The sequence below is a fragment of the Diceros bicornis genome, chromosome 19 (assembly GCF_020826845.1).
Source record: "Diceros bicornis minor isolate mBicDic1 chromosome 19, mDicBic1.mat.cur, whole genome shotgun sequence".
Taxonomy (NCBI): domain Eukaryota; kingdom Metazoa; phylum Chordata; class Mammalia; order Perissodactyla; family Rhinocerotidae; genus Diceros; species Diceros bicornis.
Window position 1 is genome coordinate 6,885,865 of NC_080758.1, and position 143,484 is coordinate 7,029,348.

Sequence of the window (143,484 nt, forward strand, 5' to 3'; positions counted from 1 at the left end):
CTTTGTTGAATGAACTAATAAAGGATATTCCTTACAAGGATCCTTGGTGACAACTTTGCCCCAGTCAAGCTGTGGATTTGCAGGGCGGGAGATGAATGAAATCATGAAAGAGAAAACCCTCACCCTCTAGCAAAACCCAGTATTTCTGAACGTTTTTGGGGTCATTGGACCTGTTGGAGAACATGACGAAAACTTTGGACTTATTCCCCAGAAACATATCCTTTAGTACATAAGAAGTTTTGCTACAGTTTATAAAGGTATGTGTTTCATTCACAGCCACCTGAGGCTCAGGCTGAGAACTGGGACTTTAATTGCTCCTACGGCCTGTTACAGTAGTTCCCAAATATTTCAGACTTCTAAACTGTTGAGGGTTGGATTTCCTGTTAGCTCTGCCCGTGTGCTCCTCCGTAGCTGCACTTTAAAATCCTGTCTGGAAAAAGCTGACGTGCAGAGTAACTCATTTTAAGAGTTAGAATGAAAAGATAAAAAACAACTTTGAGGATTCTTTAAGAATTTCACAACTATCATTTAAGGTTACACTTAGGAGGATGTCCCAAAGAGGATTAAAATAAAATAAAGTGGAAAATTGAGGTGATTACTGAGATAATTCAAGACAAAAATAATTTTAATGTGCAGTGTGGGGGAAACATTGAAAACATTCCAGAAGTATCCAAGGCCTTACACACACTGGCCCCTGGCTGCACCCCCCAGCTCCCATTGGCCACTTTTCTTCCCCTCACTCAGCTCCAGCCACACTGGCAGTCCTCCTCTCCCTCGAGGGCTTCAGGTGCACTTCCACTTCTGGGCGCTTGCCTTGCTGTTCCCTCTGCAGGAACACTTTTCCCAGTGTTTGCCAGCCTGGCTCGCTTGGGTAATTCAGCTCTCTGCTCCTGGGTCCCCTCCTCAGAGCCATCTTCCTTGACCTCTCCATCTAAAAGAGCACACTTCCTCTATCATATTGCCTCCTACCCTGATTAAATTTCTTCATTGCACTTAAAATCACCACCGATACCATGTTATAAATTGAAATTTTGATATCTTGTTCACCACGGATTTTTTGCATTGATTTTGATGTTTTTAAATATTGCATCAAAACATCATTTATCTTGATTACTAAGTTTTAGGGGAGCCCCCAGACATTTTGCATCCAAGGTGAGTGCCTTATTTGCCTCACTCTTTTCCTGGGCCTGGTTTCCCGTCTCCCCTGGCTGGAGCAAAAGCTGCCTGATGTAAAGCCTACATTTCTCCCTGCATCACCTCTAGTGACCCACCGGCAGAGGCCTGGGCAAATGGGAGGTGCTCAATAAATACTTGTTAAATGAATGAATGAAAAGAAAAAGGCATTAGCGGGGCTGGCCCCCGTGGCTTAGCGGTTAAGTGCGTGCGCTCCGCTGCTGGCGGCCCGGGTTAGGATCCCGGGCGCGCACCAACGCACTGCTTCTCCGGCCATGCTGAGGCCGCGTCCCACATACAGCAACTAGAAGGATGTGCAACTATGACGTACAACTATCTACTGGGGCTTTGGGGGAAAAAAGGAGGAGGAGGATTGGCAATAGATGTTAGCTCAGAGCCGGTCTTCCTCAGCAAAAAGAGGAGGATTAGCACGGATGTCAGCTCAGGGCTGATCATCCTCACACACACAAAAAAGGCATTAACAAATAGCTTACACAAATGGGCAACTTGTGCAAACGGGCAGCTTTTGGAGACCTGGGTCCCTACTTAGGGAGAACATAAAAATTTTAAAATATGTTTTATAAAAAAAAAAGAAGCTGCCACCAAACCAGAACCGTGGCTCCCTTGTGCTTGTCATATGGGAAGATCTCTTAACTAGGCTCCTCACCACTTCCATCCTCCCCATGAAATTTAACTTAATTGAGGTCGGTTGCTACCACCACCTCCACCGCCATACCGCCCACCATTTCCTCTTCCTTCCTCGAGAGGAAACAGTACAGAATTCTAAGCATCAAACAAAAATATTTAGCAAAAGTTCCAAAAGCTACAAAATGTGATTTTATTCTTCGTTTAAAATTTTTTTCAGGAATCATTATCCTATTGAATTAATCAGTGGAAGCTCATCCCATAACTGCTTTCTTTCAAAAAAAGGAAGGAAACACAATTAGCTAAGAGCAGCAGTTTTCATTATTTTAAACCCAGTGGTTTTGTACTTTGTCAACGAAGGTCCTTGCTTTGAACTCATCTCAAAATATATATATATATATATATATATGTATATAGATAGATAGACAGATCTCCATATATATCTATCTACTTATCTGCATAGATACATATATGGTGTTCTGAAACCAAGAGGGACTTGTTCATTACCTTAGAGACTGTGTCACTTATGAAAGCCTAAATGAACTAAAACATCTAAAGTATTAGAACAGTGTCTGGAACGTAGCAATCACTTAATAAATATGTGCTGTTGTTATTATTACTGTGTAATAAATAATTTGCCCGCTGGAGTAAACTGCAGCAACCCCTCCTTCTCCCAACAACAAACCTACTTTGCTAGGGGCTCCTGTTGGGACACAGTCCTCCAGGGTGCTTTTGCGTTTCTACACATCTTCTGAGCAGAAGCATTGACGACATTTTGTTCTGGACTGTCTTTCCGAGGTTGTTTGTAGCAAACACTCTTGGAAAATAGAGGTAGTATTTCCCTACAGAGCAGAAGGGCGGGTTTGTTTGCTGTCCAATATCATAAAGATAATGCCTCTCTCCAAGGCAAAGCTTGATCGGTTTGCTCAGAGCCCATCAGAAAAGATTGGGGTTTCCTATGCTCTGGGGCCTTTGGCTTTGACACAAACTGTGTGCACAGCAGCACAGGCACCCACTTTGCATTGCCTCTGGGACTTAGGGAGTGTGGGGAAATGATGTAAAGATGAGGCTGCTTGCGATGTTGTAAGAAAAGTCCTGTGTCTCTGTGCAGAAGAGATGGCATAGCGGGCCCAACTAATATCCTAAGAAAGGCCCCTGCTTTCGAGGTTGGCCTTCGGTTGTTGTATAGGAACTTGGATTTGGGGAGGGTTCCCAGCATCCCCAGAGTTGATAAGAATGGCTCAGTGTGCCCACCTGTTTGTGCTAACAGTGTGATTCCTGCTGAACACCTGCTTTCCTTCTGAGATTCTGGAATTTTGGTGCGTGCCATGCAGAGGCTGCCTCCATGATCAGCCCCAATAAAAACCCTGAGTGTGAGGCTCTCATGAGCTGCTCTGGCTGGCAACATTTCACATGTGTTGTCACCACTCGTTGCTGGGGGAATTACGGGTGTCCTGTGTGCCCACTGGGAGAGGACTCTTGGCAGCTGGAGCCTGGTTTCCTTCCTACTTCACCCCTAGCGCCCTTCCCTTTGCTGTATCTTTTCACTGTAATAGATCATGGCCATGAGTACGACCATATGCTGAGTCCTGTGAATCCGCCCTGGGGTGGTCTTGGGGAATCATTGGACCTGGGGTGGTCTTGGGGACCCCGAACATAGTCTCTGACCCCAGAATCTCATGTCTTCTCTCAGCATGCATGAAACTGTGGCAGGCTAACTTGTTAATTTGAAGTAGGGGGAAATCTCAGACACTTCACAGTTCTTGGCAGAGCCATCCCTCCACCGCTCTCAGGACACATGGGAGTGTGTGTGTGTGTATGTAGGGTGAATTCCAGGTCTAAGTCAACTTAGGTATTACATGCCCCACTCGTCATGGAGTTTTCAGGGGCAGGCCCCTGATCTAAGCTAGTCCAAGCAGAATCAAGTCTCTTTCTTCTCCTTGGACCACAAACCAAGAAGAACATAACCCAGGGTAGCCACCCTGCCATCATGAGAGTTAACCCAGAGAAGCAGGACTAAGGAGCTAGGCCTCGATAATACTGATGGAGCACCCAAAACTAGCTGGCCTTGAAGCCAGTCTGCCTCTAGATTATTTTAAGAGACTTGAGTCAATAAATTTCCTTTATTGCTTAAGACAGACTGGATATCGTTTTTGATCCCTTGTAACAGAAGGAGTCCTAACTGATACAGATCACAGCTGTTCAAAGAATGTGCCTCTCTCTGTTCCAGTGTGGAGAATCAAGCCTCACCAAGATGGGATTCTTCTTTAGGAACCCTGAGACTAACTCAGTGAAGATAACCAGCCTTCTAGTAGTCAACAATTTAAAACCACCTACCAAGCGCTGAGTAGCAGGCAGGAACTGGATCTGGTACCATTTCCGGTGACTTCCAGCCTGGAGATGCTGTTTCCAGGCTGCAAAGGTGTTTAGTGGCTGAGATGCATGTAGGAGACAGGGACCTTCACTTGAAGTGAAGTAGGGATGATGTAACCATAGCAACAGGAGCTAAAGACTCAGCTGCAAGGAGAGGAAGAGGAGGCGGTTTGACCTGAGGGGAGCTGTGCACAACTTTCAGATCTGTGCACGGGAGTGGGTAGCCTGCCCGCACCACATTTCCTGGCTGTACCACCACGAGTGATGGCTTTGCTTTTCCCATATTAGCCTTGCCTTGCACATGAGAACTTGGCCTCTACTGCATCTGCCTGCACACTTTGGGGAGAAGCATTTGAATAACAAAAGTAAACATTGGAGGCTTTGCTTTGGTACGTGAACCCCGGTGACATGGATCAAAGACTTTTCCAAAGAAAGGATTGCTGCAAAGGATGTTTCAATTCATGATTCTATTTACATAACATTATAAATGGAAACAGATTTGAGACTGTTGAGGTATAAACCTTTTCTGATTGAGCATATTGAATTTATCAACACAGAATCTATAATGTACAAAATAAATTAATAGGGAACCCAACAGAACATGTTATGTTGCAAATATAACAGGCATCTTGAACTCAGTTAAGAGAAAATAGCAAACAAATACATATTTTTGGTGTAAGATGCAGATACATAATTTGTATTGATCTCACAGAATTAATTCAATCCAAATGAAAAACTTATTACATTGTCTAACGGATGCAACAGAAACTAATCATTTGAAAATAAGTCTCTTCCTCTTTGACTTTATTTTCTCCCTAACACCTGATACATTGTATATGTATTCCTCCATCACTTTATTGTCTGTGTCTCCTCTAGATTGCAAGCCCCTGAGGGCACGGCCTCTGCTACTTGATTCACTGCTATATGTTCAGCATCTAGAATTTGACATATAGTAGGTGCCCAAGAAACAAGCATTGAATGAATGAATTTAAAACAGGCACACATTTAACCAATATAAAAATTGGTTTCTACAATCTCACTTCATACACTGACCCTACATGATATGCTAAAAAACTTGGCAAGGACCTGACTCGCTGTGGGATAAGTCAGTGCCCTGGGGTTGCCTAGCCACTTGGTAATACTGGCTTTGGTGCTCTGTGGCTGTTTCTGCTCGTTGGTGTGTCCCCAGGCTGGCTTTTCCCATAGGACAGAGTCCTCTGTGGCTGTGGATGTGAGGCTGAAGCTAAGAGGTTAACGGGGAGAAGAAAAGAGGGAAGGAGGCTCATTCCAACGTCCCTCTGAATTGCCGCGTGTGTTGCTCCAGCTTCTCGGCCTCGGCCTGGAGGTGCCCCAGGGTTGCAGGGCTTGGGTACTTGAGCACCGCGTGCTTGGTGGCCAGTGCGAGGTTCTTGAGCAGGCTGCAAAGGTGGCTGCTGCCGCAGAGGATCTCGTTGCGCACGTCCCTCTCCTGGGTCTCCGTGCACAGCGTATCCACCAGCTTCTGCCCCACCATGATGATCAGCTTGCTCTGCGAGATAAAGATCTCCGGCGGCTGGCTGCTGCTGAGGCTGCTGGTAAATACGCCGATGGCTTTGAGGAGTGCCCCAAAATAGAGCCGGCAGTGTTCAGAAAGGTGGATTTTCTTCTCAGGATTCTGCTGACTCAAAGGTCGGGGGACAAGGGAGCTAGGATTCTAGAGACGGGGAGGAAAACAATAGATAAGAGACAGATTCGATCAACAGGCTGTGGTTATCCCCCTTTTCCTGTTTTTGCTCAATTTGCTAGACTGTTTATAAGAAAAAAGTACAGTGTAGTTTGGGAAGCCCCATAGTACAACATTTGCCTAACAAATTAACATTAATGTTTTCAAAGCACTGTTATATATAGAATATAATATTTATACACATATAAAATCTTATATTTTATACTGCATTATATATATAATCTTACATATTATATATATATATATAAAATCTTATTCAATCCTCTCAACAAACCATTAGAAACCCATTCTAAGAAACACATTGACAATGACTAAATTTATAACAACAAAATGCAGGAAAACTTGACAGTGAGATTAAAAATTTACTCAATAGATTTTAAAAATCCTTTCTAATTCCAGTATCAGAGGCAAATCTGAACCCCCAAAATTTCCAGAAGGAATCCAAATATGCTGATCTATCTGCCTTAAGATTAAAATATTTATCTTACTTGCTAATAAGGTTTCATCTATAATTTTACTTTCATGGAATTTTCTGGAATATGGAACAATGTCCCCCCAAAGCCTATACACAATTGAAAGAATCTCAGTATCTAACTTAGTGGCAACCACTCTAGGTAACAATCAAAAGCCCCTTTGTCAGGTTATACCTGAGGAAACCGAGGCTCCCTGAACAGAAGAGGCTGTCTAGGGTCATTCAATGAGCAAAATAAAGATCTAGAACTCCAGGCCAAGTCAGCTAAGTTTGCAACTCTCATTCTTTCCATTAAACTGCAGACTCTCTCATCTACCTATGATCTCAAAAGTCATAGCCCAGAAGCACTCAGACAGTGTAATGATCTGTTTTGTCCCCCTCAAATTCATATGTTGAAACTCTACCCCTCAAGGTGAAAGTGTTTTAGGAAGTGGGGCTTTTGGGAGCTGATTAGGATTAGGTGAGGTCATGTGGGTGGGGCCCCCATGAAAGGATTAGTGCCCTTACAGCAGTCTCAAAAGAGCTTGTTTCCCCTCTCTGCTCTCTGCTATGTGAGGACACAATGGGAAGTTGGCAATCTGCAACCTGGAAGAGAGCCCTCACCAGACTCTGACCATGCTAGCACCCTGATCTCAGACTTCTAGCCTCCAGAACTGTGAGAAATAAATCTCTGTTGTTTATAAGCCACCCAGTCTATGGTACTTCGTTATAGCAGCACAAACGGACTAAGATAGACAAGTAAAGTGAAGAAAAGATTGGGGTGTTGGTTGAGAGGGACTCTCTGGGGGCAGGGAGTGTGAGAAGAATGCAGCAGAGGCTGGAAATAATGAGAAGCAACGATCTAGACATTGGAATATTGGCATCTTAGCTTGAAAGTATTAACTGTAGGTAAATGGAAAATGTACTATGACTCTTATCCTGGGGTGTTGGAAATGTGTGGCGATATCTTTGGTTGTCACATTGACTAGGGAGCACTGCAGGCAGCCAGTGGGCAGGGGGCTAGGGATGTTGAACAATCCATCCCACACAGTGGAGAACGGTCCATCCAGTGGTCAGTGGTGCCCCCCACCCCACTGAGAAGCACTGTCTCTCTAAACCAGTGGTCTTCTAAGTGTGGTCCTTGAGCTAGCAACATCAGCATCACCTGGGAACTTGTTAGAAAAGAAAATTCTCGGGTCCCACCCAAGACCTACTGAATCAGAAACTGTGGGGCCCAGCCCTGTGGGTTTTAAGAAGCCCTATAGAAGACTGTGATATACTCTTAAGTTTGAGAACCACTGGTCCAAGGCATACTTCATGTTGAACAAAATAACATGACTTTCAGCAATCTGGCAGACCCAAAGTTTGGGGTTTGAGGAACTGAGCATCAAGAGGCCTGGGTTCTTGTCCTAGTTTGCCACTGAGAAGGCAAATAATCTTGTCCACATCACTGAACATCTCTGTCCCTCCCTCACCCACCCCCGGCCACAGCCGGGGAGTTGAACTGGTTCACTGTTTCCCAGGCTTCAGGTATTCAAAGAAAACCATCACAAGTTATGCCCTTTCCGTCTTCCTCTTAACTTCAACTTGCTTAATTTTTGTCTTTAAGTGGATCCATTGTTTTTACTTAAATTAATTGAAAGGAAACTTTTTAAATTGGTAAATGGAAAACTTCTGTCATTTGCCACCAAGAGGAGGTAACCAATAAAAATAGGCACAAAGATAATATCTTTGACTTAAAAAAAAAGGAAGAACATCAAGTGTCAAAGAAGTGTTGAAGATACACAAGCCCCAAACCTGAGTGGTTTTTCTGTTGTAATCAGAGACATTAAAAGAGAAAGCCAAAAGGAATGTGAGTCCGTGCTCTTTGATGCTGTGTCAGTACCACCCATGATAAACCTGGAGAGCACCTACAATTATTTGTTAATGGTTAAAGGATCACATTCTACATCCTGGGGTTCACTGAATTTGTTCATCTCTAGGGTTCCTTCTACCATAAAAAAGAAAAAACCATCACAAAAACCAAATCTCCTCCCATGTGGGTCATGGCCATAATGGTGAATTATTTACAGCAGGAACATCTTTAGGAATAAAACATATTAATCAGAAGTATTGCAGAGTGACCATATGGCTTACCTGTGTTTCTGAGTCTTTGTTTTCATCCAACCTTTGTTCCAAGATGGATTTTTCTTTTTCTTCTAGGTTAGGCAACTTCTGAAAAATAAAATCCTTTCGAATTACCCACTTGAATGGTTTTTATATTACTATATAGCTGTTTAAATCCACTTTAAAACTTGAGCACTCCTCTTTATATTTTTGTTGATGATTCTGCCTACTGAGGCCTTTTTTCAACAAAGGAGACTTTGGCAGCCCAGCTGTTGAATTTTGCCTACCATAATGGCCTAATATAATGACACAAAGTTGTTTTTTTAAAAAATATATATGTATTTTTAAATTGGGAAATGAAAAATATCCACATCTCTAGCTTCTCCAGAATGTATTAAAGCTCTTACACCACTAGGCGTTTCAGCAGAATACCAAGACTGGGGCTGAAAGTGCCAAATTATTTCCTTAATACAGCCCCAGGTTACCTGCTGCACTTTGCGAGACTTGCAATCCTTGAACTAAAGATTCTTTCTATAGTGTCTGAACTCATGCAGCAAAGTGTTTTTAAGAGTAACTAGAGTCTGGAGGCTACAAAGACCATGCACAATTTGGAAGAGTGTTTATTTACACTTCCTCTTCTGTTTCTAAGAAACACACTGACAATGACTAAATTTATAACTTTCAAAAATGAAAGGAAATTTGATGGTGAGATTAAAATATTTGCTCAAAGAACAGATTTCAAAAGGTTTTCAAAATCCTTTCTAATTCTAGTATCAAAGGTAAACCTGAAATCTTAAAATTTCCAGAAGACATCCTATCTGTCTTAATATTAAAATATTTATCTTGGGCCGGCCCTGTGGCTTAGCGGTTAAGTGTGCATGCTCTGCTGCTGGTGGCCCAGGTTTGGATCCCGGGCACGCACCGACGCACCACTTCTCCGGCCATGCTGAGGCCGCGCCCCACATACAGCAACTAGAAGGATGTGCAGTTATGACATACAACTATCTACTGGGGCTTTGGGCGAAAAAAATTAAAAAAAAAAATAAAATAAAATATTTATCTTATTTCCTAATAAGATTTCATCTAGAACTTTACTTTTGTGAATTTTATTTTCTGGAAAACGGAACCAGTGTCTCCCCAAAGCCTATATAAAGATTGAAAGATTCTCAGCATCTAAGTTATTGGCGACCACTCCAGATAAAAATTGAAAGCCCTGCTTGTATTATACCACTTGGAACTCTGAACTCACCTGTTCATAGACATTTGTCCCATTTTTCTTTAATAGTTCAGGGGAGTGTCCACTGTCCCTTTCCTTATTAAAAGGAGCACTCCTTTGGTATGATTCAACTTCCCTTTGGGGAAGCTGGATGCATTCTGCAAGCTTAAATTCTGCATTTGGTGTCAACTGCAGGGTCTCTTCCTTTTCACAATTCTGCTTGAAAAGGAGCCTCCCATTGGCAATGACAATGGAAGCAAACCTCCTGATGTCTTCTGGAACTATCCGCGCCACCATGACAAATCGCTCAAGGTCATCCAGGCTGTTTTGGACTTTGTCAGTCACAAGGACTTCCAGGGACCAGCTGCACCTATCCAGGCTTTCCTTTGTTTCAAGCAGGACGTGGTAGGAGTTGGAGATTGTCTGTAGCTGACCTTTAATTCTGGCCTGAAGGTTACTGTTGGTAAGATTACATGTGGTCCCACAGACTCTGTGGGCAAAATCTAGAAATTCTCTCAAAGATTCTTCTATGCGGTCGGCGGCCCTGTGGATTGCGTCGATGTTGGCCTCCAGATAGTCTCTGAACCTCCACTTCCTACTTACAAAGAGCATCAGGCCTGCGACAGAGCTGGCCACTTTGTGCTGCAAAGTCGTTACGGTCTCTTTGGCCAAGTCCAGGTCCAAGGGGAGCTCCTTTACTGACTCCTCAGAGAAAGAGCCAGAAGAAGAGTCGGTGGATGTAGAAGAGCATGAAGAAAGGACACTGGCTCTGCTGTCAGAACTGGAAATGGATAATCTGTCCATTATCGATTCAGGAGATAGCGATGTGGCCCGTCTGGAGAACCACGAGGAATTATGGTCCGTGGAATTCTCTGAAGCCCCATTGGCTTTTCCCAGCTCTTTCCCAACCTGAGGGACACTTGGCATGGCTTTAGGGATGTCGTAAATGTTTGGCTTGGTGTTCTGCTGTTCCACTCGGGGAACCAGAAAGCTTGAAGGAACCTTGTAGCTTACACCGTCATCGAAAGGGAATGTGTCCCAGGGGGCTGGAATGCTGTAAGAAGGAATTTCTGAAAGGCTGAGTTTTTTCTGCATGGGCACATTTTTATGCAGGTGTAAAGTGGGCGACCTTGCTCTGCTATTTGGAGGATTGTGAAAACTGGACATATACCTGGGGTGCGCATGAGGCCCTGATTCTTCCACAAAGCTGGTTAGAGACGCATTTCTTATATCAGCTTTTCCTGGACACACCGGAGTGTCATAAATCCATCCTGATTTCTGAGGGCTTGGTAACGTGTTGTAGCCGCCTCTCCTTAAGGCAATCGCTGATGTCAGGGGAACACTCTGGCCCTGTGGAGATCCACACAAAGTTGCCCAGTTTAGTAGCAATAAAAAGTTGTGAACAACTTATCTGAAAAATGTGTATTATGCTGAGGACCCACTAAGTGCCAGGCACTGTGCTTTTTAAAAATCTGATCTTCAGGGGCCGGCCCTGTGGCATAGACGTTGGGTTTGCGCACTCCGCTTCAGAAACCTGGGGTTCACAGGTTCGGATCCCAGGCACTGACCTACACACCGCTTATCAAGCCATGCTGTGGCAGGCATCCCACATATAAGGTAGTGGAAGATGGGCACAGATGTTAGCCCCAGGGCCAATCTTCCTCAGCAAAAAGAGGACGATTGGCAACAGATGTTAGCTCAGGGCTGAGCTTCCTCGCGCACACACACACACACAAAATCTGATCTGCATTCCCCTGCTCAAGCTTCTTCAGCAGCTCCCACATTGCTGTTATCACTCAAGGCCCTCCACAGTCTGGTTCCACTCTCCTTTTGAGCCTCCTTTCTCACCACTTCCACCAGGCCTCCCCACCATCCCTGCCACCACTCTCCTTGTAGGTCCAGCCAGCCAGGCTGTTTACCTTTCCCTGAACTCAGAGAGCTCACTTATACCACCATATTTGATGTTGCCCAAACTGGTCCCTCTGCTCTAAATGCCCTTCCAACTCTTTGCTTTCCATCTAATAAACTTCTCTGCACCCCTCCTGACACTGCTGCAACGCCACCTCTTTTGTAAGGTCTTTCCTAATAACCTTGGGCACAGGTGTGTGTATTGTATACATGTGACAGAATCCAGTGATACACATGGATTAAGATTTCAAATTAAGGCACCTCCTCTACATACAAATAAAAACCTACTGTAACACAGCACCTCTCTGAGGTATATAAGAAGAAGAAGCATTTATCTAAGGGCTACTGAGCTCTTGCTCTGTGCCAAGCACTGTCCTGGGTCCTTTGCAGGGACTATAGCAATGCTTGCAGCAAGTCTGTAATAAGAAACTGAGGTATGGAGAAGTTCAAGGACTTGCCCAAACCACATAGCTAGTCCTGTTCCTGAACACCACAGCGCTTAGGGATTTTGCCTCAAATGAAATAAGGTCTGCTGCGAGGAGTTTGCCTTCCTCATTTTGACCAAGCTAATAAAATCTCCCAAAGGATGTTCAGGCTTTCATGACATCGAATCTCAGCACCTTGTCATACTCACACATGGCTGGCTGGAGGGGGGACCGAGTACCACCTTTTGGGGGCTGGTGGGGATGTCATACAACTGCTGCTTTTCTGGCTCCTGGGGAAAGACCACAAAGGAGGACAATTTGGATTTTTCCTTCCTGATGGCTGCACATCACAAACTACCCCACACGCCAGTATTTTTTCCAAACGAAAGCACAAATCACCGAAGATTTGGGGGCTTTCAGTGACGATGCTCTTATGGTGGAAGCTTCCACGCTGCAGGGGGTGTATTTTCAACAATGGACTCTGTACTTTAGAAAGGGGTCTTCTCAACCACAGGTGGGACAAACTATAGAGACATTAAGTGCAGGTGCCTGAGTTAAAAACTGTAGTTCATTTCCTTCTGTAAATTAACCTTAAGATTGAATTAAAGAAGAATAAATGAGATTGGGACTTAATACGTCTTTTGTCTTTCTTGTTTGTTTTTCTTACTAGAAATTTCCTGTGCTTATCACTCACGTATTCATCCTGCACATATTTACTGAGAGTGTACTACTGGACACTGAGCCAAATGACATACATATACCCAGTAAGGAGCAAAAGACATGGTGGGGAGATAATCTGCATTTTTTGGCACAGCCATTAGAAAATACATGTGTTAGGATGTGAAAAATAGGTTCCATGTTCCCAAGCGAGGTGAGAGAGCACCCCAACAGGTTTTACAAAGAGAGAAAAGGCTGGAATTTGGAGAGGGGGTTTCTTTGGAGAGGGTGGGGCTGTGGGTTTCCTGCTGACCCCTCCTCTGTCGGGGACGGTGGGGTGCTTTTCCTTGCCCCCCAGCAAAGTGGCAAGTCCTCCAGTGGGACCTTCGATGGCTTGTGTTGTGTCAGCTGAGCTTGGGGTCTTAGTGCACAGGGTAACTCTGGCTTGGGAAAAGTTAAGGGTGAGAATGTGGTGACGAAGCACAGGGTGGTGGCCGGGGATGGCCTGTTCTCAGGGAGGGAAGAGGGTGAGGAAAGTGAAGGGCCCGCTGGGGCCCAACATTGAAGTGGGCTCAAAAACCTCGGGAATCAAGGTAAAGCATATTTTAATGCAATATTTAAAAAAATCACAATTAATGTGAAAAAATCATGATGAACAAAATGTCAACATTTTAAATAAAGACAGGATCCAACAGGGTGGGGCTGAAGGTGAGGTGAGATGAGTGAGGCGCATCGGGGCAAGTGTGTGTTTATTTAAAACTTCTGTGCCCGAGGCGAGCGCCTCATTCTCCTCACCTTGTCCCGCCCAGCCTGTGCGCCCCGAGTGCCTCACAGCCAAGGGAGACTGTGCTTTCACGGACCAGATGGGGATCATGTGAGAGCTGGAGCCAGAGCCAGGCCAGAATGGGTGCGAGACTCTCAGGAGGATGAGGCAGGAGATGAGCCGCCTGCCCCGGAGCTAAGGGAGGAGCCTTCAGCCACCAGCCAGAGGAGGGGCATTTGCCCACATCAAGGAACTTGCAGGTAAGAGATGCCCAGCAGTGAGGTGGGGGGAGAGGCGGGGTGGCACCTGCAGGAATGCCCCAGAAGAGAAAGAATCAGCTTTCAGTACTCACTACTTCCACAGAGCAACACTGCGACATCCCCCCAGCAGATCCAAGCAAGGAGGGCCCTGTGCCCTCTCTCCCTACCTGCTCTCCTCTGCCCTACAGGAGCCTGAGACCTCTAGGGAGGGGAGAGGAGGAGAAACCCGAGACAGGGAACGACAGAGAATCCAGCCAATCCTCAGTCCCGCTGCAGGAGCCCAGCCCTCACAATCAAGCCAGGAGGGCAGGAGCTCGCTTTAAATGAAGTAGAAAGTTTGTTGCCTGGAATGGATATTTAAATTCCTCCACTGAGACTGGAGAGGCTAAAGTGACGTTTTATTACTTGTGGGTGACCAGGAAGTCACAGAGCCTGCCTAAGTTTTTATTTACCCCAGAGCTGTGGCTCCTGGCCCTGGCTGCACTTTAGAATCATCCGGGAGCTTTAAAATTCCTGCTGCCCGGGCCGCTGGACCTCAGCCATCAGAGTCTCTGGGGTGGGCCGGGCAGCCGGCGTGGTTAAGGCACCGGATGATTCATTGCGTTGATGGGGCGGGAGAACCGCAGCCACTGGGCAGTTTGGATGGGCAAAGAAATGAGGGAAGTTGCTTTCTGATTACATGAAGCTGGTCTCACAAATTTGATGTACCAGTTACATACAAAACAAAACAAAAAACCCTAAAATTTCACTCCCCAGAGATAATCAATGTTAAGATAACCAATGATAATGTTAAGACTATGATGTATATCCTTCAGGGTATTATTATTTTAAAAACTGCATATATGTGTTTGTGTGCATAGATAAAAAAATATCTATTACAAATGAAAAGTAAACATTTTTTAAATATTCAGAATTCAAATAGTCACAACGCTCTCCTGAGAGGGTCTGGGCTCCCTGGGCACAAAGCTGGCTTCTGAGTGGTGACATGACCTTCGGAGCCAGGAGCAGACTGATGCTCCAGAACACCTTGGTTGGTAACGCTGAAACGCTGTGTCTGTGTGACACTGAGCACGCCCACTCCGGGGGAAGCAGGGCCGCGGTCGAGGCTCACCTTCAAGGCAGGGGGGCCCCGGCTCTGGACAGGCACGTCGTACACCTGGGAAGGCAGAGCTGGCAATGAAGCCCGAGTGGGTCTGGGAATCGTGAAGAGGGCCTTAGGGAGAAAAAGAGCCGGGGGAAAAGACACGTTAGCCCTGAGTCCACAGATCACATTAAGAGTTATCCCTCAGACAGCGAAGGCAGCTCCGACACTGCTGAGGGGCTCTCCCGACACCCCTAACTGGTGGCCCTTCGCTCTGAGGCTGGGAACTGCAGGATGCTGGTGGGGAGGTCCCCTGGTGGAGGACGGTCTTCCTCACGTGGTGGTCCATAGCTGTTTACATCAGTCTCAGCTGGAAAGTGGGTTAGAAATGCAGATTCCTGGGCCCCATGGCAGTTGTACTGAAACTCTGAGTTGCAATGGGGAACCCAGGAATCTGCAGTATCAACAAGCTTCCCAGGGCATTCTGATGTTCTCTAGGGATCGAGGCTGTGACTCAAGTCCTGGGTTATTAAAGCTTTCATTTGATGATGCTGAGGATGCAGCCGTGAACGAGACAGGTGGAGGGGCTTTAAGGGTATGAAGTGGAGGGACTAACAGGGTTGTGGGGGGAGCAGAGGCCTGTCACAGGCCATGTCGCTCCAGCTGAGAGCTGATAGGGAGCAGGAGGTGACCAGATGAAGGTGGCCCACAGCTTTCACTGGCAAGAGTGGGAGGCAGAAGAGAACTTGGTGATTTGGATGATGGAAAGTGACCGGAGAGAAGTGAGCGAAGGGAGGAGAGAGATGGAGTCGGAAATGTCCTGTGAAGGCGTTTGGAGTTTACCCCAAAAGGGCAGGACCTACAATCAGATGAAGGGCACTCGGTCAGTCGTTGCCCTTGCTGCTGTGGCAAGCAGAACCTCTCTGAGCCTGGAGTCTGCCTGTAAATGGGAACTTGGGACTCGAGCCAATCCTCCAGAACTCATTGATGTTGACTCTGGAGCGGGCACCACGCTGGCTGCTCCAGGGTGGCGGCCTCCAAACCTGGCCAGGGATCAGAACTGGTGAACTTGAAAATAATAGACTTGCCAGGTCTCCACCTCAGATCTCTTGACTAGAACATCTCCAGGAGAGCCTGGGAATGGGCAATTTTATAGGGTAGTGTCTTTTATAGGTATAGCTGTCTGCCAGGGGCTTAGTCTAAAGGGGGAAACAAGAAAAGGGCACACCCAGGACATAGGCTGGGAAGCAGGACAGGGCCTTGAGGAAAGGAAAAAGCCAAGTTCCAGAGAGTTTGCCAGGGGGAGACTGTATTTCCCATCAGGCACCAAAGAACCCGTCACGCAAGGGGGCTTCCACGTTGGATCATGGGTGGTTAGGATGTCAATATGTGGAGCCCGGGGAGGTCAACCCACGTGGAGGCGCAGCTTATGAGGACTAGGTGAGGGTCCCTTTGTTCACAACGGTGACCCAGCTCTGGCCTGGCATGAGGTAAGTGCTATATCTGTTACTTGTTTGTTTTGGTGAAAGAATGTGTACAGCTTGAGGCAAGTGGGTCCCACCATTCCTCAGGTCAGAATAGCAGATGCAGACAGACAAAGCAGCTGCAAGCAGACAGGACAAACGCTCTCCCCAGGACTCACTCAGCTGTCGAGTGTCCAAACAACCTCCCTCTGAGTGACAACTGCTGTCTAACGCACGGAGAGACCTGGTTCTCTCAACTCCTAGGCTCTCAGAAGCACTGCTGTCTGAAGTTCTATCAGTAAGAAGGAAACACCCCACTCTTGCTGGAGAAGTGGCCTCAATTCCCAGCCCCATGCAGAGCTTCAGATACAGAGCATCAGACACGACATTTCCCGTCTACCCCAAATCTGCGGTTCCGAGGAGAGAGCAGCCTGTGTCCACTTTGCAGTCTAGGCTGACACGGACCCCTTTACTCACTGCCCTGTTTTGCATAGATCTTATCAAGATAGGCCTTCATTTACATGTCACCTAAACCCCACCTTTCCCCCAACCCCATAATTATGCTACTTATCCTCTGTGAGACAGCCTGCATTTGCGTTTCCTCTGCTCCGTGATCCCCCTCACTGTAGTGGGTGCATAAACTTGACTTTGTCCCTGCTGGTCTTAGACTGATTGATGTAGGACAAATTCATCAATGCTTCCCCATTGCGCTCTAAGTTAAATCCAAGCTCTTATCAGGCCATGCCCTGCCCAACCGCAGGGACCATGCATGACGTGTCACCCCCCCACCAGCTATCACCTCCACTCTTCCTTCCTCCCTGCCCCCGCTTACTCGATAGCACCAAGCTCCCCCCAACCACAAGAGCCTTTCCAAATGCAGTTCCATCGCCTACTACTCCTCTATGACCCAGGCCCATTTTATTTGTGTAGCTGACTTTGTGGGTCACACATGCCTACAAGACCACCTACAGAGAGCAAAGGGACTTTCCTGTGTGCTCAATTTTAGGTGGAAGGAAGCCAGTTCAAAAATGCCCGGTGTTTCTTAGAAAAGGTAGGTTCAAGATGGCAATCAATTAAGCAACATGTCTGAGAAATATTATTTCAAAAGGTTTAGGGGGCAGAAGGAAACTCCAGTTGAGGAACTAGTGGGTCTGAGAGCAATTTCATCAGGAAATCTGACCTTTTTCACTTGAACTACTAAAGATTCCCCTCTCTGAATTTAAATCCAAATCAAATATGTTCTTCATATGGTGATTAAAAAAAAAGTCAATACATGTTAGCTCAGGGCCGATCTTCCTCAGCAAAAAAATAAAAGAGGAGGATTGGCACGGATGTTAGCTCAGGGCTGATCTTCCTCACACACACACAAAAAACAGTGGGGAAAAAAAAAAGTCAGGACAGCATATTATATTAAGGAAGTTGGAATAAAAAGTAAAACAACGCTCAAGGTAGTGGTTACCCTGGGGGGAAGTGACTGGGAGAAGGCGTGGGGGGCTTCTGGAGTGCTAGTTGGTTTTGTTTCTTGATCTGGATCCTGGGGGCTGAGCTGTACCCTTTGAATCTGTAGGTTAACCTTCAATAAAAAGTTAATGCAAAGAATAGTGTCAGCCACAGAGTTAAGCAAAAGAAGATCAAGGGCATGCCGAGATGTCTAGGACAAGGGCCCAGCCTTCGGGCACTGGCCATCTAGGGGTGTAGACAGACATGCACAGACACAACAAGGAAGCTTTAGTCTCATCAGCCGTGTGACCCTGGATGGGTCTTTTCACTTCCCTGGGAATCAATTTCCTCATTTGTAAAAAGAAGCGTTGTTCCAATCTAAAGGCCCACCTGGGTCTCTTCTAGCTATAGAGATGTCTGATTCTGACCCCTAGACTCATCACTTAGGACATCTTGGGAAAAGTGACATATTTCCACCCTCTTGGTTTTTAACTTTTGGCCAACTTTAATCTAGAGATAGTCAACTCAGGTATAAAGGGAGTCTGTGAAATGGCTTGCCCAGGTCACGTTCCAAGCCTGTGAACCCCCGTTGGAAAACAGCTCAAAGCTGGTGGCTAGACTTGCCTAGTCCTATCAATGGCCACTTTTGCTCAGAACGTATTTCCTGGGCTGTTTCGGACTCAGGGTTAACCATTAGGTTACAAGAGCAGGGAGGAGATGTCTGCCTTTTCTGTGGATCAGAAGATTCTTAACTGATTATCACCTTCAATTTCTTCTATCTCCTTCCTTCTTGTGGTAGAAGAAGAAGCGAAATTATTTAGAATGACTAAAAGGTATAACTCGAGGTGACCTTGGAAATGATCAGGTCCAACTCTCTCACAATACACAGCAAGAAAGAAAAGTACAGAGCGGGGTTGTGATGTTTCCGATCACCCAGCACGGCCGTGGCTGCCCCCAAAGCCAAGTGAAGCAGGACCCTGATTTCTAAGCCATGGATGGTGTCTCTTGCTCTAAGAGACCCTCAGGCACAGAGAAGGCAATAAAGAAAGTGGGGGAAGAGGGAGCAAAAATGGAGACAGGGCAGCCATAGAGAACTCAAGCAGGAATAAAAGGCAGGAAAGTTCCCCGGGTGTTTTACTGGGGCGACCTCAAGAACCCTACTTGAGTGGCGAAGAGCCCCTGGTTTCTGAATTCCCCTTCGCTAGCTGTGGTTTCTGTCGATTGCTGCAGCCTGCACAAGTCAGGGCTCCCACTGGCGACATGCTTCACGCCAAGGACAAATCTCACAGCTAACGCTCTGAGGCTTTCCTGAGTTAAGCTGAGATAGTAAACCATTTATACCAATGTCAGGCTGGAAGTTGATCGTGAAGCCTGTGTTATGAAGCGTTATGTTGTATCTTGTCACTTCATTCGTTCAACAAAGGTTTATGGAGCCCGCGTAGGAGCCTGGCGCCATGCTGGGTGTGAGGGACACCTGGCCAATGGCAGACATTGCCTCTGTTTTCCTTTCAGGGAGAGAGGGCCTTTGATGTTTTTGTTTTCTTTAGTGGCTTTGAAAAGAAACTCAAATTAACTTCAGCTAAAGCCGCTTGTTGTTCTTGGAGGAACCACCAGCAAGGCCCTGCTCTGAGTCAGCTGCACAGACAGCCGCTGAGCATGCCAGGCCTAGATTTGGGCTGTTCCAGAGAAGCGACTTAGGGTCTGCCCCATGGACTGCTGCAGAAGGCTCAGTGGCTTCCTCCTGGCGTTTGTCAGGCAGCTGCTAAGTGGCAGCTGCTCTGGGTAACAACTGTCTGCTTCTCTGCCCGGCAGCCCAGGGAGTTAGAAAATCTGAAGTATTCAAAATCTCTTTAGGAATCAACACCTTCCCATTTGAAGAAGGTGTTGGAAGCTGGTAAGTAAGACAGTCCCAGGGGCCTCCAGGACGTCCTACATCACGGGGAGTGGACTTTCCTGGACACTGACCTTGCCGAGACCTTTCCCCAGAGCTATGACCGGGTGGGATATGTCATCTGAGCTGAAAGCAAAGTGCGAGATGGCAGGAAATGTCCACAGTGACTGAGGACCGTGAAATCTGTTCTGCATTCTTAACACCTCATGAAGGCCAGGGCTTCGGGTAAACAGTACATTACTTTTCTCCTTTCTTCTTTTAATTCCTTTCCTTCTTTAAAAAATTTTTTCTATTCTGCATTTACTGAGTGCTTCTTTTCCTCTCTTTTTTAAAATTGTTATTTTAAAAAATTACAGATGTAATATATGCTCTATATAACACACAAATCAACTTCCTAATCTCTTTGTTCATCAAATATTTATTGAGTACCCACCCCAAGCCAGGCACAGTCCTAGGTGCTGGGACATAGGCGTGAATAAAAAAAAGGTCCCTGCTGACTGCTTTCTTCCATTTTCTCCTTAACCAATTCCACTTCCTAAGGGTAACCGCTATTGGTGTGTGTTCTTTTCAGTGTGTGAGCATGCACACTTGCACACACGGAATTTTCTTTTGAGTTTCTATTTGGTTGGTTGGTTTTTATTTAAATAGCTGTTTCTTCCTCCTTATAAATACCTCGCAGAACAACTTCATGTTTTTTCACAACTGCATAGTAGTTCGTTGTAGGGATATGAGAAAATTTATGTAACCAATCCCCCATTAACAACCATCAGGCATCTTCCACTTTCCCCCGTAACAAATAGTGCTATCGTGGCCATGGCTTCCCCATCCAGATATATCTTTGCTGTCTTGTGTATTTTTGTAGCAATTGTGGGAGTAAAGTTTCTAGGTTGAAGGGAATATATATTCGAAATCTGACGAGTAATTTCTTGCCCTTGAATCTGTGGAAATTCAGCCCCCATTTACTACTAGCAGTCCTAGTGTTTCTTCCTAGTGTTAAAAAAGACCACCGCGAACATCTGTAATGCTGTCACACACAGCTCTACTAAGCATTCAGTTTCCCGCAAAGTGTGGGTGTCTTGGAGAGCTGGAGAATCGCAGGGGTGCTGAGAGTGTTAATGACAACTGACGTGGGGACCAAACACGAGCCCACCCAATCACGCCAACGGTCTGGTTACCGATTTGCACATTTGCTCTCCTGATGGACACCGATAACTCGAGTGGTAGTTAAGTTCCTGGCTGTTACATACTCTTTGACCCATCTCTTTTATTTGGAAGTATGCTTACCTGTTTGGGAAAGCTTAGAGTCTTTTCACAGACGATTCTGGCGCTGGCTGGTGGGTCGGGGAATTCATAGACTTGGATGGTGGGCGGCGGGGGCCCCTCCACCCAGCTTTTCATCTGCTCGTATACGGGGCCTGGAGGTGGGGAGTGGAGCAGGGTGGGCACCTGGTAGGTCTCTTCGTTGCTGGCGAGATCTTCTTCCAGGCCTCTCAGGAAAGGGGGACAGGGCCTGTCTGTGGGGGCCTCTGTGAGGATTTGGAGGCGGTTGGCAGGGGCCAGACCTTGCCTCCCGTGGAGCAAACACTTCCACCAGCCCTCGCTTTCCGGCACATTTTGTTCCAGAACAGTCAGGATGTCTCCTCTGCAGAAACCCAGCTCATCGGAGCAGTCAGGGTGGTTGTCATAAAGTGCTCTGGCCAAGAGTGTCTGGGGCGGGGAGAGAAGAGAATTCATTGTTATTACCGTTGTCAATGACCACTATACCAATACCACTTGCCTAGGAACATTAGCGAATAGTCACAATTGCTATTTATTCATGTTTCCTCGACCCCAGAGGCCCTTGTTCCTGTTCTTTGCCTGATTTATTCCTACCCATCCTTGGGGTCTCAGGTGAAATGTCACATCCTCAGGGAAGTCTTACCTGCACCCTGAGACCAGGGCCAGGCTCCCTAATATGCTCGCAGGCCCTGATTTAATTCGTGGTGACTCTGACCCTCATAGTTACATATTGAGTGCAGTGTAGCACACAGTAGGGTTGAAATCCTAGCTCGGCGACTTTCTGGCTGTGTACCCTTGAGCAAATTAGCTACTATCTTTGGGCCTCAGTTTCCTTGTCTGTAAAGTGGGAATAATAGTAATATCTACCTCATGGAGTCACTGTGAGAATTAAATGGGTTGACACGTATATACAGCTCATTGAACAGCACCTGGCATTTAGAAGTGCTCAGCCAAGGTTGGCTGTTTCTGTCATAATTATTATATTGCTCTTTGTCGGGTTGCCATTATTTTTCTCTTGTATTAGATTGAGGTTCCACGACTGCTGGGACCATATCTGGCTCTTCTCCTGCTCTGTCCCCAGCATCAAGCACAGACCCAGCTACATAGGAGATGCTAGGTAAATGCTCATAAATTCATGAACAACGGAACGAAGACACAGGGGTGAGTGACTTGTCTGTGGTCACAGAGCCAGGATGAAAAGACAGTCCGTCTCCCTAATTCTCAGACCCACACACTTTCTGCAGCCCCCTGGTCCTCCAAAAAAATTCACCTTGTTGCAATGGTAGCGATGGTTAAGCCCCCTTCTTATCAGAACTTTCTGCTATAATTAAATGAAGGCAGTTTGTTTCTATGGGGTTAACATAATCACTTCCCTTATTACATCAATGCATATTTATTACAGAAAAATTAGGAAATATAGAGAACCAAAAAGAAGAAAATGAAAATTACCCATAATCCCCCCACTCAGAGGTAATTATTCATACCATTTGGTATTTATCCTTCCGGTTGCTTTTTTCTTTCTTTAAATTTACTTGATTATACTTTTTATATCCTTAGCCCCTAGTACACATAGTTTATGAATAAAGCAAAAATTGCCAAACCTTCCGTTACGTTTGTTGAGAACTGTTGCTTTTTTTTTTGCATAATAATATTTTTCTGTTACAAAAATGGAATGGGATGGCAAACTGCTGAAAAATGCCGTCTTAAACACACAGGTCTGTGTGCTTCATGAGTATCTGAGAAGTGTAAGTAGAATTAGATCCTTCATGCAGGCAAACAGGCATTGAAAATGCTCCATAAAATCTACTGCAACTGAGATCCTAGGAGATCACGAAAAGTTTTTGCACATGAAACTATTTTCTTACTACAAAAGCAATAAAAGTTCATTAAAGAAAGAATACAAAATAAGGATAAACAACAGAAGAAAACAAAAATGCCCACAGTGTCACCAACCACAGGTCACCACCGTTATCCCTTTGGTTTGTGTCTTTCCAGATCTTTTCTCATGCATATTTGTTCAAACATACAGTGCTACATCTAACTGTATGTAGATCATATGCTACATACAGTTTTATAATCTGCTTTTTTTTCACTTAAAAATAGATTGTGAACATCTTTCCACACCAATAAACAGTTTTCTTCAGTATCCTTTTACATACCACCATGGTTTTCCATTGTATGGATGAACCATACCTGTCCTTCCTGGTTTGGGGACATTTTAGCTAATTCCAGTTGTTAGCTATTACAACCAAGGCTGAAATGATCATCTTTGCAGATAAATATCTGCACTCCCCCTGTTTGTTTCCATAGATAAATTTCTAGGTGGGAAGTTGGTGGGGTGAAAGTCATTGGGGCTCCTCCTTCTGTGCTGTGCAGCACCCTCCAGCAGGGTTTGACTCATTAACACTTTCACCCACAGGAAGGAGACTGCCCTTTTCCTCACACCCTGATCCACCCTGGATATTAGCTCTTTGTTGGATGGTACATTTTGTTTTAGAATATTTGTCAAGGAAACTTGAAATGTTTTTTAACACGTTCTTGCAAACACCCAGACTCCCCAAAACTACAGAACCAGCCACAGCTTCACGAGCTGTGAGTGGATACTTTCCGTGCATCTTGGAAAGGGTGTCACCTCCCCGCTGCACTCTACCGCTAACTCATTTTTAAAAGAAGGAAAATGGTCCTGAAGAGTTCCAGGCATGTGTATGGTGAGGGCCATGGCTGCCTGTAGAGATTTCCTCTCTCATCCATGGTGAACCCGAAATCCTCAGTTGAGAGGGATGGTATAAAGTCTCACTTGTCTGAGGTTGAGTGAGATTACGAGATTGAGTTGAAAAGCAGAGCGCTGAGTTAGAGCTAATTTAAGACATCACCTGCCTCCCGGGGTCAGGCATCCCATGAAGTGTCCCCTTGGGTCAGCCTTTATTCCTTCCCAAACTCAGCCGACACTGAGTGTCTACTAGGTACCTCACTGTGCCTAGTGCTTGACTTGGCAGGAACACAAATTACGATGATGTCACTCCCCACTCTATGACCCTTCGATGGCTCCCCAGGACCCTTGAGATGAAGCCCAAACTCTGCCCAAACTTTCATGGCCCCGTGTAATTCTGTTTCTGCCCACGTTTCCGGCCTCATGGTATCACTATCACTAGCCCCGCAGTGCCACCCTTGTTGCGGGGCTCGAGTCCTTCACACGTGCAGTACCCCCTACCCAAAACAGTCAGTGGATTTTCACCCAGTGAAATCCCACCCATCCTTCCAGACTCATCTTAAATGTCCCTTCCTCAGAAGAGGATTCCCTGACACCCAGACTCCCGCAGACTAAATTAGTTCTCCCCATTTTTTTGCTGAACACCTTTCCATGTCAGGCCTTATGACATTTATATGAACAGTAATCCACCCTTATCTGTGGTTTTGCTTTCCGAGATTTTAGTTGCCCACGGTCAACTGCGGTCTGAAAATACTAAATGGAAATTCCAGAAATAAACAAGTCATAAGTTTCAAATTGTGTGCTGTACCGTGTAGTGTGATGAAATCTCGTACCGTAGTGCTCTCTCCCGCCTGGGACGTGAACCATCCCCTTGCCCAGTGGATCCACGCTGTAGATGCCACCCACCCATTAGTAATTAGTAGCCTCAGTTATCAGATGACCATTGCAGTACTGCAGTGCTTGTGTTCCAGCAACCCTTATTTTACTTAGTAATGGCCCCTTTTCAAAGCGCAAGAGTAGTGATGCTGGCAATTCAGATACCCCAAAGAGAAGTTATTGTTGTTAATCTCTTACTGTGCCTCATTTAGAATTAAACTTTACCACAGGTATGTATGTATAGGAAAAAAGCACAGTATATATAGGGTTCGGTGCTATCCACAGTTTCAGGCGTCCACTGGGGGCATTGGAACGTATCTCCACAGATAAATGGGACCACTGTAATTCACTCAGTGGGCAATCATCTATCCCGCATGCGTTTACCGGCTGGAGCACAAGTCCCGGGAGAGCAGGGGCCGCAGCTCCTTGCTTTCACTGCAGCCCCAGGCCCCAGCACACAGGAGGTGCTGCTTGGTGAGCCAAGGGGTGAAGAAGGACAAGTAATGTGATGCCCCTATGGGAGGTAAGCAGACACAGAGCATCAGGATGAGAGCTCGTATTTCTGTCCAGAGTAGGGTCAGAAGGAAGCTCTCTTTGACCGTCTGCCCACCCACCCCCTTCAGTAAGAATGACCACCGAGACGTCCAGAAGTTGGACCTCAAGGCCTGGCTATTCTGCACACTCAATTACTGTCCCTTCAGTGTGTTGCGAGCAAGTTTCATGTGAATGTGGGTGCTTGGCTTGGAGAATACAGCAGAGATGAAGCATTTAGGGGGAATAGAGTCGTAGAATCTTATACACAGTACCGAGTAAAGGTCAAGACTTCCTGAAGTTACACGCTACTTTGTAGATTTTTTTTTTCCAGTTAAAGTTTCTGGCAAATAATTTCTTTTCAGTAGGAAAAGATAATCTGAAAGGTTACGGTTTGTTATTTTGTCAAACTTTAACTAGATTTGTATCTAGCCCTGCAATCCTATCCTAATATTTCCTTATTAAATTGCCTATAAATACCTAGATCTTCAAATGCTCTTTGACCTGGTTGTAACATTTTTATGGTTCCCTCATTAATTAACCAGTTTAATAAAACCTTTGACATGAGTTCATTTTCTATTTGCACAAGAATAATGATTTTACCTTTTCGAAAATTATACTTTAACTGTCCACGTTGGGAAGAAAAGGGAAAATAAAAACAAGGTCCAGCCAATCATCATGAAACCCACTTAAAACAGTCTTAAAAGAAAAAGCCCATCGTCTGAAATGTACTCGCATTTGTCTAGAAATAAGAACGTGTGTATGTTGAGACAGAGCAGTTGTCACAATATGGCACCTGCTCGGAAGTGTCCAGTTTGGCATCAGCTTAGCTGGTGGATTTGCCAGTTGTGGAAGGCAGCGATGTTTTTCCAGGGAACCACGGGCTTGTGTGATCATCCACCCCATTGGGCACCCACAGCTGTCCAGGAGGGATGACGACAGTCTTGTTCTGGAGACATGGTTTACCCTGTACTTGCAGCCTGCAGTCTCCATTGCAGCAGCCCACACCTTCAACGGATGTAAATTCCCAGCAAAGGACAACCCTAAATATGTTGCTATAACTCGATTCCCTCCAGTATGGCACTTCATTGTAATTGGCAGGGGGCGTCTCTGGACACCTCATGCAATCAGTTAATGTCTCAGAGTTTTAATAACAAAGACTATCAAAGTTTATGTTACAAAAGAAGAAGGAAACACATGTGAGAAGTCTTAGGGAGCTCCTCACCTAGGAAGGAGGGAAAATAGTGAGATATATTGAATGGGGGCCTCTTTTGTGTTGGGTGCTCCTCAGTGCAGTCATTATATCACTTAATTCTCAGAAGTCTCAGAGGTAGGTTTTCTTATCCCCATTTTACAGATGAGGAAACTGAGGGTCAGAGAGATCAAATGACTTGTCCAAGGTCACTTGGACTCTAACTGCTCTCCTCACATCCATTACTGCAGCCTTCCCCTTACAATCCATTCTCCAGACACCAGCCAGATGACATTTTATATACATAAATCAGATCGTGTTGGTTCTTGTTTAAAAACCTCCAACTGCTTGGAACTGCACTTAGAACAAAACCTAAACTCCCTACCCAGTTGGCCTGCCTGATGGGCCTCCCGGCCCACTACTCCTCTCCTTAATTTCCCTCCAGCTTCATTGTTTTCTTACTTTTCCTGGAGGCACTAAGCTCACTTCCGCCCCAGGACCTTGGTCCTTGCTATTCCTCTGCCCAGAACACTCTTCTGCCAGATCTTTGCAAGACTGGCTCCTTCTCCTTCAGCTCTCAGCTCAAAAGTCACCTCCCGCAGAGGCTGTGCCTGACCACTCGCGCAAGGTGAGGCTCCTCCTCTGCAGGCACACGGGCCTTGAAGACGATGGTCCTCGAGGCATGTCGAGGAAGCAGAGCGGGCAAGCTGGACCTTTATGGACAGGCAGGCGGTGTGGGGAGAACAAGCAGCAGCAGCAAACATTCAGCGTGCACCTATGTTCCTGGCACTGTGCCACGCTCTTTATCGGAGAACACATGGAAGCAATTGACAGGCCACTGCAAAGGGTCCTGATCACAACTGCAATTGCCGCTGAGGCCACTCACAAGGTATTTTTCAATAGGGTGTTAATCTGGAAACATGTGTGTAGATATTTAAGAAATGAAGGAGGATTGAGGTTTATATTTTTATTCCTTGGGGGCACACAGGCAGTTAGCTTCTGGGTACCATGGAAGAAATCTTCTTAACCAATTTCCAAAAAAGGCATTTCCTCCAAATGCCCATCTTTATACAACAGCTGGGAGAGGGGAAAGGAAAATGAATAAGCATTTGAAAGGAAGAAGGGGAAGGAGTTTAGGGAAACAAAAGCAAAGAATAAGATTCCTTGTTCTCATGATGATGCTCGTCTCTCTGGGGAGACCTTCACACAATGCCAGATGCAATGTGCTCATCTATATTGAACCAGCAATGAGCCATGGGAGTAATGAGCTATGACTGGAGACATCTGGGACGCCATTCATTCCTTCACGAAGATTGTACTAAGCATCTACTATATGGGCAGTGCTCTGCTGGAGATACAGCCATGAACAAAACAGCTCCTGATCTCATGCCAAGGTACGTTCCGGTGAGGAGGCAAATTCCAATCAAATCAGAAATAAATATAGGGTTTGTCCTTCTCTTAAGTGCGATGAAGGAAATACAGGAAGTTAGGAGAAATGATGAGTGCAGTCGGGAAGTGGTGACAGATGAGGGCTTAGGGAAAGTTCCCCTGGGAACGGCGCCGTGGAAGTTGCGATCGGGGAGTGAGTCGGAGTTAGTCAGATCAAGAGTGGAGGAGACATCATCCAGGCAGGGGAAGAGAAATATGTGAGGACTGGAGGGAGGGAGGACGTGAGTATGAGTGTGTGTGTGAAGTGGGTGGTGCACGGGAGGAACTGAAAGATGACCAGGCTGGCCAGAGAGAAGTAAACAAAGGGTCGGGGCCTTGAGTTTTGTTTGGCTTTGGCTGCTGTTTACATCTGGTTGCTGGGTGGAAAAGGGATTGGAGGAGCTGGTGTGAAGCCAAAGAGGCTAATCAAAGCCAACTGCCCAGTCGAAGTGGGAGATGCCCATGGTTCAGACGAGGGTGGAGGCTGGATTTAGGGTAGCTGTAGGGAGGAGCTGGTGAAGGATTGCATGCAACTTGGAGGTGAGTCTTGAAAGAAGGGCAGGATTATAATTGCCAGAGAAAGGCGGAGGGCCCCACGATGGACCAGGGAAAGTCAGAAGCAGAAGGAGAGACCTGGGCCTCATACTTCTGTCTCCTGCAGTGGCATCAAGAGCCATCAGCAGCAGGGACAGTTCTAAACAGAACCAGGTTGGATGAGCCTGTAGAAATGCCACCTGCAGAAGCTAGTTCTATGTCTCTTCATCATTCCTATGGCCAGGATGGTAAGCCCCTCTCTAGAGCGGGAGGGTGGGCACAGCTCCGCAGTGACTGCGCCACGCTGGCCCTCCAGGGGCCCAGCTTGCCTTTCTGCTTTGCTTTCCATTTTTATTTTCTTCAGTTCACTTGAGAGAGCAAAGCTGCGGAGATCAGAGTGGTAGAGTTGGCTGGGGGCCTTGGATGTCATCTGCTCTGCTGGCCTCATGTTAGAGCTCTGTGGTGGCCGAGACTAGGCGAGGTTAAGTGACCTGCCCAAGGTCACACAGCAGCAGGCAGTAGAGTGGGGATTCAAACTCGAGTCTGTCTGACTCTGAAGCCTGCTATTGCTAACTCACTGCACGGCCTCCCCAAGTGCAAGTCAATGTCCTACTTTAATCTGCTCAAGTCTAAATGCATGTAAATTTAGAAGGAGCCATCTTAAGGACATGTATAGGCAGGAGTAGCAAATTCAAAGGATTATAGGAGCTGGGCAACAAATATATGTAAGTGAGGCAGGCCAGGTGTGAGACATTTGGGAGTGGTGGAGATTGGTATGCTCAGGCAGTTTTTTTATTTTTGTGTGTGAGGAAGATCAGCCCTGAGCTAACATCCATGCCAATCCTCCTCTTTTTGCTGAGGAAGACCGGCTCTGAGCTAACATCTATCGTCAATCCTCCTCCTTTTTTTTCCCCAAAGCCCCAGCAGATAGTTGTATGTCATAGTTGCACATCCTTCTAGTTGCTGTATGTGGGACGCGGCCTCAGCATGGCCGGAGAAGCGGTGCGTTGGTGCGCGCCCGGGATCCGAACCCCGGCCACCAGTAGTGGAGCGCGCGCACTTAACTGCTAAGCCACGGGGCCGGCCCCCAGGCAGATTTTAAAATATAACTACTTGGGCCAAGTGAAGTACTCTGCTGCTGAGTCCAGCCTACTACTGGGGTCTTAGAGGCCCACCCCAGTTTCCTTTGCCAACCAAAAGTTAATAGGCGGGGGCTCGAGCATTTCTGCCCAATTTACGCAGGACTCAGGCAATCTTTGCTCCGAAGCCCCCGTTATTTTATGACCAAGACTGTGGGAAAGCTGCTCAGAGTTTGAGGCTCTCCCTACCCTCTCCTCGTGCTTCCCTCTTTCCCTTCAGAGGCGTCAAATCCACATCGTAGCCCAATCCTTCCTCCTCCTTTCACAAGTGCTTCCTCACCCCCCAAACTCTTGTACTCCTAAAATTAGAAAGTTAGTGGCCAGGGGATAGGACAATAGAGATCCTGAAATGGTTTCCAACAAACTAGCCAGAAGATCATCATTTCCCTGAGACGGTAGATCAGACCACGAGGCCAGCAGCTCATAGTCAGAAGTAGTAAGTAAGTGAGGGCCCCAAACAATGACAGAGACCGTAAATGTGGAAGGAACCCTGAGCAGTAAGTGGTCACTGGGCCCCTGCTCTGCACGATGTCACAGAACTCCATTGTTAACAAGGTGGCATTTTTCTTCCACTAAAATCCTTCTTTGAAAAAGGTCCGTGTTTAGTATTTTAGCTTCCTTTTCACAGATTCCATGAATCCGGAATTACTTCCAAGAATTCTTAGTTTTAGGGGAAGGTGGCGGAATAGTTCATACTTCCCCTCTGAGGGCCATGAGAGAATACTTAGTTATACACAAGACAGTTTTTGTTAAAGCACACATTGTAAACCGTCAAATCCTTTGATGTCTGGGAAATGTGAATCCCTGAAGTTCATGAAGGTACCCCTGGATGTAGGAGCTTCTACTCTGAGATCAGTGAACTATTCTCTTATATTCCTTTATGAGGCAGCTCAGCCCAGACTTGGAACCTCAGGAGGAGATGCAGAACGGAGAAAGCTCTTTGATCATCTTTAAAGACAATCGTCTCCCCTTGAATGTACTTGGAAGCATTTCATAGGATGTAAATACATAGATAGGCTTGGAGAGATCAAAGCAGAGAGAATGGTGCTCTCTGTTGGCTTGTGAATGTTTATTTTCCATCATGTTTTAAAGCACATTACATTAAGGAAAAAAATAGAGAGAGAGAAAATTTTCCAAGAACATAAGAAAAATGCCCTTACCACCTCCATTTTTCCCACCCACATCCTCCAAAAAGGGAAGAAAGGCAGAGGAAGAGGGACAGCTCTGAGGCAGAGACACAGTATCTACATGACACTCCTTTTGAGGGAGATTTTGATGGGGAACAACTTTCTGTGAGGTCACCTCTGGCAAGATGAGAGAGGGGTAGAAATGTTTTTAAGGAGTCACAGCAAAGATGATCTGGAAAGGTTCCCCACTTTGCAAACCCCAGATAACAATGCAGACTTCTTACATTCTGTGTGTGTCAGCAAATATTATTTTCCTACAATTAATCAGAGAGGAAAAAAACTCTCTTCAATCTTCTGGATGCATACTGAGTCAGGCACACGCTAATTTTGTTGTTTACTATCTAGCCAATGCCTGATTAAGAACAGCTCACAGTTTTTCAACTTTCTGCCAGGCACTGCAACAAGTAATTAGCACTGATTATCTCACTCGGTGTTCACAACCCCATGAAGAGGGTACTGTTACTATGTCACATTTAAGAGATGAGAAAGCTAATGCACAGAGACGGTGAGTAAGTAGCTTAAGAGTGCTCAGCAAACAAGGAACATAGGTAGGATTGGAACACAGGCAGTTTTGTCTCCAGAGTCTGCCCTTTTAGCCTACACATCATAGTGCTCAGCACAGACTCCTTCACACGATGGCATGTGCATTTCCACAGATGAGTGAATGACAAAGTGTGCCTCTGGAGAGAGGGATGGTAAGCTGATGAAAACATTGAACTCAGTTGGGTGAGTTGTGTGATTATATACCAGAATTAGATTCTGCACCAAGAATTCAGGAAATAGCTTAAATGCGATTACTGGTAAATAATGATACATTTGTGTAACAGAATACTACGCCGCCATTAAAAGGAATGAGGTAGAGTTATACGAGCTGAAATGGAACAATTTCCAAATACAGTATTAAATTTTAAAAACGAGCAAGAGCAGATGACATGTCCGCATTTATGCTTTGATAAGTGTAGCATCTTTCTGGAAGATTACGTAAGTTTTGGGGCTCCCCCTCTGGCCAGGGGAACTGGAACCCAGGGAACTATAGAGATTTGGGATTAAAGGAAGACATGTTTCAGTCCACGCCCATTGGTACAGTTTGAATTTTTTAAACCATGCGTATGTGTTTGCTTTTTCAATATAAAAATCTAGTTTTTAAAAAGGATTCTGTTCTGTTGGAAGAAAATGGCTTCTGCATTGGCAGTTGAACTCCTGCTTGTCATGATCACTTAAGCCCGTTCTACTCCTAGATTCGACAGAAGGGAACCTTGACTCCGAATCTATCTTAATTTTGGCCAAAAGCAGTTTGCCACACAAAGGCATCTCGCATCTGGGGCAACCCTTCGGAAACGTCCGGAACAACACCTACCATCGCTGCAACTCACATCGCCCGGTCTTCAGAGGACCTGTGCCATTACAGCATGGAAGACGCTGGAAAGCGCTTGAGCACTTTTCAAGAACCAGCTGATTTTGTGCATGCTTCTCTCTCCCCAGCTCCTTGAGAGCAGGGCCGCAGCGTGAAGGCACACAGAGAAGGCAATAAAGGCCTACCGCTTAAATTAAACTGGGGTCTAACTGCAGGTGCGTTAAGAATCACACAAGGTTAGGCTGGAGGAAGCTTTAAGGGTGTTTCTGGCCCAGCCCTGGGCAAGGTAGAGAGGCATCGAATGAGCCCCCAAGCCGTTGGGGGAGGCTTCCTACCCTTCCCAACACTGCACCCACCTCGCCCTGCTTTGGCCCTGCAGAATGATTTGGGCCCTACGCACAAACACTCAGACCAGATGGAGGGTGCTGCTACCAACAGCGAAAATTAGGACGAGCAGTCACTGGACACCATAGCAGTTTGCTGCATAACATGTGTTCTGCGTGCGTGTAACAGTGGGGGAGGCATTGAGAATACCCATTGCTACTTTCCTTCCTCGTGGAGCTGTATTATGAGGTCTGCAGCTGAGATGGGAGCCCCAGACGACCAGCCCACCTCCCCCTTCTCTTCTCTCCTCCTCTATCACTCATTTTTTCTCTCTTTCCCTCCCTCATTTTCCGGTCTTCCCTTCGTCCCTTCATCTTCTTTCCTCTTTAATCATCTCCCTTTGAAATAGTTGTCCAAGGAAGAAGCTGTTACCTTAACTTTTATTTTCCCTCATGAATTGCAGTAGCTTTCCGTAGCAATATTTACATTAAAATGTAAAGCAGAATTCCACAAGTTATGGGGAACTGAGTCACTTACAAAACGGTATATTTTATAACCAGACCTGCCCTGAGATTTGCAATGATATGAAATTATTTCCCTTTAATTTGTCATGCCTAATGTGGTAAGAGAATTAGTTTGCAATACTGTAGAACTTGAGACAGCTCTGCTTCAATAATCTGCATTTCACTCTCAGAAATATTTAGAATATCTTAATGAGGTGACAGCTAAGTCATTTCTTGCATCATCCTACAACATAAAGAAGGGTTGTTTCTCTTGGAGCTGTTTTTTAAAACTTAGCAAAGTAGTTGATTGAGAGATGCTGAGGGAAAACTGCTGTCTTTTTTGTTGTTAATATTGCCAGATCGGCTAGAAAAACAATTGAGTTTCTGCTTCCGCTCCTCTTGTGAAACAGTTGAAAAGTTCTTGAATGAAAGGCTCCAGCGTGTGCAGAAAATGATCTGAAGTCATTTAACCAAAAGTGAAATCCTGAAACTCCCTTTTCCCAATTATTTTGATATTTAAAGTAACATTTAAGCTTTAAAAAAAAAACAACCGAATAGAATATAACTTTTTAAACAAAATATAAATTCTCTCTTTTTTGTTTCAAAACCGGGGACATAAAACAACTTCCAGTTGTTTCCACTAGTGTGCTAGTTATTTGGGAAACATCATTACCTACTTCCTTAATTTAGGGGAAAAAACATGAAATAACAGGTAACGACTCTTTTACACAGTTAACTCTGAGTCCCAAGCAATCAAACAGTTGAAGAGAGGGATGCCAGCAGAGAGAAAACCCAGATACTCACATTCACCTTCATCTTGGGCCTTTAAAGAAATTATTTTTAAAGGTGATTATTCCATATCCTGGAAAACATCGGCAGAAATGGCTTTGGAAGGGAAGTCCTTCTGTAGTCGTTTGTGCTGGAATGTCGGGAGGTTCTGGGGCTAAAATACTTGTGCCTGATCAGGGCTCTTTCTGCAGCTGTCCAGCCAGGCGATCTGGGCTGAAACCAACAGCCATGGGAAAGGATTGGGCCAGTTACATAACACATTCTCTCGACATTCCTGTGGGTCCCTCCCATCTGTCAGGATGCTAAATAGCCATTGTGGTGGGTCTATCTATAGGTACTGGGGACAAAGAAGTGAATAAACCTGGTGAACTTGGAAATGAGAGAAAAAGAGAAACAAATAAAAGAGCGATCCTTTGTTTTCTTGACGCCTCTAAAAATGACCCCCTGGATGATGGCATATTCTGTGAACAAGGGCAAACTTTAACTGATTTCTCCACGATAACGTTGAATTCTGATCCCTCTGGCTTTGAATTCTTCCTGATGGTTTGGATGAAAAAGTCACTCCTTGCAGGGACTTCTGTAGCTGCAGAAAGCACTGCCTACTAATGAGACTTTGAGGAAGAGGCTGTGGCCAGAAAAAATTCCAAAGCCACCCAATGGAAATGAAACATTTTCTTCCCCAAGTTCTGAGTACTGTGGTTTTCCAATAGGCTTGGGTCTTGCCCAGATTAACTTGTTTGAATATACTTCCCCTATTTGTGGGAATCTTGCTAAAATGCACTCTTAGTGCTTCATTGATTCCACAATTATTTATTCAGCACCTACTGTGTCTGACACACGCTTTGGGGAATGAGGTGAACCAGGTTCCCTGGGCTAAGCTCAGGATTGAAATGATGCAACAATAAAGAGCTCCCAGGCCTTCTAGCAATTGACTTTTTGGGATGTGACCCAAGACAAGTCCATGTTATACTGAACTCTATTCCAAAATATTTATTCACAGCTTTCTCCCCACCACCCCACCTCCAAGTTCACTCCTTGCTAGCCAAGTCCCTGAGTTATTAAGATATTTGGTTTGGAAAGTAGAGGAGTTGGGAGCAATGTTGTGGCAAGGTAGGTGGTTGAGGATTCCGCCCTTGCTTGAGAGAAACTCCTGGAGGGAGGGCAGGTAACAGAACTCTGGCCCTCGGTATCCTCCTCTGAAAGTGACGTAGCTGTGTAGGGTGCCCACCCAGCGGCAACACCCTGCCTTTTGCACAGCTTCTTTTCTCACTCTTATCTCTTACTTCTTGAAAGCCATCCGAGGGAGTAAAGGAAACAACAGGTAGGTTCTTTCCCTTTCTCATTTCTTTCTTTTTTTTTGGTGAGGAAGACCAGCTCTGAGCTAACATCTATTGCCAATCCTCCTCCTTTTTTTTCCCCCCCAAAGCCCCAGTAGACAGTTGTGTGTCATAGCTGCACATCCTTCTAGTTGCTGCATGTGGGACGCGGCCTCAGCATGGCTGGAGAAGTGGTGTGGCGGTGCGCGCCCGGGATCCGAACCCGGGCCGCCGGTAGCGGAGCGCGTGCACTTAACTGCTAAGCCACGGGGCCGGCCTCCCTTTCTCATTTCTTTTCTCTTGCTTCCTTCTTTCTTTTTTTGAAGGGAAAAAGGGAGGAAGAAAGGCATAGAGACAATGAAGATGTTTTGTGGTCATAAGTGATTACGCCAACTCCAGTTAGGAGAAAGCTTTGTCTAAGACTGTGTTTCTTAAACTTCGTGTGTCTGCTTCCTGTCATACACATGTGCCGTCTGTATATTTTTTTACTTAAAGTAAAATATCGAATTAAGCCAATTATAAAACACTCTCCCTAAGCAATACTACGTATGAAATTACAAGTTTGATGAGCTTGTTTTAGTCTTTTCTAATGCACATTAAAACATATAACTTATGTAAGAAATGTTCTATCTGTGTACCACATCTAAAATCATTTTGTATGCTGGAGGTCAAGGTGCCCGCAGGGTGTGATTTTTCTGTTTGATTGATCAGGAAGAATTCAAAGCTGGCCCACGTAGTTTAATGGATCACAGAAAAACAAGTGAAGGTTCATGCTTGTTCACCGAATTCTCCATTTTCCCGGGTCATTTTTAGGGGTGTAAGAAAGCAATGAGCCACCTGTTATTCGAGCTTTTCTCCTCTCATTCTGTTGGTGTGAGTTTATTCCAGTTCACTGGGGTAACGCATTTTGTTGTCAATAACGGGCTACAGATAAACCCATCGAAGCCTTAGTTGGGAGACCACAATGTGTGTGTCACTGGCCCTGTTGATTTCCCAATGGTTGTCGATCCCCTCACTTCGGGAAACATCCGTGCAGGAGAGAAACAACTTGAAGTACTGCTATCAGTAACTGACTCTCGTGCCCTTTTCACTGCGGGAGGGTGAGTGTCAACTCCGGACCCAAATGAACATTCTGCAATGCACTTTCTACTTTCTGTTAACTAGATGGCAAACATCTCCAAGGGAGAGGGACCCTACTGCTTTCTTACTTCATTTCTTCTTTCTTTTCCCCCAAATGACAGACTGCCTGTAACAGATGTGTAACAAACAAGAGCTACTCTTGTTTCTAAGGAGAAGCAACAGTTTAAAGAAAAAGAGCAGTAGGTTCACTAACTCATAAACTCAGGTAGAAGTTCTCTCTGGAGTGGCCGGCTGAGCAGCCCAGACTTGCCTCTGAATGACTTTTCAGTCATTTCCACACTTTTCCAAGATGCGTTTTAAGAGACTGCAAAGACTCTACGCAGAGAGCCAGGAGATGCTGTCCCAGGCGCAGGAGGACACACCGTATTCTAGCATTAACTCTATCCTCAAGGTGTGTACACAGAGTCCTCTTTCATTCCAATAAACAAATGGTTTATGAGAAATACATTTGGAACCGGCTCCTAAAACATTTTATTTCCCCTTTTTTCAACTCATGTTGGAGTATTCGAATATCACTCGGAGCATCATCTTTTTACCAGCCTCCCACCTTCCTCCTTTGAAGTTATTTCCCTCCAGGCCCTTGTCATTTCCTCCCTTAGTCATCACAGTTCCAAAATGACCACTGCGTGTTTCTATGGTTGCTTCCCCATTCCATTATCATGCAGGCCACTTTCCTTTGAATAGTCTTCGTAGCAGACTTTTTTAACTTTGGTGGTGGTGGTGTTTTGTTTAGCTTTTTTTAAAAAAGTGAGCTCTATAGGAAGTAAAATGCTAAGAGAATAAAGGTCGTTAAACAGGGGAAAGAATAATGTAACGGATTTTTTATTAACTATAATGATAATGTATTAAATATTGAGAAAGGGGACAAGACATGTTTGCCTTTTGTGGCATTTAGAACTGTGCCTGGCACATTAGTAGGCACTCAGTATTTGTTGAATGAAGGAAAGGTACATTGTCTCAACAGAAAATGGAAATAAAGTTTGTGGAAAACAAATGTCAGTGTCTAAAAAAAAAAGTATATAGCACATATAGTTCAATGAAAGCTATTTACACTTTTATTTACTATTCTTTTTTTGCTCACACCCCCTGACAGTCTCAAACATCAGAAGTTTTATTTTTTTCAAAAGACAGAGCGAACGATTCTTCTCGCGTCCACTGAGAAGAGCACAATACTATCCAAAGTGGAAAACAAAGCCCCGGCACTTGTCTCCTAGTCCCTCGCCCTGCTTCTGCTCTTGCCCTACCCACAGTTCACTTCTTGCACAGCAGCCTGCGTGACCTTTTAAAACACAGATCAGTCATGTCATCTCCGGCTTTAAATAGGCCAGTGGCTTCCTCTGCAATTAGAATGCACTTCAAAGTTCTTACAGGGCCAGCGAGGCCCTATGTGAACAGGACACTGCTCACCCCCTAGATCTCATTTCTGACCACTCTCGCCCCTTGTTTACTGTGCTCCAACCACTCTGGCCTTTTTACAGATACTCTACCATGCTGAAATTTCTACCGCATGGCCTCTGCATTTGCTGCTCCCTTGGCCTGGAATGCTTTTCCCATCATTCAGGTCTCCAGAGAGGCCTTATCTGTCCATCACCTCTATCAGATCACCGTGTTTTATTTTTCTCATGGTAGTTATCACCACCTGAAATCATTGTGTCCATTACTCGCTTACTGACTTTCTGATCCCACTGGAACATCAGCTCTGTCTCGATCACTCCAACCCCCAGAGCCGAATAACTATGTGTTGGGTGAATGGCTAAACGATGGACAGTGAGTAGTGTTTTCAAGCTGGGTGTTGTGTCTAGGCTGTTTTGCGCCGTGAGCTGGGTGAAAGGATGAAGTTGCTGGACAAGGTCCGAGGGAGGCCACAGGTCCTTGTGACCTTGACTTCAATTGCAAAGGCTCAGATCTAAGGCAACGTCTGACCACAGGAGAAAGAGGGGCCAGTTCTTAACAGTCGGCTGAGTGGCAGGTCAGGTTGGGGCCAGGTAGGGGTTAGAGAGCTGAGAGTCAGGGACAATCTCTGTCTCCAGACGTCTGACAGAGAGGAAGGGCTGTTCCTGTCCTCGAGGCAGGGCTGTATCGCCAGGGCTCTGTCTGCACTGCCTGTACCCTCCCCTTCATTCACACACACCAACGCAAAGCACTTATGGAGGACCCACTATGTGCAAGCACTGCTCTAGGTACTAGAGATGCAGCACCAAAGAACCAGGCCCAGGTCTGTTGCTCATGGAGCTGACTTTCCAGAGGAGGAGACAGACAATGACAAACAGACAGGAAAGACAATTTCAGATCTTGGTAAGTGAAGACAAGATGGACGAGGAGAATGACGGGGTGGGGTGGAAGGGGAGGGTGGTCCAGAGAAGCCTTAGGTGGGGGAGATGCTTGGGTGAAGGACCCACGTGATGCAGCCACAATGAGAGAGGAGCAGTCCAAGGCCAGGAACAGCAGGGGAGAAGGGGAAGGAACTGAGGTAGGGGGGCTGGTGGGAGTGGGATCAGGCAGGGCCTGTGGGCCATGGTAAGTTCTCTGCACATGACCCCACATGATCCCACTTGCCCTTCTTCGACAAAGGCTGAGTTAAAATGTCTTGCTTACCACCTCAGAACTGCTAAAAGTATAAGGAGAGTGTGAAATTGCTCTACACTCACAAATGAAGTGACACAGTGACCCTCCTTCAATTCCTGGACATTGACCCCATGGAGACAAAGATGTCTGTGCACAAAGATGCTAATTTCAATATCACCTCTAATGATGTGCACGCACACACACACCCGGAAGTAAACACAATTTGCAACAAATGGGACTGAATCACTAAGGTACATACAGACTCCATTTTTCATCAATAAGTCACTTTGAAACTACCAAAAACCCAAAATAAGAACTTACATATTCTTATGAACTTATTCACCTTGTCTTTTGGACCAAATCTTCTAGCATTTCTTGAATGGAAGTGAACATGGACTCAATCATGGAGAGTCCAGTGAGCCAATGAACACGATGTTAGATTTACCACGTTCACCATGCGTAACGATTTCGACCTTGGTTGCAACTGTACTGTTTGAGGCAAGCATTTCCTATCACTAACATCATCATGTTTATTTTTCAGTTTTCTCTTTGTTTTATGATAATTAGGGAAAACCTAGTGAAAATCAGTCGATTACACAAAATCTGCCATGCATGGAGTTGAAAGCTCTCCTGACACGGAACTGTTGGTTGGCAAGCAGCCACGCTAGGGAACAGCTTGAAAAGGGAGTCATGGTTCACCATCCAACATATACAGGCCAACTTCAGGGCATGAAAGGTGATCTGGGGCAGCCCTGAATGAAAGTGAGGGTTGCTTTAAAGTCAAATGCACCAAAGCCGAGGACCATTTAGGTGGTATGACCCCTTAAAGCATTGTGTTACCATTTAATAAAAAGCAATTAAACAACAATGTAGGCATTAACAATAAGGAGGTAGATCAATGGTGCTAAAATGAATGGAACTGTACTATGTACTGTTAATTGTAAAAGGCAAGAAGTTCCACAGTTGTTCAGTGACTGCTCCTATTTGTATAAAACTTTTAAAAAAGTGTATTATCTTATATGTGCATTGACAGTTCTGTACAGATACTCAAGAAACCACGCACTGAGGTTGCCTCTGGACCAGGAGTCGAAGACTTGGGTTCCTGCCCTGGTGCTGCTGTTATTGGACGGGGGTAGCCTGTATGAGCTGTGATGTTGCTGGTCTAGGACATGGGCTGGCAAACTATGGCCTGTGGACCAAATCCAGATGACCACTTCTAGAGTTAAGAATAATTTTATATTTTTAAAAGGTTGTAAAAACAAAAAAGAATATGCAACAGAGATTGCAGGTGGCCCATGAAGCATAAAATACTATCTGGCTCTTTCTGGAAAGAGTTTGCTGACTCCTGGCCTACGAGTCAGAATATAGCCAGCCGGTTAAGAGCTGGGGCTCTGGGTTCAGTCTGCTGGGTTTGACTCCTGGCATTCCATTTACTAGCGTATGACCTTGGCAAGTCAACGTAGCCTACTTTCCTCATCTGTAAAATGGGAATGAGATTAACACCTCCACCTCACGGAGACGTCGTGAGGATGCAATGAGAAAATGCAAGTAGAGCACTCAGCACTGGGCCCGGCGCATGCCCAGTAAGGGTCAGCTATTAGGATCTGTATAATACTGATAATAGGACTTCGCGGGGAGGCTCGGAATATCAAACATATGTTATACACACACATACATGTGAATTACACACCGTAAAGTGCTATAGAAATTAGGCAGAATAAGTGGCACCTAAATAAAAAGAAGTCTAGATCATAAAAAACCTGGGATATTCAGGAAAAAATGTCAATGTTATGAAAGAAATAAAAAGTAGTGGATTGTTCTAGATTAAGGACAACAGAGACCAAATAAACAATGCAATGCGTGATCTTGGAATGAATCCTGGGTTGGAAAAAACAAACACACACCCAAACAAATAGCAACAGCCCAAAAAGCTAGAAAGGATATTTTTGGAAAATGTGAATGTGGGCTGAACATTAGAATGACGTTGTTAATTCAATGTTAAATTTTCTTGGATATGTTAATGATATTGGAGTTGTGTAGGAGAATGTCCTTGTTTTCAGGAGACACAAGTTGACCTATTTAGGGAAGAAGTGTCACTATATCTGCAATTTGTTTTCAAATGATTTAATGACCACTACTGGGGCCGGCCCCGTGGCGTAGCAGTTAAGTGCGCACGCTCTGCTGCTGGCGGCCCCGGTTCGGATCCTGGGCACGCACCAAGGCACCACTTGTCAGGCCATGCTGTGGCGGCGTCCCATATAAAGTGGAGGAAGATGGGCATAGATGTTAGCCCAGGGCCAGTCTTTCTCAGCAAAAAGAGGAGGATTAGCATGGATGTTAGCTCAGGGCTGATCTTCCTCACAAAAAACAAAACACCACTACAATAACGAAGTGTGCGCCTGTGTCTAAATACATACAAATAGATGTACATAAGTGTGAAAAAGTGCCAGGAATTGGTGAATCTAAGTAAAGGATATGCAGGGGTTTACTGAATTATTTTTTTCAATTTTTCCAATGGTTTAAAAATTTTCAAAGTAAATAGTTGGGTACAAAATTCTAGGGTAGCTGAGATATTTACACACAATCTATGTAAGAGGATGTCATGGGTTACTCAGCCATAAATTCCACTAGTAAAACCTATTATTGTTACTGTGATAATAAATAACTTATATTTAATTCATATAAGCAAACTCCCCATTTAGTAATTATTTCATTTCCTTTTTGCCTGTTCTACTTAGAATTTAAAAAAGTATAGCAAGATAACCCTTGAGCTTCACTTTCCTTGTGTCCTCGTAAATTTTTTTTTTTGGTAACCATTTCAACTTTCTAAATAGTGACTCTTTTTTGATTCATGTCACAGACTTGAGCTCCACTCACACATATCAATACAAAAGTCAACGTGAAAACAGCATAGGGAATGCCCACTGTGGACTCAGCATAGGAGGCTGAAGCCGAGGTCTGGGCTCTGCTCTTGGAAAGAAGCACAGAATCAAACAGGAGACTTGGGAGTGACAAGGACTGTCTTCGGGGTCCAGAGACAGGAGAGGTTAGGGTGGGCTGAGGCAGAGACTCGAGTCTTGCTCAAGAAATTTGTTAGAAGGTGAATGGAGACAAAGGAATGGGTTGTCTTATCAACCACATAAACTGGTTTCTGCTAGAAAGCAATTTTCACCCATCTCTGAATCAAACTGGTAAGGAGCTTTACAGCACATATATTTTCCACACTTACACTTACATGAAACTTTCCCATCTCAAACTTACATGTGACTAGTATTCATCCTTTGACTCGATTAGCAACTCAGAACTCAAATCAGTCACTTTCCTTAGCCACAACAGGTTGTTATACCCCTGCCCGTTCAGACAGCCCCATCACTCACCTTGGGCGCACCATCCGTGATGCTCACTCCCTTCATGTTGGTGGTGTGCAACAGCTCCTTTGAGCGCCACAGCTGATATCTCCGGTTCAGAGGCAGATTATGCAATGTCACTGCATGCCTCTGGCTGGTTCTCAGAAACTGAATTCTATGGAGCTGACAACACGGGAAATTGTCAAAACGGTTTTCCCAGCAGGCAAACTTTCTGGAAAGCACGATAAGAGTAAAATGAAATGGATGAACGAGGGGAGACGAGAAATCCAGCCCACACTCACTCAACGTCTGACGTCTCACTTTGTCTATAAGTAGATTGTCACATATTTGCTCCGTGAAACCACAAAAGAAGAAAAGGAAACCACTCTTCTGCTTTATAGGATGAAGTTCCTACTTTGAAAAGCTCAGGGTATGAATGCACAGCATTCTTGTCTCTCGAACACTGTGGAACAACTCCCACCAAACAGACCAAGCTCATTTCCCTAACTAGAGGCCATGAGACCAAATTTCTGATAGTGGTCAGTGCTTCTTCCTTCCTGCTCCCTAAAGCTTGCCCTGCAACAGCCAGGAGAAAACAAGTCAAGGGGAAGGTCTTAAAGGATCTAGTCCCACCATATCTTTCCCGCTCAGGTGCACACTTCTCCTTGCTCTGACCCCCAGGCCCACCTCCTGGTCTTTGCTCACAACATTTCACGATGCACATTTTCTGAGTGCTGACTCTGCACTAGGGCTATGCTGGGCACATATCAATACAATTATGATTCTCTCTTAAATCTCACCACCCCCCGCTCACACAGTTCAGCATTACTTGCTAAGTCTTTTACTTTCCCTAAATTCAGACTCAGCATACAGAGAGGACCTACAGGGGAGCAGACTCCTTGCTAAACACGTTTGCATTTTGATTTCATTTAAACAAATTGGTACTCATCCTTCTAAGCCCGGCTTTCAAGTTCCATCTCCAACAAGCTGTCTCTTTCATCCCTCTCTTCCTGCGACGACAGCACTTACTGTCTTGTCTGTTGGTCTTCCCATGTGTAGTCCCCTCAAGTCTGAGCCCCCGGAAGGATTTACCAATGGACATAGCTGACTGATTTCTGGCTGAGACAAGACATATTTTAAATTGTTATCATTGTTGGAAGTTAACTTCCGGGGCCAAGTAACTGACGTGCTGCAAATGGGAACAGATAACAGATAGGGAACAATGACCCCACAGAATGAACACAAACTGACTTAGCAACAAATTCAAAGTGGAGATCCATAGAGAGGAGGACAGAAATGGGAGAAGAGGAGGGTAATTTAGGGAAGGTTTCATGAGGAAGGCAGGATATGAGAAGCAGGGGTGGTTCAGTATGGAGGCAGAGCTTGTTCCTGGCTGCCACACCATGAAAAAAAAAAAAATGAAATTAGCAAGCTCCATTTAAGGAAAATAAGCAGATTCATATGAAGAGCAATGAGTCATAGAGGCTGAGGTTATGAATGACAGCCTGGACTAACAGAAGTATTTTATCCTATTAGTCTTTCCAGATAAGACAAATCATCACAATGGCTCTACTGCAACGCATATAGCTAGTGATATTTGTAAGGCAAAGGGCACTACGAGATAGCAGACGATTTTCGTGTTGTTAAATGCGAATCTGGACATTTTTCTTGGGTGTGCCTCTTCGCTCCTGCTTTCTGCTGGCTCTACCCGTTCCTCTGTGTTGGTGGGCACGGGATAGGCAGCATCTCAGAGGAGGAAGATGCAAGCACTGTTGAGCTAAGGCTGAGGTTCATGTTTCCAGAGTGGGAACCTATGAGACCTAAATTTGATGCCTCCATATATATATACTTGGATGTAATGATATTATGATTGTGTTTTAAAAAGTCCTTCTCTCTCAGAGATATATACTGAAATATTTACAGATAAAATTTGAGATTTGCTTCAAAATCATTCAAGAAAGGGGAAAGTGGATAGAGGTATAGATAAAAAGATTGGCCATGAGTTGAAAATTGGGGCGTCTGAGTGATGGGTACATGAGCATTCATTGTACTATACTGTTGACAGTGAACTAAAAAAACCAGCTTTATTAAGATATAATTCACATACCACAAAATTCACCCTTTTAAGGAGTACAATTTAGTGTTTTTTCATTTAGTCACAGAGTTGTGCAACCATCACCACTATCTAATTTCCGAACATCGCCCCGAAAAGAAACCCCATACCCATTAGCAGTCACTCTTCATTCCCCTCTCCCAAACCCTTGGCAACCATTGTTTCTATTGTATTGTTGACTTTTGTATACACTTGAAAAAAAGCAATCTAAACCAAAAAACAAAACTAAGACACAAAAGTGATAGGATTTGGCCCTGAAATTAAACAGATTCACTCCTACATAGATTCCTAGTGCAGTATTTTGGGAATGAGGGGCTTGACTCTCTGGTGTTTGATCCTGCTATGATTTTTCTGCATGAAAGGCCTAGCTATTTTGTTGCAATCCACTCATATTTACTTCTTAAGGCAAATGAGTCTCTTACGTGTACAAATATTGCAAGAGTTGATTATTCCAGGAAATTGGGTGGCTTTCGTAACATCCCGCCAACTGAAGGTTGAGACAGCTAGAGTTTAAGAGAACCGAGTTGGGGCGACTCTAATGAGGTAATTTTCCCCCTTCTCTTGATAAATATGCTACGAAGAACAGTATTTTGGATTAATTCTTTTCAGAACCTATTGTGTTCACTTCTATCGCTCGCAACAAATGTGCAGGCAGGCAGATTGCTTTCGTTACGCTTTTGTACTGTTTTCATGTGGACTTGAGCGATCAAGCTCCTTGAGGGGTAGCACTCAATCACCGGGTGCTCAGTACTTGACTTATTAAAGGACAGCCGAACACCAGACTTAGAAGGCCCAAAACGTTAATGGCATGGCAGGAAATTTCAGACTGCAATGCTTTAAAATCATTTGATTAATCTGGCAGATTTTAACCTCTTCAAGATAACTCAAAAATAGCTTTTCTGGTCAAAGTAGAATTTCATAAATTGCCAATAAATTCATCTAAATACTCTAACGTTGGGATAATATAGGAGTACTAGGATTCTGCAGCTACTGTAATTATTAGTGACAACTCAGTTTAATAACCTGAATTTTGATCCCAAAATTGAGAGGGAAAAGGAATCAGAGCAAGACTTGAAAAAAAAGATGCAAAGGAAACGCTGTGGGTGTACAGTGGGCATAAAGCTGGAAGAAAGGGCTGAATGTTGACAGGGAGAGCAATACCAGGGCAGAAATGCCGCAGGCAAGCAGTCATTGTGCAGCGAGCAGCCAGAAAGTGGAGTGAATTTGCCAAAAGGTGGCTAAGAACCTTCACGGACGTTTCTGCTGGTCCTCATGGAGCTGTTGCCCCGTGCATTTGATCGTGACCCGCCGGTTCTCGGAGCTTTCATCTGCGAGCGAAGATGTGCTCTTCCCGGGGAATCTGTGCTGCGTGTCAGGCACTCGTGGCCACTGCCAACTGGAGCTGCTTTCAGTTCTCTAAGCCACACAAGCAGTGTGAACTATTCCAGCCTTACTTGAGGAGCAGCTTGGATGCGAACTCTCAGGGAAGACCCCTCCCTGCAAACCTGAGCCCACAGAGCCAGGCAGGTGCCTTCTCTCTTCCTCTGAGGCAGGGTTTTTGTCCAGTGCATCCTTTCACTGAGGGGGGCACCTTTTAGGTTTTGGGTTTTCTGGATCTTGATAAAAGTCCCCATCCTGTGAAGACTCAGAGCTCAGATATCACTAGGCTTCAAGAGATTGACAAATGTCCTCAGCGCACCCAGCGGCTCTGTCACTGTCAATCCTCTGGATTTGTGCTTCCTGGTCGTTTTTGCCTCTCAGGAATTCCCTCACTTTCCTGCTAGCTCAACTACCTATTTGGAGATTAAAAATAAATTCTATCTAGGTCTGTACTGACAGGGTTCGCAGAATATCTGGTCTGCTGTATTTTCAGAAACAGAAACCTCTCCCCTAAAAGTAAATGCCTCCCCCTTCTCCCAAATCTCTCTATATCATGATGTGTTTAAAAAAAAAAAAAAAAGAGCTTTACTGATGGAAGCGCATGTTGGGGGGCTGATTTTGAGTAAGCTCTTTAATCACAGAGAAGGAAGCTGTAGTCCCATGGAGAAACGACTTGCCCTGCTACTTAACAAGTCAGTAACAGAGCTGAGACTGGACTCTCCTCTCCCCCAACACTGCCCTTCCTAAGGGAAACCATAGTTTAAGGCAAAAGGTAGTTTTCCCTGAATGATCAGAAACTGTGAAAAGTACCAGTCCAAAGTCATAACTGTTTGAGAACTCATGTTCAAATACGGAAACATTCAAAGCAAGCTCCCAAAAAAATGAACTAGCTTTAAATTATCGTTATATACAAAAAGTTTATTTTAGAAATCACGCATCTTTAAAAAATTACACAGAAGTTCTAAGTTCTTATCCTGACTGGATATTATTCACCATTTAAACGCCAGGGTGTAGAGCGGTACATCAATGATGTGCGGATACCAGGTCCCTGTAATATTCCTGGTATTTACACCAGTTCAAAACATTAATGTGATTTGTAAAAGAAAAAAAATAAAAATAAAAGAAGTCTATTTTGGAAACACACAAAACTATCTTGATCTTGTAAGCAGAAGTCCTTAAACTACAGACCTATTGCTGAGATTATTCCAAAAACTGGAAAAAGGAGACATTATTATTTTAGTTCATGCAGTGAAAACATCCAATGGAACTCAGATCAGGAGCGCAGTGTGGTCATTCCACAAAACGACTTCTGTGCCAGACCAAGCCGTTAAATCTCTGCTTTATAGTTTCAAAGGTTGAAAGCAAAAAAAAAAGGTCAGAAAAAGAAGTGGGGAGTTTTGGTGGTAATTTTTTTTGGTAGAACTGGTTATCCTTGTTCCTATTTAGTAGATTTCTTTTAGCCTTACAAAAGCAGCACCCACAGGTGGACAAGCTTAAATACTGGAGAATCAGGACACAAAATAAAAATAAATTTAAACTCACTATGGACCGAAATATATAGCTCTTTGGAAATCTGAACTAAAACCCCGTGATTTAACACATTAAGAATGCTTAAAATGCTTTTATGGACCAAAGAGTTAAAATGATCCTCAAGGATGATGATTAAAGCAGAATTTTTATGCAATAAACTTCAGAAGACTTTAAAGCTCCTAAAACATAAAACAATTACTTTAACTTTAATCTATTTAATATTTTTATCAAAAGATCCTGGATTACATTTCTAGGCATTCCTACCCAGATCATGAGGTATTTGTATTTGGGGATAAATATAAACCAAAGTTTATCTTTATGTGAGGAGTTCAGGGTTCTCTGACTCAGCTAGAGCTGAACCCAGAGAAATAGTGTCACTTCTAAAGTTTCAAGAAAAAGAAAACTCGTTATCAGTTGGTTAATTGCAAAAAATCTTCTGAGAACACAGTTGCCATGTGCATCCACGATGAGCAGTTAAAGTTCATGAAGAGAACTGAAAAATAAGATTTAAAATTACATAACAATAAATTTAATTGATATTAATCATTCATGAAGATAAGCAACACCTGAGAACAGTAATGGGTTCGCCTAATTTTGATTAGATTGGATATAACACAGGCGATATGATGAAAGATATATCTCCCACCAATCTTCAGGAAAAACCGGGCATTAATTTTACCGAAGTGAAAAATGTATAACACTAAAGTTGCAGATCTGAGCTTTATTATCAGAATGTCATTTTAGGAGAGAATTGATAAATTCTCTAAAATAGTTTTAATATGGCACAAAACTCTTGATTCTCAGAGCTGTATGCCTACTTATTGCCAAATGCATTTTGAAAGGAAAAGTACAAAGAAGATGCAGAATAGGCATGAAAGTTGACAAAATAACCAAAGGAAAATTCCTCATGACAGATCCACTCGAGATCCAGACAAGTACTTGAATACTCTACCCTTCTTCAAATGATCGCGAGAGTCAAGAGAAATGGCAAGTCCTGTATTTACAAAACCGATGAAAATCACACTGTAATAATCAGTGAATGCAGAACCACCACACAGATCTGTGTTTCCAACTTTTTCCACCATGATTCTACATCAAGGTAAGAAAAGATTCTTTTGTACAAATCCGAGAAGGATGTGGAGGCGGCAGCACACCTGCCACAGTTGGTACAATGACTTACTACTGAAGCTGGTGACGGGCACAAGGGCAAGGAGGAGCAGAGCCCCCAAGAAAAGAACCCTATTCAATCAGGTGGTCCTAGTCCGTGGTTGACCTCCGGTACCAAAACCGTGCCCTGAAGTCGTCGCTGCACGTCATAAAGCCGGGGTTGGTGGGCGAGTGCACGATACAGCGCACAATGTTGTTGTGGCCCAGGGAGAGCAGGTTTCGGCGCTCGGCCGTCCTCGAGTCCCAGCAGCAGAGACTGATGGTCCTCTCGTCAGGCAGCAGCACATAGTCCTCTGTGTGGTTGAAGACGGCCTGCGTCCGGTGCACCTGCCGCCCGCTCAAGCCAGCGCCTGCGCAGAGATTGAGAGGTTAAGAGCCTGCGCACCAGGGCTAGCTTTCCAAGTTCAGACCCTCTTAGACCCCAGACTGTTCTACTTTTGTTATTAATCCTGTCGATGTGAAACAGCATTTTAAAATCATTGAAGTAATACACAGTTATTGTGCAATTTTGGAAACTCTAAAAATGTATGAAAAAGAAAATCACCCCTGGGCACAACACCTAAGGCAACTCTGTTAACGTTCTGATGTACTTCCAGGTATAAAAACACCTTTTCAAAAAAATACAAAACTGGTGCCACGTTACATGTCTTTTCTATCAGTCTGAGCCAACTTTACGTTGGGTACGCCTCTCCATGTTTTTTACTGGCTGCAAAGTATCTCATTGTTTGGAAGCACCATTACTTATTTAATAATTCTTTTCCCGCAAGGCATTTAGTTTGTATTCAATTGAAAGTAATGCTGTGATAAACATTTTTTGCACAGAACACATTACTTCCTTAGGATTAAATTCTTAGGAATGGAATTACTGGGATGTATGAACATCCGCTCTCCAAAAGGAAGCTTTATGCTTTTTTCTGACCATGGGGAAAAAAAAGTATCTTACGTTTAAAGTACTATTTAAAGTATAAAAAATAAAAACTGCCTGATAACTTTACACTGAGTCAATATTTTGATGAATAACCCTTCCAAATATCTCCATGTGTTGTACACTCAATTGTATACTATATAAATCAGATCATACATCATATGCTGTTTTTAGTCAATACTATGTAGTGGAGATCTCTAAAAAGATAAAACCTAATGGATAAAAATACAAACTTTGGTATCAGATCTGGATTCAACACTTATTAGCAACATGACCTTGGACAAATTACTTAACACCCCCAAGCCTTAATTTTTTCCTCTGTTCCACGGGGATAATTACAGCACCTACCCATAGATTGTTGTGGGGATTAAAACAAGGGATAACACACATCCAGCTTCGCAGTACAAGTGCTTAACAAATATTACTATTTTTTTTTTTTGGAGGAAGATTAGCCCTAAGCTAACATCTGTTGCCAATCCTCCTCTTTTTGCTGATGAAGATTGGCCCTGGGCTAACATCTGTGCCCATCCTCCTCTACTTTATATGGGATGCCACCACAGCATGGCTTGATAAGCAGTGAGTAGGTCCGTGCCTGGGATCTGAACCTGTGAACTCTGGGCCACCGAAGCAAGGTGCACGAACTTAACTGCTACGCCACCAGGCCAGCCCCACTATGAGTACTTTTAAAGGCTGCATGCTGTTAAAGGATGCACAACAATGATTTATTCAATGCTTCTTGGTGGACATTTATGCTGTCTCTAACTTTCCACTCCTCCAGATAATGCTGGGATGGACATGCTTTTACGTGTGCATGTGCATGTTTGCCCAAGAATCTTTTTAGGGTGAATTTCCAAGTGTGAATATAGTGGGTCAAAAATATATATACTTAAAATTTTGATAGTTAACACCGACTGCCCTTCAGAAATATTTTACCAATCAACACTCCTAATAATAAAATATGTGGTTTCCTTAAACGTTTATCACTACTAGATAATATCAATTTTTTAAATTTCTAAAATCCGATGAGCACAAAAATCCGATGAGCACAAACATCCTTCTATTTTCATTTCTTAGGTTTATAGTGAGGTTGGTCATCTATCTTTTCTTGGGTTCACTGACCAATGTCTGACACATCTCTGTTACATATGCTATGAATATTTTTCTCCTAGTCCAGCATTTAAAATATTTTAGTGTTTTTTTTTTTTTTCTTTTTCTGGGAAGATTAGCCCGGAGCTAACATCCGATGCCAATCCTCCCTGAGGAGGATTGACCCTGGGCTAACATCCGTGCCCATCTTCCTCTACTTTATATGGGATGCCACCACAGCATGGCTTCGACAAGCAGTGCGTCGGTGAGCGACTGGGATCCGAACCTGCAAACCCTGGGCCGCAAAAATGGAGCGCATGCACTTAACCACTACGCCACTGGTCCGGCCCCTTGTTTGGTGTTTTAAATTAATTTTTATTTATTTATTTATTTATTTTTCTGTGAGGAAGATCGGCCCTGAGCTGATACCTGCCAATCCTCCTCTTTTTTGTTGAGGAAGACTGGCCCTGGGCTAACATCCATGCCCATCTTCCTCCACTTTATATGGGATGCCACCACAGCATGGCTTGCCAAGCGGTGCGTCGGTGCGCACCCAGGATCCAAACCAGCGAACCCCCGACTGCCACAGCGGAGTGCACGCACTTGAACCACTTGTGCCACTGGGCCGGCCCCTTAAATTAATTTTTAACATCAAAATTTCTAATGTTTACTTGATAATTCTTCCTTTTCCTTCATTATTTTAAGAGCCTGTTGAATTCTAACTAAATATTAAAACTGTAAACAGATCTAAATGTGCTGACATGAAGCAGTGTTAATCTGCGAATTAGAAAAAAGGGAATTTGCATATAAATTCAGTATTATCTCATTTTAAAATTAAATCTCAATTCTCCACCAAAAGAAACCAATCAACTACATACAACCATAAAACGTCCGCAACATTCATAAGACAAAACAAATATAGTAAATTCTCGTCAGCAGTCTGGTGTGTACCCTTCCAGTTTTGTCACACTCAAGCGGTGGTTGTTACTTCTGAAGAGGGAAAAAGCTTTCCCATTTTCACTTTGATTATTTTTGTATCTTCTTCTTGGAACAAGCACCGTCCTTCAATAGTACTAATTAGAGATTTTTTTCAAAATAGCTTCATACAAAAGTAAGTGTTTCAGCGAAGTCCCCAAGAATTATGATAAAAATGAGTCTTCCCAAGACTTGCCAGTTGTACCATCTACACCAGAAGCCAGAGATGGCTGGAGCAAACTTTGGTTACAATGATAAATCTAAGGTAGGTTATGCTGCACCCTAGTGGCTCAAATGTCAGCAACTTTTCAATTTTCTTCTCTAAAATGCTTGCTTAGTAACACCATAGGAGAGCCCCTTAGAACAGTATTGCTTTAGGGCCGGCCCCGTGGCTTAGCGGTTAAGTGCACGCGCTCGGCTGCTGGCGGCCCGGGGCCCGGATACCGGGCGTGCACTGACGCACCGCTTCTCCGGCCATGCTGAGGTCGTGTCCCACGTACAGCAACTAGAAGGATGTGCAGCTATGACGTACAGCTATCTACTGGGGCTTTGGGGGGAAAATAAATAAATAAAATTATTAAAAAAACAGTATTGCTTTCTTGTGAATTTTTAAGTTACGGTCGTGCTGGTTTTAGTGCATGACACAAACATCTCAAAACAGAGGAAACTAGCTGAAGTCTCCTGGAGGTTCTCCAGCAAACACCAGCCTTTGCTGCTGCAAGGGACAGAAAAAGGAGACACAATATTTTAACAATATTCACTACCAAATAACTAGACTTGAATACTGACCACTAGTGATATGATAAATTTAAATAGATCTTATCATAAACAGAGCTCACAGGCATAACTGTTACCAATTAGAGACCAACATGAATTAATGGGAAAATGTGACGAACTTTTGTTTTTCTGTCTGAAGGGCCCACTACATACCCAGGTTCAGAACACTGTGGTCTCTGGGTGCTACCTCTGCGCGCTCAGAAATGGGCCAAGATCCTCTCTCTCTGCCCCTCTTTCCTGAATGCGTACACTTACTGAGATCCACTAACTGAGGCTTTTCTCTGGACTGCTTTCATGTTTTTGTGGGAAAAGGGCAAGCCAGGGGTCTACAAATGGACCACCAGGTTCTCAAACGTTACTTTCATGGAATCAGATCTAGTTAAAGCTGTTACGTATTGAGAAGAGCAAAGCTAAGAAACTGTAGTTCTATTTCCAGCCCTGCCTCATGCTACAGAAATGTTAAGTAATATCAATTTCTCACTTACCCGTGTATCTGACCAGCGTGCGTCCTGTTGAAATTTCCCAAAGTTTAGCTACAGAGTCTTTTCCACTTGAGAGAATGTATTTAGAATTTTTGGAAAAAATGGCAGAACAAACTTCAGCACCATCATGTGCTTTCTCAAAAGTTGTGATGCATCGATTTGAAACACCGTCCCATAATTTGATGCAGCCGTCCTTGCTACCAGTTACATACATATTGGCACTAGGATTGTAATTAACAGAACATATAGCATCGGTGTGTTGATCTTGAGGATTGCAAGAGACAAAACACTGAAATGTGTTGATATCATAAAGCCGAAGAGTAGGATGCTGAGTCCCGACAAGTATAAAGTCTCCAGAAGGATGAAAAGAGATGGAGCGTAACATCTCAGCTTCCTATTAGGACAGAGACATTAACGTTAGGTGACCAACTGGTGAACAATTAAATCCAGAGGAACTGTGGAAAATATTTGGCTGATGCAAAGAATCCATAAACCAATGATCAGATATTGTACAGGCACGAAAAGGAAAAAAGAATATTCTGGACTATATCAATGTATCATTTGAACAGAGATTTCCAAAACTCTCCAAATAGTGCCAAATAGCGCCACCAAAGAAGGGACTTAGGAGTCCCTTTAATGGTGAGATTATTCCCAAAACCATAAAAGTGAGCTTCATTATTTGCAAATGAACAGAGTGAACTCAAAACGGAATATTATCAATCCATGATACATTCACACACGATTAATGAAGATAAACACAACCTGTACATCGGAACAGCTTCTTTAATTTGTCCCAGGGCTTCAAATATTGAGTAAAAAATTAAATTATTAAAAGGAAGCCACTTCTAAAACATTAGTATTTCTGAACTGCATATTCAAAATAGGGTACACCAAATGTCACTTTTCCAGTAAACACCTGATAGTTTCAACTGAGTAATTTTTTGATTCCCTTAAGTTATACTTTAGTGAAGTTGGTTGTGTTCTGTCTTCAAACAGGGATCAGCAACCTTTAAAGAGTGATGTGGATTCTGAACCCTTGTCACACGAGCTGTGCCCAGCAGTATTCCTGACGAGCCAGAGGAAGGGGGTGCATGACAGCACATGAACCGCATGCCAACAAAAACTGATCCAGGTGCTATCTGCGGCATGCACCCTTGCTGCTGTACTCTTGTTTTACAGGACGCTCACAGAGATTACTTTTAAAAAGAGGATACTCATACAATAGCTCACTGTATTTCAGAAAAAAAACGTACAGCTCCTTTCCAAACATTCCTAACCTGAATGTATTTGAAGGCTCTTTTTGCAGATGGTTTGGAATAATCAAATAATTTAAGAGTATAATCTCTTGAACCAGAGGCAAGGATCTGTTCTGTTGGGTGGAAAGCGAGACACGTGACTTCATCCACATGGTCATAAAGAGTTCGAATCACTGGGTGGTTTTCCATATTCTGTTGTGCAGTCTCATTCATCATGACCTAGGCCAACAAGAAAAGAAGAGATGCTCAAAGTGCAAAATCTGTTTGACTCAAAGCACACAACCTACAACCATGCTAAGTTAAAGCCGGTTTCAACTATTCTCTCATTCTTCTAAGAATGAACAACCAAAGGCAAACAGGAAGTATGTAACTGGGATTTTTTACCTCTATTGGCATGGCACTTTTGGCCAACATTCTTTCTGTGTCAAGTATCTTTATGGAAGCATCAGCAGATCCAGTAGCTATTAACTGTCCATCTCTGCTATAGGTAGCCACCCGGCATGGTCCTTTATGGGATGTGACATAACATGTCTCGTACTCTGAAGCCTCTGGGGACATAGTCTGGACATCTGCATCAAATTCCAGGTCAATTCCTGTGCCAGGGGCAACTGTATCTGAACGACCAATTGCATACTGAACTGCAGTATCATCATTTTCCATTCCTGAAAGGAAGAAAAATGAAGGGCATAAAAAACGCTATTTTAAAAGGCCAAGACAAAGTTCTGGATCCACACTGGGCAAGATGTTTGCCAATGTGAACTTACTATTTCTTGGAGCTGCAGGACACTTAATATTGTAAACAATTATGTGTAACGACCTGGGCGCATGCACAGTGACACACACTGTAAGGCAATATGGGTTGTGGAAGGTTAGGCTCCAATAGGTCAAGTCATCTCCCCTGATTTTTGCCTCCAAAACTTTCTACTTTAACCACAACTACAGAAACTCAAAAAAAAAAGCAGTTCTGTAGTTAAATTGTCCATTTTTTCCCATTCTGGATTTTAATATTTTTACTGCTGAGACCTGTGAGTAGCAGCTCTGAAGCTCATTAAGTCAGATATAGTGTCAGCATTAACACCAGTGAAATGTATTTGAAAGAATGTTATCTAAATAAACTCAAGTTTACCAAGAATATGCACTTTAAATTTAAAAATAACTTCATATATAAACAATGTTTATTAGTATAACAAAAATTAAAAATAGAGAAGAAAAAATTAAAATGTCCTCATTCTATATCACCCAGAGATTATTACTGTTAACATGGCGGTATGAATTCTTCTAGACTTTTCTCCATGCATACAGTTGTTTCACTTAACAGAAATAGAAAAATAGAATTACACTACATAACATGTTGTGACTTACTTTTTCACTTAATCATACACAATAAACATCTGGCCAGCATAATAAATGTTCATCTACATCATGTTGTTGGATCTAATTTTATGGATATAAGAACATTCATAACTAATTCCCCATTGTTAGGCATTTCAGTTATATTCATTTTATATCCTCAGGACAAATTCTCACAACTAGCATTGCCAAGTCAAAGGGTATAAACATCTTCGGTACTTTTATACTTTACTGAGTGCTTTCTGTGACCCAGGTAAGCACCAGGATATACTTCTGAACAAGACAAGGTCCTGATCTTTATTGAGCCTGCAGTCTTTTTTTGGGGAGGTGTGGACTGTGTGGAAAACAACCCAAAACAATAAAGAAAATTTCAGACACTGATTCTGTTATGAAGAAAATGGGATTATTGTCTTAGAGTAACTGGAGAGTTATGTGGAAGATAGTCGGGTTATTTTAGAAGTGAAGAGGACTCTGAGATGACATTTGAGCTGAAACTTGAAGAAAGTCAATACAATGACAGAATGCTTCAGATAATTCGTATAAAGATCCTGAGGCTAGAACCAGCTCGAAATCTTTATAATCTGTACTTTGCTTACTCCTTCAATATCTAGCACTGTACTTGATACATACTAAAGGCTAAAACTAAAGAAATAATTTCGAAAAATTCTGACGTGTGAAAACATCTGAAACCTTGTCATGGGGTCAAGGAATTTGCATTCACAAGCTACCTAGTTTGATGAGATGCAGGAGCTGCTCTGAGGGCGCACAGACAGACTGAGGCTTGATTTCATTGATGAGGCCATTGGCAATGCTGATGTAGCCGTCATAGAGCAGCTGGCTAATGATCAGCTTGTAGAGCTGCTGGCGGTCCTTCAAGCCCACTTTGGTTCTGTACATCTTGAGGAACAGGAAGACAATTTGCCTGCCAGCTGCAAGAAGAGAAAACAGGTGGCCGGTGAAGGGCAGAGGCACTAGCAAACCACAGAAGCAACACAGGAATCTGGTCCCACTTGTAGGCTTAAATCCCAGCTCTACCAGCTGCAACATCTTTGGTCAGTGACTTCGTTTCTCTAAGATCAAGTTCCTCATCTGTTAAATAAGTTAGTGAAGGTTAAACAAGACGCTGCATTGAGCATAGTGGCAGAAAGAAATTATTCAAATCATGTTTGCTGATATTTACAGCAGAATGTCTCTTCATCAACTTTTCTTCTATGCCGAACTACTCACTTGCAATTTTTATTCTTTATTGCTATCCGAGAATCTTCCATTTCTTCTGTTAATAAAACAGTGACTGGTGTTTGCAATAGGTAAGACAGCTGCTATTGTCGATGTCTGGACAGTATTGTTTACACCAGCTGAGCTCTATGTTTACTAATACCAGTTATGTTCATTCTTAAAACATGTTTTAAAGTAACCGAGCTTCACATGAGCACAAAACAGCTATTATGCTATGAAAACAATGAAGCTGAATGCTTTCAAAGATTCAAAAGTGAACTGTTTAATAAAATACTGGCAAGTAGGATATGGCCAAGATAGCTTTAAAAAATGGAAAAAAATGCAAAAATCTGAAGGATTGTGCTCTTAGATCGATTTACAAGTGTCTAAGTTCTCCCTCAGTCTTAGAAAGTGAAACAGAAAACTGTAGATGATGGTTTCTGGTTTATGCCAAAAAAAAACAAAACAAAACTGCAATTGGTGGACATGGATAGAAAATCTGATTATCAAAAATTAATGTCTTTATGTATGTGTACATACGGACAGATCAGAAGACTGCAGGAGCCTAGGGACAGCAATAAAGAATAAAAGTTGTGGCAGAGAAGAAAACTGAAAGGCAGAGTACAGGAGAGAGATGAATATGAGAAAGAAGAGGAGGGAGTGAACACCAACATCAGTACCTCCTGGTACTGCTGTACTTTACAGGGGCGATTCTGAAAGCGGGGGAGGTGAGGGTGTTAGAGGAAAGGGGTGGGGAACCACGTTTTCTAAGTACACAACTCCCTCTGGAGAATTACTGAGGCTGCTGATCCTAAGAACAGCTAACATTCACTGAGCGTTTATCATGTTTTATCTCACCTAACCGGCAACACCATCTTATAAAGGAGGTCCTGTAATCTTGTTAACAGATGAGGAGGGGAAATAACTTGCCCATGGTCTCACAACTAGCGCCTGGAGGAACCAGGACTAGAACACAGGAGGTTTGACTCTAAAGACTGTCTCGTTCCTAACCACTACCTGCAGTGCTCCTCAAAAACTTAAAACTAGCTAAAATTTATTAGACATTCCGTACAGTATATAACATATACCGTGTAAGCAGCTAATATGCATTACCTCATTCAATCCTCATCTAATCCTATTTTAGAGACAGACAACCTGAGGTCCAGAGAGGTTAACTCAACTCAGGATGAAACAGCTTATAAACGGCAGAGCCTGAATCCTAATCCAGGCTACTTGACCCCAGAGCCGCCCTTCTTACCGGGCTGTACTGGTGGGTGTTAATAATAGCTAACATTTATTAAGCAGTTGCCAGACACCGTGCAAAGCACTTTATAAGCATTAGCTCACCGAATGAAATCATTAAATGTATTTAAGTACATGTAAAAGCAAACGTATATAAATCTATGCTTGCGTAGACAATACGAGGACACAATGGAGATTATGAAACCGGCTCAAAGGGGTTAGGAATCCCAGTGAAAAGTAAAATGTGGCTAAGTCGCCAAAGGTTCAAGTGGCCGCCAGGACTGCCCACACCAGAGCCCAGAGCTTAACCACTATTCCAGCCTGTCTCTTCATTCACGCCAGGAGCATCACGGGGGTATACAAAGAGATGAAGAAAAGAGAGGACACGCCCCGCTTCTCAACTCCCCTAGAACGTTCGCTCGCTGGGCTGGTTAGAGCCTAGTTACCAGCGCCAACTTGCAGGTGAGACCTCTGAGGCCCGGGGACAGGAAGAGCCCGACCCAGGACTGTTAGAGGAGTTGGAAGGGGGACCAGGGCGAGAGCGCAGGCGCCCCCTCACCGCCCGCTCCGCTACCATCCCGGCGCAGGGGCGAACTAAGGAGGGAGGGAGGGAAGGGACCAGGCCTTTGAGGAAAACGAGGCGGGTGCAAGCCCAGCCCGGCGACTCGGCACACGCCGCCCCGCTCGCTATCGACCTTTCCCGCCTCGCCCCTAGCCTTCCTGAAAGCCCAGCCCACCGCACCAGCCGCACCAGCCACCCCCGCCACGTATCCCGGGCCCCCTGTACCCGCTAATCCAGCTCTCCTGGTCTCTCGCTCTCTCCAGAAAAATGGATGCGCGACTCCTGCCCGATCGATCACTCCGAGCGCACGTTCACTGCGCACGCGCGCAGGAAGACGCGCCGAACGCTGCGCTATCGATCGGCACCACTCTCCCCTGCTCTTCTCGCCATCTTACCTACTAGCGCGTTCGAGAGGTTTGTTCACCTCCTCTGAATTTATCTTCTACGCGACAACCTTGACGCCAAGGGGCTGCTGTCGCACAGACAAATGTCGGATTCCGGAGAGCACCAAGGGCGGTAGCACGGCCAGGGGTCTGGCGGGCCGTTGGCTCCACCACTTCCGGGGCCTTACGGGGCAAGTGCGCCTGCGCGCCGTCTCTGCCCTGGACGTGACTCAAGCGTCGAGTTGGCTCTGAACCAATCAAAAGGCAGCGCCTCTCTAGCCCAGGCCAATCAGCTTTCGGATTAGAGGGTTTAACTCCTGTTTAAAATGAAGACTTTGAATTCTAACGGCTGAGTTCTCGGGAGGACTCGGCGGCCTTAGGTCGGAGGCAGGAGCTGACGGGTGGGTAGACCCTGGGGCAGCTCTGCAAGGCGGGCGGGCCCGGGAGGGTCCGGGTGGCCGGCCTGGGTGGGAGGGATGCAGCCAGTGGGTCCGCGGGGTCCGCGAGGGAATGGTCGGGGCGAGAAGCGCCCCCCCCCCGTCGCCCTCCGTCCCCAGGGTCCCTGTGCCCCCATCCTCCCCCATCCCCCTCATCCTCCCCCATCCCCCTCATCCTCCCCGTCCCCTACCTGTGCTTTCCCAGCGCCCTCGCATCTGCTTCTGGGTACTGAGGCGCCCTGAAGATGCTGCTTGATGTGTTCTGGAGTGGTTGGGGTGGTTGGGGGGTGGGGGGAGGGTGTGCTTTCAGATGGGGTTCTTGTATTCAGTGAGCATCGGGTAAGAAGAAACACAGGTTTTTGCTGTCTTGCAGTTGAGTGGGGGTGGGGAGACAGACTGCGAACTAGCAAGATAACATCCGAGAGTGGTGAGCCTTACGAAAGAAAACAGTCGTGTGGTTTACCGGGGGCTACTTGGGACAGAACAGCTAGGAAGGTCCCCTTTTCCTGGCTGGCTGGATGAGTGGGTGAATGAATAACCTGGAAGAGGCCTCCTGGGCCAGCGCTTCTCAAACCGTAGACCTTGGACCACCTATACGTCGGCATGGCCTGGGAGTCCTTGTCAAAAATATAGACCCACCTAATGAATCGGAAGCGCTCGGGCATAGGACTCAGGTGTCTGTCTTTTTATCAAGCTCTCAGGTGGTTCTGATGTGTCATTGAGAACTAGAGACCCAGACCAGCACATACTAGTCAACTGGATGTTAGAATGCAGGGTCTGAGTTGTTAGGTCTGGGGGTGGGCCTGAGAGTCTCCATTTCTAACAAACGCCCCCCTGTTGTAGGTGTAGCTACTGCCCTTGACTTTTAATGTCCCCTCCTCAACCTTCCTTGTTCTTTGAATTAAACACTTTTCAGCAACATACTTATTTCCTGTCCACTGTCCTTCATATACGCAGACATTAGTAGGTTTGACAAGGAAGGAAAAGTCTAACCCCACGGTGCTATTAAATCTAACAATTTTCCTGTTTAGAATAGTAGGATCTCTGGCTTGAGCGGTAGGGATCTTGTGAAGGTCGTCTGGCCATGTGGCTCCTGAACCTGGCTGTAGGCCAGAATCATCTGAGAAGCAGTCTCCCTGGGGCTCTCGCCAGAATTTCTGGGTCAGAATCTTATTCCCTTCTGCTTATCATCATTCATCTCCCTGAGAAGGAAACATATTAAATTGGAGCAAATTATCTGTAGCTTCTGTCAAAGACTGTTGAATAAATGTCCTTAGGGCTATGTGACTTCAGTAGAGCTGCTTGTAATTGTTAGGGAAAGTGAAGAAAGCATTAGAGTGTATGTGAAATGAACATTTTCATAACACAAGCATATGTTTCCTTTTTTCCTTTTTGTCTATTTCTACTAACCCACTGCTTAAAGTAAGGACTCCCAGCTCTTTAGCTGTGGTCCCATCTTCAAGGTGGAGTTATTTGCTTATTTATAAAATGAATGTGAAAGTGTAGGGGTGGGGAGCACTTTCTGATTGGATTCTAGAATTCGGAGAGCACTTGGGTAAGAAAAATACAGAAGTTTCTGCTTTCTTGGAGTTTATGTTCTACTTACTTGATAGGTGGTTGTACCTGAATCACCGTATGGGCTTACTAAGTGTTATAAACTATTTTTATTATTGATTTGCTTTGTTAATGGATTAATTCATTCTCAGAACATTGGTGTACATACTACGTGCCAGGCATGTTCTGGGGAGGCAGCAGTGAACAAAATGGGACTAAGCCCTTGTGCTCGTGGAGCTTGCTTGCTTTGGAGATACTGAGCAGGTAGCTGGATGTCTGAGTCTGGGGAGAGAGACAGTAAACAAGTGCAAGTGATGTTATGTAAGATATTAAGGAGTATGATGAAAAATAAAGGAGAGATGGTCTGAAAGGGGATGTCTGAGCAGAGACATGAATGAAATGAAGGAGTAAGCCACACTTCTATTAGGGGAAGAGCCTAATAGCGGGAACAGGAAGTGCAAAGGCCCTGTGGCAGGGACTTCTTTGAGGAAAGAAAGGAGCCCTGTATGGCTGGTATGCAACAGATAAGAGGAGATGAGGTCAGAAAGGTGGTCACGTTCCACATTCTTTGAGACTTTGTAGGCCTGTCTGTGCAAGTAGGATTTTGAATTTGGATTGGGGAACTATGAGGACCAACATATCTGACCTGTTAATGGGATCACTGGGCACACTGTTGCGAATGGTCCATAATGGGGCAACAGTGGAAGCAGAGTGACCATTGGGAGCCTGTTGCAAATAATTGAGGGGAGAGAATTGTGGTGTGAGCAGGTGGTAGCAGTAAAGGTCATGAGTAGTGATTTTTGAAGGTAGAGCATACAAGATATGCTGATAGATTACATATGGGGTTTGAGGGGGAACCGTGTAAAACATTATATCAAGACTTGACCTGAGCAGCTGGCAAGACGGATTTGCCATCAGCTGAGGTGGGGACTTCTGTGAGAACAGGTTTGGGGAGGTGGGTGGGAGGGAGCAGGACTTCAGGTTGGGACAGGTTAAAGTTGAGACGCCTCTCAGAGTACCAGGTGGAGATGTTGTGTAGGTGGTAGGAGTTAAGGGTGAGGTGTGAGCTGGAGATGGAAATTTGGAGGTCCTCAGCCTGTGGATGGTATTGAAAACCAGGAGACTGGATGAGCTCACCTAGGGAGTGAGTGTAGCTGGAAAAGAAGAGTGCTTTGGCCCTGAGCTCAGGGTGCTCCTGTGAGCAGAGGGGAAATGAAGTGTGGAGAGAAGAGGTTCCCTTTCAATGTGTTAGGATTGAGATGTCTGGTGGACCTTTCCGGGGGACCCTGAGCAGGTAATTAGATAACGGAGTCTAGCAGTCAGAGGAGAGGTTAGGGCAGAAGATGCAAATTCGAGTCATCTTAATGTCTTAGAGCCCTGGTGCTGGATGAGGGGCCCTATGAAGGGTGTAGATGGGGAAGTAGAGAGTCTAAGGACTTGTTCCTGGGTCACCCCGACACTCTAGACTAGTAAAAATGAGGCTGATCCAGCAAAGGAGGTTGCGACGGGACAGCTGGTGAGGTAGGAGGCAAATCTTTGAGGTAAATGAAGAAAGGAGTGGAAAAATTGTGATCAAGCTTGTCAAATGCTGCTGTGAACTACCGACCTTTGGATTTGGCAACAGTAGGGGTCAGTCATGAGCCTGACCTCCACCCCACCCCCCACCCCAACATACACCATGGGAGCACAAGCCCTATGGGAGTGGGCTTGAGGGAGCGTAAGAGAGGGAGAGAAGTAGTAGAGAGGATGAGTGTGGATGACTGTTCCAGAGCTTTGCTGTTAAAAGTAGAGGCGAGAGGGCCGGCCCTGTGGCTTAGTGGTTAAGTGCGCGCGCTCTGCTGCTGGCGGCCCGGGTTCGGATCCCAGGGGCGGACCAACGCACCGCTTCTCCAGCCACGCTGAGGCCGCGTCCCACATACAGCAACTAGAAGGATGTGCAGCTATGACATACAACTATCTACTGGGGCTTTGAGGGGAAAAATAAATAAATAAATATTAAAAAAAAAAAGGCGAGAGATGCGGTCATCGCTTGAGTCAATTATGGGGTGGAAGGACCTTTTTTTTTTTTTAAAGGCAGTAGGTATTGAAGTAGGTTTTTGTGCACTGATGGAAGTCATCCATTAGAGAGGAGATGATGGGGCAGAAGGACAAGTCAGTTCAGGGGTGAAGTTGGAGTGAAGGAGAGGGGGAAGGGATGGGGATGCAGTGTACAAGGGGAGAGGTTGGTTTTGTGGGAAAGGCCCCACGCCTGTACATTATTTGTATCACATGAGAAAACACTGCTCCCTTATCACCTTCATTTGGACAAAGAAAAAGTGTAAAATTCTGTTGTGAGGTTTTTTTCATCAGGAGCTGTAACCCTGATCTAGCATAACAATACTTTGAAGCAGGTAGATTTGTATAAATTAAAGGTTCTTCTTTTTTCTTTTCAGGCATCATGGACAGATCTAAAGAAAACTGTGTTGCAGGGCCTGTGAAGGTAAATTGAATAATCTGTGATCTCAATCACACTTACAAAACCCAAATGGAGATTGGTCTTATATCTGGAATTCTGTTCACCTTTACTTTGGATTGTAACTTTAGATTCCTATGCTCTATTCCTGGATATGAGTTAGTCACTTTTCTCAGCATTCAGTAACATTTTGTTGATTCTCTCACTGGAACTTTTATTTTGTTCTGCTTTTGTCTTATAATTAGCTGTTTAAGTATCTGTATTCCTCCCTTGTATGCAGAATAATAATGTAGTACATGACAGGCGCCCAGTACTTGCCTGTACTTTCTTGCTTGACAGAAATTAATTTCTTTGCCGTAGTTTTGTTCTGGTCACGATTTAGGGAATGATAAGCTCAGAGGAACGTCAGGCTGCACTTCAGTGAACATTTCCTGGGATTCCACTTAGAGGCAAGTTGTGTGTCAGATGCAGGACTTACAATGATGAAAAGCACATGGTCTTTGGCTTTGAAGAACTTAGAGCCCTTTTGGGGAACTGTGTGAGCCAATAGCATGCCTTATAATGTGTGTGTGCGTGCACACACACACACACGCACACACCTGCGTACTTCCGAGGAGAGGTGCTCAGTTCAGATGGGGATGGGCTGGAACCCGGGCAGTCTTCACCAAGCCAAGACCACTGGCTCTTGGCGTTTCAGTGGAGCAGTTGGGTGAGTGAGTCTTGCGTATACAGATCCTTTACTGTAAGTAGTCTCCAGACTTTTTTCCTTCTAGGAAATCAACATAAGAATATAAATATTGCTTCATTTTTGGTCGAGGAGGGGAGCTTATTTTTGGAATCCTTCATCTTCAAATGGATACTGACCCTATTTTACTGGCTGCAAGTGAAAAGGGCCAGTTTAGAAAAAGGCTAACTTGAGTCACCCTATTTGATTCTCAATTCCTATGACAAAGATCATTTTTAAAAATTGCTCTATGGGGGCCGGCCCGGTGGCGCAAGCGGTTAAGTGCGTGCGCTCCGCTGCGGCGGCCCGGGGTTCGCTGGGTCGGATCCCGGGCGCGCACCGACGCACTGCTTGGCAAGCCATGCTGTGGCGGCGTCCCATATAAAGTGGAGGAAGATGGGCACAGATGTTAGCCCAGGGCCGTCTTCCTCAGCAAAAAAAGAGGATTGGCGGATGTTAGCACAGGGCTGATCTCCTCACAAAAAAAAAAAAAAAAAAAAAATATTCCTCTGTGTTGAAAATGTTTGTTTATTTGTCACTGCCTGGATGCCTACTGTGGTGTGGCTGCTAATTTCAGAGGTACTCGGCTTTTTACTTTGAAGTTGGAAACCCTCTCTCGTGAAGCACTCACCAGTGCTGGTGATGGACTTGGAGGCTTCCCTTTCCAGCACTGTTTCCTCATTTATGAGGGAAATTTCCTCTGCTGAAGCTGGAGGAAGTCTCACTCCCTCTACCCCCCATTTTAGTTTGATTAGCTCAGTGTCTTAGAATTAAATTAACTATTTTTTAAGCTTATGATGCCTACTTACAGACATGTAAATCATATATTTTGGTAATAACTTTTTGAAGAACCTATGTTTCTTTCCTCTTTGCCAAAGTTCTTTTTGGCTCAGATCCATTTTGTAAGCACTTGGAAAATGAAACATTAGTAAATTAGTAATAAGCTTTTTTTGGAAATTCTAGCAAATGCAAAAATTCAGACTGTCTTCTAAAACTTCTTGACTCAGAGATAAACATTGTTGAACATTATGATGTATTTTTTTGTCTTTTCTGAACATATGTATTGTCAAAAAACTGCAGTGGAATTAGAATTTTAGTATAAAGTTGCTATATTACAGCTTTTTGCTAAATAATTCCCAAGTCATCGAGAATTGTTAGAAAGTGTTTAATATCTCCACGATACTCTTTAGATGGAAGTTTAGTTAATGAACATTTGTTTATGGGAGTGTGATTTTTAGGGGGGATATTGGGGAGGGGGTAGGAGGTATCATTTAGGTATTCTTTTCAGCCATATACTAACTATATCTTCTGGAAATGCTGATTAAAATAGCTTTCCCCTTCCAGCTCTTATCAGGGACATTCAGTATTTTGTTATACTAGAAAACAAACTTCGTGCAATTCTCAAAATATTCAGCTTTTGTTCATGAAGACCATGAAGTTTCTTTTCTTTTTCCCTCCCAACCTAGACTACGATTCCACTTGGTGATGGTCCAAAACGTGTCCTGGTGACTCAGCAGTTCCCTTCTCAGCATCCATTGTTTGCAAACAGTGGCCAGGCTCAGCGGGTCTTGTGTCCTTCAAATTCCTCCCACCGAGCTCCTACACAAGCACAGAAGCTTGTCTCCAGCCACAGACCGGTTCAGAATCTGAAGCAGAAGCAATCGCAGGCAACCAGTGCCCCTCCTCCTGTCTCCAGGCCGCTGAGTAGTACCCAAAAGAGTGAGCAGCCTCAGCCATCAGCCCCTGGTAAATCAGCTTTTTGAGACTCATTGGATAGTCATTCTTTTTAGTTGCTAAAAAAAGCAAGTGTATGGACTTGTGTTTATTGTTTGGAGCCCTAGCCTTTACATCGTTTTTCTTGAGGATGGGGAGAAAATCTGATGTCAGGTTGAAGTAACAGTGTCTCTTCTGGGCCAGGCCCGTGCTAAGAACACAGACCTGAGTCCTACCCTCAAAGGTACTGTTGAGGAGCTGAAAAGTTCTAAGGTTCTGAGCATGGAGGGAAATCAGGGGGAAGTGGATGGACTGAGGCAGGCCGTGGCGAGGTCACAGTGGGCACTGCTGGCCATGTGGAGGAGTGGGGCTTCATCCCCTGTGCCCTGGGAAGTTGCTGAAAGGTTTCTGAGGGACTGACTGGTGTTTTAGAAAGCTTACTCTGGATGTGTGGAATGAACTGGAGAGTAGCAACGCTGGACCCAGGGGTACCAGATAGGAGGGAGGCCGCTGTGGTTTAGGTCAAAGATGGCAGTGGCCTGCTAGGTGCAGCAGGGTGGATACTGGAGTTATTATTTACCAGCTGTTGAGTGCTCACACACAGTGGGCTCTGAGATAAGTGCTTCCTTCATTCACTTTGTTTCCTTCAATACTCGGAGGATCCGCTCTATGAAGTAGTCAGAGTTACTAACTCAGTTTACAGAGGAGGAAGCTGAGACGCAGAAGCATTAACTTATCCAAAGACATAGCCAGGATGGAGAGGGGTAGACAAACTTGAGCGCTCACTTAGGATGCAGACTGCATAGACCTGGGCAATAGACTGAACATCGGGATGGTGCTTTTTTTGATGGCATTAACTGAGAGAGTGAACCGGGGAGGGAAAAACCAGTTTGGGCCTGCATTCAAATATCTGAGCAGAGCATGCTGCTGGAGTTTGAAGTGCCAGAGATAGATAAGTGAAAATGTCTCGTAGAGTCTCTGGATAATGAAATAGTAGTGACTTTAGCACCCTGTTGTACAATTGGTTTATTGTACATTTTGCTGAATCGGTGGCTTCTATTTTTATATTTCCCCTTGGTAACTAATATAGTGGAAGGAAGGTGGCTAGCTTGTGTTTTGTTGCACATTGTTGATAATTTGTGGGTAGCATATGGATAGCTGGCTGGGCCCCCTAGAGGGGAATAGGTGATGAGGTGGGAGCTTGTCAGGGATGGGAGGATTGGTGATTTTGCCTTAGAAGCTCTGCATTTGGAACCTGAGGCTTCAGGGAGAATCTGCATAGTCTTTGAGTCTTTAAATTATGGGAGGGCCTAATTGTATACATACATCTCTGCCTGTCTTTACTCTAGAAATCTGTAAAGACTTCACATGGTGGGAGTCAGGTTAGGGTGTGGTAGTCTTTTTTCTATAAAGAAAACTAAAAATAGCCCAGATCTACTATTCTGCACATACCATTAACATTTTGGTGACCATTCTTTGATTCATCTCTATTCACAGGTTTTTAACTTATTCTGTATAGTTATTCTAAAACAACTCTAGTTATTCTAAAACAGGTTTTTAACTTATTCTATGTAGGAAATAATTCTGAAAAGGAACACACATCAAAAGAGAAAAACGAAGACTCAAAAAAGTAAGCTTTATCTTATTTACAAAGTTATGTGCTATCATTCCATTAGAATGACACCATTTAATTGCAAATTTAATTATGGGAACTCTTTAAAAAATAAAAAAGTATTTTCATTCAGAAAATATAAATGTTTCCAAATTTCTGATCTTAAAAAGAGAGAAGGAATTTTAATGATGGATGTTTATTAGACTCAAGTTTTTCTTATTGCTTTTCAAATTTAGAAAAAGCCAGTATAAAAAAGCTTGTTACAGAAATGTGTAAAATAAAAGTTCCCCTCGACCCTCAGAAGTAACCACTACATATGGTTTACGTATGTTTCTATACTTTTTTCTATTAGACAAAAGTGCAAGTTTATTTAAAAACAAAATGCGGTCATGTTGCACAACTATATACACATATGTGACTATGAGTATTTTGATAGTATTAATAGAATTATTCTTTATAACAAAGCTCGGCTATAATATCTTCCCAGATATTTTCTAAAAGCCTGCTGTCAGTCTCTGAACTGTTTAGACTCTAGAACGTAGGAGGAGGAGCCAGGGACGAACCCACAGACTTTTTTGCTTTAGCTGCCTGAGGAAGGGCTTTCTGAGAAGAAATCTAGTGGTTCTCACCCCGACTGCCCTGTGGACTCCATCCTGCTTGCTTTTACCAGGGTGGTTCTCCACCCCGGAGAATGTTAGCATCTCCAGGGATGGAGGAGCAGGAGGCGGTGGGTAGTTGGCAAGAGGCCCACAGAGGGTTCTGAAGCATTCTTCCCTCTCCAGTGACTGATCTAGTCCTTTCTGTGGTCTTGAGTGTTGTTGTGAATAGGCCTGTTCTCTTAAGTGTAGTACTGCCTTGGGACACTTTTCGTTGAGTGCTTCAGCTCTAAAAGTCCGGATTTTCCTTGTCACTGATTCATACAGCCACTGGCAGGTGGGGGAGTGAGGGTTTAGTGTCTGTGGTGACTCATTAACTGTGGTTATTGGCTTGGTTCTTGAGGAGGTACATACCGAATACAACTTTGAATATGAAATTATTTCTAGGGTGTGTCTACTAATTAATAAATGGCTAGAAAAGATTTGTTTTCTTCACATTTTAAAATGTTTGAATTCTTTCTTAGAAGGCAATGGGCTTTGGAAGATTTTGAAATTGGTCGTCCACTGGGTAAAGGAAAGTTTGGTAATGTTTATTTGGCGAGAGAAAAACAAAGCAAGTTTATCCTGGCTCTTAAAGTATTATTTAAAGCTCAGCTGGAGAAAGCAGGAGTTGAGCATCAGCTGAGAAGAGAAGTAGAAATACAGTCCCATCTTAGGTAAGTTTTCAGTTTGACACTCAAAAGAATGGTGTACAGAACTAAACAATTATAAACTTTTTAGAAGGCCTGCTTCATGGTGCTGCAAGAAGTGATTAAATTTGTCAGTTTTCAAAGATTTATCTAGACTTAAGTGCTGTGGTCCTGAAAAATTACGTGAAGGTTTGTTTTGTTAATAGAGCAATTTACGTGAGCAATTTTTCTTTTGCTGGATAATTGAGGGGCATGATGCCTCTTGTTCTGAGTTCTAAGCAGAGGCGGCAAACTGGCAGGCTGCGGGGGGACTTTGGCCAATTGGTCTTTTTCTTTTTTCCCCTTTCATGCTTTTTTCAAACTTGAGTCAGTTGCTAAATACTTAAAAATCTGTCCGTGCCAGGCCTGTTTTCAGACCTGGCGACACCTGGCTGGAGCTGAGAAGGGCTGATGCCGTAGATGGGCTCTGCTCTCAGCCGCCCAAAGTCCTCAGCAGCACACAGCTACTGCCCTTGTTGGGCACTGCTTTTATGTTGTCTGTCTCATAGCATTTGGGTACCAGACTGCTGTGGGAATGCCATCTCTCTCTTTTTTTGTTTTGTTTTTTTTTTTTTTGCAGAGAATTAATATTTAGTTGAATCTTTTCCCCTAAGAATAAAGATGGCCTAAAGGAGGGAAATAATAGTCAACTAAACCTGAGGTCCGTCAACACCTTCAAATGCATATGCGTAAACTGATATGTGGATATACATATTTTTCTTAGAGTGGGTCTATAGTTTCAGATTCTCAAGTGGCGTTGGAGGGTGGGGGAAGTCTGTGACCAGAACTAATTTTTACCACTGGTTTCACATGAGGGGTTTGTTTGGTATTTAGTACATATTCTTGTATCAGCTCCAAAACCAGGTGTTAGAGTGTTCATCCTTTGCAGGCATCCAAATATTCTCAGACTGTATGGTTACTTCCATGATGCCACCAGAGTTTACCTCATTCTAGAATATGCACCTCTTGGAGCTGTCTATAGAGAACTTCAGAAACTGTCCAAGTTTGATGAGCAGAGAACTGCTACTGTAAGTTTTCATTTATTGTCCAGACGAATTCTGTTTCCTCTGTCCCTGTCCTACACAGCAGTGTACCTTTCAGTGGTAGGGTGGGTTTTGTCTTATGGAAAATAATAAGACAAGATAGGATCAAATATTTGAAATGAAAAAATCAAAATGGCTTAGCTGGGGGGCCAGCCCAGTGGCGTAGTGGTTCAGTTCATGCACTCTGCTTTGGTGGCCTGGGGTTCACAGGTTCCCATCCCGGGTGCGGACCTATGCACCGTTTATCAAGCCATGATGTGGTAGCGTCCCACATATAAAGTAGAGGAAGATGGGCACAGATGTTAGCCCAGGGCCAATCTTCCTCAGCAAAAAGAGGAGGATTGGCAACAGATGTTAGCTCAGGGCAAATATTCCTCACCAAAAAAAAAACCAAAATGGCTTAGCTGGACCATATGTACAGATAAAATCAGGTACTAGGTAGAATCTTGGTTGTTTTTCTGTGGAAATGTATATAAAAAGTTGCCCTCTTTCTTTTTTTAATAAGCAATTTATTCAAGAATAGTTTGATTTACAGAATAATTGTAAAGCTAATACAGATCTATACAGATCTATTTTCTCCTATTAATAATACACACTTAATTTCTCCAATTAATATCTTACATTATTGTGGTACATTTTGTCATAACTAATGAACCAATATTGATATGTAACTATTAACTGAAGTCCATCCTTTATTCAGATTTCCTTAGTTTTTCTCATGATTAGACTAAGCTTATGGTTTTTGAGAGGAAGACTATAGAGGTAATAATCATTTATTAATATAGTCTCGTGGATATTTTATACTTTGGGTTATAACCCAATACTACTTTATTTTGTTGCTCAAATTGTTCCAGCCTTGGTCCCTGGGAGCTCTTTCACATGGTTCCTGTGTTGTTTTGACATTGTGGGTGTGTGGTGGTTCTCTTTTTTTTTTTTTGTCTTTTTTTTTTTTTTGTGACCCAGGTCAGCCCTGAGCTAACATCTGTCGCCAATCCTCCTCTTTTTTGCTGAGGAAGACTGGCCCTGGGCTAACATCCATGCCTGTCTTCTTCCACTTTATATGGGACACCGCCACAGCATGGCTTGACAAGCGGTGCATAGGTGCATGCCCAGGATCTGAACCCCGGGCTGCCGCAGCGGAGCGCGGGCACTCAACCGCTGTGCCACTGGGCTGGCCCCTCATTGGTTGTTCTTTTAGTGCTTCCTTGCTCTCGTATAAGATGCTCCAGCCTCATCTTGTATATTTCCTATCCCAGGCCTAGAATCAGCCATTTTTCCAAGGAGCCCTGGTTCCTTTTATTGGCAAACGTTATTAGAAACCAAGATCTGGGTGCTAGATGTGCTCATTGCTACCAGAGTGTCACTATTTCTAGGTTCTCAGCTGACGGAGAGCAAGGAAATATGTGTGTATACTAATCTGTGTATATACATCTATCTATAAATATTTCCATATTTACCCATCTGTATCTATATTAAAGCAAAACATGAGTCCATTACTACATGGATCACTCCACTCTCCTCCCCTTGCTTATCTGTGACCTCCCACTCCAACCCTGAGAAAACTGGATTCCACCATCCACCATCTATCATTCAATTCCATTGTACATGCATAGTGGTATTAGAATTGTTGACCAGTTACCTCTGTGGGAAACAACTATATGCATTTAAGATTCATCTATCTTTTCAGGGCTTGATAGCTCATTTGTTGTTATTGCTGAATAATATTCCACTGTATGGCTATACCTCTGTTTCCCTTCATCTATTGAAGGGCACCTTGGTTGCTTCCAATTTTTGGCAATTATGAATCAAGCTACTATAAACATTTTTGTGCAGGTTTTGGTGGGGCATAAGTTTTCAAGTCTGTTGGGTAAATACCTAGGGGTGTGATTGCTGGCTTGTATGGTAAGATTACATTTAGTTTTGTAAGAAACTGTTACAGCTGTCTTCCAAAGTGGATATACCATCTTTGCATTCCCCCCAATGAATAAGAGTTCCTGTTGCTCCTCATCCTCACCAGCAATTGGTATTGTCAGGTTTTTTGGATTTTAGTCATTCTAATAGTTGTATAATGGTATCTCGTTTTAATTTGCAATTCTCTAATGACATATGATGTTGAGCATCTTTTCATGTGCTTATTTGCCATCGGTATATCATCTTTAAGGTGTCTGTTCAGATCTTTTGCTCATTTAATTGTTTTTTTGGTTGTCTTTTTATTGAGTTGTATATTTTGTATACAAGTCCTTTATCACACATGTGTTTTACAAATGTTTTCTCCCAGTCTGTGGCTTGTCTTTTCATTCTCTTATTTGTGTCTTTCACAGGGCAGAAGTTTTTTTTTTTTTTTTTTTTTTTTAAGGAAGATCAGCCCTGAGCTAACATCCATGCCAATACTCTTTTTGCTGAGGAAGACTGGCCCTGGGCTAACATCCGTGCCTCTCTTCCTCCACTTTGTATGGGACGCCAGCACAGCATGGCTTGACAAGCGGTGCGTCGGTGCACGCCTGGGATCCGAACCCCGGGCCGCCAGTAGCAGAGCGTCTGCACTTAACCGCTATGCTACGGGGCTGGCCCCCGGGCAGAAGTTTTTAAAGTCCAACATAACAAGTTTTTGTTTTTTACATGGATCATACTTCTCCTTTATTATGTGAATCAAATTACTTGTTTGAAGAAATTCAAGAGTCTTAATTTGGGCTCTTTGTTGAATTGGCAGATGATGGGCCTATTGAATGGTGGTTCCTTTGATTTGTTTCTTGGTGGAAATCTCCGGGTAATGTGTAGTATGTACATGAATTTTCTTTCTTGTTGGCATTGATTTAAATGGCATTAAATTCAGGAGGCTTTACTTTTACTATCTGATGAAATCACAGCACTTTTGGTGAATAACCCTCTGGTCTTGTCTCTGCAGTGAGGACACATACTATTTTAAACTTAAATGTTTGCCCTTTGGATAAGTAGAAATAGATCTGTTTCATTTGCTTTTTAAAATATTAGCTAACCAAATTAGTTTCTTATTTGGCAATTAATATTTATACTCCTCCTCAGTTTTCTTCAATCCAGATGGAGTTTATTTTGGTGTAAGCAGGTAGCTATTAGAAAGAAAATACAAGATTGGTTCTTTTTAGATTCCTTAGTAGTTAGAATGAATATGTATACACACATCTGTTTTCCTTTTCTGATTAATTCAAATAAAACTAATTGTAGAGCAATGGTAGGGACTTTTACACATATCCACACTCTAATGGGGGAGGTGTGGAGGAAGTGGGTGCCAGAGAGCTCTGATTTAGCTAAGAGCTTCTTGTCTTGATTTGAGCAGGGAAAACCCACTGCCCTCTGGATTTCTAATGTATGCTCTTAAAGCATCATCAACTCAAATTTGGGAAGGGCTTTCTTTGCCTTTACTTTCAGTTTATTATCTAAATTTTTGCTTTGGCTGAAAAATGAAAAATGTTCTGACAATAACATTGGCTTCTACCCATTTGTTTAGTAAACCTTTTTGGTGTAAAATAATGTTCAGTCCTGTCTAGTAGTTACTTTGGAAAACAAACCCTTCTCAAACTTTAGCTAGAGCTAAATAAATTCTTTTAATATCCTAATAATTCTTACCTATATGTGAAAGCAAATTTTGGACTTGCTAGATCTTTCTTTACTTAATGTGGAAACAAAACTAACAAAAGGACTGACTTGCTTGTGTGCTTTTAAGCTGGCTAATAGATTAGGATACCCAAAATTTACCATGCTATTTAATGTGCCAGTACACCTGTTTTTAGTTTCTGTTTATTGTTTGGAATTACTTTCCTCTGATACTCCTAGAGTAAATTTTTAGCTGCAAACAAATCTTTATGTTGTAAATTGATCTTGGTTTTAAAAATGGAATTGATTGTACCCAAAGGTTTTTTAAAAATAGTTTTTTTATATTAAATTATTTACACATCTGACTCCCTAATTTCTACCAGTTTTCCAGTATTGTCTTAATTCATTGCTGCTGGGCCATAAATTGCTGTGTGGGGATGTAGTGATAGCTTATCAGTTTGTTTCCTGTCCTTCAATATTACGTCTGCTATATTAGCAAATCAGTAACTGAGCGCTGAATACTCATACTTGATGCTAAACACTATATGTAAACTGGTTCAACTGATTTTTGTAGAGTCATCCATTGTTTCTAGTTTTTGCTTTAAAACCTGCAAAACATGTTAATCTGTGTTGGGTTTCCTTGCAGAAGATATGTCTAAAATTCTTACATAAAATCTAAAACACAGATTTTTAATACTTTTTTTAATAGTATATCACAGAATTGGCAAATGCGCTGGCTTACTGTCATTCGAAGAGAGTTATTCACAGAGACATTAAGCCTGAGAACCTGCTTCTTGGATCAGCTGGAGAGCTTAAGATTGCAGATTTTGGGTGGTCAGTACATGCCCCATCCTCCAGGTATGTAACTTTGGAGGTCGCTTGTTTGGTTTAGCAAAAGCTGGGGGTGCTAATTACGAGCTAAATGGTAAAATACTTAAGCGTAGATGTTGTGAATTGGGGCAATTTACTGACACGCATACTTTAGAGCAATTTAGGCCTGATAGTAAACTAGTGTCTTCAAGACCCTTTTATTCTGTAACCATTTTGGGCTATTTATCGTGTCTTAGGCTTGAGGTTAAAGATGCTTAATATCCTTAGAGGCTAATGAAGGGGACAAATAGTAAACAGATATGACAAGTATATGACAGGTGAAGTGCAGGATGTGTGGAGGTGGAGGAATTCTGACAGTGGTGCTTCCGGGACCAGGAGAGAGAAGTTTCAGAGGACGGCATGGGAAAAGATCTAGAGCTGAGAGCACAGGCATGGTTCTTTGGGGAACCGTAAAAAAAAAAAAACAAATTGATTTGGATAGAACTTTCAGGGTAGTGGTTAAAGATTCTCTTTGGTCTGCTTTTGTTAACAGAATAGTCCTTTCTTGTCTCCTTTCTTTAAAGCTAAAGCAGAGAGATTGATCTAATGAAACAATTTGAACTTTGCAAACAAGCTAAAATATTCTCCATTGGTTTTTTTTTTTTTTTTGGTGAGGAAGATTAGCCCTGAGCTAACATCCGATGCCAATCCTCCTCTTTTTGCTGAGGAAGATTGGCTCTGGGCTAACATCTATGCCCATCTTCCTCTACTTTATATGGGATGCTGCCACAGCATGGCTTGACAAGCGGTGTGTCGGTCTGTGCCCAGGATCCGAACCTGCAAACCCGAGGCCACTGCAGTGGAGTGTGCGCACTTAACCGCTACGCCACCAGGCTGCCCTGACTCTCTCCCGTTTTAAATTGAATCTGGGTTTAAATAAACTTTTGAAACCTCATGTGAGGCAGGGCATTTAAAAGCATACATTGATTAGATTTTTAACTTTGAGGTAGGACTTAAAAAAAACTATACCCAGATTACTTTTATAATTTTATTTATTTATTTTTTATTTTATTTTTCCCCCAAAGCCCCAGTAGATAGTTGTATGTCATGACTGCACATCCTTCTAGTTGCTGTATGTGGGACGTGGCCTCAGCATGGCCGGAGAAGCCGTGCGTCGGTGCGCGCCCGGGATCCGAACCCGGGCCGCCAGCAGCGGAGCGCGCGCACTTAACCGCTAGGCCACGGGGCCGGCCCACCAGATTACTTTTAAAAATAAAGCTGGTTAAAAAAAAATGTACAGCCTAAAATAGATGACATGGGAGAGGGCCCTTTGTTTTTTGTTACAGAACACTTCTGATTGTTGCCAGCAATGCAGTGAGTCAGCTCTTGCAGTCTCTCTTTTTTTTAAACTGGTTGTCTGTCACTAGTGGGAGCTGTTGGCATCTGGTGAGGCAAACAACAATGAAGAACTGTAGGCTTCCTGGAATCACAGGGCTAACCCGGACTTGACCCTCTCCAGTGGTGCATCATGATAGGAAGATAGCTTATCCTTTTCTGAAAAGGACATTTATGTAAATGTGGAAGGTCACTTTGCCCCGCCTCCCAGACATTAATAACCACAGGTGCTCCCAGGTTATTGTGAGCTGTCATTTGAGAAGCTCTGGTGCAGTCTGTCTCCCTCATCTCCGTGGTGATGAGGGCGAGATGTCTGGAGAGATGGCTCTGCAATCTCAGGCACCATTCAGCTGAGCGAGTATTCGTGTGTTCACGGGTCGCCAGGTGTGGTGAACACGGCACCAGCACTGACCCAGCATAAGCTCCGACGGCAAAGAAAAAACAACTCAGAGAAAGCAACAAAACCCTACATGGCCTTTGCTCCTGGTTTGATGTCTGCCACCCCCAGCTTATTTCCAACCTCGGTTATAAAAACGCAAACACCTAAATGGTAATTGATAACACACCCGTCTGTCCAATCCAGTGCCTACATTCAGCAGTTACCACTTTGCCACATTGGCTACTTCTTTGGCGAACCTTCTAAAATAAGTTGCAGACATGATGCTTCATCCTTGAGCACTTCAGTATGCATCTCCTAAAAATAAGGACATTGTCCCATATAATCACAACCATTATCACTCCTAAGAAAATTAACAGCCTTGTTAATATCTGTTAGTCTGCGTTCAAATTTCCCCAGTCGTCCACAAAATTTTATAGCTTTTTTATCAGAACCCAACCAAGGTCCATCCATTGTATTTGATTGTCTCTTTTGTCTAAATCTAGACCAGTCCCCCCCCAGTTTTAAATGGAATTTTTTGATTGTGGTGTCACTTTACTTGGTCCTTCATCTCCTGTATTTGCTGAAAACTAGAAGTTAGGTCTAAGTGCCTGAAGAATATTTTTGGCAAGAATACTTCATAGGCCACCTCCAGAATTTCAGTATCTCTTTTGTACCAATGATGTATCAGAAGGCAACACATATCTATAACCCCTAACCTAGTGCTTTCACAGTGGACAGTCTTTAGTTCCTTGTCATTAATGTCACCCGGCTCTTAATCTTCTTAGCATATCTGTAATAAAAAACAAATTGTACTTACAGAGAACTTTGCATGGCTGCTTTTATATAGTAGTGATATGTTAAATTTCTTATATATTAGATCATTTAAGAAGGTTCTGGAGTGGACAGATTTGGGGTGCAGCTTGGTTGCCAGCCATGTGATCTTGCGTATCTCCCTCTATCTGTTTCCCATCTAAAAATGGAGATTTATAATAGTATCTGCTTCATAGCACAAGATCTGGCCTAGGAAAAGTGCTCAGTGTTAGCATAATGTTAATAGTTTTTAGCAGCTGTTGTGATGATAAAACAGAAGCATGTCACCCTGAGCCTGCCTCCATTTTTAGGAGAACCACCCTCTGTGGCACCCTGGACTACCTGCCCCCTGAGATGATTGAAGGCCGAATGCATGATGAGAAGGTGGATCTCTGGAGCCTTGGGGTTCTTTGCTATGAATTTTTAGTTGGGAAGCCTCCTTTTGAGGCAAGCACATACCAAGAGACCTACAAAAGAATATCACGGGTAAGACATAACTAGAAAGGATCCGTCATTTCTGTTAGAATTCTTTATTATCAGCCTTAACTTTAGGCTACGATCTGAATATTTACACTCCTCTTTCTAAACCACGTTTTGACTGTCACTTTTTGTAATCCAGGTTGAATTCACATTCCCTGACTTTGTACCAGACGGAGCTAGGGACCTCATTTCAAGACTGCTGAAGCATAATCCCAGCCAAAGGCCGACTCTAAAAGAAGTACTTGAACACCCCTGGATCACAGCAAATGCATCAAAACCATCAAATAGCCAAAAAAGCAAAGAATCAACTAGCAAACAATCTTAAAACTCTTGCAAGGGGAGAAGTCCTTGAGCCAGGGCTACTGAACAATCTGTCAGGAACAGGCTACTGACATTAACTTACTCTTGACTGCCTGCCTGTAGTGGAGAGAGCCACAGAAAATGTTGTTTTACTGAGCAGGCAGTGCCTCGGCCTCCCCCTTCAGAAAGTTCGACTTCAATCAACATGACACTCTAAAGTGAAAGTAGCCACGAGAGCTGTCTAATTTCACTGGTTTCATAACCTGGAGGCAAAGTTCAACTGCAGCCGCCCCACAGTGTTTCAGGTTTGGCATCCTTGTGGATGGCGACCTCGGAGTCCAGTTGTGGGGAACTGGCTGCTTTGCCCTGACCTGATCAGTTACAGAGCCGTGCAATAACCTCCCCAGTGCTGAGTGTGTGTGTAACTTATTGGGCGGCCAAGCCTGGCAAAGCTGTCAGAATGAATATGTGATTTGTTCTTTTAAATGTTAAAAATAAAGATATTGTATAGACTTGTATTTTTACTTCTAGGCATTCCTTCAGAAACGCTCTCGTGTCCAACAGCCCTGTTAAACCTGGTTATCGAGGCCTCCTTACCCAATTACCTCCTGAGACTGTAAAATAGAAACACGTGCTCTGCCTCCATCTCGGGACTTGCTTGGGACACGGATCAGATGGGTCTCAGAGCTGTTTCTAAATGTTAAAGCCTTATTACACTGGAGTTATAGTGTGTATGTAAACTTTAAGTGCACCAATACATCTGTCTGGAGTATATGGGTAATTCTTCCCACCACCTGTTCACTGTTGGCCTAGAACTGGGCAGGTACCATGGGAGGAGCAGGTCTGTCCCTCTGTTGGTCTCTCATGTTCTATGTGCTCCTAATGCATCAAGTTACATATCTGTTTCTAGATGCCAACATCATCTGTTCATCAACCACAGATACGGTAAAGGAAAAGGTGGAAGTGTTGAGCTTACTGAGAAATAATAGAGAAATAATGCTTTCATGGCTCACTTTGAATGTAAGAGACTAGATATCAGATATGTCTATAAGTAGCAACCTAAACTTCCAAGTAAAAGTTGACGAAGTATCACAGAAACTTCAAAACAAAACAACTGAGTAAAACTGCACGGTCCAGTAAACCCCCTTGGGACAAAGTAAGTTCTGGTTCCCACAGTCTTGAGCTGACCCAACTTTTACATTCCCTAAGGCATATTTCATGTACCGCCCAGCCGAGCTATAGTTAACATGATGTGATTAACTTCACCAGTGGTACTAGCTAAACTGTCATTTCCCCAGACCCACACAAGCAAAGAAAATAGCTCATTGTAGGAGCACACCATTAATAAACTAGTCACACACAGTGCTGCTTCATAATCGTGACAATTATGGCTTACGAGAAGAATAAAAAGGTCTTCATACACTTTACAAAGATGTTTATTTGTTTTATGAGATTTAAGCTGCTCATTGTGTCAGATAAAAAATTAGAGGTGAACCATGGCTTACATTTTAAAATAGATCATCCGTTTTATTCCCCTAGTTCCATAAAAACAATGTAAATACAAGCAATTTGTACATCTTGCTGGTGAATTCACATGATGCTCTAGTTCCCTGATCCTTGGATTTCCTCATCCTCTGCATTTATTCTTTTCTGATTTGACCACTGGTCACTGGAGTGGAGTGGAGTTGGGGCTAAGAAGAGAACGCTATGGCTATTTGGTATGATAATGTTATTGCTTGCCCTTTCAGTCCACTCGAATTACTCCAAACATAGAATCAAAGTTGAAAATTGAAGCCCTGAACCCTATAGGCATCACTGTCAGCTTTTTTTGCATAGGCATTACTAGGGATCTGAACGGTAGGGACACTGCTAGAGAAGGTGGTTAAGAGCCAACTGTTTAAATAAAGATGAGATGACATGGAGCTGCTGGTCTTGTCCACACAAGGCATTACCTAGCACTATATCAGGCATCTTGCTCAGCTGTGTAGATGTCCTTGGAATTAGATCCAGAAAGGCAGTTTCAACTTAAAATTGGTAAAATCTTTTGGCAATGGGCTAATTGCTTTAAAAGGGAAAAAAAAAATACGGATTCACTTTAAAGATTTTGCAAGTGAAGAAACTGTCCCATAAAGATTCTTATAAAAGTTAACTGAAATAACTGATATGAGTTACTGTGGACTACCAGGGAACTATCAACAGCTAGATCATAAAACCAAAAAGGTCAGTTTTTAGTTTCTTTAGTTTTCTGATTGTCACAGATGTAATCAAAACAAGAACTGGGAGCCAGAAAGATAAAACAACTCCCTGGACCACCGTGGCAGGGCAGATTGGTTAGACCCGGATTCCCAGAGTGTGGAGCAGGTGCTCTGCGTAAGCCGGGCCTGGAGGGCAGCAATTCGTGATGCTGAATCTCACAGGAAGGAACTCCTCAGTGCCTGCTCCTGACTACTTCAAGGACAAAGTCTCAATTTGAGTCTGTGTACTTGAATTTCTCTTCTTAAAGAATGTCCTGAACAGGAGAGTGAGGGGGGCCTCAGGTCATACACCCTTTTCCTGGTAAAACTGGCAAAGTAGAATGTAATTACGCCTGCCTGCCTGCCTCCCAGCTTGTATATTTCACAGTGGCCTCCCATTTACAGCAAGTGCTACTAATTTTCCTTTTTAGAGAGTGACACAAATCTTTTTTACATAATTTTAACTCAATTGGAAAATATAAGTAGCAACACAATGTAAACATTGTGAGAGTCATTCTGGAATGTTTGAAGTCTGAGATACAGAGGGTTAAGCAAGATTGTCTTAGCTTTCCATATGGCAGTATCCAAACTCCTCTGAGGACGGGGCACCGGGAGCCAAGTGATGCCATTACTACTGGACAAAGTTTCCATATTTTACCTAAACACAGACAGATGACCTTGACCTTGACCTACTTTAATGAAATTTGAGAAAAACCACCTGAGGTAGGCCCCATCATGTCCAGATTTGAAGGTGTTTTGGGATCAATGAAACACACCAGAAATACTCGTTTTTCTTTCCCCAAAACAAGTAGAATGAATGTCAGTGTTGATGCTAATTTACATCCTGATTACATATTGTTAAGTCTTAAATTCTGCTTAACTGTAGCACTGGCAGCTATTTTGCAGAATATTGCATATTAAACCACAGGCGGCCTGACAAATGTTGGAGGAAGGGGAATTTTAAAAACCAGCTTAATGAATCATTGTCCTGTAAGAACTTGAGCAAAGATTAACCCCTGGGGCTTTTGTAGACAGACCCTCACCAATGATCTTCCAAAAGGAACATTTCATAGGCTCACATTTTGTTTGACATGACAACTCATTTGTGATGTTTTGCTGACAGTTTTGATTATGTATACAAGCCTTATGATGAAAAACATTAACAAAATTTATAAAGCAGAAAAATTACAGTTATTCAAAAACTTGAAGTATGCTGGCAAAAGTAAAACTTATCCATGAGAACATAGCAATTAGCTCTTGCCCTCCCCCCCAAAAAAACCCTAAAACCAATCTGAAATGTGTAATTTAAAAGAAATAGGTTTTCAGGCCCACAATTGAAGAGTTCATCAAGGCTTTGCAGCTGGAGGTTTAAAAAATCCCACTTTCCGAAAATATCTGACAACGAAGGGCACAGAAACTAAGGTAATACTGATCCTCACTGGCGCAAACAGCTTGTGGATGGCATAAGCCACCACGAAGGTACCTGTGCCCGCCGCCATTTTTGACTGGACCAGTGACTCTTTAAATCCGAGTTGCAGCAGGACTGCAGACATGTCCACACCACTGGAGGGGAAAGAGGCAAAAACCCGATTATTACAGCAAGGGGTTAAATTAAATCAATTTGGCTATGAGATTTACAGTATTTTTAAAAATGTGATGAAAGTAGCTAGAAGAATAAAAAGTCTTAGGGGAAAAAGTTCTTATACAAACAATCTTACATGACAGTAGAAAACCAATATTTATTACTGTCAAAAATCTTACCTTGAAACAACCATGTAAAATATGCCCAAGGAGATTAGCGAGATTCCAATGTGCAGGGAGACGCCAACGGCGCCATATTCTTGAAAAACCTTTTTCAGCTGCTGCGATTTGCTTTGCTTTTTCTCCTCTGCTCTGCTGACATCGCTGCCTGCTGTTGCAGTGATTCTGCTGGGGTCCTGTGCACAAACCAAAGAAGGGAGACACTCTAGGGCAGGAGCGGACGTTAGTGTCCTCACCAGCTTTCACATCACGCACTGTTGTGCTCTCTTTCCCTCCAGTGCGAGATCAGTTACCTCTTACCCAGTGGGCTGAGGCTAATGCCCACTTAGCCACTAAGTGTGGTGAAAGGCTGGGTACTAGGTATGAAGGGCAGAATGACGGCTCCAAAGGTGTCCAGGTCCTAGTCCCCAGAGCCTGTGAATATGTTACCTTACATCGCAAAAAGATTTTGAGATGTGATTAACGTAAGGATCCTGAGATGGGCAGGTCATCCTGGATTTTGAGTGAGACCAATGTAATCACAAGGGTCCTTATCAGTAATGAGAGGGAAGCAGATGTGAGGACAGAAGCCAAGTTAGAGATTTGAAGACGCTGCACCACTGGCTTTGAAGACAGGAAATGCAGCCAAGGAATGCAAGCAGCCTCGAGAAGCTGGAAAAGACAGGAAATGGACTCCCCCCACAACCCAGGCTTCAGAGGGAACCAGCCCTGCTGACACCTTGACTTCAGACCTGTAAGACCTAGTTTGGGCCTCTGACCTCCATAACTGTAAGATAATAAATGTGGGTTGTTTTAAGCCACCAGGTTTACGGTAATCTATTACAGCAGCCATAGGAACTAAAACGCCAGGGCTCACACCCTTGAGGACAACGATGATCCTTTATCGAGCACTTTCTCTGAGCCAGGCAGTGGTCAGATGCTTCTATGCATCCGCTGTCTCCTTTCGTCCTCACAACAACCTCTAGGTAGATACTATTGTTCTTTCCACTTTACAGAGGAGCAACACAGGCTTACAGGGGCCAAGGAATTGGCCCAAAGTCACCAAGACTAGAACCCAGGTCGTCTGATTCCACAGCCTGAGCACATGACAACCATGCCAGACTCTACAAAACCAGGACGGTGGGTGCGAAATAAAATGGAGCAGAAGCTTTGGGATATTTACTTCCAGATTTAAGATTTACCCCTGAGATTTGAAAAGATAAAAAGGGAGGGCCGGGCCATAAATACACTGGCTGGGATTTGTACAGAAATAATTCATTGCACCTGGTGTCTGTTAACATTTGTTGAGCACCTACAGGGCCTGGTATGTTTGAGAGAAACAAAAAAAACAACATTGGATTAAAAAAACCCAACTCCTTCTCAACATGGAGAGTGCCTTTTTAATCAAAGGATTTCTCTAACAACAGGCCTCTTCCGGGCAGGCGGTTATCCCGGTCAGTTAGTTCCAGTTACTGACTTTGCAGCAGGATGGCCTCTCCCGCGTACTTTTGAGCATGCTGCAGCTGAGCCACGCTTCACAGGCAAGAGGGAGGAGCACGACAGCCCAGCATCCCCAGGAGGCAGAAGCAGGACTCCCCGGAATGAAAATGAGAAAGAATACAGGGCCCCAGAGCAGAGGCCTCCAGACTCAACAGCGCCTGGGCTGCAGGGGACCTCCCAGCCCCACCCCTGACCCACTTCAGGAGCTCTGACCATGCTTGTCTGGGGTTAGGCCCCAGATGCTGCTTTTCCCATGAGCTCCCAGGTGGCCCAGATGCCGCTGGTCCGTTTGTACCTATGTCCAGGCGCCCAGCCTCTGATTTTATAGAGCTGGGGTGAGGCCTGGGCACCGGGATTAGTTATCAGTTCTCCAGGTGATTCTAATGTGATCGGCCAGGGTGGCCGGGGGAACCTCTACTCACCTCTCCTGCCTCACTTTGCCCTGCTCTTTCCCACCCTCAGCAGACTCTCCAGGTGGGCCTTCCCTTCTACTCAGATGCACCTCCACTTCCCAAGCCGGAAATGCAAACATCAGCTCCTCCAAGCGGCCCTCCGTGACCACCTCACCGCTGCCTGCCCTCCATGGCAGCCCCCTTCTCACATCACCCACTTCCCTCTTCGAAGTTTCTATCTTCAAGAATTGTCTTGCTTATAATGTAACAAATACATGTAACAGATAACGTAAGCATTGTTTGCCTGTTTGCTGTTGGCCAGAGGCCTGGAATATGTGTGGTTCCAGGGAGCAGGGGCCTGGTCTGTCCTGCTCGCTCCTGTGCTTGGCTTCGAACTAACAGAGCATCTCTGCCGAGTGTATCAAGGTCAGGGAGCCAAGGGAGCATTTCCATTTTTCACACTTCTGCAGTGTTGAGATGGACCACGGTGAGCATGTATGAGGATGTGACAGGGGGTCCCTTCCCTCCTCAGATACTTTCACTGCCTACTGTCCTACCCCCCTCACCTGCCAGGCCCCCGCTGTGTCCATTCTGTCCCCTGAGCCACCAGCGCCCCCAGCCCTGGTGGTCCACCCTCAGCCCTCCAATCCTCAGGACTCGGGCAGACCCTCTCTTGCGGCAGACACCCCGTCAGAACTCGTTGCTCTGCCCTTGTGCTCCCCATGGCGGCTCCTTCATTCTGCCTTCTGGCCCCTTCTATCCCCCTACTGAACTTTTCCTTCTTTGACTGACACACTTGGACCAGAACTCCCAGACAACTCTTGCCTGGGGTGTGGCGGGAATGTAAGAAACAAGCCCCGACGGGCCTGTCCTCACAGGTCTCGTTCACGAGGGGCTCACCCTCCGGAGCAGGAGATGCATGGCTGTTACCTAAAGGGCACACCTGCGGGGCAGCGGGCTAAGTGCGCTTGGGGGAAGCTGCTTCCGAACGGAACCTGCCGCCGGTGGTCTTTGGGTTTCCTCTCTCCAGGGCACCCCGTGTGTCTGTGCAGGGAGGGCACTGGGAGCAAGAAGGGGTGCAAACCCCGGCATGACCTCGGCCGGGGGGGGCCCTGGCCCTACACCCACCCTGGCTGATGACTCCCAGATGTGCATCTCCCAGAACTCGGAACTGGCACGATTGCCTCGGCTGGGGTGTCGACAGCCACACATCCCCAACACGTCCAGACAAGCTCCTGATCCACCCTCCCCCACACTCTCCTCTCACGGTCAAGGTGGTCCCCATCTCAGCAAACTCCATCCTTCCAGTCACTCTGGCCAAAACCTCTGAGTCACAGTGACTCCTCTCTCTCATCCAATCCATCAGCCAACGCTGCTGTGTCCAGACCCCGCCACCCTGGCCCAGGCCCATCATCTCCCGCCTGGATTATTGTGACAGCCTCCCAACTGGTCCCCTGCTCCCACCCTTGACCCCTCCAGTCTAGTCTCCACACAGCGGCCAGAGGGACCCTGCAAAAACCTAGGTGGATTGCAGCACCACTCCCCTAGAGGCCTCCTGGAAGCCAGAGCAGCCTCTGCACCAGTCCCCTCAGCTCCCAAACACACACCCCAACCCCCCGGACCCTTCCCTCTCCCTTCCCGCCATTCCAGCCACACCAACCTCCTCGCTGTGCCTTCAGGAAAACAGGCCCAGCACACTCAAGGCGCTGGCATCTGTTGTTCCCTCTGCCAGGACGCTTTTCCCCAGATGTCCTCACAGCTCGCTCCCTCACTGCCACCTCCAGATGTTTATCAAATGTCACCTCAGGGAGGCCCTCCTGGACCCTCTTTAAAACTAAGACCCCTTTACACGCCCTCTCCCTGCGTATTTTCCTCCATCATGCATTTACCATCTAACACACCACATGTTTCTCCCTCCTTCCCAGGGAGGGGCCCATCCATTCTGGTAACAGTTTTATTGATATATAAATTACAAACCACATAGTTCACCTGTTTAAAGTATACAGTGGAATGGTTTACATGTGTTTACAGCTGTGCAACCATCACCATAATCTAATTTTGGAACATTTTCTTCTCCCAATTAGCAGTCACTCCCATTCCCCTCCTCCCCCATCCCCTTTGAGGGAAGGCAAACACCAGTCTCCTTTCTGTCTCTGTAGATTTGCCCATCCTGGACACTTCAAATAAATGGAGTCATACAATATGTGGCCTTCTGTGATGGGCTTCTGCTATGGACTGAACATCTGTAACCTCCCCAAAATTCCTATGTTGAAACCTAATCCCCGATGTGATGGTATCTGGAAGAGGGAGATGACTAGGTCACGAGGGTGGAGCCCTCATGCATGGGATTAGAGCCCTCATAAAAGACCCCAGAGAGCTCTCTCGCCCCCTCCACCATGTGAGGACACAAGGAGAAGACGGCGTCTATGAACTAGGAAGCGGGCCCTCGCCAGACACTGAGTCTACTGGTGACCTTGGGCTTCAGTCTCCAGAACTGTGAGAAATAAACATTTGTTGTTTAAGCCCCCCATTCTGTGGTCTTTTTGTTATAGCAACCCAAATAGACTAAGACAGTTTTCACTTAGCATCATGTTTTCAAGGTTCACTCATGTTGTAGTGGGTATTAGAACTTCATTCCTTTTTTTTTTTTTTTTGGGTGAGGAAGATTAGCCCTGAGCTAACATCCATTGCCAATCCTCCTCTTTTTGCTGAGGAAGACTGGCCCTGGGCTAACATCCGTGCCCATCTTCCTCTACTTTATATGGAACGCCGCCACAGCATGGCTTGATAAACGGTGCGTCGGTCCGTGCCCGGGATCCGAACCTGTGAACCCTGGGCTGCCGAAGCAGAGCACGCGAACTTAACCGCTACACCACCAGGCCGGCACCAGAACTTCATTCCTTTTTATGAGGCACAGTTTGATTTACTGAAATACAAAGTACAAATTCTAAAATTTACTTTCTAGGGCAAGCTGGGAGCCACAGTACATTTTACACCCTCCAAAGAATGTCTGCTCTGTCAGGGAGCACTGCTGACCCTGGTCACCCCTGGGGCAGCCTCTCAGCCCAGTGTCCTGCAGGACTAGGAAGGCCGGGCTCTGGACATGCCAACCGGGACGCTGACCCTGCAGTCTGCATCTGGAGAAGATACACCGTGGATGCTGCACGGATGCAGAAGATAAGAAAGCCACAAAAGCAGACCACCCTATTGTCCCCAAACGAACTAAGGCTCAGTGAAGGGCCACATTCCGGGCACGGCGAGGAGGGGGTGGGATTCAGCCTTGGATTAAAACTTGCCCAGAGTCATCCTTGATTTATAATCACACACAACAGCTACTCATGTGCCCCTCCTCCCAACAAAAAGTCTCTACAAAACTCAAGTTAGTTAAGAGAGTCTTTTCTTTACCTCCTGTCTCTATATATTTGCCCAACAGACAAACAGCCAATTGAAAGAGCATCTCTTTTGTTCCCAAACTGTAGTTGGGATGGAAAAAATAAATAAATAAAACCCAAAATGCCCAGAAGCTTTGGTTCTGGAATTAATCTCAGTTTCAAAAAGGCTGCTCCCGGCCTTGGGAATTAAGCGTTAAGGCCCGGGGGGTGGGGATGAACAGTATTTCATCACTGCCTTTAGCTTTGACTTCTGGGAGTTATTTCAGACTCATGAAAACAAAGACTTATAAAAAGGGGGAGGGGCTACTGAAATCCAGAGACTGAACTCTGACAGGCAGGAAAGCATGACATTTCTTGAAAGGTTTTAGGAAAACCTCAGTGTCCTCAGGATAGGGGGGTTTGAGCCAGGCGCTGGGATTAGCACTTTAAAGGCATCATTTCATAAAAACCCTCTCAACCCCGTGATGTGGGGACCTCTGTCCTTCCCACTCTGACAGTGGGAGACCGAGGTTCCAGGGGAAGTGGCAAGCTCGCTGGCAGCGCCTGGACTGGTTACTGCGCAGTCACCACCAGGCCACACGGCCTCCATAATCATTAGCAGATGCTCCTTCATGTCCTGTAAGGGTTGAACATTCCTACAGGAAGACAATTCTCCAGAACTTCAAGGCTCTGGAGGGGAGAAGGAAAACTGTCATCAGTCTCCTTTGGGTTGGCTGGCACATGTTCCCTCCCCTTTCCTCAAAGCCTCTGATGGCCTCCGCCCGCCACCAGCCAGAATGGTGCTCAGAGCGCAGGTTCTTTCTGATAAACACGGCCCCACCCGACTTTTGGCTGCTGAGAAGTGCTGCAGATGGGAGCACTGCCAGCCGCCAGGCGCTGATAGCACACACGATCTACTCTCGACAGCTCCAAGTGCCAGCCAACATCTGAGAGAGGCTGGTGACGGGAAAGCCCCCTTCATTTCCCACCCTTGACACTGGGCCCAACCAAGCTTAATTACACCCCATCTGTCCATTCACCAGGACCTGGCGCAGCCATCCCCGTTGAGGGCGCTTTTCTTTACAACCTCTGTTTTGGCAAAAGGCCTTTTGGCCAAAAAGGAAAAAGAAAAAGGCAGCCAGACTTCCAGCTACGGAACAGCCAGCATCTACTGCAAGACAATGAGAGGGACAAAATATTCAGACACAACAGGCAACTTCCTGTTAGCCAGCCCAGCGGTTAGTTTTTAACTTTCCAGAGTTAGACTCTTACTTGGACAATTTTTTTTCTTTTATCTCAGTAAAAGGAAATATCTGTAAGCATTGTGAGCCATGCGATTTTCTTCCTAACCCTGGAGGAACCTAAAGGAGCTGAAACAAACGAATTTATGAGGGGGTGACTTGCAAGGAATGGAAACTTTTCAGACATTCATTTCTTTGTGAAATATCACCTAAAGTACCTGTGACATGTCAGGCACTGCCCAGGATGCATATAACATTCTACATCCCCCAGTGTCTGTACTTAGATAAAGCGTTTTCACATACTTGCGTGAGTGTGTGCGTGTTTGTGTGTGATTCCCCCCCAAACATTTATTAAAGTACAAAAGGCTGTATCAGAAGGGGCAGGAAGGTTTGAGGAATGAGCCAAAGATCTTGTTCACAAATTGCTCACACTGTTTCGAGTGATGCCTGTTTTCCTTCATTTGATAAATAATATTGATAATAAACACTAAATTGTGTTTACTTTGTACCAGGCACTGTTGTGAGTACTCTGAAAATATTAATTCATATAATCTTCACAACAACCGTGTGAGATAGGCACTACTGTCATCCTCACTTGACAGAAGAGGATCCTGGAATCCCAGAGAGGTTGAGTAATTTACAGAGGATCACACAGGGATTACCTGTCAGAGCTGGGATCCAAACCTGCTGAGCTATGTTCCTCACTTATTCAGGAGGGTCTGCTCTGTGTTAGGCACTGCTCTAAGCGTGGGGGACAGAGCAATGAAGGAAACAGACAAACCCCACCCTCAGGGAGCCTACAGTCTAGTGGGAGAGGAGGGACAATAACAGAGAAGGAAAGTATCAGGGCTGCTAGAGGTGACAAGTGCTCTGGAGAAACACCAAGGAGTGGGGGCAGACAGGTAGGACTGCGGGAGGGATACTGCCAGTTTAGAGGAGGTCATCAGGGAAGGGCTCCCTGAAGAGGCAGCATGTGAGAACTGCTGGAGACGAGGAGGACAGGGGGGCTCAGGGAGAGCAAGTCACTTGCCTAAGGTTTCCCTCCTGTAAGTGGTAAGTGTAGGCAGGCTGGGCTGCTCTGCCGGGCGACATGACATTGAATCAGGTTAAGTGAAAAAGGGAGGTTTCTCCTGTGGCTCTACGTCCTCCCTCCCCGTTAGAGCAGACGCTGAAGGCAGAGGTGGGCTGTCTCTCTTCCGGCACATTTGGAGACCCCAGCTGAGCACTGTACTCCCTCCTCCCAGAGATCAGAGACGCGGTGCCTGTGGGTAGCCAGGACAGCCAAGCCCCAGGGGAGGCCTCCCTCTACCTCCTCCCAGGCCCCGCTGGGGAACTGTTTTCTCAGGGAGATGAGTTTTTCGGTCCTAATTTCCTGTTAGGTTCTGATCTCACTTGGATCCTGCCCATCTGCCAGAAAGCAGGAGAAACAAAGCACAGCTTGTGGGGCCCTGTGATTTTATATATCTACTGTGATGATAATAACAAAGTTAACATTAATTTAGAATGAACCAGGTGCCAGGTATGCACATTACCTCGTTTTACACTCACACTCTATGAAATATGAATTATCAATATGCCATTTTACAGATGAGGAAACCGAAACACAGAGAAGTGAGGGAATTTGACGAAGGCCACAGAACTAGTGAGGAGAGACACGAATACGGGGAGTCTGAAACCACACTCATCATCACTGTATACACATCTCTCTCTCTCTCTCTCTCTCACACACACATGCAAACACTGGCCAGGGCCCTGGCTAGGGACAAGGCTGATGTGGCTGAGGGGATGGACAAGCAAGTCAGGAGATCATTTCAGATGATGAGTGTGGAGAGGATCCACACCCATGGGCCTGAGGGGGGCCAGTGGAGGCACCCAAGGCATCACTGGTAGTCAGGGAAGGCTTCTTGGAGGAAGCGACAGCTGGGCTGAGCCATGAAGAATCACTAGTAGGCAGCTGGGTGTGTGCGCAGGATGCCAGATCCGTGAGGATCCCCAAACTGGGCTCAGGATTTAGAGACAAGATCTACAGGCTGCTCATGTGTTGGGAGAGCAGAAGGCAGGGAAGGAAGCGTCTCCCATCTGCGTGGGAGGCATGGTAAGGGCATGCCTCCGACAAATCCCCACAGAACGTTCAGGAAGCGCGGGCTCTGCTGGCACTGTGCTCCAGCATGCATCAGCTCATGGAATTGTCCCCCAAACTCTCACTGGGAAGAGCCCCCTGAAAGGTCAGCAAACAGGCTCAGAGGCCTTCAGCGCCTGGGGTGCGGTCACACCGCTGGGAGTGGAGGGGCCCTGATCTGACCCAGGACTGCAGGCTGCCAAGCCTGAGGCACTCCTGCAGGAAGCTGGGTTCTGCGTGTCCCAACTTGTTAGCCCTGTATCTCCAGACTCCACCACTTAATTACTGTTTTTCTTTAAAGAAACCTACTTAAAAAAACACAACTGTAATAAATGTTTTTTTTAATCAAAGGAAAGCCTGTATTACCATTCTGAATGGAAACCAGTTTTCACTTAACACGCACAGAAGGCACCCGAAATGAAATACGTTGAACGAAACAACACTGTGGTTTCTGGGCTGAGTCCTGCCTGAAGTCCGACGGGGAGGCCTGCTCTCTGGTTAGATAAAAAGGGAGGAGCAGCAGGTGTTGGGAGGTGTTCAAGACAGCAGCACCCCCGGCGCGTTTCTCCTGGGCAAAGTGAGGAGGCTCTGCAGGCCAGGTGAGGACGTGAACACCAAGCCCACCCACAATTCTATCGGCTGCCGCCACCGTACCGGCCGGCGCTTTGGGAACCTGGGGCTCCGCAGGAGACTGTGCGACCCTGGGCAGATCACCATACCTCCCGGAGCCTCAGTTTCTCCGGCTGTCAATTGGGAGGATCTTCCTTAGCTCGTAGAGATCTGGGGCCTGGGGACCCGGGAGGTGCTCGGTGTCGGGCAGCTGCGCGTGCACAGCTGTCCTTCGGCGGCGGTGGACCGAGGACCGGGACGCCCGGGGACCGCGGTGGGGGTGGGGAGGCTCACCTGGCGGCCGCGGCCGTCCCCGCCGGCAGCGCGCACCAGCGGGGCGTCTGGCCCGGGCCGGAGCAGCGGCAGGAACAGGGGCGGCGGGGAGCAAGGGGCGGCGGCGCTGAGGAGCCAGGCGGCGCGAGGCCGGACCCGGGCGCCCGCCCTGCCCGCGGGGCCCAGCAGCACCAGCAGCCCAGCCATGGTGCGTGCAGAGGCGCTGCGGACCGGAGGGGGAGCCAGCGTGTGGGCGGGGCCCGCAGGAGAGCCGGAGCAGCGTCGGCGGGGCGGAGCAGGAGCCCAGCGCGAAGTGGGCGGGGCCAGAGAACTGTGCGCAGCACTTGACTCCGCCCACCTGCCCCGCCCCTCCATAGCCGGAGCCGCGCTCGGAGTGGGCGGGGCCGGAGCTGGAGCCCTGGGCGGAATGGGCGGGGCCAGAGAACTGTGCGCAGCACTTGACTCCGCCCACCTGCCCCGCCCCTCCATAGCCGGAGCCGCGCTCGGGGTGGGCGGGGCCGGAGCCGGAGCCCGGGGCGGAATGGGCGGGGCTGGAGGCGCCCGCCTTTTCCGACTTAGTCTTGGAATTCATACAGCTCCGATTCTGCGGCATTATGTTGGTTACAAGCGAGTCAGACGCCAGCCCAGCTTCAAGAGTTAGGGGGTTAGACTCCTCCAGCTTGATGGAAAGTGGCAGGGTCACATGTGGAAAGGCTTGTGGGAGGGGAAATACTGTTGTGACCATGTTGGGGAAATACAATCTGGTGCAGTATTCAATAACTATTAACTGATAATAATGATAATAATCTTTGGTCTCCATTCTACAGAATAAACTTAAGCTCAAAGAAATGGAGTATTTCTTATCCTCATACACTTCTCATGCCTGACCCCTTGTACATTTTTTGATTGAGACTAAAGCATCCAAAATCTTTCTAGATCTTTGCTATTTGAGGCAGAAAAGAGTTTAGCACAGGGAACTGGCGCTTGGAAGATCATTGGAAAAACTGGAGGAGTGGGCACTAGGCTGGGCTCCCAGGACGCAGCAACCCCGGCCAGCCAGAGGAGCTGCTCCTCAGCCAACTGGGAAGGTGGGCATCAGGAGTCCCCAGGGGAATGAATGAATCCTAGAACACACTGCCATAGCTGTGATCCAGGGATCAGGAAACTGCCTTCCAGCTCCCACAAGACGGGTCACTGGACACTGGAAGGCGGGGTCAGGCTGCTACCTCTGCCACAGCTGCCTGTCCACACCCATGGGCTGGTGACTGGACACCTGAATTCTGCTGCAGAAAACCCTCACATGTCTGCAAACTTGTTCACAAGCAGCAAACAGCCCAAGCCACAGGAAGACGCCTCTGCCCCATTTCTACCTTCAAAATACTGTGCAAGTGCATCCAGCTGGCAGAAACTAATTTATATCCAGAAACCTATCTGCAAAGGAGTCTGGGAAATTTTAGCTTTTCTGCCAAGAAAGTACACTGGAAAGAGATGGAAATCAACATGCCCAAATTCAGTACCTCAGCAAATTGAAACCCTTTCTGGAACCCCCATCCCTGCCCCAACCTTGAGAAGCCCCTTATATCTCATAGGCTAGCACTGTGTCACATGATCACTCTTAGCTGCAAGGGAGTCTGGAATTTGAGGATCTGGCAAAAGGAAACGGACTTGGCTTAGATGGGAGCAGGCACGTGTCTTCCTGAACACAATTAGGGTTTTGTTGGCACGGGGGTAGAGGAGGATGGCTGTGGGCCGGAGTGGTAACTCCCAGACGGTGCCACCAGGCTGTGTGTGGCGGTGAGTGTGAATAACACGGGGAGTGCATGTGTGCAGGTGGGAAGCAGCACACTCGAGTGTGCGTATGTGAAGGGGTTGAGACTGAAGGGGGCCAAGGTGCTGAAGGAAGGAGGAAGGATTTTCCCTTCCGGTGGAGGAACCACTTATTCCCAGTTTCCAAGAGAACATAATATTAGTCTGCTCTGGGATCGAGGGCCTCAGATTACTTATTGTGGCTTGTTTCTATAGGAATGTGGGAGATAGATTCTGGAGCACACACAGAGGAACTGTTCAAATAGAAAGTGGACAGTGTTTGGGACAAATTGCTGTTTTTCTCCCAATACCTATTCTCTGACCATACCTGAGCCTTCTTGAGGACAAGAGCATTTTTATTCCAATTCTCCTCTCTTTGTCAGATTCTGCAGTGACTGTTCCACCCAGAGGCCTCCCTCCTCCCTGATGCCTCCTCTCTTAGCACATGCCCCCTCCTCCTCCTTCTAGGAGAATCCTGAGTCCTGACTGATGGCCCCAGCCTACCTCTTGATTGCCCTCCATGCCACTGCCCACCTCCTTCTGCTTCTGTCCCTTTTCCCAAGGCAGACCCAACCACCCACACCCATACATCACTTCTTCCCTCCTCTCTGTTCATTTCCAGTCAGCATTCATTGTTCTGAACACCTGCTGTGTGCCAGAGGCTGTGCTGGCAGCAGGTGATGCAGTGAAAGGAAGGCCTTGTTGATTCAAGGTTTGGTAGTTAGCATCATGGCTTTGGTAGGGACAGGCCTGGCTTAGACGTGGCTCTGCCCTGCCCCTTCACGGAGTCCTACTATCTAAGTCTCTGCTTCCTCTATTGGAAGAAGTGGGAGTAATAATCTCAAAGGGTCACTGTGAGGGTCAAGAGAACATGTTTCAGTGCTTGTAGAACAGGGGCTGGCACAGAGTAAGGACGTGAGAAACGGAAATGTGGCTGGCATTTCTTTCTTTTTTGTCTTCCTAGCTCCTTCTTTCTGCTGAAGAGTTCCCTCCTTCCCTACTGTAGTTTGGGTGAGGCTGTCAAATCTCAGTGCCCTGCCTGCCCTCTGGCCAGGCAATGGGCTCAGGATCCAGATCTTGCCCAAGTACCCCTTGTCCCTGGTGTTGATAAAAATGGGGTCGTGCTGTGTGTATGCATTATAATGACTTTTTCACTTAATCTGTCACTATGTCTTTCTTGTTGAAACCATCATTGTGGAATATTATTGAAAAGCTGCAGAGCATTCTATAGTACAGATGCACCATGACTTATTTAATCCAATCTCCTGGTAATGGATGTTATGGACTGAATGTTTGTGTCCCCCTCAAATTCATATGTCGAAGCACTAACCCTCAATGCGTTAGTATTTGGAGATGGGGCCTTTGGGAGGTAAACAGAGTTAGATTAGGTCATAAGGGTGGGGCCCTCATGATGCGATTAGTGCCATTATATGAAGTGCAAAGACACCAAAACTCTCTCTCTCTGCCATGTGAGGATACAGCGAGAAGGTGATCAGCAAGCCAGGAAGAGGGGTCTCACCAGAACCCCACCTTGCTGGCACCCTGGTCGTGGACTTTTAGCCTCTAGAACTGTGAAAAGTAACTTTCTCTTGTTTAAGCCCCTTAGTGTACGGTATTTTGTTACAGGAGTCCAGCAGACTAATATAGATTGTAATGGATATCTAGGTGATCTCCAATTCTTTTTCTGTGATAACTTGAACTTGATTGTCAAGTCTACTAGCCCTTTTCCCAGTCTCCATCCTTCGTGGCGTCTTGCTGCAGCAGAGCCCATCGGTAACCCTCTCCTTGAAGCAGTCTCATCCATCCATTTACTGGCTCATTCAACAGGTACTTACTGGGTGCTGACTGTGTGTGCGGAGTTGCTTCTACCACACAGCGCCTACTGATTCTTCTCCCTCTGTGAACCAGGGTCTTGGGAGGCAAACAGGTCGGAGTTGAGTTCTGGGGCTCGTGACACTGGTTGTGCAGGCCTGAGGAAGGTACGTAACCTCCTTGAACCTCAGCTTTCTTTTTCTGTAATATGGGAATTAACGGCATGTGCCTCTGTGGCTTCCTGAAAGAATGAAAAGCAATCCCATGTGTGCACGGCAGGCATGGTATCAGTGCCCCAGAGGCTTCATCCCCTTCCCCCTTCCCTCCACCTGGACACAGGTGGCCTTGTGGGGCACTGTGAAGGAATGAGGAGGGCAGAGGGGACTACGTGACTCCAGCCCCTGCGGACCGCTTCTGAGCTGGAAACCATGCAGGCCCGGGCTGTAGTCTCTTGTAAAAGGAGACAGGTGCATTCTCTCATTTGTTCAGCAACTATTCCTTCAGCATCCATGTCGTGCTTGGCTCTGTGACAGGCACAAAGGGGGACAGAAGAAAAACAGGTCAGGGCCCTAGTTGTCGAGATGATAGACACAAAAAGAACTCTCAAGCTCCTCCATTCCCAGGACACAGGACTCCCCCACCCCTTAAGCCAGCGTGGAGAATGTCAACAGTGGTGGCTGCCGCCACCTGCTTCAGAGTGACCCTGTTCTCCTCCTGGCCCGCCCCGTGGGAGCTCCATCCCTGTTTGAACCTGCACTGACTTTGGATCATCATCTCTGCTTTTTTCCATCACTTTGGGGGAAGAATCGTGGCTAAAAGCAGGGGCCATGGGGGCAGACAGACCTGGATTTGATTCTGGCTCGGCCACTTACTAGCTGGCACCTTTGCAAGTCACTTCACCTCTGCACGTCACAGTCCTCATCTCTGAAATGTGGACAGTGATAGCAAACACCTTAGTTCCATGTGAGGCTTAAATTGGATAGCATCTTTAGAGTGTTTAGCCTAGCGCTGGCATATGGCAGGGGCTCAGGAAATGTGAGTTATTAAGAGGAATTCTGATTCCTCCTGCCCCAGGTTCTTGCCCAGTTGGGTTTTCTCTTCTTGTTTCCACAAATCAGGTGGAAGATTGGTCCAATGCTTTGGGACTAAAGGCATTTTATGGCTTGGGGCCAAGAGCTGGGGCTTTGGGGTCAGATTGCCTAGGGGTGTGTCCCCACTTTACTGTGCACTTACTGTGTGACTGGGCAAGTCACTTTACATCTCTGAACCTCCGTTTTCTCATCTGTAAAATGGGGATAATAATAGTACCCACCTCGTGGGGTTGCTGTGATGATTAAGAGAAATCATGCGCATAGGGTGCGGGGCATGGGGCCTGGCAGACACGGTGCCCCCCTGAAAGCCAAATGAGTGACCATCATTGTTTCTCTGCATTCATTCATTCTGAGAAGAGGGTGAATGGTGTGGGCTTTGATTATGTCCGCTGAGAAGAGTGGCAGCTTGTTGGAGGATGGGGGAGCTGATATGGCATTTCGAGAATCTCCTCTCGACTGCCTTTGAGATAGAAATGGATCACTTCCCAGTATTTAGGAAGGATCTGGATTAGCTGGGACTAGGATGTCTGAAGACTTTTTTTTTTTGCATAATGTCTGAAATGGTTGCTAATGAGAATGTCTGAAGTAGTTACTAATAGCCATTTAAAGACTCCTGAGTCATGTCTGTGAAGCATGGGGATTAACAGGAAATAAAATCAGTATCCGTAAAGCAAACCAGTTCTTGCCTGTTCTATTGGCAACTGTGGAGTTTTTAAAAGCTCAATTGATTTCTTTTATAATAAGTAATACTTGCTCATTGTAAAAAGTGAAATTCAAACGACACGGCCAGTAAGTTCATTTATTCATTCAATGAGCATGTTTTGAACACCTACGCAGTGCCAGGCACCCAGCCGTGATCTAGGAAGACAAACAGTCCCACGGGGCTTATGATCTACTGGGGAAAAGTGTTGGGGAAATAAAATTCAGAACAAAATCTCCTGCCAACCCAGAAGACCTTTCCACAAAAGGAGAAGAGAAAGAGAACAGCTTTATTATTGAATAAACATTAAACCACAATGTGATGCGTACCCCAGGCGATCCACTGAAGAGACTGCAAAGACAGAAAGAAATCTCACCGTTTCATACAGCTGAGCAGATGCAATCTGTTACATCCATGCTCTCAAGATCAACAATAATTAGTTCTCAAGCAAGAGGACTTGACAGCACCATGTGTCACACACAGTTCATCCTCAATCCATTGGTAACTGGGGCGGCCATTTGTGTTTGCTAATTGTCTTTATCCAAAGGGATAATAAACTTCTCATATCTCTACGACAAGCATGTAATTACAATATGGAGCTCCTCACCAACTGAAACCCTCACCTGGACTAGGAGATGGGGTACTGTCTTCCTTGATGTTTACATTTCAAAGAGATGGTCCTCAAACTCTTAAGAAACACATTCCTGGGGCCAGCCCAGTGGCAACATAGTGGTTGGGTTCACACGCTCTGCTTTGGTGGCCTGGGGTTTGCAGGTTTGGATCCTGGGTGCAGACCTACACATGGCTCATTAAGCCATGCTGTGGCAGTGTCCCACATACAAAATAGAGGAAGATAGGCACAGATGTTAGCTCAGGGACAATCTTCCTCACCAAAAAAAAAAAAAAAAAAAAGAAAGAAAGAAAGAAAAAGAAACATATTTCTGGCTTATAAAAACTGGGAAGAGGCATATTTCACCTTTAAGATGGTTTACATACATCTCAAAGAGGCAGAGAAAGAATTTACCAGTTTTCTAAAGGAAATGGTCTAAGAAAAGGGGTGGGGAGGGTCTCTTCTCTTTTTGCACCAGTGAAAATTTTTTTTTTCTCTTTCAGTTTGTTTTTACCCTTAAGCAGATATGCATTAGACAAATAAGTACAACCTGTGGTGTCAGGCAGCAGTAAATGCCACGTGGAAGAGAAGTACGGGACTGGAGACTAACGGGGGTGTGATTTTAGATAGGCCCTTGGGGGGGTCTCCCTGAAGGGTTCCGTGAGCCCAGAGCCCAGAGCGAGAACCAGGGAAAACCCTCCCAGCAGGAGCCAGTGCCAGCTGCTTTCTGTGTCATTCCAGGCAGGTTGCTGTGTAAAAGCAGTCACATCCGGTTGTTGTTTTGTTTGTTTGTTTGTTTTTTCCAAAAATGGGATTATAACTTGTTCTCCATTTGCTTTTTTCACCCAGTGTCCCATCAAGGATATCTGTCCATGTTGGTAAATACAGAGCGGCCAAATTTTCCTTTAAATGGCTGCATTGTATTCCCTGCAATTGTCATGTCAGAAGTGGCTTACCTCTTTCCTAGTTGATGGACATGTAGGGTCTTCCTAGTGGATGTTCAGAACATGAACTCTGGAGAGGAGCCCAAGTTCAAGCTCGGGCCGCACCACTTGCTTCCTGAATGACACTGGGCCGGTTTTGGAACCTGTGCCTTAGTTTCTGCACATGTAAGACGAGGATAGTAATACCAGGTAAGTGATGGGGTTATTGTGAGGATTAAGTGTATTAACACATGTAAAGTGCTTACAGTAGCGCTGGGCTCAGAGCAGACCTGTATTGGTGTGGGCTATTATACATTATATTAATAATTACTGATTGTTCTCCCATAAGAGTTGTGTATGTCTTGTCCTTCCTTCCCTCCCTCCCTTCCTTCACGCCCCATATATTTATTGAGCATGTCCGATCTGCCCAGGACTGTGCCAGGCACTGTGTAGCAGAGGTGGATGGCTGGGGCGTGGTCTCCGCTCTTATGGGGCTTCGAGTTGGGTGGGCTGATGGACAGTGAACGACTAGCAGAGTGAGGGTAGCGTGATGAATGTGGTGGGCAGTGGGTGATCAGAAAGGCTTCCTCTAGAGGGAGGCCTCAGACACCTAAGGGTGCAAAGGAGCAGACACAGAGCTTTCAGTGGAAGAGGCTGCCAAGCAGAGGGATGGCCCAGGTGCATTTCCAAAGGAAGAAGAGAGCGTGTCAGGGTGGGGGAGTCAGAGGAGGCCTGAGTGGCAGGGCACAAGGACTGAGGGGCATGACCCGGGCTTAGAAAAAGTTGCCACGGGCCAGATCAGTCAATTTTATTTTATTCTAGCTGCAGTGGGTAGGCATGGAAGGGTTTTCATTAGGAGAGCGACACAATCCGATGACCACGTTAAACAGGTCCCTCTGCTTGCTGTGTGGAGAATGGGTTGGAGGAGGCAAGACGAGAAGCAGGGAGCCCCGCTGGGAGGGTTTTGCAGAACTCTGGGTGAGAGAGGACGTGCCTTGGGCTCTGGTGGTGACCTTGAGGCCACATGGGAGGACTTGAGAGACACATGTGAAGCCTGGCGATGGGGCGAAGAGAAGGAGGACTCCGGATTGTTGGAGGAGGTCATCCAGAGGACGTGGCAGCTGGGTGACCTGCCACCTGGTCCCGGGCAGCCAGCGGCCCCTCACCCCACCCCTGCCCTTGGCATGTACATTCTGCAGTCTTTCCAAGGACGCAGCCTTGAGAGAGCAAGGTGTTGCTGAGACCATTTGGACGGTACACGCGACTGAACCCCGTTAAGGGTTCTCTATAAACTTTTAAGATTCCGGCAGGTGGGGGGTGAGAGCCACTTGTCTCAAGGTGCCCAAGATAAGCCTCGTATGTAAGTTCCTTTGCTGGTTAAAACTGGCTCCTACCCATTTGGAGCGGCCTGCCTCTTTCTGGGTCTCTCCTTGCCCTTCAGGAAGGGGCCCTGATTTCACCCGGGGAGCTCTCACCATTGGGAACCAACAGGGACGACTGCAGGACCTCACGCTGAGCACCTGAGAGATGTGGGGCATCTACTGAGCGGGGAAAACTGGGGAAGAGCCGACATGTAGGATAAGTCAAGGTTTTGTCTTTGGGAAAGTTATGTCCCAGGGTCTGTGTGAGACATCAGTGGGAACTCAGAGCTCCACTCCTCTCTGAAACCGCATCCTTGCTGGTCTCTCAGCATGCTGGGCCGATTCTCAGACTTCAACATGAGGGGACATTTTAAAGTGATGTTGATCTTTGGATGACTAGGGAGTGTGTGTGTGCGCATGTGCGTGTGTGCGTGTGTACACCAATCTTTGCTTTGTCTCCCCGCAATTTGTAAGTGTTGCTCATCGGCCTCAAGCTTCATGCACTGTTTCTCGGGTCCTGACCCAGGTCAGTGTGGCCTAGAACACCGGGTTCCAGCCTGGCCCTCCACTGACTGGCTTCTGGGAGTGACAAGCAAGTGAGGGGAACTCATTTGCCTAATACAGCTTCTCTATTTTCTCTCTGTAAGATGGGGACAAATACCCAGGGCCACCATGCCAATGAGGAACTCGGCAGGCCGTAAAAGCATCGTGGAGGCGTCTTTGGGGGAAAACAAAGCCTTTTGATTCACTCAGTTTCCCCTTTTTAATAGATTGCCAAGAAAAAGGGTGGGAGGTGGGAGAGATTGGACCTGCCGATCTCTCTCCAAGAAGAAAATTTCTTATTCCTTCTAGATGCGTGCTGCGGGCATTTGAGTTTTACTCCTGCGATTTGCTTGCTAGCTGACCTTGGCCAAGTTACTCAATCTCTCCGCGTTTATATCCTGTGAAATGAGGATGAGAACATTGTAGACTTTATGGGAATGCTGAAGGCTTTTACTGAAGGCTCTTACAATAGAAGCTGACAGATAGTAAATCCACTGTACCTGCTATCGTACTCCTGCTAGGCGGGAGGACCACTATTTATTATTCTCGTTGTTATATTACTGTTATTCAGAGGAGATTCAGGCTTAACATTAATAGCTGCTACTTATTGCACACTCTGCTGTCAGGCTCTGAGCCTTCATATGGATTGTCACATTTGCCCCTGACAACAACCCCATGGGATTGGCATTAACATCATTTCCATTTTACAGATGAGGGAATTGAGGCTTAGGGAGGTTAAGGGAGGGCTGTCTGGGGTTCCAGGGCCCTCCCGGACGTGAGAGGCTTCCTGAGCCGTGACTGGCACCAGCCGAGTTTCTTCCCGTGCGATGCCAGCTCACTGACGCCCGGTCAACCTCTCCGGCACGCTGGGCGGCTAAGGACTGCGCGCTCTCGCACGAAGGCGATTTGCGCCCCGAAGGTGACAGGGGCTGCCGAGCTCGCCCTCGGGAGCCGGCTTTACGGGGCGCGGGCTCCGCTGGCTTGCAGCTGGTGTGTGCAGGTCATTCGGGGCAAGGTTAACCGTGCAGAATTTACCTCGATGGTCCTGCCCTGCACACCGCTAACCCTGTCCTAGGCGTCCTCGCCCAGCAGGTGGCGCTGCAGGCCCTCCCACGGCTCTGACCACTGAGCAGCGAGGCACAGCCGGCGACTCTGAGGTCTGGGGCGAGTTACAGTTTGCAAATGCATCGACCTAAGACAGCCACCTGGACGCTCGAGTCTCCGGACCTTTCAGCAAATCGCTTCTGCTCTTGAGCCTAGAATTGCCTTTTGTAGGAAGCCTGGCTTAAAGTCAGAGTTGAGCAGGGAAATAACGTTAACCACTCGCTCCTCTGAGTGCTTTTTTGGGTCGTTGTTGCTTTTGTGTTTTTGCCTGTTTTTTTGTTACACCAAAATGGGTCCACATTTATGCAACATGTATGGATCAACTAACATAATATCTTCAAGGAGAAGTATGCAAACAGGTCAGGTACAGTTTTACAGATGAGAACCAGGCCTGGAGAGACCGAGTAAATAGAATAGCAGAGCCAGGGGAACCAAATCTGTCTGGCTCCAAGGCTGCTCTTTTTCTAAGTTTTCCAATTATCAAATAACCCTCCTTCCCCCTTTTCACCCTCCCCCCGCCCCCCATTGATTCTCCCGGCAGAAAATGGGATATTTAGTGGGGGGAAGGAAATAGGGTAAATAGAAAGGAGATGTTTTCTGAGAAGTGAAAAGTGATTCTGGGCTATTGCACGGCGGTTGCGTTCATGGCTGGGGATGGATTGGGATATATGTGGTGAGAAGTCATTCTGGGATTAGGAATGGCAAACCCGACCATGCCCACAGGGCCGGACAGCAAGGACAAGTCTTGAGAAGAAGGGCAGTGCCATACCCATCTGAGGCATCAGCTGCCTCTAGGCTCTAGCACATTGTGTGCTCAAGGTGATCATACCTACTGAATTCTCAAGATAAGCTGTGTGGTGAATTGCAAAAATGGCCATAATTCTTCCCCTCCCATCCAGAGGTGGAGTCTTTTTCCACCCTTGAATCGAGGTTGGCCTGTGACTTGCTTGCCCAATAGCACACAGTGAAGGTGATGATGCGTGAGCCCAGGCCTCAAGGGGCCTTGCACACTCTGCTTTTGCTCTTAGAACCTGTGATCACCTGTGAACAAGCCCGGGGTGGCCTGCTGGAGGAGGAGACCAAGTGGATCAGAGCGAGTCATCCCAGCCGAGGCCATCCGAGACCAGCCAGCCCCCATCTGTCGCGGCAGCTACCACAAACACATGAACAAGCCCAGCCGGGATCAGCCAAGCCAGCCCAGCCCAGCAGAGCCACCTGGCTGAGCCCGGCCCGAATTGCTGAGCCCCAGACTCGGGAGACAATAAATGGCTGTTACACAGAAAATGCTAACTGACCCAAGCTGGCCATCTGCATTTGAGGAATGTCAAATCTCCTGATATTTAAATGTTGGCAATGTGTTAAAAAAAAAAAACCCCAAACCTCTACAGGTTGAGTCAAATATTTCTGAGTTTCAGATGAGGCCCCAGGAATCACCAGTTTGCAAACAATGCTGTAAAGCCTATGGAATGGAAACAAATCTTGGTTTGCTGTTTGCAGCAATCTTGGCACATGTAAATCTTAGTGAATTTAGAAATACTAATTGAATGTTATTGTAGGGAATGATTTACTGCGATGACTCTCAGAGGGCACTCATCTGTGTGGGCTTCCCTCTTGGGATATGGAGTTTCAGGTTTTGAATTTATGGGTTTCTTTGTTCAAGGTTATCTCTGATCGTGGTTAAAAATGGACTCTTCATGCTTCAGTAATGAACAAAGTCCCAATCTCGTTCCCCGCTGCAGTGAGCCGGGCACCAGAAAAGCATTATCTTCTGCACGTCCACCTACTTCAATAACTTCAGTGGGGGTAATCGACGGGTATTGACTAGGGCGAGGAAATGAGTACTTTGCATCAGCGTCCCTGAGAAGAGCTAAGCGAGGTAGCAGGAAGGAACCAGGATCTTCCTTCACACTTCAGATTTTCAAGGTTTCCAAGTTGTTTTCCCCGCATTGTCTGTGAGACTTTAAAGAGCGATTAAAAACAATCTTGGTCCTAAACACCTGGCATAATGAAAAAGATGTAATTCCCTCAGATTTGCAAAACTGGGAAAGAGAATGAAAAGCCTGAGGGAGGTAGGAGCGGCCACTGGTTCTTTCAGGGGAATTTTTCTCCGAGTTATTCACCGGTGGATCTTTTATGAGACAAGAAAAGGATTGTGACTGCACATATTTTACACAATGGAGCCCAGCTCGCCGTCCTCTGACTTCAGGCTCGGAGAAGGCCTGGCTCATTCGTGCCCGCAAGTGCTTTCAACGTTATTCCATTTCGCAGGCTGCGATCACTTTAGCTAATGGATTGGGGGAGAGGAGACACCAGTTTTTAGAGCATCTTTTCTCCAAGAGTGGATGGGGGAGAAAAGGATCACCTGGGTAGGGGCAGGGGAACACCTTCTTTTTTTTATTGAGATATAATTGACATATAACATTGTGTAAGTTTAAGGTGTACAACGTGTTGGTTTGATACATTTGTATATTGCAGTATGATTACTACGGTGGAATTAGCTAACACCTTTATCATGTCACATATTTATCATTTCTGTTTTGTGTTGAGAACAAATAAGATTTAGTCTCTTAGCATCTTTAAAGTTTATAGTATTGTTGATTATAGTCACTATGTCGTGCATTAGATCTCCAGAACTTATTTATCTACTACTTGTAAGTTTGTACCCTTAAGTAACATCTCCCCAATTCCCCCACCCCCCAGCTCCTGGTAATCACCGTTCTACTCTCTATTTTTACAAGTTCGATTTTTTGAGATTCCATGTATAAGTGATGTCATACAGTATTTGTCTTTCTCTGTCTGACTTATCTCACTTAGCATAATGCCTTCAAGGTTTATCCATGTTGTCGCAAATGGCAGCATTTCCTTCTTTCTCATGGCTGAATGGTATCCCATTGTACATGTCCACCACATCTTCTTCATCCACTCATCTGTTGATGGACACTTAGATTTTTCCATATCTTGGCTATTGTGAATAACACTGCAATGAACACTGCAGTGCACATATCCCTTCAAGATACTGATTTCAATTCCTTCAAATATATACCCAGCAGTGGGATTTCTCGATCGTATGGCAGTTCAATTTTTAAGTTTTTGAGGAACCCCATAGGGTTTTCTGTAATGACTGTACCATTTACAGTCCCACCAACAATGTATAAGAGTTTCCCTTTCTCCACATCCTCGCCAACATTTGTTATTTCTTGGAGGATGGCTTCTTTAAAAAGCAGATTTCTGGGTCTAGACCAAAGCCACCAATTCAGAATCCTTGGGGATGGGGCCCTAGAACCTATAGTTTTAACAAGTTACTTAGGTGATTTTCTAAACTGTGCATTAGAGGTGGGGAGGGAGCAGGCACTGTGGTGCAAGGACGGGGTCTGGAAAGCTTTCCCTGTGTTAAAATATCTGAGCTTAAAGGTCTCAGTGAGATGCTGACCTGTAGCCTAGAATTTCCCGAGAGTTGGCTTTGATTTTTGCCACCAGGATCAGGAGAGAATTTTGCAGATAATTAAAACCATGTGTTAGCACATGTCTCTCTGGTTGAGAGAGACCTATCTCTTTATCTGACTTAGAATACTGCCATTTGGAACTAGCCCTGTACAATGAAATATGGTCCTTCAACAGGGTGGCAGACTCTACAGTAAATGTAGTAGTTATCTATTACTGTGTAACACATCATGCCAACACTTACCGGCTTAACACAACAATAAACATTTATTATTTGTTATCATTTTCAGTTTGTGTGGCTCAGAAATTCAGAGCCAACTTAACTGGGTGCTTCTAGCTCAAGATTTTTCGTGAGTTTGCAGTGAACATGTGGGCCAGGGCTACTGTCACCTGAAGGTTTGATTGGGGCTGGATGGTCCACTTCCAATATGGCTCACACATGGCAGGCCAGTTAGTGCTGTCTGCTGGCTGTTCCTCTCCACATGAACCTCTCCACAGAGCAGCTTGAGTGTCCTCACAACATGGCAGCTGGCTTTCCCCAGACCACGTAATCCCAAGAGAACAAGGCGAAAGTTGTGATGCTCTTTATAACTTAGCTTTGGAAACCACACACTGTCACTTCTGCAATATCCTATTTGTCAAACAGGTATTCAATGTGGGAGCAGATTACACAAAAATGTGAATACCAGGAGTTGAGGATCATTGAGGACCACTTTGGAGGCTGGCTACCACATGAACAATATTCACTTGTCATAAAAATAATAACTACTATTGATGGAGGGCTTACTATGTGCTACACACTATACCATGCTCTTTACATACATAATCTCATAATAATATAAAGTCAATTTATTGGTTTTTAATATTCATAATTGGTTCACAAGCCAAGCATGAAAGACTTTAGCTTATGTGTTCAAAGTTCGGAAGGAATTGTAAATAAGAACTGTTTAGAAACATAAAAACAAAGGGCTTTTTGACAGATGTTGTGAAGTGGATGGGAGGGAAGAGAAGTGGAGAGAAGGGAATGGGAGCTAAGGAGCATCTCACAAATGCGGGGGGTCAAGAGATCCTGCAGGAAGTCGATGGAACAAGAAGTAGAGGAAGAGTCACAGAGGGACTGAAAAATAGACCAATAAATATGAAAAATTGAGATGGAGAGGGAAAGCTATGAGCTAACTCCTCCTGGTGGGGAGGCACTATATGTTGTCTACATCCAGCAATAATAGTATAAACTTATTATTTAGAACTATGGAGGTGAACATTGGGATTTGTTAGTTGGAAATTGGTGCTATGGGCTCAGCTAACGGAATGATTCTGCTGAGGGGGAAGATGTGGAGACTAGACTAGCTGGAAGAGAGTTAAGCACTTCAGGGACCTCCCAGGGGAAGCAAGCAATTGTCTCAAACTTGAGCTTGCACCAGAATCACCTTTGGACTTGTTATAACACAGACCACTGGGCCCCGTGCCCAGGGTTTCTACTTCAGTAGCCCTGGGGTGGTGTAAGAGAAAAATTCTCATGTTTCTCTACTATTATTCACACAGAACACTTGTTGACCAGATGTGTAGGTTTTTTCCCCCACATCAACCAATTTTCTCACACCAGCTGGGTGTCCTACAATTCAATTATGTTCTGACACTATCTACCTGGAGTTAGCGTCAGATCCCACAAGTGAAGGGCTCAGTCCCACAAGACTGCCCCCACTTCAGACGCCAGTCACAAGTCCCAGGTTGTCACCTGTACTTCTGACCAACTGGCTATAAATGGGGTTCCCGTGACCACTCTCCCTGGGGTTTGATAACTTGTTAGAACAGTTCACAGAACTGAAGGCAACACTTACTTCCACCCCCTCCCCAGACACTCAGCCCTGTCCTGAAGCCCCTTGCCCCCAGCCTCTTCCCCTGGGGAGCTCTCAACCTGATGGAGGAAATGGCAAGACAAGCACAGAGGAGATTTGATTTTTAAAAACTTAAAAGAAAAAAGGGTGCTGACAATAGGACTAATATCTTTCCATGCCTTTTCTTTTCACATTGAATTATTATACAGAAGCATGAATACTTTTGAATTAAGTGACTAATTTTCCCTTGTAATTTTTATAGCAGAACAATGGCTTCTTAGAGTTCTTCATGGTACCCAGGGAAATAATATAGATGAACCCGAATACCACCAAATGTATAATAATACCGACCATCCATGCAAAATATTACTCCTTGTCTAGAACACCTGTTGAAAATTAGCTTCTTGTGTCATTCATTTATTTGTTCATTCATTCATTCATCCAACAAATATTTACTGGGCATCTTCTATGTACCAGACACTGAGTGCTGGGGATACCACAGTGAATAAGGAAGACAAAATACTGCCCTGAGGGAACTGACATTTCAGCGGGGAGAGAGACTCCAAACAAGTAAATACTACAATATATAGGATGGAAGGTCATAATACAAGATATGGAGAGGAAGGAAAGGAGGCAAGATGGAGATTGAGTGTCAGGGAGGAGAGTGCAGTCTAATGTCAGGAAGTCAGGGAACTTTGGGAATGTCACAAAGTGGTGACATTTGATCAGAGACCTGAGTGAAGCATGAGAGTGGGCCATGTGGCTACCTGCGGGAAAAGCATTCTAGGTAGAAGGAACAGTAAATACAAAAGCCTGAGGCCAAAATGTGCCTTAAATCTGTCATTAAAGGGGGAAAAAAAAAGGTGGATGAGAAGAAAAAGGTTAGTAGTTTTCAGACCCATCTCTGCTTCCTCAGTCTCTGGCTTACTGACTCAGTTTCCCTTTTCCACTCTATCCTCTGAATTCTTTCAATGATAATAACAACAATAAAGACATGTGTTGTCTCTATCACAATAACTTGTGTAAGAAAAGGAAAACATAAACCACAATTGCCTTTTAATTAGGAGAGAATCTTGTTAAATCTTGTTTCTTGGTTTGGATACGGAAAAATGAGCATGGTACTGAACTGGAGCAAAGGGCCTCAGAGGAGTGGTGCTTCTTTATGTAATAGAAAGGGGGAAATTTGGAGTTGGAAGGAAGCCAACTGGGAGGGAGAGGTAGGAGAAAATACGGGAAAAGGAGGAAGAGGATGAAGGCTCTTCAGGAGTGAAGCGGACTCTGAAAAATCTCCTGTCGTGGTGTGGCTGAAGGATTTGAAGAATAAAGATTTTTAAATCTAAAATAATAATTTATTGTTTTTACAATTCATTTTAATTTATTTAGTGAACACTTCCTTAGTACTTAGCCAAGCATGGTTCTAAGTGCTGTTCAAAATACTTTTTTGAGATACAATTCATAGACCATAAAATTCACCCTTTTAAAGTGTACAGTCCAGTGGTGTCAGTATATTCAGAAAATTGTACAGCAATCACCACTATCTAGTTTCAGAACATTTTTTCACCCTGAAAAGAAATCTCATGTCCATTAACAGTCATTCCCCAGGTGTACAAAATATTTACTCATTTACTATTCATTCCAACTCTCTAAGGTAGAGACTATAAACATCCATCACTTCCTGAGGAGGAACGGGCTCAGGGTTCATAGGAGGTGGAATTGGCATTTGAACCCAAGTCATCTGGCCCCAGAGGCAATGATCTTAACCACTAGTCTTCCTCCCATAATTAGAATTAATTTATTGATAACAAGTGAAGGCATTTTTATATATCATAGGGGGAGGAGATTCAATATGGCCAAAAGCAACACTAGGCAGCAAATAAGAAAAGAAATAAACTTATAAAATTTACCTGCTATGTTTTGCTACCCCTCCTCTCTCACCTTTGATGTTTTTAGTACAGACCTTCTGATTTACATTCCAGTTTTAAACTATTTTTCCGCTATTCTTCTCCATCTCTGTAAATACCACCTTCAACTACCTGCTTTCTCGAGTCAAAGACTTAGGCATTCTTTTGATTCCTCCCTTCTCCTCATCCCTAACCTCCAACCCATTTCCAAGTCTTGTTAACTCTGTCTCGAAACATCCTCAATCTGGTCACTTCTTTCCATCAGTGCTGTTACGACTTGTATGCAAGCCGTCACCACCTTTCATCTGGATTCAGCTCATTGACATTCATCAAACGTGCCATTCTGCATTTTTGCATATGCTGTTTGCACTGGAATGCAGTTACTCTTTTGTCCACCTGGTAAATTCTTTCTTTACTTTCAAGACTCTGAGGTCTTCCTCTGAACACACTTTGTGGCAGAGACTACGGCGCCCCCGCACCACATCTCAGCCCAGCTGATTTCAGCACCGCCGTGGTGGACAGTTCACTGCAGAAGTAGACGTGCACCGCGACTCTGCTTTGCTACTTCAGGTCTTTCTCCAAAGCCAAAGGAGGCCATTTTGCTATGACTTAGAAGTACTGGGAATGTAATGCTCCCAGGAGAGCCCAACTCCACTCTCCCTCAGGACGAAAATTCTGAGGCATATTCTACACAAGTCTTCAGTTGACTTCATCAAAGTTAAAAACATTTGTGCTTCAAAGGACACCATCAAGAAAGTGAGACGACAACCCATAAAATGGGCGAAAATATTTGCAATTCATATATCTGATAAAGGACTTGTATCCAGAACATATAAAGTACCCTTTTTTTTTTTTGTGAGGAAGATCAGCCCTGAGCTAACATCTATCGCCAATCCTCCTCCTTTCTCCCCCCCTTTTTCTCCTCAAGGCCCCAGTAGATAGTTGTATGTCACAGTTGCACATCCTTCTAGTTGCTGTATGTGGAACGCCACCTGAGCATGGCCAGACAAGCGGTGCGCCGGTGCACACCCAGGATCCGAACCCGGGCCGCCAGTAGCAGAGTGTGCACGCTTAACCACTAAGCCACGGGGCCAGCCCCTAAAGTACTCTTTTTTTAGTTGAGATATAATTGATATATAACGTCATATAAAGTACTCTTAACTCAACAATAAAAAGACAAATAACCTAATTTAAAAAATGAGAAAGGATTTGAATAGATGCTTCTCCAGAGAAGATATGCTAACGGTCAACAAGCACATGAAAAGATGCTTAACATCATTAGTCTTTAGGGGAATGCCGATCAAAACCACTATTAGTTATCACTTCATACCTACTAGGATGGCTACAATAAGAAAGATGAATAGTAACAAATGTTGACAAGGATGTAGAGAAATTGGAACCCTCATGCATTGCTGGTGGGAATGTAAAATGATACAGTCACTGTGGAAAACAGATGGCAGTTCCTCAAAAAGTTAAACATAGCATAATCATATGATCCAGCTATCCCTCTCCTAGATATATACCCAAGAGAACTGAAAAAATATGTCCACACAACAACTTGTATGTGAAATATTCCTAACAGCATTATTCATAATAGTAAAAGATGGAAACAACGCAAATGTTCATCAGTTGATGAATGGATAAAAAAATGTAACATACCCGTACACCTATTTAGCTAAACAAAAGGAATGAAGTACTGATACATGTTAAAACATGGATGGATCTTGAAAACATTATGGCAAGTGAAAGTAGCCAGACACTAAAGGCCACATATTGTATGATTCCATGTATATAAAATGTCCAGAACAAGCAGCTCGATAGAGACAGAAAATAGATTAGTGGTTTCCAGGAGCTGAGGGAAGGTAAGGATCACAAGTGACTGCTAATGGACATGGGGTTTCTTTTTGGGGTGATGAGAATGTTCTGGAATTAGTGCTGGTGGTTGCACAACTTGGTGAATATTCTAAAATCTACTGAATCATACACTTTAAAAGGGTGAATTGTATGGTATGTGAATTATGTCCAAATAAAGAGAGAAGTGACCTTTCTTGCCTTTTCTACTTTGACACTTGTTTGCCAACATGCTTCATTTTCCTGAATTGCCAAGGTTCCTGTTCACAGGAGTTCCCCAGAGGAGCTGGTGCTGAAGTGGGCACACCTGCAATAACATCAATTACTCTGACCTCTTAGCGTCTTTCTGCAGAGAACCGCCTTCATCGCAGTGGAGTTGAGCTCTGAGATATGTTGTACCCAGACAGAGGAGAAGTGCTTGGTATCATCTCCAATGAAGATGTCTCCCATGCCACTTTGTTCTCACCACCCTAAATGATGCCTGAGGTTCCCGTGCTAAACAAACAATGGCATTTTTCTCTGTGGACCCAGGGAGGGATAAATGAAGCCTGCACAAATTCACTGTAACTCTGAGCAATTGGGGGCAGGAAAATGATGTCAACCTCAAAATGTAGACATTGCCAAATTGAAACCTCAGATAACTTGAGGGTAAAATGTAGGAAGCTGCATGCTCTGGTGGAAAGAGTTCAGGTTTTGGGACTATAAAGACTTAGGTTCAAATTCTAGCTCTCCTAAATGACTTCACGTATTTCTGAGCCTGTTTCTTCATTGGGAATAATGCCATGTACCCTGTGGCTTTTGGGAGGATTAGAGACAGTGAACAGAGCGTGTCTAGCACAAAGCTGGCACTCAGTTAATAGTGGGCCGGCTTAATATAAATATAAAGTCATGGTGACCTCGTGGATCTGATATGTTAAATCTTGGGTAGGAATTAATTTGGAATTTGGTAGAAAGCACAGAAAGAAATTCATGTAAATAAAATCCATCCCCTTCGTTTTCTAAAGAACTTTCTAATGAAAGCGAACTTCCTTACCTGCGAAACTGTGTGGTCTGGGGAACTCAGTGCAGGGTAAATAGGCTTTTTGCAGAAAAACATCTCAGCCCTCTTAACGTTTAAATGGTACAAAACAGTGCATTTTGTCGCTCAGGCAACCAACAAACTAGATTCTACTTCCAGGTAAAGAAATGTGAACGTTCTTCAGGGAAGGCTTGGACTTAATGCACATGTATATCAGGAACCACATTTCTCAACCTCAAATCCAAACCAGGTTGTCTGAAATGAGAACAGACTCAGAAAATCGGGGTTATAGAGCCATAGTTCCAAAACAGCCCAAGCTGACTACTGCAGGGAATGTGTGGGGAAAAAAATACCCTGACCTTTCATCTCCTGCTGGTGCCTCCCATTGGCCACACCAAAGGAACTTGGGCAAGCCAGTCCTGAGAATCAGCTCCCGGGCCACTGAGCAGGGTGGAGAAGGCGAGAAGGGGCTGGGAGTGACTGGACAGAGTAACCGGCTCAAGACGCAAGCACAGTCAGTTGGAAGTCCGTGGAGGAACCAAATGCCAAAGAGAAAACCGAATCCCCCAGAGCAGAGAGCTCCAACTTGTTTTGGCAGAATATGGTGAGGTTTTGTGGCAGCTGCCAAGCTGAGTGTTGGCTGGGGTGGACTTCTAGAACTTCCATTTCTCTGAAAAAGGCTAGTCTTGTATCTGCTTTTATTGAGATTTTTCCTTAAGATTTTGTCAGAAGGAAATGTTCCATGCGTTAGAAACCTATTTTAAAAATCACTCTTTGGAGCACTCTAACGCCTGCACGCTCCCTTGTCTGTAAGTAATAGGTCACGTTCAAGCAAAATACTCCATGAACTCCAACCTGAACTTTCCTTTCACAACCTGGAATAGAAAACTCTCTTGTAATTCGTCTCTCCTCTGATGTTCTGCTGAGGAGCAGAGTGAGCAGCCCCCACAGAGAAGGCTTGACATTTAAAATGAAAACATGCTCATTCCTCTCTATGTTTGAACGAGTGGAGGAAGGGCAGGTGAGAGATGCTGTTTCGGACTTCACCGAGTTCTGTGCTGTTCCTTATAATTCATTAGGAAGGTGATATCAGTGGGGCTAGACAAGTATATTTAAAAATTCAGATAAGAAACTCTTGAGGGAATGAGATTCCAAGTGTAAAGAGGTTTCACAGTGCCACTTAGAAAATTCTTTGATTTATGCATGTTTTCTGCACTGCTTGTTCCTGGAGAATACCAAACACCCAAAGTAAGAGAACACTTGATCTTTATTATTCTTTAATTCAGCAGCATTTTTGATGGAGGAATTATCCTTCTCGCATTATTTTTTTGTGGTTTGTGGTATGGCTTACTCCTTCTGTTCCAGAATATCTCATTTTAAGTGTTAAATACCCTGATTTAGGTTGAGAATTATTTTTATCTCAAGGTGAGAGAAGACAGTGAAGCTTCATTTCAGATTAAATCCAGATGTTACTACCTTGGAAAATTAAACGTGGCAAGTTCCTCAGGAATTGATATGATTGGGCTCTGAGGCCTCCCACCAGCCCCAGCGGTGTCTAGAGTCAGAACTGCCTCGTGCTGAGCTGCAGGCTTCTTCATTGCTTCCCCTTACTTCTCCTGAAACAGAGTTTATCAATTTTATCCAGGAAAGGAAGGCAAGCAGAGCATCCTGGTAGCTTATTTCCTTGTTCCAGTAAAATCTCTGAGGGTCTAAGATCCTGTTTCAATAAGGATTAGGCTCTTCTGCGTATATCTCAGTGGTTCTCACTGAATGAGGAAGATGATTTTGCCCACTGAGTGGACATTGGGAAACGTCTGGAGACATTTGTGGTTGGTACAACTTGGGGGGTGGAGTGTACTGGCATCTAAAGAGTAGAGACCAGGGCTGCTGCTAACATCCCACAGTGCACAGGGTAGCTCTCACCACAAAGAATGATCCAGTCCCAAATGTCAATAGTGCCAAGGTTGAGAAATCCTAATATAACTGAAACCAGTTTGACAGTCATGCCCACACCTGTTGGGATTCTACTCAAGTTGAGGCACTTGCTATATACAGACCTATGGACTCCTGATATTTTTATATTAACATTTTCATTCTTTTAGCTATATTTATTGAATGCCCATCACGTACCAGGCACTATTAGCTCTGAAGACACAGCAGTGGACAAGACCAGGCCCCTGTCTGCATGGAGCCCACAGCCTGCAGGGAACACTTTTCTACAGTGGGGACTCATTCTCTGCCTATTGCTTTGTAACCTGCCTCAAATTCCTTTCAGCCAGATTTCTCTGACTCTCTTCCTCTCCTCCTGGACTGGGCATGGACTGGATGCTGTGAGTACTCAGAATGTTAAAGTTTCTCAAGATGCCTTCTCTTGAAGACTGGAGGCAACAGACACTAGTGAGAGGAGTGTGGATTTTTGAGCCAGTCATAAGTGGGTTCAGATCTTGGCTCTGCTCTTTAAGAAGCTGTATGCCTCTTAATCTCTCTGTGCCTCAGTTTTTTCATTGGTAAAATGGGGTTAATAAATATTCCTACCTTGCTGGATAAGTGATCACCAAGACTTGTGTAGAGCATGTCTGGGATTCCAAAAGCACGACTCTGAAGTCTCTGCATCTTGCTGGTCTTATGACAGGAGGGGAAAAGGGATGGCAGAGAAGCACTCTTGCTCAGGTAAGAAGCAGTCATTCATCCATTTACACTTACTGAATGCCTTCTTGGGCCTGGCACTCTGCTAGATGCTGGGAAGTAGAGATTAAATAGACAGACATGATCCTGGCCACTGCTGGTGCATACATTCCAGTGATGAAGATACAGGGTGAATAAGTAAACAACCAAATACATAATCTAAGTGCAAATTCTCATAAGTGCTATGGTGGAAAGAAACAGGGTGCAGGGATAGAATATAACTTGGAGGGACTCACTTTGGATTGAGCATGTAGAGAAAGCTTCCTGGAAGCCTTTTAATAAAAGAAGAAATGATATTTCAGCTGGACCTGAAGAAGGAGCCACCCACGGCAAGAGCCAAGAGAAGGGCATTCCTGGCAGAGGGAGCACAAATCGCAAAGACCCAGAGGTGGGAAGAGAATGGCATGTTCCAGGTACTGAAAGAAAGCTGATGAGACAAGAATGTGTTTGATAAGGGGAGAATGGAGAGCAACAGGGTCAGGGAGGTTGGCAGGGGTAAGACCTTACACGGACTGTAGGCATGGTAGTGAATTTTGCCTTAGAATAAACTAAAGCCAAAAGAAAGACAGTGAAGGATATGGGTATTCCAGCCCCTGCAGGACATCTGAGCTTGTAATTTTCCTTGTGCCATCTGCCCAGCTATGTGGCTCCATGGTCTCAATTTTCATCCTGTTTGTGGTGGCTGCCTTCCAGCCTGCGTTCATTACGTTGAGCTCAGTAATTCAAGGGAGGCTGTCTTTCACCCAGGCTCATCCTAATCAATAGGCAATCCCTCCTCCTCAGCAAACTGGGAGCTCAGAGATTCACAGGGCCACCTAGAAATCATTCCTGCTCTTAAAGATGCATATATTAGTTTTCTGTTGTTGTGTAACCAATTACCACAAGCTTAGCGGTGCTCAATACCACTAATAATCAAGTAAACGCAAATCCAAACCACAGTGAGATATCACCTCACACCTGCTACCATAGCTGTTATCAAAAAGACAAGAGATAATGAGTGTCAATGAGGATGTGGAAAAAAGGGAACCCTGGTGCACTGTTGGTGGGAGTGTGAATTGATGCAGCCGTTATGGAAACCAGTATAGAGGCTCCTCAAAAAATTAAAATGAGACCTACTATGATCCAGCAATTCCACTTCTGGGTATTTAGCCAAAGGAAATGAAATTAGTGTCTTTTAAGAGATATCTGCACTTCCATATTCACTGAAGCATTATTCACAATGGCTAAGATATAAAAATAGCCTAAGTGTCCATCAAAGGATGAATGAATAAAGAAAATGTGATCTATACTTATATGTGATATGATATACATATGTGATATGATAGATATATATGTGATATGATATATATATAATGGAATATTATTCAGCCATAAAAAAGAAGGACATCTTGCCTTTGGCAACAACATAGATCAACCTAGAGGGCATTATGCTAAGTGAACAATGCAATGTGACCAGCTAAAAAACTTGACTCCCTCTCAGACTCCCTTACAGCTAGTTTTCATGTGATCCAGTTCTGTCCAATGGGACATAAGCAGAATTCTGCTGAGGACTCCTGGAAAAGTTTTGATTTCCTGACATAAGCGCTACTAGAAGCAGACCCTAAGGCACAGATTCAAGAGCAAGTAGCTTATTTGAGAGGTGATCTCAGAAAACACTGGCTGGGGAGTGGAGAGGTGGGACAGGGAAGAGAAGACGGTCAATACAAGATGTGTCATCAAGCAAGATACCACTGGGCAACGATGGGAGATAGTGTAGAACATGCACCTCAGAGTTATCCACCCGAGGGGTGAGGGGCCTGGGGTATTTATCACCAACTCCTATCAGTCATTGGTTAAAGACTGTTTCCTGGGAGTGCTAATTCCTTCGTATTTCCAGCTTGTCCTATACAGGCTGAGCAGGCTCTAGGGCCAGAGAAAAGAGTTGCATGTCAGGCATTTGAAAGTCATGCCAGAGAGCACAGAAATGGTAAGGCTGAGGGGAGGGTGCCAGGAGGAAGCCACTGAGCCTTCTGCAGCGGTCCATGGGGCGGACCCTAAGTCGCTTTTCTGGAACAGCCCAAATCTAGGCCTGGCATGCTCAGCGGCTGTCTGTGCAGCTGACTCAGAGCAGGGCCTTGCTGGTGGTTCCTCCAAGAACAACAAGTGGCTTTAGCTGAAGTTAATTTGAGTTTCTTTTCAAAGCCACTAAAGAAAACAAAAGCATCAAAGGCCATTTCCCTCTCTCCCTGAAAGGAAAACAGAGGCAATGTCTGCCGTTGGCCAGGCGTCCCTCACACCCAGCATGGCACCAGGCTCCTACAGCAGACTCCATAAACCTTTGTTGAACGAATGAAGTGACAAGATACAACATAAGGCTTCATAACACGGGCTTCACGATCAACTTCCAGCCTGACATTGGTATAAATGGTTTACTATCTCAGCTTAACTCAGGAAAGCCTCAGAGCGTTAGCTGTGAGATTTGTCCTTGGCGTGAAGCATGTCGCCAGTGGGAGCCCTGACTTGTGCAGGCTGCAGCAATCGACAGAAACCACAGCTAGTGAAGGGGAATTCAGAAACCAGGGGCTCTTCGCCACTCAAGTAGGGTTCTTGAGGTCGCCCCAGTAAGACACCTGGGGAACTTTCCTGCCTTTTATTCCTACTTAAGTTCTCTACGACTGCCCTGTCTCCATTTTTGCCCCCTCTTCCCCCACTTTCTTTATTGCCTTCTCTGTGCGTGGGGGTCTCTTAGAGCAAGCGACGCCATCCGTGGCTTAGAAATCGGGGTCCAGCTTCACTTGGCTTCGGGGGCAGCCACGGCCATGCTGGGTGATCGGAAACATCACAACCCCGCTCTGTACTTCTCTTTCTTGCTGTGTATTGTGAGAGAGTTGGACCTGATCATTTCCAAGGTCACCTCGAGTTATACATTTTAGTCATTCTAAATAATTTCGCTTCTTCTTCTACCACAAGAAGGAAGGAGATAGAAGAAATTGAAGATGATAATCAGTTAAGAATCTTCTGACCCACAGAAAAGGCAGACATCTCCTCCCTGCTCTTGTAACCTAATGGTTAACCCTGAGTCCGAAACAGCCCAGGAAATACGTTCTGAGCAGAAATGCTGCTGGAGCAGAATATGAGTGAGGGCTTTGGAGAGCTTGACTTGTGGGTGTTTGGACTGGTGCTGCCTCTGGCCTGGAGGAGCCTGATGTCAGGGGGCTGCCTAGAGTCGCTCTGAATGGCAGGGGGTTGGGAAGACAGGGCAGCAGAGGGAGCTGCCCACATTTGCTGAGGTTGGGGGGACTGCCACGCATATTTACCCACGGGTCAAGAGGATGCTGTGGAAGGTCGCTGGGTGTGTGTCACATTGAGATGTCAGCTGGGGCCAGGGATCTCAGGGGAGTAACCCTCAGCAAGAGTTGAGGGAGCATCATAAGGTGTAGGCCAGGAAGTCACAAACCCCATTAGGGCGTGATGCAGTGTCAGAGGCCCTTAACAGAAGGGGATGGGGAGCATTCTCTTTCTGAACTCTTTTTGTGTTTGTTTTTTTCTGAAGCCAGTTTGAGCTTCAGCCCCTTGCAACTCATGGATAGAATCTTGGCTGATATATCCAGTTTTTAATTTATTTTTCTCCCGCATATTCTTTAATAAAATTTCTTGTTCCACTTGGTACCATGTGTCCAATTATGAAAGCATGGGATGTTCTGTTCAGAATGAAGGGAAGGCGGCAGGGCTGAGCCTTGTCTCAATTTGCTTGAATGAATAATTGCTTTAGCGGCATTGGAGACTATGATTCAATAGTTCTTTGCTGGAACTAATTGAAATGAGAATGGATTCTGGCCTTGGCATTTTTCATTTCCCTGGGGATTTTGATCTTTAAAACTTTTCTCTCTGTTCTGAGTTGTTCATATGAAGTTCCTTTGGAATTGAAACAAACTTCAATTCCAATACAACATCAGTTCTGTCTATCCATTAATAATGAGGTGGGATGGTTGTTATCAAGGAGTCCCTTATGAGCAGATAAGCATTCTGAAGCATTATCTGCATGCTTGCTTTGCTTTTTGGCCTGAGCTAAATGTGAATGTATATTTGTTTTTATTTGTGAGAATAATTTGTGGAATGAACTTGGTCTAGTCGAGAGAAGCCAGAAAGCATTTCATGTAATGGATTTCTTTTATTTTTTTTGGTGAGGAAGATTAGCCCTGAGCTAACATCTATTGCCAATCCTCCTCTTCTTGCTGAGGAAGATTGGCCCTGGGCTAACATCCGTGCCCATCTTCCTCCACTTTATATGTAGAACGCCTGCCACAGCGTGGCTTGATAAGTGGTGCGTAGGTCTGCGCCCAGGATCTGAAACTGTGAACCCTGGGCCTCTGAAGCAGAGCGTGTGAACATAACCACTATGCCACTGGGCTGGGCCAATGGATTTCTTTTTTGAAATAAAAAAAAAATTGATAGTTCCAGTTCTGGGAAAAATATGACAGTATTATTAAAATACTTAGTGATTTTGTTGGTGAGAGCGTAACTTGGTAGAACCCCTTTGGAGACCAATTTGGAAAATCTATGAACCATAAGATGCACATGTCCTTGGACCCTCAATTCCACTTCTGGGAGCTTTTGCTACAGACATACTCCCAAATGAGCACAAACAGGGATGTTCAAGGTTAATCATTGCAGTGTGTTCTTGATGGCAAAAGATTAAAAAAATCCCTAAGTATCCATCATAAGAGCCAGCTACACAAGGGCAGGAGCATTAGAGGGACATTAAAGAGTGTAAGACATCCCTAGATTCCATTAAAAGATGTCCTCCAAGATGGGGTATTCAGTGAGAAAAACTAAGCAACAGAATAATGTGTATAGTATGCTACTTTTTGTGTGAAGAGAAAGGGGGCAACACACACACTCCATCTCTGGATGTCTCTAGAAGAATCCACTAGGAGTGGATGCATCTGGTCAAGGGAACTGAGATGCTAAAGATAGGACTGGGAGGGAGACCACCTAATCCCCTTTGGTACGCTTTTATTTAGTATTTTTCCCCATGTGTAACTATAACCTATTCAAAATAGTTAAAAGCATCTCAGTAATACTTTAGTTACTTTCAATTTTGCTTCTAGGGCAAGAATTTGTAGCCCAGGACTCCTGAGTGGGTTTACAGACAAGCTTTAAGAGGAGGGTCTGTGAACCTCCAGAAATTGTCTAGGGAACTGTATACACCTAAGTGCATTTTCAAGGTATGGGATCCATAATTTTCATCAGATTCTCAGAGTGGTCCAGGATCTCCAGAAGGTTAAGAACTGCTGCTTTAGAGATGAACCTTCATCTATGGCAAGCAGGATGAGTTTGTACAAGCTGAAAGCCCCAGTTCTGATTTGCTATGGGACCCTTGGCAAATCACTTCAATCTTGCTGAGCCTAATTTTGGCCAACGTAGTCCAGAAATTAATGCTGTGTGGAAAGTGTCCGCAATACTTGCTGTTGACTGACTTATTAGCTTAGGCATGGTGTTCAGGCTATCCTGGAGGGACTGAGGTTTAATTGCCAAACAATGAATTGGACTATGGTGGAGAGGATCAGAGCGCACCAGCTTTGGCATTAGATGAGAGTCCAGATCAAGGCCTGGAGTTTCTCATCATAAACTAATGAAAAAAAACAGGCTGGCTGACTTATTGACGCAGGAAAGGCAACACCATCCTTTTACTTGCTCAAGACAGAACCCTCGGAACCACTCCTAACTCCTCTTTCTTTCACATTTCACATCATCAGATCCTGCTGATTTCACCTTCAAAATATATTGAGATTGACCCTTCCGATCCCCTGACGGTTCTTTGAACATGTCAGGGGTTCTCCTTGTCTTCTTGCCTGGAACAATCTTTCCCCCAGACACTCTCATGGCTCACTGCCTCATCCCCTTCAGCTCCTTGCTAACATGTCCCCTCAGTGAGATCTTCCCTGACTGTCTTGTTACAGTTGTAATCCCCATCACTTACTGGCAGCCCAGATTCCTCTTGTCTTGCTCTATTTCTTTCTCTATAGCATGCATTACCCTCGAACACGCTCTATAATTTGCCTATTTATTATTTTTGTCGTCTGTCTTCCCCAGGTAGACTGTAAGATCAGTGAAGGCCAGGGTTTTTATCTGTATTTCCTGTGCCTAAAACAGCACTTAAGAAATAGTAGGTGCTCGATAAATGCTTGTTCAATAAATGAATGCCAGGCATTGTGCTAAGTGCTGTGTCTTCATTAATTCCTTTAATCTTCACAACAGCCCCGTGACACACGTGCTATTGTTATTTCCATTTTATACGTGAAGAAACTGAGGCCCAGAAAGGTTAAGTGATTTGCTCAAGGTCATTTGGTCAATAGGTGGTAGGGCTACAATTTAAGTGAGTACTCTGGCTCCCCACCCAGGTGGAGGTGCCCAGAATCCAGGTGGCTTGCCCTAGGCGAGTAGGGAGCTAGCGAAGCTACACAACAAGGGTTTTATCGCTGTAAGTTTCTGAGCTATATAACTAGAGTTGTCACAAGTCACTGGGTATGCCTGGTACGAAATTATTGGTCACGAGAAATGGAAAGCTCCAATATTAATGATATTGATAGCAATCTTATATTTTGCATTTTAGTGTTGAGATTTTGATCAATACTTTGGTTTTCGAAAACTCATCCTTTGCATTCAAGGGGAGAAGATCTACTGAAACTTTCTCCAGGAACCCTTTCCACTGAAACAACTCCTACCATTGCATTCCTTAGGCCAGAGTTAAACCTACAACTTCTCTTTTCACCAGATTTTGATGCAGGCTTTGGGACAAATATTGGAGCAAATATTGAATGACTTTCAACAAATTTGGAGCAGCAGATTCTTTGAAGAAAAATAATTTCCACTTCGTAAGAGCTGTTTTTTTTTTCCTGAAGGGCAGTGGATATTACATCAAGGCACAGAACTCCTCTTTAAAAAAAACGAAGATTTTCCTTTTGAGTGTGCGTGGTGAAAACATTCAGCTGTAGGGCCGGCCCCGTGGCTTAGTGGTTAAGCGCTTGCGCTCCACTGTTGGCTGCCCAGGATGCCGGGCGTGCACCGACACACCGCTTCTCTGGCCATGCTGAGGCCGCGTCCCACGTACAGCAACTAGAAGGATGTGCAGCTATGACATACAATTACCTACTGGGGCTTTGGGGGAAAAATAAATAAAAAAAAAAAAGAAAAGAAAACATTCAGCTTTGAAATGACTGCTTTGGCAAACTTCTTGCTAAAGTATATAAATAAACAAATAAATAGATTAATGCAAATCCTTCAGGCCATGATAAGATGAGTTTTCAGAAAGAATTCACTTCTATAGTTATTTGAAAACATCAATATGCATATTCAGTACTGCAGAAGTACATTGATTATATGGACTAATTAATAATCCTGCAAGAAGCTAACATTTTTGAGCATTTATATGTGCCAGAGACTGTCCTTTATATATTTTTCCATGTAATCATCAGAATAGCTTCATGACAACGGTACTGTTGTTATCCTAATTTTACAGCTGGGGTGAGCTAGATTTTCTGTGCATGCCCCTTCGTATCTCCTTACCACACTGTGTGCCTTGGCAGGGTGACCTGTGGGGCTGCATCAGTCGTGCTCCTTTGTCCTCTGGATTCCAGTTGGGTTTGTCCAATGGGATCCATCAGGAGATTGACCGTCAAGTCATAATGTCATAGGAGGGCAAAGACTGAGCTCCTTGCCTAAGGCCACAGCTCCTGGCAAGTGATCCTCTCCTCCAGCTTCGAGTCTCGCCAGATTCCGGCCTCCACTACTTTCCTTTGCCCCTTCCAGCCCAGGCTGACGATGGCTTTCTGTGATTGCCAGCTCTGGGGTATTTCCCCTTCCTTGATGAGCTCCCTTGGCTACGTTCATGCCTTTGGAAGTTGATGCTTTATTAAATTCTCTTCGACGGTCTCTCTGGAGTGTGCCATTTATTTCATGCCCCAGCCTTGAGCGATACACAAGGGAGTTGGAGCACAGAAAGGTCAGGAAAATTGGTCAAGGTTATCCAGCTAGTAGGAGGCCAAGTGGGGATAAGAACATAAGCAGTTTGAGAGTTAAGCAGTGGTTTCACTAAAACCTAAAACTGAAACAAATACAGAAACAGGTATTTTTTCCTCATAGAATTTTGAAACAAACTTAAATAAAATATCCTTGATTTAAGAGACCAATGTTTAAAAATAAAGTGATTGCATATTCCGTATCTGAAAATAGTTTTGCAAACCATGGGAAAGAAGAAAAAAATGGAAAAAGAGGAAGGGTAGCTAGTGCCAGAAGTTCTACTCCTGTAAAAGAAAAACATCAGAGCGTAATGTTTTTGCATTTTCTCCTGAAACAGAAAGCTCAAGGATCAGATTGCCATGTTTAAAACTTGAGCAGTGCAAGAATGGCTATAATTAACAAGACAGGCAACAACATGTGTTGGAGAGGATGTGGAGAGAAGGGAACTCTCATACACTGCTGGTGGGAGTGCAAACTGGTGCAGCCACTATGGAAAACAGTATGGAGATTCCTCAAAAAATCAAGGATAGAACTACCATATGATCCCGCTATTCCACTGCTGGGTATTTACCCAAAGAACTTGAAAACACCAATTTGTAAAGGTACATGCACCCCTGTGTTCATTGCAGCGTTATTCACAATAGCCAAGACTTGGAAGCAACCTAAGTGCCCATCAAGGGACGAATGGATCAAGGAGCTGTGGTATATATACACAATGGAATACTACTCAGCCATAAGAAATGATGAAATCCAGCCATTTGTGACAACATGGATGGACATTGAGGGTATTATGCAAAGTGAAATAAGTCAGAGGGAGAAGGTCAAATACCGTATGATTTCCTTCATTAAGTAGTAGATAATAACAACAATAGACTTTCCTCACAAAAAACAAAACAAAACTTGAACAGTGTAAAACTTTCCTCACAGATGACAGACACACAGGTTAGTGGTTATTTCTGGGAAGGAAATGGGGTGGGAATGGAGTGGGGCATTAGCTATAGCTGTAGTATTTTATTAATAAAAAGTTGAAGCTAATATGGCAAAATGTTAAATTTTGTCAAATTTGTGTGGTTGGTACACTATCTATTATGCTATTTTCTGCACATAGAACACATTTCATAATTAAAAAAGGTTTCAAAAGAAACCTTTTCTAAAACCCAAGATTCTTAGCAGAACAATTTCCAGCACACCAATGGTTCTCAACTTTCTTTGTGTCTTAGAGTATGTGAATCATGTCAATCATGCTCATGAGGCTCCCCCAGGGGTATCCCCAGATTATGGCATGTGTCAGTCAGGATACGCAAGGCTCTGCTGAGGTAACAAGCAACTACAAAATTTCTATGGCTTAACACCCTAAAAGTTGATTTTTCTCTAGCTCCACAAGTCCAACACCCGTTGATGGTGGCCTCTGCTTCTTGTAGTCACAATGCCTCAGGCTGAGAGAGGCTCCACCACGGGGTAGCTCCATTATCTGGAGGCTCACACACCAGCTCTTACATGCTTTGGCTTTGGAGTGACACGTGCCACTTCTGTTCACAGTCTGTTGGCCAGAACTAGTCGTATGGCTCTAACCTACTGCAAGGGGGCTGGGAAATGTGGAAAAGCACGTGGATATTTGGTGGGGACTGAAGTCTCTGCTACATCACAAAAACAAGAGAGCCTGGGGTCATGCTTCGCTTTAAGGACTCCTGGTGTAATCTCCTTCCCCCTTTTTACTTTTGAGGAAGCAGTTTTGGGTCCAAGTGAGGATGGGAGATGTTCTTATAAGGAAAATCTCGCATTTGATGTAATTTGGGAAAAATTGTAGATCAATCACAAACTTTAGAGCTGTTAATTATGATCTACCTCACAACTGATCAAGACACATCAGAGTATCCTACCTTAAGCATTGAGAACTGCTGAACTGTTGCACTATGCTACACGCACGAATCTCTCCTTTTAAAGGGTAACACCTACAAACATTGGTCCTGAGATGTGTTCGTCTTTTCTTTTATCCATCCATCCATCCATCCATCCATCCATCCATCCATCCATCCTTCCATCCATCCATCCAAGAGATATCCACTGAATGCCTACTATGTGGCAATCATTGTGTTAGGCAAGAGAAGTGAAAGTTAAAAAGACAATCATTGTTCCTGCCCACATAGAACTTACAGTCTACTGAGGCAAATGAAGATAATACTAAAAAGCCCACAAGTAGCTAGGTAAGAACAACTGTGGTGGTTTTTAAGGAGAAGTGTGGGGCACAAGGGACAGATACAGTGGTGGACTTTTCGCCAATAGCTGCATCTCCGAAGTGCCTTGTCTACATTTTGTTATTAATTTAATAATTTGATATTAATTGTGACCTGAGCATTCCTAGAAGTGGGAGCCACCTTAATAATGAAGATCCTTCTCTTGGAGACTGTGGTAAATAGTGGTGTTTAATATTTGTATCTTATTTATTAAATTGAACCATCAATTATATGATAAATCTTTGTTTCTAAATTGTGCCTCAAATATTGATTAAGTAAACAGAAAACAATTTCTTTGCAAGCGCCAGTCTGCACAAGTATCTTTGACTGTTTTTTTTTTTCCTTCAGCTCCTTCCTCTGCAATTTTCTCCTGAAACATCTGCAGTTCATCACTTACCCCCAACTTCCAGACTTAGTAATAATTGGGAGGCCAGTACCAGGCTCCATTTATCTCCCAGTCATTAAGTAGAACAGAAAAATTAAACGTGAGCTGGACACGTGTAAGCACTTTGAAACCCTTAACTCATTTACTCCTCATGAGTAATTTAACTCATTTACTCCCATTTTACAGGAGAGGAAACTGAGAAACAGAGAGACTAAGAAACTTTCCCAGGGTCACAGAGCTAGAGGTAGGGGAGCCAGGCCACCAGCCTCCACTAGAATCTTTTTTTTTTTTTTTTGAGGAAGATTAGTCCTGAGCTAACATCTGATGCCAATCCTCTTCTTTTTGCTGAGGAAGGTTGGCCCTGGGCTAACATCTGTGCCCATCTTCCTCTACTTCATATGGGACGCCACCACAGCATTGCTTGACAAGAGGTGCATAGGTCTGCGTCCAGGATCCGAACCTGTGAACCCCAGGCTGCTGAAGCGGAGGGTGCAAAATTAACTGCTACGCCACCAGGCTGGCCCCTCCACTAGAATCTTTTTAGTCTCTTTCACGGTATGATCACATTGACTTGCAGGGTTTCTATACTCAAACACTAACAGGAGCCTAATTAGCACCAAGCACTGTGCCATGGAGACTGTGAACCCTTTGAGACCAGGCAGGAGCTGGGTCTTACTCCTCCTTACACCCCCTGCTGCACTCAGCACCTAGTAGGTCCAAAAGAAATGTTTGTCAAACTCACAGGTGGTGACTCTTCACTATTGGCCTCAGAGGAATTTTTCTCACAGGTCAGATCGCCTGGCCCAGCTACTTACACATGATGTTCAAAATAAAACCTTTCCAAAAAAGTGCCTGCTGCCTGAAGCCCCTGGCATCAGCACTCCCTCCTCGAGCCTATTTCCCACTATGCTGGTGAGTCTCACCAGGAAGCTATTTGAATTATTTTTTTCACATGAAACTCTTGTGATTAGGAGACACAATTGGAACTCTGCAAAGTGGGATGTTGTGAATCTGAATCCCAAGGGAGTAACCCAGCATGAGTAAGAGAAAGCCTCCGAAGGGCTGAGCAGGTACAAATGCCCCAAACAACATGTTCTTGGACCCAAGGAATGTCCGGAGCTCAAAAAACAAATAATCATTTCATCCTTTCAAATGCTCAAATGCTCAATCCACTCTACATAATGCAGTGAAATTGCCTCAAGGCTATAGATTGTTGAAATTAACTGATTAAGGTAATCCACATAACAATTTATGAACCACATTCTCATTGAGGAAATAAAAGGAACATTGGTTGCATAATTTATTAAAAGTTGCTCTCCAACTGTAGAAACAGCTGTGCTATCCGGCAAGGCTCTAGTTTAACTTTTGTATTTTGCTTAATGACTGTTGAATACGTTCAGCCTGGTGCCGGCCTCCGAATTATGACCAAGACATAGAAATTGAGGGGCAGGGGGAAATAGAAAGAATGAACTGCGGATGTTCCAGGGGAAAATTAAGGAAGAACTGGCCGAAAAAATATCAGCCAAAGAAACGTTTGCACACTGGCATTTGCAAAGAGATTATTTTCTGTTTGTTTAATCAAGTATTTGTTAATTTAAAAAAGAAAAGGGGAAGAGAAGGAAATTATTATTTGCCATCTGCCAGAATTAGGGCTAGGTGTTTGGGCACATACTTTATCACAGTGAGATTTTATCTAGTTGGGTGGAAGGGCAAGATTTCCTGAGTGAGGAGGGATCAGAGATGGGTTTTGAGAGGAGGGGGTTAGGATTTGGGACCCGGTGCTGGGAGAGAGGATCCATTGTGCTGTTAGTGCTTTCACATGGGGAAGAGAAGGCGCAGAAGGGAACCGACAGGGAAGCCTGGAGTCACGTGTCTCTTGCCACTTCTCTGGCTGCTGCACCATAGGTGATGGAGTATTGCTCAGAGCAGTGGAGGCGGAAGGGGAGACTGCCATGCTTGTATTTTCACAGCCACCAAGAGCTGATGCTATCCAAGATGCTTGACTAGAATAGACACAACATCAGAAAATTCTGGGGCCAAAATGATTCATCAGCACTACCCCCACCCACACACACCCTGGCTGTTTTTCCATGAGTAGTATTTGCTGTTGTCCTGAAAGCACTAGGTGCTTTTAAAAGATATTTGAGAAAATACCCCAAATTCCAGTACTGAAACACAAGCATACTCGCATTATTTTTTTGTACAGTCTTTTCCAAACATAGATTGTTTTTACACAGTCAGAATCATAACATATGGGTTATTTGGTGTCCTCATTTTTCATTTAGATTAGGTCATAAACATTTCCAACTCATCACACATAGTTTAGAACCATTATTTCTAGGGGGAGGATAATATTCCACCCAGTGTATATAGGAGAATTGACTTTATTATTCCTTTCCCTACTCTGGGTAGATCAGTTGTCTGCTATTTCTTTCCTTCAAATGTAACAACTCTTGCCAATATAATCTTTGTGCATTTTTTCTTAAATTATTTCTTGGGATTTTGATTCCACTCATCAAATGGCAGAGTTGACAGCCAGAGAAAATGAGCCAATAGGAAGTAAGCTAAATAAAAAGAAGAGCTTATTGGGATCAAGATGGCCAGGCACTGAAGAACAGTTGATTGGTTTCCCTTCTAAAAATCATGTCTTGCAAAAATATGGTTGCATGAGGTGTAAACTTATGTAATGTTATAAGGTGATAGGATCAAATAAGTATGAGAAACAGTTTAAAATTTCAGCACATTATTTTACTTGTGGATTTCTCTAGCCTTTATCATGGCAATGTGCCTTATGAACTATCTAGAGCAGCCCTGCCCACTAGATCTTTCCTTGATGACGGAAGTGTTCTCTACCCTGTCTAATACTGATGCCGCTAGCCACGTAGAGCTGTTGAGCACTTGAAGTGTGACTAGTGAGGCAAAAGAAACTGAATTTTAAGTTTTATTTTATTTTAATTAACTTAAATTTAAATTGCCACATGTGGTTAGGGCTTCCAGACAGGGCAGGTCTAGAGGAAGATGTCTGTCTCAAAGCAATATGATGTCTGTCTCAAATTCATCTGATCATGGACTCTGTTATCTTCTTCCCTGTGGCATCTCTGGAGAAAAGAGTATGTTTCACAGAACACACATGGGTAAAGTCGGTACAGAATATTCCTTCCCAATAGTCTGTGAGAATAGAAGACCTTCAAGAAAAGTAGGAGAAATCAAGAAGCAAGAGTTTTACATAGGAACTTGGCTTATGAATCTTTGTCTTTGTTTATTAATTGCTGCATTCTTTCCCTATTTCATAATTAATATTCTTGACAGGGATCTTTGGTCTACCCATTTTCTTATGCCAGACTGTGATGTGGAGCGCTGGCCAGTTTATAGATTGGCTACCCTTGTGGATGATGCTTGCCAGTGGTCCAATCAACTGTGGCCATGGAGGTCATGTGATACAAAACATGGCTGCCTAGGAGCTCCCTTGATCAAGGGTTCTTCCATTCAGGACACACTGCCTAGATCCAATTGTGGATGGCACAGCAAGGTACTTGACTGCTAAGCAGTACATGAGGAATCAGTGTCTAGTCTTGACCTTTATGAGCCTCGGTTACCTCATCTGTAAAATGATGATGGCATTGAGAAATCAGGAAGTTGTTGTAAATATTGCATGGTATATTACAATAACAGACGTGTTTGTTATATGCATTACTACTATTTTTCTTTATAAGGTATGTATTGAAAATTTTCTGTTTGCCCTTCCAGATCCCCTTTCCACCCTTGTCCACCTTGCCCCCCCGAGATGCACGTTTGCATCAATGGGCTCCCTTCCCTATGGCTTCAGGTTGGGTTTGACCAACAGGGATCTATAACAGAAGACTGGAGAGAGGGATGAGAGTGAAGAATGAGGTCAGGGTGTCTATTCTCCTTGCTTATTCCCTGCAGATTTGACTTGGTATGGCTGCATTCCTTGACTAAATAATATGGCTCCAATCGGGCATTGGGCAGCCCTCTCTCCATGAAGCTCTCTCTCCAGGTTTTGATAACTGTTCCTTCCCTATGTTGCTTCAGGCCTAAAGGTGGTGTCTGTGCACCCCCTCGAGAGCTGGGGTACTTCCCTATCCCTTGCAATTTGCCTAACCTTTGCATATGGGTCTTTTATTAATGTCTGCTTGAATCACCCACCTTGAGCGTGCCTGGATCCTGATGGATATGATATCTTCATCTTCAGGCTTGATGAAAATTCCGCCCCCCTCCCAAAAGCCTTGTAAATTTATAAACGGGATGACTTTCTTGTGTGACATTTCAGTCTTAATTAATTTTCCAGGCAGCTGCATTTCATTGAAAACTAGTACTGGCTGAGAAAGCAATAGGTTTCAGACGAAGCATCTCTCTAGCAGCCACTTAATTAGAAAAGAATCTCATTTTTTTCCATAGCCAGCCAGCTTTGGTGAAAATACTTTTTCCTCTCTTTTCCTTTGTCTGAAAGAATTAGCATAACTCCTTGGGGAAGAGAATGCTGCCCCTTCCCATGGCTGGGGGAGGTTGGACTTGGCTGGGATTTGGTCATGTCCACTCAATAAAAGTACCTATCATTTAGTGATGTCCTGGTTGCTGGATACCATGCTAAACCAGTCACAAACATTTATCTCAATTGATCTACACAATAACTTTGTGCAGTTGGTGATATTATTATCCCCATTTTATAGCTATTAATGTCATTAGTAATAATCTGAATGATCTTCTGTATGAGCTCCCCTATCAAGGGGATCCCTTCCCTGTCCCTAACAAGGCAGAGAGATCCTGAGCCTAAATTTGTCTTCTGGCTGCAGTGATAGTCCCATGTGTCCCTCCACAAAGATGGGGGTCTCTCCACGGTAGCAAGTTGCTCAGAATGTCTCCTTTGGAGAAAGTGTTCAGTTTTTCTCTTGTCTGTTTTGATTTTTCTCTATTCCTTGTCCTAAATAGAGAAGCTGGCTGTTGCCTCCTTTACTTCCTGCCACCTTCCGCCTTGTTGAAGACATAGACAGTCACCACGGTGACTGTGAAGATTAACAAGGTGGTACCTGCCCTCGTGTCTTAAATATGTACTTGTTGACTCAGAGGATAAGACTATATGTGCCAGGTATGGGAGACATAATGGTGGACAAGACCCAGCTTTTGCCCTCAAGGGGCTTGTTAGGTAGAGGGTACAGACAAGTCATCAGGTGTGGTAGCCTGACTCCAATCATGCCCCCCTTCTGGTATTCATGCCCTTGGGTGGCCCCCTCCCACGTTATCCTAGGGTTGGTTTGAGTGACCAACAGAACATGGCAGAAGTAATGATTCATCGTTTCTGAGATTAGGTTGTAAAAGCCGCTGTGGCTTCCATCTCGGTCTCTCTTGCTCTTGAATCACTCGCTCACTTCTTCATTTCCTTCAAGTCTGAACTCACAGGTCAACTTCTCAGCGAGGGCTTCCCTGACTTCACGATCTCAGATTGCAACAAATACACTCGATCCATGCCCTTCTCTGATTTATTCTTCCCCTTTTTTATTTATTCTTTATTCTTCCCTCTGATTTATTCTTCTCTTTTTACTATTGGATATAGAAAGCGTTTTATTTATCTTTTTTATCTTCCTCTAGGATTTTTGTCTGTGGTTCACTGCTTTATCTTGGGCGCTGAGATCAGTGCCTGTCACAGAGCAGCCAACATCCTCCAATGTAGGAATCCTCTAGTTCCTTCCATGCCTTCTAAGGCTGTGGCCTGGGAGGCTCATGGTCTGAGTCTCGGAGGCAACTTGCTCCAGTGTAACCAGCTCTGTTGCTTTAGCCTAACAAGGATTGGCAGCTTCCCAACTGGTCCTGGAGGGCTCCTTACTGCCCTCCAGCCTGTGGCTCCTGTATTGATTAGAACTAAGACTCAAATTACAGTAAAGCCCAGTGTGTGAGTCCTTCTGGACTCTGTATGTGAGGGCATGTTTGCAAATAGTGAAACCACGTGGGAAGAGACGGGATGGCCCTGTTTTTCACTATCAGGACAGAGAACTGAGGTTATACAGGGATGTGGCAGATTTAGCGTTTAAGCCCAAGCCTGTTGTGACTTGTGGATGGCGGCTGTGAGCTTGAGGATCAGTCCCCAAACCATAGCAGCTTTGTCTTGTTGGGGCACAGACTGGTGTGTCTTCTTCACGCTCTGAGTGAATTGGAAGAATTGCCAAGAATGTTCCGCTGGATTATCAACTGAGTCATTCTGCTTCTCTTGTCCGCCTTCCCAGGGCTTCCCAGGAGGAGAGAGTCTTTTCATTAATAAAACAAGCCTCTCACACAACAAAAGCAGCAGGCAGAGCAGCTGATTCTGTCCTGGTCAAATCCTTGAAGCAAAGCAAATGAGAACAGCTCTGAAGTGGCACAGGCAGGCTCTGTAGGGGATGTCTCAAATGGAACAGAGATGCTGCAGATCATGTCTGCAATCATGTGGAGACATTTCCTGGCTCCTCTTTTGGAGGGGGGAGGAGGGAGCATCAATCCTGTAGTTTCTTCCCTGCCTCATGCCCTCCTTTACTCTCCAGGCAAATGCTAGAGTAGGGGTGAGTCTCTAGAATGGAGGGCTCTACCATGGGACATCTGAATCCCCTGGAGGGAGGTGTCATCAAAAGCTCAGTAATCAATACACCCACCACTCAATAGTCAATCATCAAACACATCAGAGGGAAAGTGGCTTAGAGAGCTGTGGGTTTTGTGAAGGAATCTCACGCCATATTTGGCTCACTGGGCAGGAAAGGTGGAGTAGATTCACTAATTTGGGGTGGTGGTGGTTAGGGACATTGATTTTTTTGGGAGAGGGGTTTTTGCTATTTTTTTAGGGGGGTTTGCAAGCTCAGAATGAGCAAATAGGCTGCAAGAAAATTGAAAAATTGGAGTTCAAAGTAGGAGGAAAGATGATCCTATTTGAACCTCGTAAAAATCTTCAATGTAGATACAGTAGGTGTGTGGCCTTGCCCCTATTTTACAGACGAGCAAATTGAGACCCGGAGGGGCTTAAGAAGTGACCATGGAGCACGTGCAATAGCCGGTGGGTGTGGGTTTCAGTTCAGGTCATCATCTGTGAGTTAGAAGGGGGTGGGTGATTGACGCGGGAGTCGGGGCTCAGCTTATTCTATACTTTGCTAACATTGGGGACGGGGACACAAGACAGTGTGTGACTCTTTGCTTCAAGTCGAGTTGGAGAGACAAGGCTGCCATGAGGAAATTCAAACAATACAGCAGCTAAATAGCTATTGAAACCCAGGCTTGTCCCAAGGTGGCAGGGATTGGTGACAAGTAAATGGCACAGGCCAGTGGCTTCAATAGTTTTTTGCTTGCAAACCACCCTCAAAGTATTTTGAAAAACTATGAATTCCTCTCACATATTTGGAGGTTGACATTCAAAATTTTTCTTTGTAAGTTTAAACAATTGCAAAGAATATTACCTCTGGCATTTTATGAATATCGATGTTTTAAAATAAGAATGTTATATGCTTTAAAAAAATTATATCCAAAGGAATCTAAACACCATAACAATTTGATACCCACCATTATTCATTGAAAAATGGATGAAAAAATTCTTCTTTAAAATTTTACGTTGCCCCCTTTACTCCTTGAATTTACAATTTCTTTTTTTATTTCCACACAGAATTTTATTCTAATGAAATCTATTTTTATGCTTCAAAGATTTTTATCGATCATGTTATCATGGTTCTCTGCAAGCAAATTTACATATACATTGAAGCAAAAACATGGTTTCCTGGCACTCTGAGGCTTTTAGGGCTTAAAAAAATTCTTCCAGATTGAATTTGCAATTTAATTATTATTAATATAATTGATCCATTAACACAAATTCATTATAAAATATGAGAAATAATTATTGAGCATAAAAAGTAACATTTTATTGAACTGCATCTTTTAATAAGCTGGATGGGCTTTTTAAAAAAGCTGTTCAAAGGAAGGAAATTACTTATTACCATAATGATCAGCATTAATTCTGTTCTTATTTTTCACTTTTTATAGATGTAAGTTCTCAGAAACCTTGTTCACACATGACTAAATTGATGGAAATGTGAGAGTTTTGTTACAGCAACGTCACTCAATTATTTAAACTCCTATGTGCCAAAAATCACAGAGTGATTTATCAAAAATTTATTTTTAATGATTTCTGAGCTACCAACTCAATTAGGTCCTGCTCTCATATTGCTGGAAGCAAAGAATTGGAAACTATTGGACTTGGGGGAGGGTTTATTCCCAGACTTTAGGATCATTCATTTTCTTAACACTTACTTCAATATCGAGAATGGTTCTTTTCCGTGACGTCCCTGGAGGGTTTGGGCTTGGGGATGCTGCACCATGAATTCAGGGTGGCAAGAGGTGGGCTTGTCTTTTGTAGAGTGGGAGAAGGGCGATTATGAAGGGGAGGGAGGAAAAGAGGGAGCCCAAGATGCTCAGAGCACTTCTGGGCACCAGGAATGGGCTCAGATCTGATTTGGAAAGAGCTTATATGAGATTTGAGAACCTGGAAGTTGATTCCTTTGAAACCATCCTTAAGGCTGACCCCTGAGTTTTTGGGGGTGCTCATATCCTAGTTTGATCGCTCTTAGAAACCACATGAGGTCAGGGCTGGGTGGATCACGTCCAGTGGGAGGCTCAGGGCAGGTTTGCAGAGGCTTCGCAGAGACCCATGTAAAAGGGTTGCGGTTTGGACAACGGGAAGAGGGAGAAAATGGAATGAACTAGTTAAAAACAGGGGCTTTGGAGTCAGAGCTCAATTCGAGTCCTGGCTCCCCCCGCAGTGAGTGCAGAATCTTGGGAGTTCTTCACCTTTACCAGCTCTGTTTCTCATGTGCAAAGTGGGGATAATAAGAGTGTTTACAACCTCAGGCTCCTGGTGAGACCTGATGGAAACAATGAAAGACATGGTTTCAGGTTAGCATAGTCCTTAGTGCCTAGCAAGAGCGGCCCCTGGCCCCAGCAACAACATCCTTCCACCCTAAGGTAGGGGCATTTGGCTGCATTGGGACAAGGAGTCCCTGGAGCCGAGGGGGCAGGTCCTCCCTAGCCCATGCCCTCTCTTCTGCCCTGCCTTTGGGTAGCAGGATGCTGGAAGGAATTCCCTGCTCACAAGTCCTCACACCTTCTCCCAGGGCCTGCATATGTCTCTTCCCTGGGTGCACCATTGGTGGGTGCCCCATCAGCCTGAGGGGTGGCAAGGCCCTTCAGGGTGCAAGATTGAGTCTAGGAAGGGAGGAAGAGGGGCCAGGGCCAGGGCCAGGGGTGTTGTCAGTGGGGGCTGGGGGCTGGGGTGCCTTGTGGGCAGTAGTTTCTAGGCCTGGGCAGAAAGAGGTCAGGAGAGAACTTATGGCCTCCGTGCTGGGTGCACTTTATAGGTACCTGGGTGGTGGGAGTGGGGGTGGGAGAGCAAATGAGCCTCAGTGGGGGATGAAAGACTTCCCTTCTCAAAAAGAGGAAAAGAAAACAGGGTCCATGCATTGCCTGAGTGATTGGCAGAGGGAGCCCCACCCGGCAGCCCAGCAAGGAGGGGAGAAATTTTTTGCAATCCATCTTCCTATTCTCACTCCTGCTCTAGAGCAAGTTGCAGTCTTTGGCAGAAAGTGAAATTTATTTCGAATTTGTTCTATCCACAATTGTTTGGATGAACTGTTGCTTTACCTGTTTTGCTTTTTTCCCATTTTGTTGTTAAATGAGTGTATTTGTCAAGGTAGGAGATAGCACATATTTTATTTAACAATTCATTACCTTAATTTATAAATTAAACATTGAGACTTACAGTATGTGGACCTCCATTTGGGCTCTTGGTCGTGTCCTGCCAATGTTAGGGTCAGGACTATCTCTGGTGCAGTACAGTTTCTTGAAAAAAAAAAAAGAAGAGGAGGCGGGCAGTTTATATTAAAATATAAGTTGTCCCCAAATGGAGGCTCTTCCTCTCGCTGGTGGCCCATCACTCACCACTGTCCCCAGAAGAGTAGGCCAGTTCCCTCTGGGGCTTGACCTTGGCAGCACGCTGGAACCACCTGGACAGCTTTACTGAATACCGACGTCTGGTCCCACCCCTGGAGGCTCTGATTCATTGGCCTGGAGTGAGGCCAGGGCATCCGGGTATTTAAGAGCCGCCCCGGTTATTACCATATGTAGTCAGGGCTGGGAACCAGTGGGCTGGAAGAACCCTTGATTAGTTTCAGAGAAGCTGAGTAGTGGTTTCCTTTCTTTGGGTGGGTTGTCTTAGGCTTGGTGAGAAAAACTGGACTAACTGATTCTCTTAGAACTTGGACTTTTTGACCACTGCAATTGGCTTTTTGATAATTGCCTACTAGCTGTGTTGCCAGGTGTTAATTAACCTTACTGTGCCTCGGTTTGCCCATCTATACAATGGGCATGATAATAGTTTCTTATCTTTTAGAGTTGTCTTGGGGTTAACAAGGGAATTTGTAAAGTGTTTAGAACAGTTGCTGGCACTGAGCAAGAGCTCCATAGGCGCTTTATAAACACAAGCTAACTTGTTCCAAATGCACTCAACATGAGCCCTTCCTCTGTGGACAACAGCTCAGGGATAGATCCTGGGGCCTTGACTCAGGGACCCAGGCTCCTTTAGCAAACTTCTTTAGCAAAGGTACACAAGGCGGCTCAATTTGTTTCTGGACGTTTATTCATAAGAAAATAAACATGCAGCACAGCTCAATCTGTACCAACTCAAAGATAATGGATATAAAAGGAGCATTAGGGAACAGAGCAACATATAATTAGCCAGATAGGCAATGTTGTTGGGTTTAGCATTGGCTTTTACAGACCTTTTATTTTCCTGTCTTTTTGCCAACCTATTTTAAATGACTACTTTTTGAGTCTGTTGTTTTGGGTGGTGATGGGGGGTTGAAATATCCAGAATAATACAAGAATGTCTGGGTCAACATGAGAAACGCTGTGTCGCCTGAAGTCAGGACCAGCTTCACGGGCAGTTGCACAGGTCGAGTGCTCAGAGGGGCCCTGCACTTGGTTTAATGGGCCCTGCTGTCACCATCCTGCAACTCTTGACAATTTTCTCTTTGAACTTGTGTTTTGTTAGTGAAGTCTGATGGGACAATGACAGGTGTTTTGAGTAGAGGAGATACATGCAATGTGTGTAGACACTGCAGTTCTAGCTGCCTCATTTGCACATAGCTTTCACCATACCCCATGAGCACAGAATTCCAGTGGACCCACCACACACGGGAGTTCAGCAAGCCTCAAAGAGTGTACAAGATAAGCACCTTATGTCTATGACTGAATAAGCAGGGACACTGATAGCCTCAGAGGCCAATTTTTCTATTCGAAGCAGACCCTGCTTTAAAGGTAGAAAGAAGGCGATGTTCTAAGAAACGCAATGACCTTATCATATCCTTTTTCACTTCCTTGTATGAGCCAACAATTTATGCTGAAAATGATGCCATAGGAGGAAAGAGAAGGATGAGGACAGCCCAGACACCTTTTCCTTTCAGGCTTCCTTACTCATCAGTAGCAGAAGGTAGACAGTGTTGGTAGAATGCACATGTATCAAAAAAGCGAAGTAAAAACAGTCAAGCTAGTTTTGTGCAACGTTTCTACTGTTCTGGTAAGAATGAAATGGGTATGTGCATATGAGCTACAAAATACAAATTGTGTAATTTCAATAATTCTGCAGAGGACTTAAATGTGCTTATATTTGCATTTAAACTGGCATTGCATAATATGAAGCTAAACAGTAAACTTTATGCTCATAATTTAAATTTTTCCTTACCTAGGACATTACATAGCAAACAAAAGATACCATGACGAGTTGAGAGACCACGAGAAAAACGGAAAAACTTTATACTTTAGTACCTTTAACAGCATTTTGCCTGTACTTTTTGAACAAGGCACCTCACGTTTTCATTCTGCACTGGGCGGTGCCAGTTTTGTTAGCTGGCTCTATCTGAATTATTTTGCTAGCAAATGTCAGTAATTGGGGGTTGGGTTGTCTTTCTGCACTGGCTTCAGAATTGTTAAGCTCCCCTTAAGCAGCTGTGTGAAACAGGTTGCTGAGGGCGGGCTTTTGGAAGTGTTTTATGGAGAACATCTGCTTTCTCAGCGTCCATGTCTTCTTTTTTCCATTTTCTTTTGGCAGTCTTTCTTTGCCTCTCCCACCATGGGTAGCCCATAACTCAAAGGTGGAGGATGACCTAGAGTGAGGTCAATCACCACCTCATAATCTCTTGGCCTTACTGATTGGTTCAGGGATGGGCATGTGACCCAGTCACAGCCAATGAAATGCAAGGAGCCTCAGGATGGGATGGGGTGGGGGTGGGGTGGGGTAGGGGTGGGGAAGGAGACTCTCATTCATATTTGAACCTGGAAGAAGTTGGCTACAGGCTGCTGCCATCTTGCCACCATGTGTCACCTGAGAAAGAAGCCAATTTATTGAGATGGAGAGAAATCAAGTGTCTGTGACAATGTCTGAATTATTATCAAATTGAACCTAAAGCCAGATCTACCTTTCCAGTTACACAAACAACAAAATCTCTTTGTGTTTTAGCTAGTTTTTTCCTCTCACTTGTAACTAAAAAGAATCCTGGTAGATAAATAACATGTGCTAGATTATTGAGTTAAATTATTCTTTGAATTTTTATAACTCGTACAAATAAGATAATAATCGAGATGTAGCAGGATAATTTTTTGAGATATTAAGTTTATATTTTTTTTTCTTTGTTTTCCCATTCAGATAGGGAGAAGGTTCTATGTTTTCTTTCTTTGGGGGAGGTCTGTGGTACTGCAGGAAGCAGGAATTGCCTGAAGGAATTGCACTTTTCTCTCTGGGTTTCTTTTTTCAAAGCCTAGGTTAGCCAGGGGTCACAAACTGGCCTTCATAGTGGCCTGGAAGGCATTTTTAGTTAACCTGTATAGTATTTTAAAAATTGGACAATTTCACCTAAACATCTAGATTTCTTAGATCTCCAGGAAAATCTGATTATCTGGCAGTTCTGGTCCTAAAATTCCCATATAACCACTCTTGGCTGGTGCTGAGTAGCAGCTCCCTTCTTTGGATGGGCCATGTGGTCTCCAGTTTGCCACAGTCTCACCACTCCCCTTTACCTTATATCCTGCTGATTTCACTCATTTACGTGCCCTCTTGGACCCTGAAGCCGTTTGACTTCATGGCTTCTGCCTTAAGCCCATGAAGAAGAATGGGGTTTGAGGAGAGAAGGAATGCTGATGGGAGAAAGATTAAAAGACATGAAAGGATTTCCCCAGATTTAAGAAGAAATTCCAAAGGGTGGGGCAGGAGAAAGAAATCTTTGGGTCTCAGTAGGATCCTGAGCCTTTCTCCCTGGAAAAACCCCAGATGTGGCAGGACCTTACGGAGGGTCTTAGGGAGGATGGTCACATTTCCTCCAGGGGCAGTGCATGCTAGGCAGGGACCATTGGCATCCCCAGAGGTTCCTGGCTCTGCATTGGTGTGGAAGAAGCAGAGTGAGTGAACCTGAAGGCAGTGAGCACCAGGAATGGTCTTCTCGGCTGCAGCTACTATGGACAGACGGCCAGACTCCGGGCAACTTCCCAGTTGGTGCTAGAAAGTTCCTGGAACGTGTGCAGGGCCCTGAAGGAGCAGGTAATGGTGGTGATTTTAGTGAACTACTAAGAATAATCGGGGCTGAATTTCTTACCAGCGCAGCAGAATGAGGGCTTGGATTCAAAATTAATTTATGGCAAATAAAGAGATACTGCACAAAGTATTTTAGAGAGAGTCATCCCGGAAATTAAAATAATCCCTTTCTGGCCCAGGTTTGCACGTCAGACTTGTGTTGCGATCTCAGTTCTTCCAGTAACAAGCTATACAGTGTGGGCTAGTTTTTAATCCTTCTGTGATTTAGTCCCCTCATTTGTAATCTGGAGTTTGTAGCACCTAGCATGTGGTAATTCTGAGGGTTAAATGACACAATGAAGTTGAAAGCACTTAGCACAATTTTTAAAATATGAATTGCTTATATTTAAAGTGTATCACGTGATGTTTTGACGCACATAAACATTGTGAAACAATTACTACAGTCAAGCTAATACATATCCATCACTTCCCATAGTTAGAATTTTTTTTTTATGGTGAAACCACTTAAGATCTACTCTTAGCAAATTTCAAGTATACAATACAGTATTATTAACTATAGTCACCATGCTGTACGTAAGATCCCTAGAATTTATTCATTCTGCGTAACTGAAACTTTGTCCCCTTTGAACAATATCTCTTCATTTTCCCCAAACCCTAGCCCCTGGTGGCCACCATTCTACTCTCTGCTTCTATGAGTTTGACTATTTTATTTTTATTTATTTATTTATTTATTTATTTATTTTTGTGGGGAAGATCAGCCCCGAACTAACATCTGATGCCAATCCTCCTCTTTTTTTTCTGAGGAAGATTGGCCCTGAGGTAACATCTGTGCCCATCTTCCTCGACTTTATATGGGACGCCGCCACAGCATGGCTTGACAAGCAGTGCATCGGTGCGTGCCCGGGATCTGAACTGGCGAACCCCGGGCCGCCTCAGCAGAGCACACGCACTTAACTGCTTGCGCCCCCAGGCTGGCCCTGAATTTGACTATTTTAGATTCCACACATAAATGATATCATACAGAATTTGTCTTTCTGTGTCTGGCTTATTTCACCTAGTATAATGCCTTTAAGATCCATCCACGTTGTTGCAAATGGTAGGATTTCCTTCTTTTTTAAGGCTGAACAACATTCCATAGTCACTTACACATTTTTGTGAAGTAATTATCTCACAGTTACATTTTTGCAGTTTGCATTTTTTCACTTAGTATATAAATTTTTCGATGTTGTTGCATAGTCTTCATAATTAACAGAGTTAATATTTGCGCAATGCTTCTCTGAATGGATGTAATCATAATAATAGTTAAAGTGATGAAATTACTCCTCTCAGTCTTAAGCAATGAGCTAGGCACTTTAAATATATCATCTCATTTAGTCTTCTTTAAAATACTATTGGTTCATTTTCCTTGTATTTATTTTTGGAATTACTGTTCTTTATGGTACACTAGAGAGGCTATTCTGCTGGTGTTTCCTCAGCATTTCTCTGTCTCTGGCTCATCACCCTTTGGTGAGCAAAAGCGTCTAATGAGAATTTAATAACACTGCTCATTCTTGCCATATTTATTTTTGGATTTATTGTCCTCTCGTGATGTACATGGGTGGCATTTCCACTAATCACCAATATCTGGTTCTATTCTACTTCTGGACACACAGGAGGACTGCATTCCTCTGTCCTCTCGAAGTTAAGCGCGGTCACGTGACTTGCTTTGGCCAGTGCAATGTGAGCAGAAGTCTTAGTCGTCACCTGGAGGTGAAGGCATTCGATGGCCGGTGCTCAACTCTCCGGTTAGTGACCACAGAGTCATACGCTGATGTGGAGGCACGGGAGGGTGCAGCCTAGAGTTCTGGGTCTACAGAGGGCTGCTGCACTGAAGAGGGCTGCCTGGACTGTGCTGGACTTGGTCAATCGTGAAATGAATTTCTGATGTGCAATGACACTGAGAAGTTAGGATTGTTTATTTCTGCCACAAAACCCAGCACATCCTGACTAATACAGCAAATGATAGCGTTTTTGCATTTTCAGGAATAGATATCCATTTTCCAGCTATGTCACTCGTAGGCTGTGTGACCTTGGGTGAGTTAAGCCCCCATGTCTTTATCTGAAAAATGGTGATGATAGTATTACAGTCCATAGGGCCATTTTATGATACCACTTTTTAAAAAAATTTTTTTTCTTGTAATGAGGAGTTTTTTTTTTTTGAGGAAGATTGGCTCTGAGCTAACATCTGTTGACAATCTTCCTCCTTTTTTCCTTTTTTCTCCCCAAAGCCACAGTAGATAGTTGCATGTTGTAGTTGTACATCTTTCTAATTGCTCTGCATGGGACACCGCCTCAGCATAGCTTGATGAGTGGCGCATAGGTCCGCACCCAGGATCCGAACTGTCGAACCCCAGGCCGCCGAAGCAGAATGCGCAAACTTAACCACTATGCCACTGGACCGGCCCTGATACCATTTTTTTTTTTTTTGGTGAGGAAGATTAGCCCTGAGCTAACATCTGTTGCCAATCCTCCTCTTTTTTTACTGAGGAAGATTGGCCCTGGGCTAACATCTGTGCCCATCTTCCTCTACTTTATATAGAATGCCGCCACAGCATGGCTTGACAAGTGGTGCCTTGGTCCGTGCCCGGGATCTGAACCCACAAACCCTGGGCCACCAAAGTGGAGCACGGGAGCTTAACCACTATGCCACCAGGCTGACCCCCTACTTTTTGTTTTTTAAGTATAAATACACAGGAAAAAAGTTGGGAATATACCTGTTAAAAAAAATGCTTCTGGGGGCCAGCCCGGTGGCATAGTGGTTAAGTTTGTGGACTCCACGTAGGTGGTGTGGGGTTCGAGGGTTCAGACCCTGGGCGCAGACCTACACAACACATCAAGCCACGCTGTGGAGGCATCCCACGTACAAAATAGAGGAAGATGGGCACAGATGTTAGCTCAGGGCCAATCTTCCTCACCAAAAATAAAACAAAACAAAATGCTTCTCTGTATTTTCCATATTGCCTATGTGTTACTTTAGGAAAAATGTAATTGGACATTTTAAATATATGAGAATATATATAAATATTTATATATATAACTATATATAGCTAAATATATAAAACATGTGTGTGTTCATATAGAAAAGCCTGGAAGGATACACACTAAAGAGTTAAGAGTCGTTACATATAGAGTAGGATGTTGGGGTGGGAGGAGGTAAGAAAACTTGTATTTTTTGCCTTATACATTTGGGTAATATTTGAATATTTTCACAAGCATGTATATTTTATTGCTTTTTAATTCCAAAAAATGAAGGGGAAATATAAAAGAAATGTAATTATCATCTCTGTCACTGGGGCTTCAGTGACTAAGGGCATTTGCAGCAAATGACGGCCTTGATCGTCCTGCCTTCCTTAACTGAATTCTCTGAAAGCCTTCAACATCACTCAGGCATTTTTCTCCCTGAAATACTCAGCTTTGACAAGTTTCTGAGTGGAAACATGACCATGAGTCACAATTACAGGAAGGTTTTATAAATATTATGTAAAAATTACTTAAGGCAAGTTGTCTAAAACTTGCGCAAGCAGGAATGATTCACCCAAAACAGTTATTGGGCAAGGGGGAAAAGAGCAGAACCCCTTACGGGTCATTTTGCTTAATATCTTCCCACATTGCCCGTATACAGAATGCTTGGATAAATCTTCACTTTGTCAGTTAAAAAGTTTACACTGTCACTACGGTCGTGTTCAGTTCCAGCAGCCAGGAGCGTGAGAGACCCCTCCTGCATTCTGCACACTGAGGGGCCATTTTGAAGAACGGTTTCCCCTGTAACCAAGTGCACGTAAAAAACTACATCAAGCACAATTTTGAATAATAGAAAAGTCCAGTGGATGACTGTCTGGAAGCATTTGCCTAGAGAGTCATATTTATATCTATGCCCATCCATCTAACCCTTCTCCTCGGTATTTCCAATAAAATCACATTACATCAGACTTCACCTGCAGCTTCTATTCTTTCCTCAAACCTTTAGCTAGACTCAGCCACTTTTCTCCCCTGTCATTGTTTACACCAACTGCCCCCCAAAAACCCACATCCAATACGGATACACAACATACGAAAACAAGCTGAAGATAATCCGTGTCGCCCCTAAAGCAAGACTTCCTTAGGCGCTCTGTAGTTTTTGCTATTATACATTAAATCTGCTTTTCTCAAATTTCAGTTATTTTTGTAGCATCTTCATGGTGATTACCAGTTCGGTTTACAACCTGTCCTAAAATTCACTCAACATTTTTAAGAGGATATCTTTATAAATTTAAATAAATAAAACCCTCCAATGGCTTCACGCTGTCATTAGACTGTCACCTAAGTCCCTTTCCAGCATCTACATGGCTCTGCACCATCTGGCCTCTTATCACAAAAGTCACTTGCTCAGAAAGGCCCTTCCTGATACCCCTCATTACGGTGGTGTGTTGGAGCTTGCTTATCTGGCTCAAGACAGTCGATTGTTAAATTTTCAAGAATCTTGAAAGCTGCTTGTCTAGCATAGTCATAATAAAAATAAAGTTATATAAACTTATGATTAAGCAAATTGTATTAAAAACAAAGATAAATACTCAAGACTCATTAATTCCTTATTCTTTTACTATATTTTAATGTTATCTATGCTCTTGGGGTTATGTATATCTAGTCTCCGTAGGCTGGAACTCCCGTATAACAGTGTAGCACTGCACATCTCTTCCCAAGCCCGTGTTCCATGATGTCATGTTGGCAGCTTGAAATCAACCACGGTGGGAGTATTTACACAAAAGAAATGGGCAAACACTCTACATTAGGCCTCCCCTCCTTCCCCAAGAGAGCTGGTTGTTGAACGTTTACCCTCACCCCAGTCACTGTCAATGATATCAACTGGTTTATTTCCACCATAACTCTTACCACAATTGGTAATGTCTTGTTTATTTATTTGGTTGTGCAATATTGATGAGGGCAGGGCCCTTCTCTATCTTCTTCATGCTCTGTCCCCTGCACCTAGCACAGTAATTGGTGTGGGTAGGCGCTCAAAAAATTGTTTGTTTGATGCAAGAACTAGGAGTTTCACGTAATAAATGCTAAAGGCATTCAGGAGGCATTGATCACCTGGTACAGTCCGCACAGGCTTCCTGTAGGAGGGGGCCTTTCAGAGGAAAAATCAGTTCTTAATTAGGAACAAGAAGGGAATTTTTTATAGTCAAAAATTACCTCCAAGATTTTGGGGAAACTTTAGCTCTGCTGGGAAACTCAGACTGTTTGAAAATGTAGTTTGGTTTTCAAGGCAGATTTGATTTTTTACTACCTCTTTCAAGAGGAATTCGATGTGTTAAGCAGCAGAATTTTTATCTTCCATTAAAGCACAAATACCAATAATTATAAATAGAAATGCCTTTTAAAATATGGCCTTTTAATGCACCTATTGAGCTGCCACTTTCTCTCAGAGTGCATAGAAACACTCTGTCCATTTCATTTTAAATGTTAAGGAACACCACGGGGGCTACTAAATAGGTCGTTAACTTGCTTCTTACAGGGTCTGAAGCCACGAATGTGGCACCTGATGGATGCTTTTATCAGTGCTTGTAAAAGAAAACGTGTGAATAGCTGTTGTGATACATCAGCAGAGTGGAGGCATCTCTACCTTAAAACCATACAGTGATTCTCAGTTGTGTTTGTCGTGATGCTCTTACCCACCGTGGTTTACCCCGTGCCCTGCGGTGTGGGAAAACCACAGGCTTAGGATACAGAAAGATCTGGATTCGGCTCCTGGCTCCAGTTTACTGTGTGGCCCTGGGAAATTCACTTAAGCTCTCCGAGGCTCAGTTTCTCACCTATTGAAGGTGGGAAATGACAACTATCATGCAGAATTGTGGGAATTTGATGAGATATACGCTTAAAGCTTCCAATACAGTGCCCAAAGATTCCCTTCCATCTTTCCCCCTTCCCTTTAAGCTTATCAGCGCTTGCTGCATTACTAGTTTTTATTGTTGTTTGGTTACCGTGCAATGTGAGTTACAAAAGCATCTTGTTCCTATGTTTTCCAACGGCCCTGAAGAGGGCAGTCAGGCAGAGGAGGTCTGAGTTTTCTCCTGCTAGATAACAGTCTGCCCCCAGATCTACGTGGTTCCACTGGTCCTGTATTCGTTCAACAATTTTTATCTAGTGCCTTTTCTAGGCCAGGGTCTATGCCAGGCCTTGGGGTACAGAGGGGAACAAGGCTGCCAGGTCTGTACTCAGTGGGGTGTACCAGCGAGGGTCCCTGGTTTC

At 44.5% G+C, this 143,484-nt stretch overlaps 4 protein-coding genes across 5 annotated transcripts; 1 reads left to right on the forward strand and 3 right to left on the reverse strand.

Moving 5' to 3' along the window:
• Positions 1–4,636: 4,636 nt before the first annotated feature.
• Positions 4,637–43,168, reverse strand: CASS4 (Cas scaffold protein family member 4). Its single transcript, XM_058562434.1, has 7 exons — positions 41,819–43,168; positions 20,860–21,282; positions 14,812–14,913; positions 12,230–12,310; positions 9,721–11,037; positions 8,502–8,579; positions 4,637–5,884 (listed from the first exon to the last, which is right to left on the reverse strand). The coding sequence occupies exons 1-7, from the start codon at positions 41,852–41,854 to the stop codon at positions 5,474–5,476; spliced, it is 2,448 nt and encodes an 815-aa protein (XP_058418417.1). The 5' UTR covers positions 41,855–43,168; the 3' UTR covers positions 4,637–5,473.
• Positions 43,169–46,178: 3,010 nt separating this feature from the next.
• Positions 46,179–58,406, reverse strand: CSTF1 (cleavage stimulation factor subunit 1). Of its 2 annotated transcripts, none has more exons than XM_058562436.1 (6): positions 58,244–58,406; positions 55,558–55,758; positions 53,864–54,141; positions 53,501–53,698; positions 52,227–52,617; positions 46,179–48,328 (listed from the first exon to the last, which is right to left on the reverse strand). In XM_058562436.1, exons 2-6 carry the CDS (start codon positions 55,724–55,726, stop codon positions 48,069–48,071), a joined length of 1,296 nt encoding a protein of 431 aa, XP_058418419.1. In that variant the 5' UTR covers positions 55,727–55,758; positions 58,244–58,406; the 3' UTR covers positions 46,179–48,068. The 2 variants fall into 2 exon arrangements, with proteins under 2 accessions (XP_058418419.1, XP_058418420.1); XM_058562437.1 differs by lacking the exon at positions 58,244–58,406 and adding an exon at positions 58,074–58,205.
• Positions 58,407–58,549: 143 nt separating this feature from the next.
• Positions 58,550–77,352, forward strand: AURKA (aurora kinase A). Its single transcript, XM_058562438.1, has 9 exons — positions 58,550–58,632; positions 62,655–62,701; positions 64,865–65,144; positions 66,687–66,741; positions 67,844–68,035; positions 68,937–69,075; positions 73,370–73,518; positions 76,366–76,540; positions 76,674–77,352. Exons 2-9 carry the CDS (start codon positions 62,660–62,662, stop codon positions 76,857–76,859), a joined length of 1,218 nt encoding a protein of 405 aa, XP_058418421.1. The 5' UTR covers positions 58,550–58,632; positions 62,655–62,659; the 3' UTR covers positions 76,860–77,352.
• A 903-nt stretch (positions 77,353–78,255) lies between these two features.
• FAM210B (family with sequence similarity 210 member B) lies at positions 78,256–90,535 on the reverse strand. Its single transcript, XM_058562439.1, has 3 exons — positions 90,335–90,535; positions 80,830–81,005; positions 78,256–80,631 (listed from the first exon to the last, which is right to left on the reverse strand). The coding sequence occupies exons 1-3, from the start codon at positions 90,518–90,520 to the stop codon at positions 80,415–80,417; spliced, it is 579 nt and encodes a 192-aa protein (XP_058418422.1). The 5' UTR covers positions 90,521–90,535; the 3' UTR covers positions 78,256–80,414.
• Positions 90,536–143,484: the final 52,949 nt, after the last annotated feature.

Excerpts from the sequence above, each read along its gene's own strand:
- AURKA (XM_058562438.1), top strand. The coding sequence starts at position 62,660 with ATGGACAGATCTAAAGAAAACTGTGTTGCAGGGCCTGTGAAG. Across the intron at positions 66,742-67,843 it reads AAAAACGAAGACTCAAAAAA|AAGGCAATGGGCTTTGGAAG; the intron begins GTAAGCTTTATC and ends ATTCTTTCTTAG. Across the intron at positions 69,076-73,369 it reads ATGAGCAGAGAACTGCTACT|TATATCACAGAATTGGCAAA; the intron begins GTAAGTTTTCAT and ends TTTTTTTAATAG.
- CASS4 (XM_058562434.1), bottom strand. The coding sequence starts at position 41,854 with ATGAAGGGAGTGAGCATCACGGATGGTGCGCCCAAG. Across the intron at positions 14,914-20,859 it reads CTCTAAGCTTTCCCAAACAG|GCCCTCTTCACGATTCCCAG; the intron begins GTAAGCATACTT and ends TTTCTCCCTAAG. Across the intron at positions 12,311-14,811 it reads GGGGCCCCCCTGCCTTGAAG|GAGCCAGAAAAGCAGCAGTT; the intron begins GTGAGCCTCGAC and ends GTCTTTCCCCAG.
- FAM210B (XM_058562439.1), bottom strand. The coding sequence starts at position 90,520 with ATGGCTGGGCTGCTGGTGCTGCTGGGCCCCGCGGGCAGGGCGGGCGCC. Across the intron at positions 81,006-90,334 it reads GGGACGGCCGCGGCCGCCAG|GACCCCAGCAGAATCACTGC; the intron begins GTGAGCCTCCCC and ends GTTTGTGCACAG. Across the intron at positions 80,632-80,829 it reads TTTTACATGGTTGTTTCAAG|TGGTGTGGACATGTCTGCAG; the intron begins GTAAGATTTTTG and ends TTTCCCCTCCAG.
- CSTF1 (XM_058562436.1), bottom strand. The coding sequence starts at position 55,726 with ATGTACAGAACCAAAGTGGGCTTGAAGGACCGCCAGCAGCTCTACAAG. Across the intron at positions 54,142-55,557 it reads CCTGCATCTCATCAAACTAG|GAATGGAAAATGATGATACT; the intron begins GTAGCTTGTGAA and ends TCTTCCTTTCAG. Across the intron at positions 52,618-53,500 it reads GAGCCTTCAAATACATTCAG|GAAGCTGAGATGTTACGCTC; the intron begins GTTAGGAATGTT and ends CTGTCCTAATAG.